We start from the raw sequence: 123240 nt of genomic DNA on the forward strand, positions 1-123240 counted from the left end.
TTAAGTTAACAAATATGATTATTCCTCAAGTGAGAAGGAATGCATGTTGTACTCTTGATCCAATACCATGGAAAATATGATAACCCAAAGGAGTTATTATTGATATAACTTAAGGCAGAGAGAAAAATTATTAATCATTCCACTCATAATGAACTCATAATAAAATCATAATTAAGATTTTATTTTTTTGCTTTCTGTTTGTGGAAAATAGGAAAAATAGAAGAACATGTTCTGATTCTGTAGCTAAAAGAAGCATAAGCTAAAGTTCGGAACTTAAGCTCATGTTTCCATTAATATTGGGATTTTCTTTTCTTTTGAGCATCCTTCTTCCAAAAAATGAACACGTGCATGCACACACACACACACACACACACACACACACACACACACACACACTCCCTTTGTCATTGTCCCCCTGAGGATGTGGAAAAAGATAAGTAAGTCACTCTAAGACACACAAGAGACCATTCTTTCCTGTTCTTCTCTAAGACACAGTATGCCCTGTGTTAGGGTTAACCCTCACAGGACAGAGTTTGACTCACCCAGAAAGGGCTTTATTCAAGATTTCAAATTGGCGTTTATAATGAAGCTCTAGTAGAAGTTGAGAAAACAGAAGTTGGAAGCTAGATACATAGCCAAAGGGTACAGAGGCAACAGGGGCAAGAAAAGTCTGTTATACTGTCAGTGGACCCCGGGGTGGAATGAATTGCTATATAAAAGCAGTGAATTCTCAGTATTTATATATAATTCTCAGCATGACATCTGTTGTATATGCTTCCACAGGTCTACTATTTTCTGTTGATTAAAATTTTCTCTATAACCATATAAAAAAACTATCATGGGAAAGTGAGAGAAAGAGTTGGTCACAGAACTATCTTCTCACAGTAAATGTCCTAAGAAATAGTGTAGAAATGCTGTTCACACCCATTATTACCTAAACTTCCTGGCTAGGCAAACATGAACTTCTTGTCCTTGGTATTATATTTGTGCAGTATTTCCAGCTTCTCAAAGAATCTTTTTTTGATGTTGCTACCAGAACTTAATAGTGTTTTGTTTTGTTTTGTTAACATTAAAAATGCTCCCCCAGTCTACCGTGTGAGGTAATTATAACGATCAAAAGAGATATTGCACATTAAAGTACATTGAAAGCTATAAATCACAATTCAAAATATTATTACTCTCCCCAGCACTGTTAGTATTTGCTTTCACAACAATCTTGTGAGGTGTATTAATAAGCAGTACTAAGGAGGAAATTAAGGAATGATAACACAGACTGTCCTACTTAAAGTTGTACATCTATTTAGTGGCCAAGCTAAAATAAATTCAGACACTCCAGCTTGCCATTAGAACTTGCCAGATCATATGTAATGAAATGAAAATCAGGAAAAGAAGAGATTTCAGGATTTTATATCAACACTTTTCTTCATATCCCTGACCTACATTGTTTAAACTTGTGATAGAGACAGAGACAGAGAGGGATTAAATTATCTTACAGACATCCAAGTCAAAAGATCAGATTAGAATTGTAAACCTGTTTCTCCAGTGAATCAATCAAAACAAAGATATGAAAAAAAGAGAAAAGGGTAGATTCCAGAGAATGTTTACCCAACTGTAGAGAGACAGCTGTGCTCCGACCTTCCAAGTAAGTTAAATTTGCTATCTTGAAAATGGGAATTCTCATATATTAGAGGGGCAAGGATAAGTCAGAACAATGTTTTTGGAGGCAACTTTATCAATAGCTATTATGAAGAAACATTTAATCTCTGACTCAGCAATTCCACTGCTACGAATTTAGATCTCAGAAATAAATCCTCTATTTTTAAACATATATATTTTTAGTTGTAGGTAGACACAATATTTTATTTTTATGTGACACTGAGGATCAAACCCACTGCCCCACGCATGCTAAGTGAGAGCTCTACCATTTGAACCACAACCCAAACCCCTAAGTTCTCTATTATACAGATATATATTTATTTACAGGATATTCTTTGTAATATCCTCAAAATAATGAAATTTTTAAAACTTCAGATAATCAAATATCCATAACAAATAAAATAAAATATGATAACAATTTTTTAAATGAAAGAGTGTTCAACCATTTTAAAAAGTAAAGTAAGTTAATATGAATAGGTATTAAAAACCCTGAATTATGAGTAGAAAAAAAAAAAAGTTGCAGAATAGCATAATTTTTGTATATATAATATATATAAAGATTGGAAAGACATGTATCTAAGGGATAATATTGATTTTCCCCAAAGATCAAATGATTGAATAGACTTACTTTCTGTATTTTAGTAGTATTTCAATTTTCATTACAAAAAGCATATTCTACTTCAGAATATAAATGTAAATAAAATGTAATTACTCAGCCTGCCCATTTACTAACAGTGCACCCATGATGAAATCCATAAAATGGCATCTATATAATAAAAATAGAAAAATAAATGCTAAGGAATATTCTAAAATAATAATAATAATAAAGGTGACAGAAGTGCCCTGTGGGACTGTTTGTTCAGATAAAATAACAATAATTAAATGATGCATTATTGATGTAAAAATAACCATAAAGTGGATTTTTTTAAAAAAATCAAGCTCTTTTAAATACTTTATATAAATGTTTGATGAAACAATAATCACATAATTTCAGGGAAATTAACACTTTTTAATCAATAGTGCAAGTCGTTACAGTGCAATATAGAGGAAATTGATTTTGCTTTAAAACTTATACACCAAATGAATGCTATGTCTACTTTTTGGACATAGAAATGTTAAAGGGAAAAAAAAGCAAAGTTACAAAAAATGAAGAAATGCAAACATCTCTAGAAATTATGTGAGGTATGAGGAAACATCATATTATTCATTGTTTCTCTTTTGAACTATTTTGTTCAGTCAATTTTCCAGAGTAAAACTGTTGGTTCCCCTCACTGTCCCCTGCCCCCAACATACATGGTTCTTGGAAGTTGTTTCGAATCACAATCAAAACATCTATATTGAAAAATATGAGTACTGATACACAGAATTAAACAAAATACCTAAACTCAACCTATCTAGAACATCCTGTAATTAATTAGAACAGATAAAGTTAGAAATATCCTAAGTGTCCACCTTAGTAATACAATAAATTAAAATTTACCTTTTTGACTTAATATTAAGATGCTACATAAAAAAGATGAACATGAAGATCATGCTGTAAAATGGAGATGGTTTATGAAAGGATAAATAAAACAAAAAAATTAATATGTATAGACACTTCAATTAAATAAATCTCCAAAAAAAAAAGCATAGAAAACATTTTGTTTGCAGATGTGGGAATAGATGACAATTTTATGTTACCTTTAATGTTATTTACATATATTTAAATAACCTGGTGGTTTGTATTAAAATGTAAATGATAAGAGTAAGATGCTCCCATCAACTTGTAGTTTGATTGCCACTAATTGGTAAGAAAACAGACTATAATATAAATATGGTAGATGTGAATTAGATGCCCTAGAAACACAATTTTCTTTCTTTCCCTCTTTCTTTCTTTCTAGATTATCGTGATAGTAGAGTATATTTTGACATATTATACATATATAGAATAATTATAACTTGTTTCAGTTAGGATCTTAGTTTTGCCATTGAACATGATGTGGAGTTACACTAGTCCTGTATTCATATATGAGCACAGGCAAGTTATGTCCAATTCATTCTACTGTCTTTCCTATTCTCCTCTCCTCTCCCTTCCTTTCATTCCCCTTTGTTGAATCCAATGAATTTCTAATCTTTCCCTCCCTTTTTGTGGGTTAGCATCCATATATCAGAGAGAACATTCCGCTTTTGGCTTTTGGGGACTGGCTTATTTCACTTAGCATGATATTTTGTTCCATTCATTTACTGGCAAATGCCATAATTTCATTCTCTTTTTATGGCTGAGTAATATTCAATTGTGTATATTTACCACATTTTCTTTACCCATTCATCTATTGAAGGGCACTTAGGTTGTTCCATATCTTACCTATTGTGAGTTGAACTGCTATAAACATTGAAGTTGCTGCATCACCACAGTATGTTGATTTTAATGCCTTTGGGGAGAAATTGAGGAGCAGGATAATGGGGTGAAATGGTGAATCAAAAAACTTAACACCAATCTGGGCACAGTGGTGCATGCCTATAATCCCAGTGACACGGGAGGCTGAGACAGGAGGATCTCGAGTTCAAAGCCAGCCTCAGCTAAAGCAAGGCACTAAGTGACTCAGCAAGACCCTGTCTCTAAATAAAATACAAAATCGGGCTGGGGATGTGGCTCAGTGGTCGAGTTCCCCTGAGTTCAATACCTAGTAACACCACCACCCCCCTAAAAAAACAACTTAACATCAAAAAAAAAAAAAAAAAGCCTACAAATAACCCAGTCAATAAGTCGGCTGAGAAACTGAACTGGCACTTCACAGAAGAAGAAATATGAATGGTCAACAAATATATGAAAAAATATTCAACATCTCTAGCACTTCAAGAAATGCAAATCAAAACTATACTGAAATTCCATCTCACTCGAGTCAGAAGGTCAACTATCAAGAATACAAGTAACAATAAATGTTGGGAAGGATGTGGGGGGAAATGTTCACTTACACATTGCTGGTGGGACTGCAAATTGGTGCAACCACTCTGTAAAGCAGTATGGAGATTCCTTAGAAAACTTGAACTGGAGCCACAATTTGACCCAGTTAGCACAATCACCTTTTAATTTAAAAAATAAAAAGCAGTTTCAATTTCTGGAGCTGAAAACCATTATGCAAAACCACATACCCGAAACCATATATATTTTTAGTAGAAACACTACTTCTGATTGCCTACTAGATTAACTATTTCTGTGGTGGAAGGTGACATTAAACTCATAATTCAATTCCAGGCACATCTCCGATGGCAAAACAGCGAAAGTAAGCTTAACTTGTATTTCTTTCTTTCTTTTTCTAAGAATAGTCCTCGTTAAGATTTTTTAAATAAAAAGAAAAAAAAAGATAAAATACATGTTCACAAGCTACAGAACACAGACTGGGAGTAATTTGAAGGCAGAGAGAAAACTCACATTCCAATAAAATGCCCCTTGTCTGTAGTTTGTAAAGCAAGTTGAAGATACTACTGCCACCTGGTGGACAGTTTTATTCTTGCTTAATATTTATAGACAATACAACTGGAAGACCCTCATGAATTACTTCTAGAATAATTTCATAATAAACACTAAAAATGATGTTTAAGCTTACTGCAATATCTATAAATACAAATCATAAAGCTAAAAATATATTTATTTGCTTTTAGATCTTTTGGAGAGAAAACACAGGACAATAATATTTCTTTATTTTAAATTTTAATACATTTTGCTTCCTTAGGGAAAAATAATTATAGAAATCATCATTTCTTCCAAATCTAATTATAATATAATCCTCATTGAGTATTTTTTTTTAACTTTTTTGCCATTTTATCATTCATTCAACATCTTACAATGCTTACAGTATTCATCCCCTGGTGGACAGCACTGTTCAATAGGCTGGGGGCCTGGGCCGAACTCAAAGGTGAAAGAAGGGGGAAGCTCACTTGTGCCACAGACACTTGACTTTTCTTAAGCTCTGTGGTTTTTGGCTGTTGCTTGCTGTTCCAATATCAGACTCCAGATTCTTCAGATTTTTGAAGCCAGATTTAAAGTCAGGTAGTGTAGCTAGGTAAATTGGGCCTGATATTGACTCTAATAAAAAAAATGGAGTCCAATCAGAGCCAGGGAATCAGAACTACACCTGGGAGATTGAAATGTTAATGTCCCCACAACCCACGCCCATCCTAAAAAAAAAAAAAAAAAAAAAAAAAAAAAAAAAAAAAAAAAAAACAGTTAATGTAGCAGCTTCCAGCAAATAGGGAGGTGCTAATCAAAACACCCTAGGCGCTTGTGCCCAGATCACTCCTCCCCTGACCCATAGGGCCACCTGTTTTCCATCTTTTGGCCTTCCCACCTGCATCCCCCATCACATGCAGGATAGAGGGAGACAAGCAAGATAAAGGACAGAAATGTAGGAGGACAAAAGAAGACCTTAGATATAAAAGGGATAAGATCTCCCGGTCCCACAGATTCCACCTTTTGGGTCCCCTTCTTCCTCTGCGGTCCTTTAATAAACCTTCTACTTTCCACTCTACACTTGCTTTGCATGCTTCTCTGGTGTTATGCTTCAGCATTCAGTGAAGCAAGGACTCCTCACTGTTACTGACGGTATCACTTTGAGCACAAACTTGCACCAGTGGCTCTCCAAAGGGTCTTAAGCCCTGAAGGCTCAGACCAGGGTGCACTGTTGGTCCCTCTAGCTCTGGAGCTCCAACTTCTTGGACTGAGCAGCTACTGTATGCCCTGGCTGTTTTGTTGTTGTTGTTGTTGTTGTTGTTGTTGTTGTTTTTGCGGAGGGGGTGATACCGGGAATTGAACTCAGGAGCACTCAATCACTGAGCCACATCTCCAGCCCTATTTTGTATTTTATTTAGAGACGAGGTCTCACCGTGTTGCTTAGTGCTTCACTTTTGCTGAGGCTGACTTTGAACTCGAGATCCTCCTTCCTCAGCCTCCTGAACCACTGGAATTACATGTGTTCACACCGTGCCCAGAGGCCCTGGTTCTTTCCCTGGCCTCTCCAGCCATTGTAGGACCATTCAACATTTACTCATGTAAACCAATTTAATAAACACCCTTATAATCATATGTATTCTATTGTTTCTGTTCCTCTAGAGAAGCCTAACACAAATGTTTTCTGTAATTTGTATCTTGCTCACTGATGATGACAAAAATATTGAGTATCACCTGTCATTCCTAGCTTAACGCTGTGCTAAACTAGTGGGGAACGGGAGAGGGTTTGATGCTAACAGAGCACTTGTGTTGTAAACATAAATGAAATAAAAATTTTAATTGTAAAGTTTTTGAAAATCTTTGTTGGAAATGTATGCATCCTGTAAATTTTATTTCCTGGGGTAAAGCCTAAATTGCCACATGCTGACCATAGCTATCTCTGGCTTTCATAGTTTCTAGAAAATCACATGAACTGCTAGGATTTCAGAGACAAATCACATCTAGTCTTTCAGAAGAGTTAGATGGAAAAGAGACTTACTTAATATCAAGTCAGAAATATGCTACAGAGGCTAGCCTAAGTCATTGAATCTGAGTATGGCTCTCCTTGTAAGTTTTGAACAGGAAAGCGGAAGATGCTGTGGGCACAGGGTAGATTCCATTTCCCCAAATGCAAACTCCACCCTTTCTGGAGTATTAAAAGATGAGAAAGACAGGAGTATGGGACATAAACAAATGGAAAAACAGAGGTGTTTGAAGTATATATTCTCAACTGATTTATAGCTGGGTTCTCAATGAACAAATAAATATACCTTAGAATTTTTCTCAGGCTAAAAAAAGAGAAGGAAAAAAAACTAAACCAAGCATCCACTTCTTGTTATGTGCTAAAGTTTAAAATTAAAAATTGGCAGTTGTTTCTTTAGTATTTAAATAACTTTCTGCCTTGTCCCCTGTTTTTCAAATTTCCTCTGAAGAGACATTTATCAGGACTGGGGTTGTAGCTCAGTGATAGAGTGTTAACCTAGCATGTGTTAGGCACTGGGTTCAATCCTCAGCACCACACAAAAATAAATAAGTAAAATAAAGGTATTTTGTCCAATTAAAACTAAAAAAAAATTAGAGAGAGAGAGAGAGAGAGAGAGAGAGAGAGAGAGAGAGAGATCTATCTTTTCTGTCTCTAGTTCCCGTCCTTTGGATAAACACATTTTGTATCATCCAAACAGGAACTTTTTGAGAGCAAGAGTGCTCTCAAAACAATAAGTTATTATTATATCACCACTCTATAACAGTAGTATCACTATTATATAATAATATAACTATAAGGATAGTCAGCATATTAAGCCTTTGGGAATTCTAGGACTCTCACCCTCCTCCCCTTTTCTCTGCACCCTCTTCAGGATAAAACAGCGAGGTTTTATCCTCTAACACTGCACCAAAAATATTCTTGCTAAGATATTGTTAAACCACAATGCAAAGAAAAGACCACCAACTCCAATTTTAAGCAAAATTAAAGCAAGCTTATACTGTGTACACAATGAGAGCTGGCCAGCAGCTGTCTCACCCAAAGCCAGGCCAGAGAACAGCCCAGCTCTCAAGGAAGAAAAGGTTTGTATAGAACAAAAGTTACAAAGGGGGGGGGCGGTCTTGGGAACTTACAGCTCGCAGGGTTCTGGAAAAGATAATACAAGGGAAGTTAGCAGATTTATGATCTATACAACTTGATATTTCAAGATAGGGAGTAAGTTCAGATCCCAACATCAGAATTTAGGAGGTGCCGCTGAGGTCTCAGAGAGGTTTGTTATCTGGTCATGGACAGCCAGGATTTATGAGGTGCCACTAAGGTTTTAGGGAGGGTTGTGATCTGGTCAAGGAGAGCCAGGCATGGGTGAGCTCAGAGCACAGGCAGGAATTCCACACAAGTTTAGAAATCTCAGTATTTTATAGTAAAACAGAAATGAATTTTTCATGACTTTGTGAAGAGATGGCTCCCAATCTTAAGATGGAATTAGGCTGGGTTCACATTGTTAAATACAGTCATCAATATTTTGTCCTAATTTTACCTGACCTACAGCAATATTGAATACAGTTGATCACCTTCCTGAAGATACTTTCTAAAGAAAGTTGACTAAAACACCACACTCCCTTTTCCTCTTTCCACAGTTAAAGTAGATATTTGTTTCCTCTCCTTTGCTGGTTCCTCCTCTAATTCTTGAGCCCAGGACTCAGTCTTTGGTCCTCTTCTTTATCTGTATTCACTCCTTTGGTGATCTCATAGAACCTCTGGATTTGATACACTTCATGGATGAAAATTCTCACCCTCATCTCCTAAATTTCCATGCTTTATATTCAAAACCTACTTCACATCTTGGATGTCCAATAGACATCTGTCATGGTTAATGCTTTTTATCAATGTGGTGCTATGGACTAAATCATATAATGTCCACTCAAAGTTATATGTTACATTCCTAACCCCCATTGTGAATGTATTTGGAGATATAGGTCTTTGAGAGATAATTAAGATCAAATGATCAAATGAGCTGGGCGTGATGGTGCACACCTGTATTCCCAGAGGCTCCGGAGGCTGAGGCAGGAAGATTTCAAGTTCAAAGGCAGCTTCAGCAAAAGTGAGTCACTAAGCAACTCAGGGAGACCCATTCTCTAAATAAAATATAAAATCGGGCTGGGGATGTGGTCAGTGGGAGAGTGCTCCTGAGTTGAACCTCTGGTACCCACCTTCCAAAAAAGATCAAATTAGATAATAAAGCTGGGTGCTAATCCTGTGGTGCTGGTTGCCTTATAAGAAGAGGAAAAGACACTAGAATTCTATCCACCATAAGAAGATGCAGCAAGAAGACTTCCATCTGCAGAACAGGAAGAGAGTTTTCACAGGAGATAAATCAGCTGGCACCTTGGTCACGGTCTTCTCAGCCTCCAGAACTGTGAGATATCAATTTCTGATATTTAAACCATGCAATTTTTGGTATTTTGCTATAGCAAAACACTATTAGCTAGGCTATGGTACCCAGATATTTGTCTAAATAGCAGTCTAGATGTTTTTGTGAAGAGATTTTTTTAAAAGACAAGATTAACTTTTGGATCAGTAGGTTTCAAGTGAAGTGATTGTCCTCCGTAATGTGGATGGGCTTCATCTTATCCATTGAACACTGTAAGTGAAAAAACTAAGGTTCCTTGAGAAAAAGGGAGTCAGTCCTACCTGCAGATAGATTTTTCTGTGTGTCTCTCTTTTTCTCTCCTCAACTCTCTCTCTCTCTCTCTCTCTCTCTCTCTCTCTCTCTCTCTCACACACACACACACACACACACACACACACACACACACACACATACACACACACACACACACACACACACACACACACACACACACACACCTTTTCTTCTGGAGAACCTAGACAATATCTCAAACTCAAAATACCCCAAACTCAATTATAGTCTTGCAGCCAAAATCCTTTGCATTCTACAGTCTTGCCCACCTCACTTAATGACTACTATATGAATATTTAAGATGTTGGAAAGGCCAGGAGAGAAGGATGGCTTAAGAGAGACATTTTTGGAGAAAACTACAGAAGCATTTTGGAATGTCTGTCATAGCCATTCTGGGATTTGGGTTGGCTGAGGGAAAAAAAAAAAGATTCTTTTCATTTACCTGGAACCAAAGGAGAGAAGCTTTGAAAGATCTATGTAGAGAATTAGGCACTTTTCCTCAGGAGGTTGACCCCTGACCCAGCAATTTAAAGCCAAAAGACTGTGAACAAAACCAGCCAACCAGCAGCAGAGAATATAAGAAGCTTCAGGAAGGAAGCTCCAAACCCACAAAAAACCCTCAAGAAAGAGTCAGCATCTAGCACCTACCAAAGACAGAGAGGGCAACTCCAGAATACAAAGAAATCAGTCAAGTAAAACTTCTTGCCCCTTTTCTCTTTTCTGGCCCCATCTCTCTTCCTAATTTAAGAGAACCAGAGATGACCTACTGAAGGTTCAGAGGCCAGAGTGAATCAGAGGAGCATAAAGTGGGGAGATGACAGAAAATAAACTGATCATACATCCACTCTCCCATGTCAAACTTCCACTTTGAAAGAGATTTATGTTCAGAAGAAGGCAAATTTAATTTTAAATAAAGCTCATAATATTTATTATTACATTGATCTAGACATTTAATTTCTAAAAGTGGCATTATTTTTAGCAATAAAATGACTAGTCATCTCCAAAAATGTTTTTGTATAAAAAGATTTTATACAAGGGGCAGAGAACAAATAGTCCACAGATGGCTTTAATGGAGAGCATAGGGGTCAAATGCAAGGAAAGTAGGAGAATGAACTTAATTTAATATTGGGTTCCATCAAATTTCACTCTTTACCTAAAATGGATACAGTAAAGATTTACATTCATTTTGATTTGGAAATTCCACTCCTAGATAAATACCTCCAGACAAAATATTGCCCATATACCCAACAAAATATCTCAACAATGTTCAATGAAGCATAACATATAAGAATTAAAATGTGGATAACTATAGAATTGATCAACAATGGATAAAAAAATAAGACTATAGCAAAGGAAAAATGAATGAACTAGTGCAACAGATAGTAACAGAGGCATTTCAAGGACATGGTTGAGTAATGAAAATATCTGTTAGATCATGTACTATGTGATCTCACCTCAGGAGAAACTCCTAAGTTAGTGGGGAGGTTGTCGGGGTAGGGGACTGAATCTTCCCAGTCTTACTCCTTCTTCTATGTATCTTGCTGCCTTCAGTAAACACACTCTTGTTTCCCACACCATCCATTTCACAGGCAGACTGGCACAAGGTGGGACCAGGTGGTTTGGGACTTGATGAGTCTGTTTATTTAACTTTAGTATTCACTATCAGGAAGCCCACTTGCCTACAGGTGGATTCGACATCCTCCAATCAAATTCATGAATAATACAGGTAAAACCATGGTCTCCTGTCAGCAGGCTTATTTTATTTCTCAATTGATTTAAAAATTGGCAAGAAATAGATATGTAATTTATTATATCTCTTCACATACCTAAATCCTACACAGTTGATAGTAGTTAGCCATAAACATGTTTTTAGGAATCTGCTACTGACTTTAACATTTTCCCTTTACATATTTTATTCTTGATTTAAAGTTTCATATTATTCTTCTTTGTGTACTTTTTTGTGCCGTTTATACATTGTAATAAATATTCATGTTGTGCTTAATTGTAGTCAATTACTATATGAGGCAGGATATTTTTCACTTATATGTAACTAAACTTATCAATACAATTATTATTTTTAAATGTTTTTTATAGTTGTAGATGGGCATAATGGCTTTATTTTATTTGTTTATTTTTATGTGATGCTGAGGATTGAACCCAGTGCCTCACACATGCTAGGCAAGCACTCTACCATTGAGCTGTAGCCCCAGCCCTCAATGCAATTATAACATATATTAAAGTGACCTTACAATTCAATTTTTAAATGAAACACTTATACAAATAGCAACCACTCCAAGCACTTCTTTAATGCTCTTTTAGAATAATCTAGCTTTTTATGAACCATCTTTGAGCATTATAGATGAGTACCAGAGGAAGCTAGGAAACACTTGAAATTCATAATATAACCTTCATAACAGAAGTAAAGAGACTATTTCATATACATACATAAGTCTCCATCCCTATTTTTGGTGAGTGTGTATGTGTGTGTGAGAGATCTCAACAGAACCTTGTTATTAAACCTATACATCACATCCTATTCTTTTTAGAGTTAGTATTTAATCAAAGTAACAATTAAGTATATGTTTAAGGAGACAGATGTTTTCTAGAGTTTTAAGATTTGAATTTTGGATAGCATAATATGGATAGTCTTTAAAGATCTAGTTATGCTGTGCCTCTGTGTATAAATGCTTATTCAATGCTTTTCAAGTGAATGAAAGAGAAAATAAGTGAAAAAAATGAAATAACTGATTTTTAACTTCGATAACATTCTATACCATAGGTTATCCAGTTTCAACCCTAAAAATCTTCCCTAGATTTTGATTTGTTAGCTCAACCTAGACCTCTTATTTGAGAGCACCCATAATTAGATGATTTTTGCAAACAGTGCTCTGTCAATTATCTTTAATAAATTTTGTTATAAATCTTCATTGTTGTGATCATAAGTAATGATAAGGTTTCTGTTTTGTAGATAGTGGTGTAATGGTAACATGCAAAGACAAAAAAGAAACAAATAAAACACTTTAGTCTCTGCCCTTTTAATCAGCTATGCCTAGACATTATTACACTTCATACTGGAAATTGGAACCACAAAAATGCCAACTTGGTCATACAAGGTTGTTACTAAGAGCTTTGGGGCTTAAAATCAATCATCAGGGATAGAAACTGCTTCATCATAGTAATTAGATGATTGTATACAATCTGACATGTAAAGAGTGTCCATAACCATTAGCAGAATAAAATAGACTTTACTATTGCTGTGTGTATATACATGACCGCATGACCAATGTGATTCTGCAACCTGTACACTCAGAAAATTGAGAAATTATACCCCATCTGATTCACATGTATGATATGTCAAGATCATTGTACTGTCATGAGTAACTAATTAAAACAAATTAAAAAATAAAAAAATTGGGGCTGGGGATGTGGCTCAAGCGGTAGCGCACTCGCCTGGCATGCGTGCGGCCCGGGTTCGATCCTCAGCACCACATGCCAACAAAGATGTTGTGTCCGCCGAGAACTAAAAAATAAATATTTAAAAAAAAATAAATTAAAAAAAAATAAAAAAATTTTAAAAAAGAGTGTCCATAACCATCAAACCAGACTACAAACACAATCATTTGGCTAGAAGGTGAAGATTCTTCACCTAACGAAGGTGAAGATTCTTCACCTAACGAAGGTGAAGAACATGGTCATTGCAGATGGATGTATGACTTTTTGCTGTCTGGTGGCCTGTTTGCATAGATTGTATTTCATAAATGTGCAATAATTTCACGTTTTCTATTTCTAGAACAAATAAAAACTACATATTACAGAAAATATAAAAGACTTGGAACAGTTTTTATCTGCAGAAGCAGATAATCAAATCTGTTTTCTTCGGAATGTATTTGTCAGACTGATATTTGGACGATTTCTTCCTCCTCCTCCTCCTCTTCCTCCTCCTCCTCCTCCTCTTCCTCCTCCTCCTCTTCCTCCTACTCCTCCTCCTCCTTCTACTCCTCCTCCTCCTCCTCCTTCTATCATCCTCCTCCTCCTCCTCCTTCTACTCCTCCTCCTCCTCCTCCTCCTCCTATCCTCCTCCTCCTTCTACTCCTCCTCCTCCTCCTCCTCCTTCTACTCCTTCTCCTCCTCCTCCTCCTCCTCCTCTTCCTCCTTTTCCTCCTCCTCCTCCTCCTTCTCCTCCTTGAGAATCTTTTTTTTTTTTTAACTATTTTAGTTGTAGGCCACAATACCTTTTTATCTTATCTAGTTATTTATGTGGTGCTGAGGATCAAACCCAGGGAGTCACACATGTAGGCGAGCGCTCTACTGCTGAGCCACGACCCCAGCACTCTTTTGAGAATTTTTTTTTTTTTAGTTGTAGATGGACCCAATATCTTTATTTTATTTATTTATTTTTATGTGGTGCTGAGTACCGATCCCAATGCCTTCCATATACGAGGCAAGTGCTCTACCACTGAGGCACAGCCCCAGCCCCTCTTTTGAGAATCTTAATGGAATGAGATTAAGCAGCAGCGGGTGTCATTCATGTATGCATTCCTTGGGGCTGTGGCTATGGCATTCCTTTATCCAGTATGTATCTGAGAACCTCCAGATGTAGTAGGCACTATGCTATATCACTATGCTGGTCATGGAGATAGCCTTCTGGTAGCAGACAGATAATACACAGTAAGGTACAAAGAATGGCAACTCCCACACAGAAACAAGGTAATGCAATAGAGAACAACTCTGAGCTCTATGAAAGGGAGGTGGGGAGGGGAGCTACGTTTGTAAGGAAAGGCCTCTATGAAGTAGTGACAGCTGCACTGAGACCTAAAAATTGACAAGGAGGCAAACACATGAGGCAAAAGCAAAGGCCCTGAGATGCAAGTTAGTTAGTCCTGTTTGTGAAACTCTAGTGTGCTGGGCCTAGTGTGACTGGAACAGGTGGAAAATGGAAACAGTGGTCATTTAGATGTTAATAAAGAGTTCTAATTTTGTCCTAAGTATGATATGGAACCACTGGAAGGTTCTACCTGGTTAGATTTGAATTTTTCAAAAGATCATAATCAGGTCTTGATGTTATCAGCTTTGGTCAAATTAAGACCTTTGGCATCCTCAGGTGCTGCAATGGTATGGTCTTCCCCAATTTGTAAGCTAATATATATTTTAAGATGTAAGTATAAGGACCTTCAAGAAACTTCTGATATTTCCTTAAAGTTTTTTTAAAAAAAGAATAATTCCATAATTTTTTAAAAAGAATAATTTAAATTTCAGAATAATTCCAAAAATTTCCCTCTTTTTCTTTTCTTCTTTTTTTTCTTTCTCTCTTCATCCCTCCTCACCCATCTTTCTCTCTCCCTTATTCATTCATCCATTCATTCCCTCCCTCCTTTCTTTCTTTCTCCTTCTGTTGCTAGTACATGCTTGGTGCCTACTGGGTTATCAGGCCCAAACTTGATAATGATGTCCAAAGCACTGGGGACCACTGTAAGCTGGCTCTGCAGGTAAACTGTCTCTCTAGAACCTTCTCCAATGAAAGGACCAATAGAAAATGGGAAAACAAGTTATTTAAGGTTCCTTCTAAATCTCCTGTTGGCAGTAGAACATTTGCTGATGAGGGAACATCATTCTAGCCAGACTGACAGCTCCTTAGGGGCAGCTAGGCCCCTCACTCTTTGCATTCCCCACCTTAGCCCAGCACAGATTACACCAGCTTTTTTTTTTTCAAAATAGAATTCACTTTCATACTATGAATATGAAATGGGAAATTGTTCTGTGCTCTTCCTTGAAAACTGTGGGAAAAAAAATACATGGCAGCTTAGGTGTTTAATATTAAAAAGTAACATGACAATGAAGACAACTATACCCACTGCACACAAAGGAGCCTCCTTACAATAAATGCTCCAGAGCATTGCAATTCTCTTATGACTGCCTGTGGTGTAGTATGGGATGTTCATGAATTCATAAATTAACTTTTAACATCAACTACAGACTAACAAATGACAATTAGATACAATAAGTTAGATACTCAAATCAGAAGCAAAGAATACACCAGCTTTTGAATAATAATTTTAAAAGAAAAAAAAAGTAAAAACTATTTGCATCAAATCTATTCCTAGTTAGGAAAGTGTATCTTAAAAGTAACTACAGTAGCTGAAGGATTTGGAAATATAAACCATATCAAAAAGCAGGTCTTGAAGGAACAATACTAAAAATAGTATATTCAAACAAATTGCATAAAGATTTGGATTGAAAAAGAACACAGAACACTATGAGCAAACTGAAACTGCCTTGGATTAATCAGAAGCTCTTGGAGGGGCAGAGAATTTCCTTTGATTATCTGCTCCAACCTCACAGTCTGCAACATTGTCCAGAACATAAATACTTATTAAATGAATAAATGTGCTGTCCTGTTAGAAAAAGAAATAAAAGAATACAATTATCTTTTTCTTCTATTAGAAGTTGATTCGAGTTCTTTTTAACTTGTTCTAATTGTAGCACTAAAGAAAACATCTCTTATGCAGCTGTAAGTAATTTATTTTATGCAGAGCACTGCCAAAACATGATATTTTAATCCCATTAGGGAAAGAGAACAGAATGCAAATAGTTCTCTTTCTCATGACTTGAGGCCTTGTTCACTAGCCCTGTAGGTCTCTGGTGCTAGAGATTCCTGGATGTATCCACAGGACATCTGGCTGTCTCCACAGAAACAAATTTATTTTGCTAATTTAATACTTCTTGGCGAACTATTAATAACTAGTTGTTTCTCAGAGATAGTTTTCTCTAATTCTATGAATATTCCCAGTGATGTAAAGACAAGTAAAATATCAAAAAGAAAAAGACCCATATTTGAATAGTAAGTTAGCATAATGGTGGAACAATCAGATATCATTGATGGCAACATACTTTCTAAAACAGAAATTGATTCAGTTCTGTTCCATAAATATGTACTTAGAGACTGCTATGTGCTAAGCAACATAATAGTCACTGGAGATACAAAGTTGAAAGGGACATAGATTGTCAAGTACTTCAGTCTTTGCTTAAAGTGTGGATGGAGTCAGTTTGTGAAGATTGCATTTATCTCATCATTACTTAAATAATTATTAAATAGTTACTAAGTGTCAATTTTTTTAGATATATTCTGAGAATATAATAAATAACACTTCCTTCAGGTCAGAGAATTAAAATGCCCTTGAGTTCTGGGACTATGTGAAGGAAAGAAACTAAATGTTTTTGTTTTGTACCAGAGATTGAACCCAGGGGTGCTTAACCACTGAGCCACATGCCCAGTCTCTTTTTTCTCTTTTATTTAGAGACAGGGTCTCACTGAGTTACTTAGGGCCTTGCTAAATTGCTGAGGCTGTCTTTGAACTTGAGATCCTCCTGCCTCAGTCTTAGCCTCTGGGATTATAGGCATGTGCCACCATGCCCTGAGAAACTATGTATTTTGATGAGTTATTATGTTCCAGACACATTTAGAAGGGCATCCCTATCTATTCTTTCTAAATAGCATCCACTCCTACCCCTTATCACACCCTTGCTCACTTTTCCTCCCCCATCATGCTTCATTTTTCTTAATCAACTAAGCCCCACCTGACCTTATCATTGCTCTAGCCCCAGCTCTGAGTAGTAGCAGGAACATAGTAGGTTTGGAGTAATCATTGCATGAATGAATAGTAGGAATTCTGATTTTACTAAATGAGACCAAGATTTATAACTTAAAGAATTTGTCCATGATTTTGTAACTCTTAAGCCACAAATATGAGATTTAAATTTAGGTGTGACGGCAATGTTGAAGTTTTTTCTACAGGCAGTCCTATAGATGCATATATCTTTACAGAGTTACTAATCAGTCTTTCTAGATAAACACTGATAGTGAAAGGCATTCAGCTCAGAGTTACAGAGAAGTTCTTACCCTCAAGAGCCTGATCTATTTAGGAAGAAAATTTCTGGAAATCCAGTGACAAGCTCCAAGCAGCATCTAAGTGTGGAAGGAAACTCAGGGGCAATAAGTGGGAAGAAGGGAATGCTGAGGAACAGGAACGCTTTCTCTTGGCGGAGTCTGTTGTTTGAGGAATACAATAAATATTTCTTCAAAGTATAGGACTATCTACATACCTCTCTCCAGCCTTTGAGTCGGAGTCCCTCTTCCCATTTAGTGCTAACATAGAGCAGAGGGGAGATAGTGGAAAGTAACAGAAGAAAGGCACGTTAGGGAGGGAGTTAGAAGGTTTCTGGGCTTACCAAGAAGTGAAAACATAGAGAAAAACTGTTGTAGGAACTGAGATAGCTTTGCCCAAAAAAGAGAAAAAACGTGGAGGTCGGAGTGGGAAGTTCTAATTTCAAACAGCGTCCCTATGGGAAAAGTCGAAGTTTGGTGAGTGCCCCTACTCTTCCTTGGTAAATATTTCAACTTTCCTGCACTTGAAGAACTGACTTCTCTTCCTTGAGGACAGGGTTTAGATGGATTTAAGCTCTTTTGCATAAACGGTGGAAGCAAAAACCAAAAACCTGATAGAAACACAAATCTTGATACAAAGAGATATTTAATAAATGAACAGCACAAGCTGTCTCAGGAGGTTGTGAGCCTGCACACTTCAGAGTTTTCAAACCCAACCAGGCCACTCCCTGGGGAATCAGTTTCCCTGGCCCCCTGGTCCTGGGTCACCCGCGGGGCGGGGACAGCAAGCCAGAGGGAGCTCAAGTCTTCAGTCCCAGCTGCAGATCCCGGGTTCCCCAGGTCGGGGTGGGGTGGGGTGGAGCGGGACCGGCTGGAGGGAGATCGCTCTGGTGAATCAGTGGGTGCGGGTGCGGCTGGCAGTACGGGAAAAGCACGCAGCATGCTCTCGGCTGTCGGGAGCCTTCTGCGCTTGGGCTCGGGGTGCGCGGTCCGCTGCGCCCCAGGGGTGTCTCCAGCAGCCGCTAGGCTGCGGGTAACCGCTCTCCAGCTCTGTGGTCTCCCTCGCTACTTCAGTGGGGAGACTCGCAGCGATCCTGATGCCCAAAGTCACGGTGAGCCAGTGAAAGGGAGGGACTGTCCTGGGGAAAAGGGGACTAAGGGAGGCTGGGCGAGGGGCCCAGGGCTAAGGGTCGAGGCTTGATCGCGCTTATCCTCCGTGCCTTGGGGCCGTCATTACCTCTGTCCTTCTTTGTCGCTTTTGCTGCAGGGAAGGTTCACAGGGTCCTCGCCCAGCACAAGCCCACACAATTCGACAAGAAAATCCTGGTGTGGACCGGCCGTTTCAAATCGATAGAGGAGATCCCGCCTCGGGTTCCGTAAGTGTGGCGGATGTCGCGGCCCAGGTTTCGGGAGGCCATACCCTGGGGCCAAGGAGCAGGGCCAGTTTTTCACACTCACACCCGCCACCTTAAGAAAATTACTACCCCCACCTCCAATGCATCAAATCCCTTGACTGGACAGTGGGCAGCTAAATTTATAGGGAGATTGCAGAAGTTGCAGATTTCGGAAAACCACTGGACACTTCTATTATGCCCACGTACCCAGAGCTCCCAGATCATTTAAGCCAAACACAAGGCACGGTTCTCGCCAGCACCCCGGTGACTTCGGGGGCGCCGGAGAGCGAGAAGGGGCCCTGAGCTTGAGGAGTCGCCGCTAAATCAAGGAAAAAGTTCCCTGATCATGGCTTATGGGGTTGCTGGAGGGTCTCTGGGAAGAATCCTCATCCAGGCAGCCTCCTCCTCTGCTGAGGGAGACTGCCTGTGGTGAACGTGATTCTGCAGCCCTCTGGGTACCAAGTTTACTGGAGTTGCAACACATAGAAGTATCCTCATTGTCGTAAGCCCATCAAGACGGTGGCTAAATGATAAAACTCAAAACTAGCAACTTCCCAGCCAGGGTAATGTAACCTCTAAAAAATAAGTACATGTAACTTGCAAAAACCCATCATTACATCATTTCAGTTAATGCCACCACCACTCCACCCTACCCCCGCCAAATTTACAGGACTTTTACAAGAGAAGGGGTACAAAAGAGAAGGAAACTAAGAATAAAATCAATCTGCTAGTTTTAAAACTGATCATTAAAAAACAGGAAGTCTGAAGCGACAATGCTGAAAAGAATTAGAGATATTCTATATATTGTATTTTACTCATTAGAATGCTCATTAGAATACATAGATGATGGAAACGGGGCCTGTGTCTTGTTCTTCACACATCGCTTTTAGTTTTTTTGCTCCTTAGTTTACCAGTTACTCAAAGCACCTCAAATAAATGGGGGAGAAAAAAACATGTGGTAGAAAAATCTATTCTCAACAATGAATTCTGAAGCATTTTTATTCCTTTCTGGATTCAGAGTTTTTAAAATAGGAAATGAACATGAAATTGAAATAACATGGCTTTTGGAGCCTATTTCTGTATTTATTCAACAGTAGAGACATTTGCTGTTATTATAAAACAAATCTTGTTTTGCTTGGTATGAAGATTGTAAAAAAGCAGCCCACTGTAAATTAATGCTTATTAAGAGATCCTATGCTTAATTCAGTATTAACATAGCTAAATGTGGGAAGAGAACCATTTTACCAAAATAATTTAATTTCCTAAGGATTACAGTCAAAAGACATATTATGAACAGGAGCATTTAACAATGAACAAGGTGCCATTTTGTAGTTGTATATGTTTATAGTTTTAGACAAATTTTTAAAGTCTTGCTATTTAGGAGGGATATTCCTGCTGTTAGTTCTAAAGTATAAACAACTTTCCCTTTTTTATGCTCTTAATGGACATGTAATTAAGTGACCTATAATTTTTGTACCATACACTAATTCTATTTAATAATCATGCTATTTTTTTAATTTTTGCTGTGTTAAACTAATTTGATATAATAGATCAAAGCCAGATGGATAGGTCAAAAAGATAAGATCTTTTAAGTTCCATCTGGAACAAAAGGTAGCAGGAAATAAAATCTAATAACGTCCCCATGGACACTAATTGAACCTGTTCACAACTAACATCTAAAATTTATGTTATTCTGCCCAGAAATCTAAGGAAAATAAGCTTTATATTGCTTTCTGTAACCTTTCAATTAGTAGAAAAGTTAGTTTTTCATTTTTAAGAGAAATTGTAACTTGTCTTCCTGGAGAAATTTTAATGTAACTGCACTGTATTTAAATTTGACATTAGGTAGAAAAGAATGTCATTGAACATATTCTCAAGAATCAAGTACTTTGATTATGCATATTTATAAACTGCCACTTCATATTATTGCAAATTTCAAAGTTTACAGTTAATTTCAATATAAAAGTTCTCTATCCATGATTCTTCTTGTAACATTACTTTGTAATTAGTGTTGCTAAAATCCTGGACAACTAGAATTTAACTATTAATAAGATAGCCCAGTACTTTATTATATCAAACTTCAGAATAATAAAAAATGAAGGTGCCTGTTTTTTTCTTTAACAAATTATTATAATTTGGGTCACTGCTTTTAAACTTCCTGCAAAAGCCATGAAGGAAACATCCTTTCTCTAATAGTCATTCATAATATAATAGTGTCTTTGGGTAATAGGATGGGAGGGGCAAGAAGAGATTGGAGCTGGGTACTGTGGTGGTGGTGCACATTTGTAATCCCAGTGACTAGGGAGGATGAGGCAGAAGGATCATAAATTCAAAGCCTCGGCAACTTAACAAGACCCTGTATGCACATAAAATATAAGAAGGGTTGGGGATGTAGCTTAGAGGTTAAGCATCCCTGGGTTCAATCCCCAGTACAGAGAGAGAGAGAGAGAGAGAGAGAGAGAGAGAGAGAGATTGATTTTGATTGGAAGGCTATTGAAAAAAGCAAAGTGTTGAAAGTGAGTTTTAAAGACTAACCCATTTAAAATGAAAACCCAAGGCCTATTTAACATATAAGCTAAAATAATATGAATCATAGACATACACAGGCTGTAACCTTTATTCCTTTTGGTGAATAAAAACCACAGTTGGACCATAATCTCTTGTATTTATATTTAGAGCAATTAGAAACTAAATATACTAGACAGTGATCTCATAGTGGTTAATTATTCTAAGATCTGAATAAATAACTGCTAATTTAAAATTGGTAATACTAATGGACTAGCATTTGAAAGATTTTCATGTCTGTTTTGCATTCAGGGATATTTTTTGAATATCCCTTTAACAAATAATTATTTATCATGACTATCAGAAAACCGTATTACTTTAACATAATTAACAAAATTCATATCTTGGTTTAGGCCTGAAATGATAGATGCTGCAAGAAACAAAGCCCGAGTGAAAGCTTGTTACATAATGATAGGACTCACAATTATTGCCTGCTTTGCAGTGATAGCATCAGCCAAAAGGGTGAGTGCTTGCTTAAAGACAGATGTTGTACGCTGGGATGTGGCTCAGTGGTCAAATGCATGCTATTGGCAAATGTGAGGCCCTGGTTCAACTCCTGCACTACAGAAAAAGAAAAAAGACTGAATTTTAAGGAGTGTTATGACATATTTTCAATTCCAGGATTATGGCCATTCATTACTGTAAGACAAATTTGTCTTTTGAAATCTGGTGCCATCCATTTGTATCTATCATACTAGGAACATACTTATGCATAGAAATTTGGGCCAGTAATTTAACTATATGGCCAATACAGGGGTGGGGACTTTTTTCCACTTGTAAAATAAGCAGAAACAAAACCAGGACTGTTTATAACCTAGTTGAAAATCTGCACAAGAACTTTGTCGTGTGAAAATTATGCAGACTAGATAGATGGTTTCTTACATTATGAACTCAGTTAGCTATTGCATAGAATTAAGAAAAGAACTATACAAGTAGAAGTAATTGCCAAGGTCATCTAGATTGATTGTGTCCTGTTTGTGAGTGCCTGCTTGCCAACTTCAATGTATGGTGTATGTTTGATACGGTTAGAGAGAAGTTAGGAACTGACAACTTCAGAATTTTGTTCTCTGCCTTCCCAAATCTTTCCATCTGCTGGTCACTTTTTACCATCAAGAGTAGTCCCCAAAATATTGGGAGATGTGTAACACTGCTGGGTCTCCCTTCTCCAGTCTTAACTTCTCTTTGCCAGTCTCCATGTAGGAGCTCTCTTTGGACTCTAACTTATCATCCTAGAATCCCTTTGCATTGTCACCTGAAACTGAACCCAGGGGACAGATGTTGGCTCCACCAGTTATGCACACTGCATTTCAGTCATGCAGCCACACCACAAGGAATAGCTTTCCTCGATACCTAAATCTGGGTATATTTAGCCAATCTTACTATTCCCTATGTGTACTCTGGATACATTTAGCCAATCTGCCCAATCCTTTGGGCAATCCATCCTTTACCTTTCAGGTTCTCAAGTGAATCTGAGCCCACACTTCATATAGGAACTAGGGCCCATAAACATACTTTTATGTAACTATCCAGTCCTTCCTATTAGCTTGGAAAAAAAACATTTCTTTCTTATCAAATGGGAAACTTTAAAAAACACTTTGGACTGAACACTAATACAAAGAAATGCAACTATCTCTTGTTTTCAATCTGCTCTTCATAAATGACAGCCTGCTAAATTGATTTTCTAGTTTCCACAAATCTTTACATTGTTAGAACACTGAGACTTCTATAATGAAAAGACAAACACTGCTTTCATTTTTTACTCCTTTCACATAAATGCTTACTTTTCCTGCCTGTTTCTGGGATAGTGAAAGGAGTTTTAGTCATATCTTCCCTCTTCCTGATTTCTTCAGCTTTGTAGAAGTAGCTCATCTCCATGCTCACAATCCAAATCCTGGATTAAATTTCCAGCCCACAGTTGTCAAGGCCAATATTTTCCCCCAATGCCTCTGATTAAAACCATTTCCTTCCATTGTGGTTTCAGCTTCTCCCATTCCCCACCAATTCATCCTTTGAGTTACTTTCATTTCTGATACCTGAGGAATTCCTTTTACTGATTTGGAGGTTAACTATTTGAAAATGTCTTATATTTTATCCAACAAATCTGTGTGTAGTGAGAGGATGGGGAAAGATTTCTGACATCAGCTCTTCTGTCCACTACAAGTTTAGCAACTTTTTTTTTCATACCAAAGAAACATTTTTCCTGAATATTATTCATGACAGACATTCTAGGTTATTTTCCTCTTTTTCTTTTTACAAAGTCTCTTCTATGTTTTACTAAAATACAAGGTACTCCAGAGAGTGACAATGTTTTGTTTTGGTTTTTGTGCAGGCTGCAGAACGGCATGAATCCTTAACAAGTTGGAACCTGGCAAAGAAAGCGAAGTGGCGTGAAGAAGCTGCATTGGCTGCACAGGATAAAGCTAAATGACATTCTGACAGAGCGTTCACTTGAATACCATCATTATTATCAGAAACAATAAAAGATAGGTCAAATAGAACATGTTAAAAATATGTCATGGGTTTTATTTTTGCAGCAAGAAACACAAAGTCTTTTTTATTCATATTTTAAAGTAAATTTTATTGAAAAAATAGTGCACAAAAAACTATATATAGTTTGATAAAAGTCTCAGAGAACACACTTGTATAATCACTGCGAGGGTCAAAAAGTAGAATAATAGTTCCTCTGAAGGCTCTGTGCTCTTTCTCAAGTCGTCACTCCCAAAGGTAACAATGATTTTCACCACCATACAATGGTTTTGCCTGTTTTTGAACTTTATATAGATGGAGTCACAAAGTATACACCTTTGTGGATTCTTAACATTATGTTGTGTTCATACACAAATAGTATATAGTTCATTCCTGTTATTTGCTTTATACTTTTCAACTATATGAATATGCCAGTTTACCTGGATACTTGGTCCAGTTTTTGGTTACCGGAGAATGTTAAAATGATCACTTTGTGTCATTAAAATTAGCTTTAAACTAAACCATTAAGGGCTCTGTAAAATCAAAATGTCAGTGATCTTTTAAACTTGTTTGAATAACACTAATTTAACTTTTCTTCTAATATTTTTATTAGTTATAGATGGACACAATGCCTTTATTTTGTTTATTTTTTATGTGGTGCTGAGAATCGAACCCAGTGCCTCACAAATGCTAGGCAAGTGCTCTACCACTAAGCCACAACCTCAGCCCATTAACTTTTTAAATTATATATATCATCCCTATACTTTCTTAATTTGGCATCTACATTTTAAAATTTTTATCCTCACAAGGCACTTTTCTTAGAAAATATTTAGAATGAAGGTCTTAAATATCCTAAAGAAAAAAAAAACTGTAAAAAATTCAAAAGGGGGCTGGGGTTGTGGCTCAGTGGTAGAGTGCTCACCTGACACGTGTGAGGCCCTGGGTTCGATCCACAGCACCACAAAAAAATAAACAAAAATACAGGTATTGTGTCCAACTGCAACTAAAAAGTAAATACTTTAAAAAATCCAAAGGGAATAAAGATTGATAATTATAAAATTAAGGGCAGAAACTAATGAAATAAGTTAAAGGTTACAGAAGAACAATGTAACTAAATCTGGCAAATTATTTAGATACAAAAACCCCATAATATTAGAAATGAAATGATAAAAGGGATTAAAGCCCACTTTTCTTTTTAAAAAAGAACATTATGCATTACTATGCTATTATGTGTTTTTGGCCAAAATGGAGTAATAAGGACTAGATTTACCTCTAGCCTGAAAACAACTAAAACATGAGACAAAAATATGAAACCAAGAGCAGATATCAGATAGTGAGCAGTGAGTGAAATAAAGAAAAATTAGCTGAGTTCTTTTTACTTGCCATTTTACTTCTAAGAGGAGACTGCAGGACATGGAAGGGAGACCCAGGATGAGCTTTGGGCAGAGTTGGGAGGCCAGGACAAACAGAGTTCTCAGAATGCTATCCCCAAGGTGACAGAGCTACATAGACTAGTGGAGATATGCAGAGGGTCCTTGAGTGTTTGTTTAGTTGATCACATGTGACCACTACCTACCCAAGACCATCAAAATAACCATCTAAAAGGATATGGAGAAACAAATTACCTGTAATTCATGGAGTATCACAGTATTCAGAATGCAACTGCTTCAGAAGTAAAATAAAGGCTGTCCTGTGTCTGCCTCACAAAGTTTAAAAGGAAACCTATAAAAAAATCAAGTATTTCCTAAGTGACTTAACTGTATCCCATAAAAAAGTTCAAGAACAAAACAACTAGGCTGATTCTGTACCTTAGTTATTATGAACAGTACTGCAAAATATGGTTGTGTAGGTAATCTCTTTGGTATGACTTCATTTCTCTTGGATATGTAACTAGAAATGGGCTCAATATCATTAGCCATCAGGGAAATGGAAATCAAAATCACAATGAGATACCATTTTACCCCAGTTAAAATGGCTATTATCAAAAAGACAAAAAAAAAAATCACAAATGCTATTAGGGATGTGGAGAAGATAATACGGAAGTTTCTCAAAAAACTGAAAACAAATTTACCATATGGCTCGTACTATTTTATTCTGATAATCTTTGCTCTTTAACTGAAATCTTTAAATCATTTAAAAAATCACTGTGATTATTGATGTAACTGAATTTAGATCTACCATCTTGATAATTTTTCTTGGTCTCCTTTTTCCTCTTCTTCCGCCTAATTTTGGATTAATCAAGAATGTTTTTTATTCCATTTTATCTTCTTTGATGGTTGTATAAAGCAGATGGAATATTAACCAATAATGGCATCTGGTTTTGTTCCCTGTTAGGAATAAACAATCATGAGAACAAATAATTGAGACACATTTACATAAATGCAATTGTAAAATAGCATTTTATTATTTTTAATATAGTGTTGTAACATTTCATAATATTGCATACTGCTCATATGTTGGTTTATTTATTTAAGTAAGAATATCCTCCCCCTCAACTGACCCCCAATCAGAATTTAAAGATATATTATTCTTTTAGAATCCTATTATATTGGCTCCTAACATGTCCACATTTCATAAAACAATTCTATTAATTAAAATAAATAAAAGTTAGCAAGAATTTGATTTCAGTTTCACAGTTAAGCAACCAATAGATTGCCGAATTTAGAATACCAACAAAAAATCCAATAATGCTTTTTTATATTTACTTTTTTCTATAATGCTCTCTCTTAAGAAAAAAAATACAAAGGCAAAGATAATAAATTCTTCTTTTACCCAGTAAATCAAGCTTTAACTGCAGACAGGTTTTACAGTTACTAAATTACATGTTTATTTCTGTGCCAGCAGATTTTATTCCTTTTCCCCCCGCTTTCTTTCTTGTTCTGGTACTACCAATAATTGAACAAATGAGATTGAAATTAAGGACACTAAAAGTTAGAATAACCTTTCAGAATAAAACTGGTCAGTGAGTCAAATACTTACAAAATAAGTAAGCATGATTGCATAGATTAACTAGTAGAAATTTAAATTCAGACAAAATAAAAGACCATATTTAATTCAAATTTAATAAAATGAACTCTTTCAAAAGTATCTTCTTGATATATGTGCTAATGTTGTATACATTCCCTTAAAACACATTTTTATTTCATTGAATTTCATTTGGCACAGTTTCTCTGGGATGTAAATATAATGAATCTTACAAAAGCAAATTAAATTTTTTTTTTCACAAGGGAGAGTGAAAATTAATGGAAATAGATATTGGAGCATTTTAAATGATACACTTGAAAAGAGTGGTCCTATTTTTTTCACATTTTTTTTTTTTTGGTCTTTTTTCTTTTGGACTTAACCCAGGAGTACTTTACCACTGAGCTACATCTCCAGCCCTTTTTATGTTTTATTTTAAGACAGTCTGAGTGGTAATATTTTTAACAAATTTTAAAAACAAAACTCTTGTTCAGTTTTGATCTAATAAACTCACCACCAGGCCTAAATTTAGTTAAATGTCTTTGCATTCAAATATAAACAAATTACTAGCCAAGTAACATATCCAAGAAACTAAATATAAGTTTATATTTAAATGGTTAACATATGTCATATTCTATTCCTAGAGATAAAACATTTGTTTTATTGGCAAAACATTTTAAATCTCCCTTGATAGGTCATTCAATGTGTGCCTGCATGTGCATACACACACATATATTATTTTTCTTTCTATAAGGAAAAAAGTCTTTTTGGAAGATTTGGCTCAGAGATTTATTATATTGACTATGGGGTCCTCAAAAGCAGGCACAGCTGGTTAGTTTATAAATTATGCTGCATTATCAAGTTCAATTGAATAGAAAGAGCAGAATACCCTGTCACCTGATGCTTAGAACCATTGGCACCACAAAACAGTTTTTATCTGATAAATTCATCATCAATTTGGCAATATCTAATATAACTACCCTGTTTTTGAATACGCATAATGCAAAAGAAACTTTATATGTAACTACATAACATCCACCATAATAAAAATGGCACAAATACAACCTACTTAACAGTATAAAACAGGATTGGCAGATGAAGTTAGCATTATGGACACCATTTAAACCTGGATTTTTATAGCTGTAGGTTTTAAGTATCTTTGCCAAAAGCTTAGTTTCATGATATATAATTTACAAAGTATTATACTACTTAAAAGTACTTCTATATACACCTTCCTTTTGTAACATGCCTCTGATTTCCAGCAGAAACATTATAAATGCTATCATAAATGAAATCTTTCTCTTTATAGAATAGACTATGAATCATATCAAAATTGCTTTAGTTCCCATCTTAAAAGAGTTGCAAATGACATTTTAAATAATTTTTCTAGGTATATAATTGGAAATCTAAATAGACTGCATATAACAATAAATTAAAAGATAATTCAACAGTACCACAACTGCTTAGAAAATTCTTCCATGCACTGGACTGGGAGAGTAATAGACACACGCACATATATATATATATATATATATATATATATATATATATAATAAATATATATGTAATTTTTCTAGTGAAACCTTTCTTTTAAATTTTCAGAGTTTAAAGAGGTTTTTGCTGTTAATTTAGCAAACACACACATTATAGTGACCAATCTGATACAAATGTAATCTAATACATAATTCATAATAAGCAGCAGTATGACTATTACCAAAACAAAAAAGTTCTAATATAGATTCCAACCATATTAAAGAATCCTTACCAATTTTCCTTAATATCATCACTTACTGCCCAAATATTAAATGCACTTAATATAATGTAATACGTAACAAGGTGATTTCTTCAGGATACTTTTGTCATTCAAGTACTTAAGTTCATCATCACAAAGAGAATAAAACTTTTCAATTACTGCTCTGAAAAGTCAGAGAAATAATACAGTATCATTTTAGGTATGCAGCACAACTTTAGATTCATGATGGCATCACTGTCATGATGCTCTTTAAAATGAACAGTGAAAACATAATAAAACACTATTTCAAAAATGGTAGCACATTTGGTTAAAATATAAAATATACTAGTATAATAGCATTTATATGTTAAAAACAAATATTTAAGTGTTCTGTAATCTTTTTAATGTGCACAACATGAAGAACTGCTTCTCTCTTCACAATTGTGACATCTTAATTGATTATCAGTACAATATTTCTTCTGTTTTATAAATAAATTTTACAGGTTTTCTGTTGCAATTTATACTTGCAAAGTATAACCTACAGCACAGTGATTAATAACTTAAGGTAAGGTAATAAATATTTTCACATTCTAATTTAGCTTTTACATGATTTCATGCTTCTGAAGCTTTTTTGTTTTTACTTTTGCTTCAAGACAGAGGTAGATTTAGTAGATTGGATGTGTCAGACTTACTGCCAAAATGCAATTATCAATAGCTATACTGCTATTGTGCAGTTTCCAAGAATACTTGAAAAAATTCAGAATCACTATGTAATACTTCATCAAAGTTCTCCTTTTCAAGCTTCAGTTAAATAATTGCATAATGTATTTAATTGTTCACAGATACAAAAATTCAAATAACAAAAACATATATAGTAATACCAAAACAAACAACAAAAAAATACTTACAACAAAAGACTACATCTGAATAGACATTTTAGTTTCATTTTTCTTTTTAAAAGTGTGTCAAATTCTTACTTTTCTGTTCTATGTAAAAAAGAAACAAGCAAACAAACAAACAAGAAACATTCCTCCTGACACTGGCAACACAGAGGAAATATCTGAAGCTACCCTTCTTGGCCATTAATTTTTTTCTCCACCAAGTTAAAGTTGAAACCCTTCCATTGGTGCTTCCTGCTGCTGAAATACAAACTGTTGTTGGTTTTCATCCACCTGAGGTACAATGCTGGGGTCATCTTCTTCTACACCAAAATAATGTTCAATCAGATCAAAGGCCTTTTGGTAAATTTCTTGATTTTCGTGGCTTTGCAGAAACTCAATTTTATCCAGACCTATTATATAAAACACATATATAAAAACAAATCATTTTTAAAGTTTCAGTATATATTTATACAAAACAATAAACCAATAACACACATAACTCCACTGGCAACAGGGCTGCTATTTTTACTTAATTTTTGCACATAATGATAGCCAAAACTTATGCCTATTTTGCATACTCTTTCTAATATCATAATAATACTATTGTAATGGAATAGCCCAAACTCATAACTTAAGGTCAAAATAATGACTATAGTAAGGAAATATTCTTGTAAATCAGTGGTTACTATCTCGTATTGATGTAATGTCTTCACCAGCAACATTATGTAATTTGACATAAAGGCAACGTGACATCTCTAGCTTCATTTAAGAATCCTAAATAAAAACTTGAATCAGCATAAAATAAAGAGACTTAATAAAGGCAAGGGAATATTAATACAAATAAATTTTTAAAAAATAATTTGGATTCATATCTATTATAAAATAAATTCCAATGAGTTAAATATTTTAAGAATCCAATCAGAAAAATCTGGTCAACAAAAAATTAATTTTTAACAAACCTCTAAGAAGGAGCAATAATTTTGTAAACTTAAAAAAATAGGAGATTAAGTTGAATCATTCATTAAATATAAATCAACACAGTCTACTTTATTAAAATAAAAAAATAGAGACTGGGAGAAAGCCATTTCAAAATAAACAACTATAATATAAAATTAATTCAAAGTTTTACAGAAGAAGAGCCAAATTGGTAAACTGGACAAAGTGCTATAAAGATGCCATTTTGAAAAGAAAATACATATGGACAAGACTACTGATGAAATAGGCCAAGAAATACCAATGAAAACAACTTAGTGATACATTTTGCATCTGTTAAATCAACAAATATATAAAATAAGCATGAGATTAATGAATACATTCACAAAGAGCTAGTGATACTCTCAAGTAATACGCTTTTGGAAAGCAAAATGAAAAGATATATCAAAAGCTAAATCAAAATTTCTATCTATGATTCCATAAATGTACTCCTGAAAATTTATCCCAAGAAACTAATTCAACAGAAGACACAAATTTATATGCAGAAAAATGCTTATATTGGCATAATCAGAAGCAAACTAAAGGTCAACTGCAAGAGTATGACCGAAACTGCACACACTGTTCACTCGTATAATATTATATGGCAATTATAATTGTAAAAATTATGGAGAAGTACAAACTTTCTCTAAAATATTAACAAGTAGAATACAAAACTACACACTGTAATTAAATTGATCTAAAGTATTTGTGCATAGGACAATGTAAAAAAGAGGTACACAGTGAAATAAGTTGTTAGGAAAATAGAATTATGGGTAACATTTTTTAAACATTTTTTAAAATATACTGGTCTTACAACAAAAAACATATATGCAAGTAGAGGGGAAAATTGCCTATGACAGACAATTAAGAATTAACTGCAATTGAAAATTTTTAACTAATCACTTACCATATGCTTCTTCAATGAGAGCACAGTATGAATTAATGCCTACGCCATTCTGCTTAGATTCTTGTTCTCCAAGACGTAAAATATTTTCAAGTCCATTTAAAGCCACTTGAACTATTTTGGAGTCCATAACAGTCAAAAGGTCACAAAGTGGTTTAATGCAGCCTAAGGCTACCAAATACCTTCAGAATAATTTAAAAAAGAGAAATGGAGGGAAGATTCAAAAGATTTAAATAAACACTGTTTACTGTAATAACACAAAAATATTCTTCATAATGAAATGGTATATAAGCAATTAAGAAACATATTCCTGTGCAAACTCAAATATTACAAACATTTAAATTTTTATCTACAAACAAATCTAAAAACCTTTATTCTTGTAGTCTTTAATTTACTATAATTAGCAGTAAATGGTATTGCAAATTACAAAGTATACACATGGGAAAACTGGCACTTACATCTCTTTTTGCATGGTATATGAGCACTAAGAATCATATGTTCAACCTGTTTTTCAAAAGGGCAAGTCTACGTATACACATAGGGGTCATTTGGTGAGAGAGACAGATAGGGAGAGGGAGAAGAGTCATCTAAATTAAATTTTAGAAAAATCTTTTCTCACAAAAAGAATCCTAGCTAATCTTCTAAAACACAATATATATACATAGTATTTATACGTATTCATACTATGTTTCAGAACTATAGAAGACCTCTAGGAATACAAGAAGTCATCGTATAAATAATATTTATAAATAATAGTCAAAAAATACTCCACTCACTTCCTAATGCTTTGATCTTTCCTTGTTGTTAGCTGTTTTTCCATTCTCTAGAATGAAGTAACTGATTTGTTTACTTGGCAAAAACTTCATATTAAGCACAGAAGTTAAAAACAGGCTCTGAAGCCAGACTTCATGAGTTCAAGTCCCAGTTCTATTCTTTATTAACTGTGTGACCTTTAGTTGTTGCTCCATACCTCTGTTTCTCCATTTTAAAATGGGGCTAATAACAGTACCAACCTTAGAAAGTTATGCCATATAAGTATGGCATTTAATCAAAGTGCCTGTCTCTTAAAAAAGAAATGTGTATACCTTCAGTGGAGCACTCACTTGCCATAATACTATATTGTAACTTATCAGAAATATTTGTTGAATGAATGTTTATCTCACAGTTATGAGGTTAGAAGAGATAACATTATGGGGGGGCTGGGGTTGTGGCTCAGTGGTAGAGTGCTCACCTAGCACACATGAGGCACTGGGTTCAAACCTCAGCACCGCATAAAAATGAAATAAAGATATTGAGTCCACCTACAACTAAAATATTAAAAAGATGAAGAAGAGAAAGCATTACATAAAAGCACCTAACATTTTGCTGGTAGAGTAACTAAATGACATAGTGCAACAATTGGCAATAGTAGGCACTCAACAAGTGCTAGTGGAACGTATGCATGCTGAACCTAATCTGAGATCCTGAATCTCTTCCCATACATGTAGAGTTAATGAAATGGTGAAATTGGTTAGAGAAATAATGATCTCATTGGGCACTTAAACCACACTAATAAATTTAAGGAATACTATCCAGAATGGATATAATAATGAAAATAAATTGGAAAAAATATATAAATGTTTGGAGATGAACAAACTTTCAGACCAAAGCAGCTAAAAATAACACTAACATTTAAAAAATACAAGATAGAACAATGAAATAATCTTGCTTTACTACTACTGAATACTAAAGCAATGAGGTGTAATGAAATATAAAAAGCAGAGACATGTTATCACTGTACATAAAGTATGAATCTGAGAGAACAAGACCATAGTATAATGAAAACACTGAAAGACAAAGATCTCACAATAGGTAGTTTGAAAATCCTCTATTTTATAAAACAGCATCACAATTAACTCCTGTTTTATAAATTTAAAAAAACAAAGCAAACATTCACTAGAAAATATTCCCTAAATAGCCACTTATAAGAAATCTAAGACGTCTTGAATTTCATGAAGGAATCCTCAGAGTAAGCAGATTTTGCAGGAAGGTAGGCTTTTATTAAAGGAACAAAGTGGAGCTTTGCTACAGGAGATAAAAATTGAAAGTACATGATAAAAAGAGATTTAGGAATCAATATTGACAAAACTAATGACTAAACAACAATAGTAGTTTGTTGAGAAGCTGATAATTAGACACTATGCTGATCACTTTAAATGCATAAATTTAACTTAAGGTACAGTTATTGAATTCATTTTTAAAAAATGAAACTAGATTAAAAAGGCTAAATGACTGTAAATGTCACATAACTTTTACTGAAGGAGCAGAACTTGAAATCAGACTGACTTAAGAGCCCTTTGTACCAACCATTTTACTGTCAGTAAAATAAATAAAGATCTAGATTTTTAAAAGTGTGCATTTAAAAAAGATAACTAGTGTAGAAAAATAGCTCTACAATGGTACATGACTGTAATCCCAGTGGCACAGAAAGCTGAGGCAGGAGGATGCCAAGTTCAAACCCAGTCTTAGCAACTTAGTGAGTGAGGCCCTAAGCAACTTAGTGAGTCCCTGTCTCAAAATAAAAAATTTAATATAGGGCTGTGGATGTGACTCAGTGCTTAAGCACCCCTGGATTGAATTCCTGATACCAAATAAATAAATAAATAAATAAATAAAAGAATAATACTATCTTTTGGCAAGGCAAACAACTGATACAGAATAGAACATCACTAAATAAATGACTCTTTCAATTTTTATTTTACTCTAAATAAGTTGATAACTTAAATTTTTGTGATTTTATGTTTTTCTAATGCCCATGACACTGTATTTTACAAATTAACGTAAACTGTTCCTGTTCAGATTCTTAATCTCCAGCCTGTCAAGAAATATGGTGTTAATTAAATTAAACAAACAAAACAACCATTGTGCCAGTAACATAGCAACTTAGAGGTTGAGACAGGAGGATCTCAGCAACTTAGGCAGTTTCAGCAACTTAGCAAGATCTGCCTCAGCAACTTAGCAAAACCCTGTTTCAAAATAAAAAATAATAAAAAAAAAAAGGACTGGAGATGTGACTCAGTGGTAAAAACAAAACAAAACAACAACAAAAAAAAAACCACCCTTGGATTCAATCCCTAGTACAAAAAAACCCAAAAAACAAAAAAACAATGTGAATGAAAAGATACAGCAAATGCTGCCATTTCATGTTAACAAACTGACATACTAATAATGTTAGTTTCATCAACAAATAAAAAATGTATTTTTCGAATTCTGACTTATTAAAAAGCAATTTTTAAATATCTGAATCATACCTTATTTGCTCTGGAGTGCCTCCTGATGTTGCATTAGTTATAGCCCAAGCTGCTTCTTTTCTGGTGCGAAACTCTGCTTTCTGAAGAATCTCAATCAAACCAGGAAAAATACTTGCATCTATAACAGCCTGGGAGGAGAAAAAATGATATAGTATAATTAGTGCAAAATACTTTTAAAATATTACCAAGTAGAGGAGTAAAGAAACTCAATGGTCAAAGTTTTGGAAATATTTTGTTTCTCATCTGTCAATAAACTTTCAGGTACTTTCTTCTTCTAGAAGGAAATAAGCTTTTAAAAGAATAGAGAAGCTTTCAGTAGAATACAAATGATAAAGCACTGGCATATGATTCATCAAAATGGATGAATCACTGACTTGAGCTTAATAGAATTCTAATAAACCAATAAAAGCTTTAAGAGGAAGATGGATCACTGTCTAACTTATTTAAAACATTAAAAAAAAATCCCTGTTTTAGAAACTAACCACTGTGTGTCAGGCACAATATTAGATATTTTTATGTATACAAATGCACATTTCTCACTAGATAATGAAAAATAAATATTAACATTTTAGAGGAGGACATGTCAAATTCTTTAAACTGCTTTTCAGAAATTTTTTTTTTTTTTACCTTCTTTTAGTAACTCACTAAAATACATCACTGATGGGCTGGGAATATAACTCAGTTGGTAGAGTGCTTGCCTCACATGCACACAGCCCTAGGTTCAATCCCCAGCAACACACACACACACACACACACACACACACACACACACACACTGTCATCACTGATAAAATGCTGACTTTTGTCCAAACTGGTTCCTTAGACCTTCTTGCTCTAATCTCAGATCTAGAAAGTATTTACCTGAATCTGAGCTCTGTTTCCAGCAGTGATGTTAGAAATAGTCCAGCAGGCTTCTTTTCTAATTGATTCCTTTGGGCTACTCAACAAGTGTAAGAGACAGGGTAATGCAGAACAATTCAAAATTACCTAAAACAAGTAAGAAATAGAAACAAAAGTTTCTTAATAATTAACCCATACAAAAATCTAATGGATTACTTTTAAGTATAAAAATCATTCCAATAAACAAAATCAAAACAGAGAAATTCCTCTCAAAGTAAAACTTAGGTACTTGTTATCTTCTTCCTTCCTGCTGTTGCCACAACTTGTCTAAAGCCAGTGTAAGGAAGTGCCATGTTCTCAATCTACAAAAATGCAAATCAGAGGCTCATCCTTCAAGTTTATAAATTACAGCGAGTTTACAAGTTAAAGCAAGTTAATTTGTAGCATTATCAATGAAAATGCTGTTTTCAAAATATAACCAAGCATAGGAGTCTTCATTCAAACTCAATGTTTTTTTAAAAAGTCACAATTTGGGGGAATATGTTCAGAGTTCAACTGAAATAACTACTTAAAGATTTAGTGACTGAGGTCAGGATCCAACCTCTAGTTTTCAAAATGAAATTAGTGAAAAAAATATTTACCAGTCTGAAAGCATTTAATTTTATAATAAGAAATCTTAATGTATGGAATAAGGCTATTTCATTAAAATTTTTACTGTTCCATTTTTCTTTTGTAAATATATTCTCTGTATTTCTTTATTCCATGGTAATATTAATTATTTTCCTATATCAAAATCATTCCCAATGATTCACATTAAATTTACTTGAGGAAGAATGTACAAAACAGTGCACTGAAATTTTGGCTAAAAAATACAGTGTATGTTTAGATAGATATTTTCATTTAGAGAGTTACTTTAAATGAACTATCAACTGTTTAATAACTTTTGTAGTTACCTAAATAGACTTGAGAAGAGTAAAATTAAAAAATCCTGTAGGTTAGAAAAAAACCTACTGAAAGGTAGTAAAAGAGGGAGAATCTAATGTGTTAGAGAGTTTTTTTAAAAAAAAAAACTCCACCCTAAATCTGGAGTCAACCTTGATCTCATACCTTATTTGACATTTCACAATTCTCAAAAAGATACACACGCATATATACAGTTATTCCTTACCATCCTTCCTGTGGTCTCATAATTTGTGTCTGTAATCTAGTATAAAACCCCCTCCCATTTATAACCCCATTTCTAACATTTAAAATCAATCACCTGTTCACTAAAAGTTTCTATTCAAGTTAAGTTCAATGCCTCTTAAACATATCTCACAGAGGTCTCTATACCTCTATATCTAGGATTACATAGCTCTCTTCTAGTCTCATAAGTACTTCTTTAATTTTTAAGATCTAGCTTTAGTTCTAATGTTTTATGGAAACTGAACAGATTCTTAGCACTCTGATCCCTTTTTCAAACTTTTATAACATTTATTTGCTCATTCATTTATGGGAGGGTACTGGGGATTGAACTTCGGGACACTCAACCACTGAGTCACATCCCCAGCCCTATTTTGTATTTTATTTAAAGATAGGGTCTCACTGAGTTGCTTTATGCCTCACTATGCTAAGGCTGGCTTTAAACCCATGATCCTCCTATCTCAGCCTCCCAAGTTACTGGGGTTACAGATGTGTGCCATCATGCCTGGTTATACCATCTATTATATGACAGTTAATAGCATATATTTACTACCTTAAATAATTTGTTTTAATATTTATTTTCTCCATAATTTTATTATAAATCCCCCCAAAGCAGAATCCACATCATATACTTCTTTGCATTGATACAGGTCTAAGATAATACTTTCCTAAATAGATATCTGAGTTAATTACATGTTATCAGGAATATGCACACTGTCATGGATGCTTGTACAATTATACTAATGCTAAAATTTTGATTAATATGTAATTAAGTGATATGAAACACAATAAACCTATAACCTATTACATTAATAATCTGTCATATTAATAAGTCTGAACTTACCTGTGTTTGAATATCATCACCAGTCACAACATTACCAACTGCTCTTAGTGCAGGTGATACAACTTTATAATCATTGTGCCTAAAAATAAAAATAGGAACTTACATACTAGGAATTTAAAATTTACAGAAAGTTGCAAAAAATGGCACAAAAACCTTCTATTTTCTTATATACTACACACCACAAATCCCATTATATTTCACTAATTTTCCCAGTAATATATTTATAATGACATCTAGTGTGACCCAGTTGCCATGTGTCTTTGGTCTCTTTCAATCTGGAACAGTTCTTCAGCCTTCTCTTGATGTTCATGATTTTAACATTTTTGAAGATCATTAGCCATTTTTTATTTATCCAGTGTTTCCTTGTGATTAAGTCTCAGGTTATATATTTTCAGCTAGATACCACAAATGCTATAATTTTTTCATTATATCCTATGGGGTGGTATATGGTATCTCTCTTGTCCTATTTAGTGGCACTAAATTCTGTAAACAGTATCTACCAGATTTTTCTACTTTACCATTATTGATCCCCCCTTTATAATTAGAATTTCATAAGGAAATACTTCAAGACTCTGTAAAAGTCCTATTTTTTTTTTTTTGTACCAGGGATTGAACTCAGGGGCACTTGACCACTGAGCCACACCCGAGCCCTATTTTGTATTTTATTTAGAGAGAGGGTCTCACTGAGTTGCTTAGCATCTCAGTTCTGCTGAGGCTGACTTTGAACTTGCATCCACTTGCCTTAGCCTCCCTAGCTGCTGGGATTACAGATGTGCGCCACTGTGCATGGCTAAAAATCTTATTCTTTAAGATACTTTTACCACCAGTTTTAGCATCTCTTGATGCTTATTGTCTGAAGTAATGAGTAACTATCAGTATTTTTACAGATGGTGATTTTCTACTATTATCCAACTATATGCCTTATCTATATATTAATCTACTTATGTTAGTGTGGACTTGTGGATTTTCTATTTTATTCAATAAGTTATAATACATTATTACTATAATTTATCTTTGAAATTCATACTGTCTCAGTTTTGGACAGTGGGAGCCCCCTTCTAGTGGGATTCTGTATCTTTGAAATTTTTCCATTCTTTGAGCACTAATTACCTTCTGTGTTCACCTTATTTTTTTTTTCTCAGTGCCAGTTCCGGAACTAATCATTTCTCTAAGAATCCTGATTCCTTGGAATGGAGAGTGTTATTGAGAAACCAAGATCTGACCATTTACTGTGCTCAGTTTATAAGTATAGGAGTGTCATTCCTCCTAGGACCTTTGAGGGAATAAACACACACACACACACACACACACACACACACACACAAATTGTCTTTTTATGTTGAAAGCCATGAGCTTACACTGATAGTTCCAGTTCCAATCTACCACCATAAGGGTTATTCAGACTTTCCCCTGTTTAATTTTTATATCTCCATTCTCTGATAACAAGAAACCAACTTCTTTGATATTAATTTTCCTATATATGGCCAATCTTCTGACCCAGATAGGCTGCTAACTCATGATGTGTTGGCTCCAAGCCCTGCTTTAGCCTGCTTGCCTTTTCAGTATGGTGAATGCCGTTCTCAAACCTAGGCCCTGATCTCTCTATTAGACTTGCCTGTTCATTCCCCTCTGATGCTGTACTCATGTTGGGGCCTCAACCCCTTATTAGACATGTATTCTTTGTGGTACCTGTGCCCTGTTTGAGCTTACTTATGGCTTTTTTATAAAAGGAAGGAAGGAAGATGACATTTTTTTCAAGGAGGTAGGAGGATGAAGAAGCTATCTCTTTAAAAGAAAAAGTTTTAACATCTTTGAATGGAAAAGCTGCTCTTTTTAAAGACAGCAATTATAAGAACCCAGCAAAGAGAAACATTATTTTAATACAAGTAAAATAATAAAGGATTTTCACTACATGGCTTTTTATAACAATTAATTACTATAATGAATAATAAACAAGATTACTGGTTATTTGAAGAGCAGAAACTATGTTCTTAGTTCATTAATAATGTATCATGCACCACCACAGAAGTTAATAGCCATGAGCACTCATTCATAAAAAAATCAGATAAAACAAGAGAAATTCATTTATGAAATATTTCAGGATATAAGACATGAGTTAAGGATCAATTTTTTAGGACTATTGGTACTTTGTAAAGTATAGGGTTGTAGCTTTTAAATTCTTCCTGAAGACAGTGACTCTTAAGATGTTTATAAGGCCATTATTTCAATTGCTACTCTTAATATATAATCATACAATTCTAAAGCATAAATTATAATTACATCAAAAGTTCCACCAATCTTCGACAGACTCCAGAATCTATGACTGCTTGAATTTTATCATTAGGTCCATCAGAGAGATAAGAAAGGGCCCAGCACACATCTGCTAACACATCTGGGTCACTGCTAAACAATAATCGTGACAGGACATTTAAGCAAGGTGAAACCTGGAAGGGAAGAAAGAATCAAATTTTAATTTTTTATTTATCTAAAACCAAGTTTCTTTTAAATTTATTTTAAAACAAAAAACTAATCCTATAATAATACCAGAGAAATCAAAACATCCTATTGTTTTAAAATTATGATCAGATTTATGAACATGAAACTAATGGTTGCTATCAAACTTATATTCAATAAGAAGTGAAGTTTTTTTTTAAAAATAATAAATATGTATTTGGTATCTCCTGTCTGTGTAAAACTGAGAGAAGTCTAAACACTTCAGTTCAGTGTTTGTTATAATGAGCATGGAAGATGGTCTAACTTACACGAACTTTTGCCTTATTCATTACAGGTGCTTTACTGGGAATAAATCTAATAATCATTTGAGATACAAAGGAGTAGAAAATATAAGTATATATGTGTGTATATATATGTATATAGATCTTCAACTAAGAAAACTAAACAGACAATAACAGATTCTTAATCCCTTTAGCACTAACACTACAATTAGTTGTACAAAGTAGCAAGCTACTTCATCTCTCTGAGATTCAGTTTACAAATCTGTGGGGAAAAGGGTTTAAAAGATTAAATAAATTCTATGGCCCTTCTTCCTCTTTGTCAGACAGATCTGGGGTCAAAACATGGCTTACTAGCTGAGTGTCCATGGAAAAAATTACCTAACATCTCTAAACCTCAAATTCTTTGTAAAACAAGTAAGTGGTACAATTAAATTTTTAAGAATGCATGTAGCATATGAGAACAATACCTTCCATTCAGTAACTGCTTGACTATCAGCTCTTTTAATTCTCTTGATAGGTACTGATTCTATATTCTTTAAGGTTGATTTTTTTTAATTGGCAATCGAATGTATCTCTTAGTGTCTTTCCTAAGGACTATAGCAGTCTCCCCCACTCCTTACAGATAGGAGATAAATTCCAAGACTCTCAGTTGAAGCATAAAATCATTTAATAGTACCAAATCTAATATATTCTATGCTTTTTTTTCTGTAGAGACACAAATTTAATGTCTTGTTCTACTTAACTAAGCATTCACCAAGCACTGTGCCTGTAACTTTTGTTTTGTAGCATAAGGCGCATCAGCAAAACTAGCACAAATTTCTTTTTCCTTCTTTATATTCTATGAACAGAAGATCTGTTCTTGTTATAGATCTTTGCAATGTCAAAACACATTTTTCCCCCTTCCTTATTAAGGTAAACACTTTTCATCTCTTCACTAAAAGAAGCAATTTACAGCTTCTCTTTGGCATATCTGAAGTGCTAGAATTCAAACTGAATTCTGAAGCTATCATTAAGTAAAATAAGGGTTCCGGAATACAAGCACTACAATACCTCAAGCACACAGCATGGATATACCAGACAAAGAAAAGATTCACATCCAGAGCAGTATGATCCAAGATTTCAGAATGGTTCTCAAAAGACATACAATGTAAAACTCATGATTTTCTTTTTTTATTTCTGGAATAGCTAGGAATGTGGCTCAATAGTTGAATGACCATGAGTTCAATCCCTACTACCCACCCTCCTGAAAAAAAAAAAAAAATGATGGGTGGGTAAGAAGACAAGCAAAATTTGTTGAGATGCTACTATAATAACCCAAGTGATAAACAGTAATACAGACTAGGTGGTATCAAGGGAGATGATGTATTTCCTTTTTTAATAAATTATTTTGAAAAACTTCAAGTGTACAGAAAATTGGTTTTAAAAAAAGTACAATCAATACCCACATGCTATTCACCTAGATCTAGCCATTATCAACTTTTTTTTTTGAGAGAGAGAGAATTTTAATATTTATCTTTTTCTAGTTTTTTGGTGGACACAATATCTTTGTTTGTATGTGGTGCTGAGAATCGAACCCGGGCCGCACGCATGCCAGGCGAGCGCGCTACCGTTTGAGCCACATCCCCAACTCTAGCCATTATCAACTTTGCACTTTCTCCATATTCATACATGAGCACATGTGTTTTTTCTTGTTTTTTTTTACTGGATCATGTGAGAACCAATTGCAAACATTATCATGATACGTCATCTCTAAATACTTTAACATGTATCTCCTAAGAAAATGGTCATCCAACATTCTTATACTACAATATGATTATCACACCCAGGTTTTAACATTGTCACAATATCTAAGGTAGGAATCACAGTCAAATTTTTTAAGCTAAAAATTTATTGTGATCCATGAATTAATCAGGGATTAAACATTTCATTTATTGTTTCTTTAAGAGATATATTTTTTAAAAAATCTGGTTTATTAAAGTAATTATATAGAACATAATTACACACTTTTTAGCTATGCAATTTCAGTATGTCTTTTTGTAAACTAATATTAACAAATGCATATATCAGTATAACCAATATTCAGTAAAAATTCAGAACTTATCATTCTGAAAAGTTCTCTTTTGTCTACTTGTAAAGTCAATTTCCTTTCCTCAGGTAATCACTAGTCTCATTCCACCTGACCTCCAACATTTTTCCTGGGGATTGAACCCAGTGTATTCTACCACTGATCTGTATGTCCAGCATCTTTTTATTTATTTATTTATTTACTTTTTAAATTTTTTTAATTTTTTTTTTTATTTTGAGATAGAGTCTCACTAAGTTGTTCAGGCAATCCTCCTGCCTTAGTCTTCTAAGTTGCCTTGATGATTGGTGCCACAATGCCTGGTTACCTATCTGATTTTCATTCATATAGATTCTGTTTCCAAAATACTAAATGTAATCATGCACAGTGCAGCATTTGTGCATGGCTTCCTTCATCTAGCTTAATGCTTTTGAGATTAATCTATGTTGTTGCATGTGTTAGTAGTTTGTTGCTTCTTATTGTTGAGTTGTATTCCATCACATGAATGCATTGTACTATCCATACACCAAATGATATAAATTTAGACCATTTCCAGTTTTTGGTGATCATGAATAAAACTGCATTAAGATTTGCATATAGGACTTTTTTTAAAAGACATACTATTTCATATCTCTTGGGTAAGTACCAGAGAATGAGAATGCTACTCAATTAATACCGAAGTATTTATGCTATTTTACATTCCCAATTTCATAACCAATAGTAGGAGAATAACTGTAATCTTTTTTGGAAGCTTCAGCTCCAAAACGATTTCTAAATTCAACTCCAAGATACCTAAATATCTGGTTATAGTGGTTGCCTATGGGCAAATGAATTAAATGAATGGAAAGAAAAGAAGGGAAATTCCCCTTTTATGGTAAATCTTTTGAATTTTGTGAATGTGAAAATATTGTCTAGTCAATAATGAACATAAATACTAATAAAAATTAGTATTCTAACCTCAAAAAAAATCTACCAATAGAAACTTAAAAGTTTATGGAGACAGATTTCTTTTCTTTTCTTTTTTTTTTTAAGAGAGAATGAGAGAGAGAGAGAGAGAGAGAGAGAGAGAGAGAGAGAGAGAGAGAGAGAGAGAATTTTTAATATTTATTTTTTAGTTCTCGGCGGACACAACATCTTTGTTGGTATGTGGTGCTGAAGATCGAACCCAGGCCGCACGCATGCCAGGCCAGTGCGCTACCGCTTGAACCACATCCCCAGCCCGACAGATTTCTTAATTTGTGTATTTTTTTCATACCTTACTAAAGTTTGGAGGAGGGTTTTTGCCTCTACATAAATTTGAGAGAGCCCATACAGCATTTCTGGTTGTAGTAAGTCTGTTTGAGTTTGTTAATAACCTGTCAAAAAAAGGAAAAAAGGAACTGTCACTTTATCGTCATTTTTTTCACTTTAGCTATTTTCTATCATGTTATACAAACTCTTTGCAATATATTTTAAGATATTCATTATATTTTCAAAAACAAAAATAAACAGCTCTATATTTTAAATCTTTTTAAATTTTATTTTATGATAGTGGAATGCATTATAATTCTTATTACACATATAGAGCATAATTTTTCATATCTCATCACATTCCATCATCATTTCTAATTCCATGCCCCCTCCCTTCCCATTCAACCCTTCTACCCTATCTAGAGTTCCTCTATTCCTCCCATGCTCCCTCTCCCTATCCCACTATGAATCGGCCTCCTTATATCAAAGAAAACATTCGGCATTTGGATTTTTGGGGTTGGCTAACTTCACTTAGCATTATCTTCTCTAACTCCATCCATTTACCTGCAATGCCATGATTTTATTCTCTTTTATTACTGAGTAATACTCCATTGTGTATATATGCCACATTTTTTTTAACCATTCATCTATTGATGCCTATTGAAGGGCATCTAGGTTGGTTTCACAATTTAGCTATTGTGAATTGTGCTGCTATAAACATCGATGTGGCTGTGTCCTTGTAGTATGCTGTTTTAAGTCCTTTGGGTATAGACCAAGGAGAGGGACAGCTGGGTCAAATGTGGTTCCATTCCCAATTTTCCAAGGAATCTCCATACTGCTTTCTAGATTGGCTGCACCAATTTGCAGTCCCACCAGCAATATATGAGTGTACCTTTTTCCCCACATCCTCACCAACACTTACTGTTGTTTGTCTTCATAAGAGCTGCCATTCTGACTAGAGAGAGATGATATCTTACATATTTTAAATCTTGACTCTAAGATCTGAACAAATTCTTAAGTCATAAATAACTCTGAAAATAGTAGGTGTTGTGGGAAACTTAATTACTTCTATATATATTAAAGAGTACTAGATTACTTTTAACGATGAAAATATTACATTATACAAATTCAGGAAGCAGGGAATACAATGTAAAATTAAATGAAGATCATTTATTGATAAGGGGATTCTTTGTTTTGTTTTTAATAGATTACTCTTCTAAATATTTCTTATCTGATTTTCAATGACTAAAGAAACTGAGTGTTTAAAACAAGAATTTTTCCTCTCAGCCTCCCAATAAGTTAGTAACAGGGGCCAGGTGCAGTGGCGCACACTTGTAATCCCAGCAGCTTGGGAGGCAGAGGCAGGAGGATTGAAAGTTCAAAGCCAGCCTCAGCAACTTAGTGAGACCCTGTCTCTAAATAAAATATAAAAAAGGGTTGGGGATGTGGCTGTGGTTGAGCATCCCTGTACCCCCCCCCCAAAAATGTCAGCAACAGCTCCCCACAAAAACAGAATAAGTTCTTTTTAGTTATTTATATATCCTAGTTATTTATATTTAAATAGGAGATCCCACAAAGTAGTAGTCATTGAAACTTTAGGAAGGTGTAAACTCCAAGGCCATGACAGATGCCACAACTTACAATAAAAGCACACATACCAAAATTTGGATTGCTTTTCCATGAGTCTGTTAACCTCTTGAGGACCTCCACAGACCTGCTACAAAAATATAGAAACTCTAGGGCTAGGGGTATAGCTCAGTTGGTAGAGTGCTTGCCTTGCATGCATAAGACCCTGAGTTCAATCCCCAGCACCACAAAAAAAAAAAAAAAGAAAGAAAGAAAGAAAAGAAATATAGAATATAGATTGAAAAAAAAATCCCCATTTTGGAGTGACATCAATAAAAACAGTAAAGAAGGGAACTGGTCCCTCCTGAGGAATATTGAAAGAGTTGCAAACATGGTCAAAATCAAATTGAACTCTGAAAGATAATCAAAAGAGTATAGTAACTAAAAGAACTTTTATTCAGGAAAGGGCTGAAATGTGTTTCACAACAGGAAAGCTTTCTGACATTTTAATTTACCCTAGCTCAAACCCCCTTCAGTTTGACAGCAGAGTTTAACATGGCAGTCTGTTCCCACTGTGAGTTCCTGGTTCCAGAGGGAACAGAGCAGACTAGTTTCCTTGGTCTTCTGTATCTGCACTTGGACCTGTGTGAGGATTCCCTGAAATGGGGAATCTTTTGTCTTTATTTTGCCTACCTGGAAACTGCCAGGGTGGAAAAGCAGTTATGTAAAGAATGTTCCCTGAGGGGCTGGAGTCTTAGGGGTGGAGCACTTGCCTTGTGAGTGTGGGGCACTGGGTTTGATTCTCAGCACCACATATAAATAAGTAATTAAAATAAAGGTCCATCAGCAACTAAAAATTATTAAAAAAAAAAAAAAAGTTTCCTGAGCCAGGCGTGATGGCACAAGCCTGTAATCCTAGTGGCTTGGGTGGCTGAGGCAGTAGGATCACAAGTTCAAAGCCAGCTTCAGCAAAAAGTGAGGAGCTAAGCAACTCAGTGAGACCCTGTCTGTAAATAAAATACAAACTAGGGCTGGGGATGTGGCTCAGTGGTACTTCAATCCCCAGTACCTACCCTGCAAAGAAACTAGAAAAATTAGAGTCAATAAAATCCAAAATTACTGGAGCTGGGGGGGGGGGTTTGTGGCTCAGTGGCAAAGCACTTGCCTTTGTGAGGCACTGGGTTTGATCCTCAGCACCACATAAAAAAACCAAATAAACAAAATAAAGATATTGTGTCCATGTATAACTAAAAAAAAGGTTTTAAAAAAAAATCCAAAGCCACAAAACTCTTTAAAAAAATAAAAAAGGATCAACCAATCGCTGTCTGGACCAATAAAGAGACTCAAATTACTACAATTAGAAATCAAAGTGAGGATATTACTATTGACCTTTCAGAAATAAAAAGAATTATCTGATTATCTGAGAATATTGTGAACAATCAAAGGCAACAAACTGGGTCATGAAAAAGAAATGAGAAAATGGTTAGAAACAATCAAATGACTCAAGAAAAAATAAAAAATATGAATAGGCTAAAATAGATAAAGATATTAAATCACTAATTAAAACCTTCCCAATAAAGTTCAGCATTAGAATGGTTTCATTAGTGAATTCTACAAAGAATTAAATCCTTCTCATTCTTCCAAAACACATAACAATTCCTAATTAATTTTAGGAGGACACCATTACCCTGATATCAAAGCCAAAGACAGTACAATAAAAGCACAGACTTTTGAAATTTTTATAAATTTTTAGAATTTTTAAATTCTTTATGAATATACATCCAAAATTCCTCAACAAATTTCTAAGAACTTAAGCTCACTAGCATATTAAAAAGATGAAATACTATATTATCCCATGGGTTTTATCCTAGGAATGCAAGGATGGTTCAATTAATAAGTATCAATTAATACATAAACCCACATTAATAAAATGAAGGCAAACACTTGATCATTTCAAATGACATATTTAGAAGAACTCAGTTTTGTTAAAAAACAACATTAGGAATAGAAAGAAACTACATCAACATGATAAAGGACATTTATGAAAAACCCAGAGCTATTATACTTGATGATAATTAGTGAAAAGTTTTTATTCCAACACAAGAACCAAGACAGTGATAGGGGTTTTTGCTACTTCTTTGCAACATGGTACTAAAAGTTCTAGCCAGAGCAATTACAAAAGAAAAAGAAATTCAAATTGAAAAGCAATAAGTGAAATTTATTCTCAGATGATAAAACCTTATATGAAGAATTCTAAAATATTATACATGAAAAATTATTATTGCCAATAAACGAATTCAACCAAATTGCTAGGCATAAGATAGACACCAAAAGTCAGTAGTATTTCTTTACATTACCAAGTGAAAAAAATTAACAATTTTATTTACAGTAGCATCAAAACAAATAAAATTCAGATGTTCTTTGACTTATGATGGGGTAACATCCTGATAGATCATCATTAGTTGAAAATATTGTAAGGCGAAAATGCATATTATACACCAAACCTACTGTTAATAGTTCGAACCTTAAATCCTCCCCACATTGCCCACTGAGGTTTGTGTGCTAAAGGTTTGGCTTCTAGCCTATTGGGAGGTACTTGGACCTTTAGGAGATGGGGTCTAGTGGATGAAGTTAGGTCAGTGGAGGGCATGCCCTTGAAGTGGATCTTGATCTTTTTGTTTCCCAATAGCTATAAATTAAGCAGCTTTGCTCCAACATATGCTCCCTGCTATGATGTTCTGTCTTGCCACATGCTCAAAGTAATAGGGCCAAATAACTATGGACTGAAATCTCCGAAACCATGAGACTAATAAATGTTTTCTCCTTGCAAGTTGATTTAAGAGAACCTAAGAGATACAGAAATTATACAATTTGAATTTTTTTTTTCTGGTTTTACCTACTTTCAAGCCACTGTGGGCATCACTAAACAAAATTAGAAAACACTGCTGAAAAACTTAATTGTATATTGTAAAATATAGTAGAGGAGTCAGTAGAGTGCTTGCATTGTATGCACAAGGCCCTGGTTCAATCCAGCACTCCCCCCACCCCCACACACACAGAAAGTAGAGGATATAGTTTTCTTAAAGTAGAATTAATTTAATTGGAAAAAGTTTAAACAAAGCACTTACTCTAAAAGAGGTGGAAGTATGTCACAATTCAAAACAAAATCTCTGCATTCCGCATTATCTCCTGCAATATTACCAAGTGCCCAAACAGCCTTAAAAAAAAAACAAGAAAAAATTATACTCTTAAGATAATACCTTAATTAAAATACACCCTTAAGAATGATACTTTAGTACAGAATGAACAAAAATCACAATTTTCTACAACATGTGAAAATGAAAAGTAATGTCAGAAAGAAATGAACATTTTAGAAATTCAGGTTTATAATTTTAAACAAATTAATTATAAGATAAAGGAATTTTAAAAGTTCTTGTATGAAAAGACAAAAGATATCTACTCAGGAAATTTTCCAATTATTTATACTAGAGGCTTGTTCCTATGAAAAGAAACCTTCTAACTAGTGGATCTGTAAAACAGGAAAAGAAAGAGACAATGCATAGGGCTGGGGATATAGCTCAGCTGGCAGAGTGCTTGCCTTGCATGCACAAGGCCTTGGGTTCAATCCCCAGCACCACAAAAGGAAAAAAAAAAAAAGAAAGAGACAATGCATAGAAAAATAAAGTAGTAACTAACATGAGAATTAGATGAATCACTGAAAATAAACTTAAGATTAGTCAGATTTTACTATCACTGTAAAGATAAATGGCGGCAAAGATCAAATTATTCACTCATTAAATTTTAGTTAGAAGAGAAATTATGCAAATACAAATTATTATTTTATTATATTCTCACTTTGAATTTTTCCTATAAATACAAAAGTACACACTATTTTTCAATTGGGAAAATTTTAATTTAACATTTTAAACATGAACTAAGACTTCTGACTTCTAGTTTAGATATATATATTTTTTTAAATTTTTGAAAGAAAAACTTGTAAAAAATAAACATAAACAGGGCTGGGGCTGAAACTCAGTGGTAGAGTACTTGCCTAGCACATGCGAAGCACAGGGTTTGATCCTCAGCACCATATAAAAATAGATAAATAATTTTAAAGGTATTGTGTCCATTTACAACTAAAAAAAGATTGTTAAAAAACAAACAAACAAAAACTCTTTTAAAGTAAAGGTATTTCTCATCCTAGGAAGTATAATATTCTCTCTCTTTTTTTTTTAAAGAGAGAGAGAACTTTTTAATATTTATTTTTTAGTTTTCAATGGACACAACATCTTTATTTTTTTATTTTTATGTGGTGCTGAGGATTGAACCCAGAGCCCTGCGCATGCCTGGCAAATGCGCTACCACTTGAGCCACATCCCCAGCCCTATTATATTCTCTTGATGTAGATATTATTTTTAGAGACCAACTTTGAAATATGTAAAAAGACCCTTAGCAATTTTAGATCTGTTGATAGAGTAGTCATTTTCTCTAAAAAATTGAGAGGTATAAGAAAATTGCATATAGTGATGTTCATCACAATAATTTTAATACTGGAAATAAATGTACAATCAAGTAATTGATAGCAAATTATAGAAAATATCTGAGTTTATACTGAGTAATCAGGAAAATTTTCTTGGAAGAATAACTAATATATAAGAAAAAACTCCCAATATTCATATTAAGTAGTAGATTTTTTTTTTAAAAGGTGATGAATGGAATGGAATGGTAGAGAGATCTATAGATCAACATGCATAAAAATGATGTGAAACAGAAATACCAAAATAACTTATGTTCTTTGGATGGTATAATTATATTTGATCAAATTTTCCCTCTTACAAGAAAATCTTGAAAATATATTCATGAAGTACATTAAAAATGGTTCTATTCAAAGTAATGTAATAATTAAAAACAGAAAAATATAATAACCACTCCCCCACACACAAAATAATTAGTTAAGACTGACCCAGCTTTAAAACCTACCAGCCATTCATGATTTCAAGTAAACTATTAACTTTTCTGGGTCTCAGTACATTGTTTTGTAAATAAAAAGAGTGCTTCCTATGCTAGCTGATATCACTCTTACTAAGAATCTAGAATTATGCCCCAGACAGTTCATTCTTTTACCCTTCTAATCTGATACTAAAAAGAAATTACTGTTTTTAACAAGTGCAATGTACAAATTAGTCACAAAAAATTACAAATCATAATTACAAATGGCATTTTCAAGATAAAATTAATACCTAGCATACATAATAAGTTAGAAACTTAACTTACATAATACATAATAAGTTAGAAACTTAACTTACCTGTTCCTGAACATCTTCATGTTCTGAATTAAGAAGTTTGATAAAAATTGGAACAGCCCCAGTTTCAATCACTACCTTGGTATGCAGAAAAGTTCCAGATGCTATATTAGTTAGTGCCCATGCTGCTTCAAACTAAGGTAAGAGAGTAAAATAAATAAAACCATGAAAAAAATGTCAGAAAGGAGAAAAAAGGAAAAAGAGAAAGAGTAAAAACATAACTGGACAAGTCTGAGAGAAAGACTGACATGATTAATAAGATCAATTTTGTGAAGTCAGATTTCATAGATGAAAACTCTTAATTAAGAAAAACAAAAGTATTCTTCAATCTGTAAAAACAAGAACTGAGAAGGGATAAATGGTAATTTACAAAACCAACAATATATAACACACTTTAGTTAATAAAATTGCTGATGTTTGAGAAGTATTCTGAAGAAAGTTCAAAAATAAATGAAACACTACTTTATAGAGCAACAGAATCATAAAAGGAACTTGTTTCCGTAGGTAGCAAGTAGCCCCAACCTCTTTATATAAAAAATAAGAAAATGAAATTTTAGGGATTTTAGAGGTATTTGTTCAACATCAAGATTTCATTATTAGCAGAGACAGTACTAGGATTAATGATGATCTTTTAAGCAGGAGAGTTTCAAAGAAGTTATTCACATCAATTCAATTAGAATTTGGATAAATTTATAATTATGATAGAATTTAACAGCAGATAATAAGAAAAATTGAAACCATGGCTCCCAAACAATAAAGCTGTAAATTAAGAAAGCAACATACAAATTCACAGGCAAACTAAGCAATGACTATAGCTTAAAACATTGAAGAGACAGCTTTCCTATTACGGTAGATATCATCATTAACAGAAATTGCACACAAAACCATTACTGAAATACTGAAAAGTATAGTTATTGTTATGTGCAAGACTAAGAAAAAATTTAAACTAAAAAGTAGTGGAGACCATAGTTGTGACAAATTGTAAATAATGAAATAAATAAAAGACAATTAAGGGGTTGGGTTGTAGCTCAGTGGTAGAACACTTGCCTGGCACATATGAGGTACTGGGTTTGATCCTCAGCACCACATAAAAATAAATACATAAAATAAAAGTACTGTATCCATCTGCTAGTAAAAAACTACACATATATTTTAAGAAGACAAAAGATTACTCCACAAAATTCTCCATTCATAAACCTACTGAAGAACTGTGAAAAACTAGAATGCATATGTATGATTAAAGAAAGAAATAGGAACTTTCTAAAAAGGAAAAAAGAACTTCTATTCAGTTCAATTTCACTTTTACTATGTGGCAATAATGCTAACTCTTCTGATTTGTCAAAGAAATAAAAAGAAATCTGGATATTCATTTGAAATTTCCCAATTTTTAAAAAGTCTAATTCACATGTTTTAAAACATGTGTGCAGGCAAACAAAACATGTTTGCAGGTCATTCTGGATTATACACCCCACACAGATTTTAGACAGACTAATAGCCTGAACTAATATTCACATACATAGTATGGCGCTATCCCAAGGTTACACTATTGTATTTCATTAGGTATTAATTATAGTAACTAATAAATATCAAGTTCCCTAAGTCTTGAATACACTATGCTATTCTCTCAACCTAAAACTATTTTCCTACTCTCAGCTCACCAAACTCTCCTTCGCCTTCAAGACTATTTTGGGAAGTCTTCCTTGATTCACCCACACAGAATAAGTTGCCAAGTTCACAGTGTTTAAGAACTATCATATCATATAATATTTTGGAACTATAATCTCATATAATATTTGACTCAAGCTAGTCATTTTTTTTTTTTTGATACCAGGGATTAAACTCAGGGTACTTAACCATTGAACCACATCCCAGCATTTTCTATCTTTTATTTTGAGACAGGTTCTCCCTAAGATGCTTAGGACCTTGCTAAGTTGTTGAAGCTGACTTTGAACGTCTCAGCCTCCGGACCTGTTGGGATTATAGGCGTATACTACCACACCCAGCACAATCAATGATTTATTCATATCACTCATTTCATTTCACTCCCTTACAATTAAAGAGCTATATAATAAACTAGATATCAGAATACTCAGGTGTCTGGAATCTGGGCTTTTATATAAAGTCATTAGACTAGATCTCATGATTTCTGATAGAAAATAAATGAGAGTAAAAAATCAAACCAGAAAATAAAGTAGCCTTTTCCTCAAAGACCCTTATTATACACATTCTCAACAATTTTTCACATTCACATGTGCTATATATTCCTCTGCTTATGTGAAGGCTTTTCCCAAATTATTCAGGTAAGTAATTATTCAGGTAATTAAGTTGTAAATCCAACAACTGTCAAATAACATTCCCTCATTAGTGACAAAAACAGCTAGGTGCTGAGGCGCTCAGTCACAGAAATGTGGCAGAGCTTTCTCCTTCCTTCTTGGGTTCTAGGGTCAGTGTCTCGTGCATGGGTGTGTCTTGCTACAGCCCCATGGGTGAAGCTATGCTCACCTGTTCCTTTGTAATATAACCCCTTGCCCTGTTTAGGATAGAATCTTCCATGGAAGTGCCTTGTGTGTGTCCCCTTCTCTTACTGTGCCCTTGGGTGTGGCCTACCCAGGTGTCAGTCAACCTGCTGACACTATACATCATGAAGATAGACTCAGCCCCCTAAAACCTGACCCTTTGCCTCATTTGAATAGCTTCTCCTCAATAAAAGGGGTCAGTACTCGCTTTCATTCTCTCTTTCTGCGGACCCTTAAGGTCAGAGGAGATGTCACAGTGACTCCAAACAAAAAGGTACTTGTGTCTCTTGTGTGGTTATTTTGCGCACCCAGTCAGCCCCGTTCAACTGGAGTAATCCCTGAGCCATTTGGTCTTAAGAACAGAAACCCGACAGTTAGGTAAAGGTTTACTGAATTCCTCAAACTGATAGAATTCCACCCTGTACTCTTACTTAAGAATTTACTCAGCAATAAAGTCAGGGAGGATAAACTGTTTGGTTCTTTTAAAAATTAAAATATTTGCAAACTTTGGTAATTTTCCACTAGAAGCAAATTATATAGAAGACATCTTAAATCATACATGATTGAAAAGTAATGCTCTTTGGGAAAAAAAAAACTTTAGTCACATTTTTACTAGATTATACTAATTTATTCTTTGTTTCAAAAAAGGAACTAATTGATTAGTTAAAATGTTTAAAAGGAAAAAATTATAACTGTGGTTAACTAAGAAACAAAACTAACTTAACCATTGGGTTAACATTTTAGTTTGAGGTTTTGAAGGATAACAACCATAGAATTTTTATTAACATTAATTAAATCTTATATATTTTAAAAATATTGCTTAATAAAATAACAATTCCTAGAGGAAACAAGCAAGGAAACAGGGCAAGACAGATGAGAAGAATGTTTTCCTTTAATTGCCAAGTACTTTCTGAATGCTTATAATATAGTCAGTATTGAAGAATTTTAATATGGAAACTTCAAAGTCATTTCTACAAGAGATTAAGAAAGAAAACTTCAGACTCACTTGTAAGGTACAATTTTCATTTCTTTCAAGGAATTTCACAAATCTCTGTACAACTCCTGGTTTCTGTATAACTTGATCTATTGGTGGATTAGGTTCTAAATATCAAAAAAAAAAAAGAAATCAGTTAATATATAAACACAAGAAGCTACTTAGCTGGTCCCTGTTTCAATTATCAGGGCACATAAAATAACTTTAACTGGATATAACTGAGGACAAATTTTCTCATAATTGCAATTTGATTGATTGATTGAGGTGCTGGGGAGTCAACCAGGCAGCAGTCCACCACTGGGCTATTTCTCCAATCCCACTGCAATGTTTTTTGCAAAGCAAAAATTAATTGCAGTGATAGGAGATTTAAAAAATATTTTCTACACAGTTAAGTTGAAAGCTATTAAGGAACTCACCTTTACAACATGGAAATATTTTAATCCAATACTCAAAACACCAACTGAGGGATAAAAGGCCTACTAATTCTTTCCAATACTTCTCTCAATTTTAAGGACATCTTTATTCCCTCTCATCCACTATATCACTTTGTAAATATGTGTTCAGAAAATTTTAGATCGTATAATGATTTTTATAGCAGTATTTATGATAACCAAAAACTTCAGGAAAATGTAAGGCCTGACTGATTAAATTACTACTTAACATTCACACTCTATAATGTCCTGTTACCATTTTAAAAAATCATGTCTGAAAAACACTTTTACAAGAATATACAACCTTATTTCTTGGTACCAAGATCTTTTTTCTTGTTTTAAAAAATATTTTATTAACTTTTGATGGACCTTTGTTTATATGTGGTGCAGAGAATAAAATCCAGTGCCTCACACATGCTAGGCAAGCATTCTAGCATTGAGCCATGACCCCAACCCTACCAAGATCATTTTTATATTTGCTTTTATTTGGTGGGGGGGAGGGGGCGGCTACCAGGGATTGAACTCAGGGGCACTCAACCACTGAGCCACATCCCCAGCCTTATTTTGTATTTTATTTAGAGACAGGGTCTCACTGAGTAGCTAACTTTTGCTGAGGCTGGTTTTGAACTCAGGCTCCTCCTGCCTCAGCCTCTCGAGCTGCTGGGATTACAAGGGTGTGTCACTGAACCCAGCTTTATATTTGCTTTTTAAAATTCTTTCATATTTTGCAATTTTTCCACAATCAATGTTACTTTCATAATATTTTTTTAAAATAGATATTATTTTGAAAGATACTTTACAGAGAAATGAAGACCTACTATATCCAGCAAAGGTATCTTAAATAAAAAAAAAAAAAACACTAAAACAAAATTCTATCACAAAATCCTATAATATCAAATAAGCATACTGAAAATAATTCTTGCCTTTAGAAAGCAGCTTTCTAAATTTCTGTGTTGCTGTTAGCTGTTGTTCAGCATTATTAGAAAAAATCATTTGAACCATATCTGTGGTGATAACTTCTTCCTAAAACACACAAAAGAAAATTTAATTTTTTGCATGACTAGTATCTTTTGCAAACACTGTTTATGAAATATTGTTGAGGTACAATTAAAAATACTTTTTTTTTTTTTTTTTTCAAAATATACCTCTGGAATGGGTACAGTAGAACTGATATCTGGATCCTGGATAGGACTTTCTAACATAAAGTCGTCATTTCTGGGCAAAGAGACATTTCTGCGTTTGAATAACTGCAATAAAGAGAAATCAATGTAAAAACAAATCCATTTCATAAGGAGATAACAGATAGCATATTAACTGAGTTAATATCCCTGTTTATTAATTCAGGAATAAAAATGAAGAGGGGGGGAGAAAGGAAGAAAGAAACATGGTGAAGCCATGAACATAGATTTATAGCTACATTTCTTAAATCAAAAATAAGAAAAAAATCTGGCTATATTCTTTGTGGTTCCTAACTAGTACTGCTGTTCTTCAATCTGTTCACACTTCAACAGGATTTTTTTTTAAGTGCCTACTATAAATATTAAGATGTGAAAGACACCACAGAGTGAAAAATCATAGATCATATTATTAATTGATTAACTGATTGTGATATTGGGGGTTAAACACAAGGGAGCTCTATCACTAAGTTACATTCCCACTCTTTTTCTCTCTTTTTTTGAGACAGGGTCTTGCTAAGTTGTTCAGGCTGTTTTCAAACTTGCATTCTCCAGTCTCAGTCTTCCAAATTGTTTGGATTACAGAGTATATCATCAACTGACTTTTTTTTCTACTTTCTTCACCAGTCTTCTAAAAAACTAGTTTTAATTTGTAAATATGAGGGCCAGACCCTCCTATTTATTTGTATGTATTTCTAAATCTAAGTAGATCTTGGAATGAAAAATGCTGAGAAGTGCTCTCTAAATGATTTTCTATACTTTATGTCACATCTGCAAAATATAAACAAAGGAGACTTAAAGAGATCAGGTTGATGAAACTATAGGAGGAACAGAATGAATGAATAATATGGAAGATTACTATAATTAACTTAAAAGATGAAAACCACAAAGCAGTAAATAAACATAATTAATGTTTTCTAGGAAGCACATTTTAAATGAAAAATGGCAGTGATCTAAATGAGTCAAGAGTAAAAATAAAGTGGGGTAGAAACATGATAACATGAAAAGTTTATCCATAAAATGAAAAATCCTTTCTATAAGTGACTAAAAATTGCACAGGGATTTTAATTCATAAATTTGCAAATATTACTCCTGGAATCTAATAAATTAAAAAGTGGATTTACTTATAATCAATTTTTAAGTTTCCACTTAAAGTTACCTAAAAATCAGCAATAATTAAACTTTTCAACCTCTGTAAAAATTTTCTCAAACAAAAATAAATATTTAAAAATACCGACCTGTTCTTCCCTTTTTTGTTTTCGAAGCTGTATTCCTTCTTCTTCTCTTCTTCTACGCATCTCTTGAGGATTTAGGGCTTTATTCTTATAACTTTTCATTCTATAATTATCTTTCCCTGGACTAGCCATGGAATCTTAAAGAAAGAAAGAAAAAAAACAGACATGGATAACTCTCAAAACAACATAAAACAAAATAAGATAATTCCTCTAGAGCAACTAAATTCAGGCTCACGGATTACACAGATCTCAAAGATCATTCTGAAACTCATGTCCAAAGAGCAAAATGAGCAAATATTTTAGGAATTACATGTTTGTCATAAGTTTGTTTTCTGTTACTTTACCAAAACACCTGAAGTCAGAGTAATTTATTTTAAGAGGTTTATTTAGTTCAAAATTATGGAGGCTGGGAAGGTACGGGAATCTTCTTGGCTTGTGGATAGGGCAAGAAGTTAGACATGTGCAGAGGGGAAGGGAACAAAGATGTTGACTAGCTCATAAGATCCACATTTGTGAGAACTAATACATTTCCAAAAAAAGACATTAATCCGTCTTAATGGGCCCAACTCTGAACACTGTTACATTGGCAAATTTCCAAATTGAGTTTTAACAGAGACAAATCATGTACAAATCATAACAGTATTAGACAAATAACAAATTTTAATCTAAATACAAAGTTATTACCCTTATTTCATTAAGATGCAACAACCTTCCTTACTCTCTTACCTCCCATGGTACTTTGACCTTTCTGAAGTAGGATGTATTTTACAATTGCTGTAAGTCAGGAAATAATAATGAACTATTTAGATAATCAAAAAAGAAAAAAAAACACTTCTAAATTATAGCTTCTGACAAAATCAAGAAATAGCCAGCACTAAATAGTCTTATTTTCAATGAAATACAGTAGCAGGATTCAATAAGCATACCTCAAATATTTACTGGGGTCTGGCTTCTTTCACTTACTTAAGGTACTGTCTTAAATACTAAGGCCACAATCTTCATAACCTGAGTTATAACTACAATGTCAGTTCTCAGTCCTCCAGTAATAATTAGTTCTTTCTCAATATTTATACATTCTATCTTTAAAGTTTTGCTACAATTGTATTTCAAAATATATATACTTAAGTATATATAAAAATATAATATAAAATTTTATATCTGAAGTATATGTACTATTATGAAATGGGCTGGGGCTGTAGCATGCCTAGTATGCATGAGGCACTGGGTTTGATCCTCAGCATCACATAAAATTAAGGTATTCTGTCCCTCTCCAACTACAAAACAAATTTTTAAAAAAATTAAAAGAAAGAAATTTCATGTTTGAAGTATATGTGCTACTTGTACTTTAAAAAATGAATTGCATAAGTAAACATTACATTGATAGTTTGCTTTATCTGATATGAATACTAAAATAATGATACTGTATCCTTTTCTGGATTTACATATGAAGAAAAATCAGTTTAAAGCAGTGTTCTCACTTAAGTTAAATATGAGAGATAGTTACTACCTAGTATGTTACTCTGATGAATTCAGAGGCTAACAACTAAGCCTAACAAGATGATATTATCAATCAGCTTATGAAGTAAACACAAAAGGAGAGGCTGGCTTCTATCCAGCATCCCAGACAGAGTAGACAGACTAATAAAGGGGAAGATTTTATTGTATAATAAAATACAAAATACATATGCATTAAATCCTATAAGAACATCTTGAGGCACTCTGAATGGCTTCACTGTTATTCTATCTTGATGAGACAAATTCTCCAGGGAAGAGGATAGAAAGGAAAGAGAAGCAACAAGCATTTCAAACAGGACTATACACAAAAGCAATGTTTTTGGAAGAACCCTGGCATAGCCAGGTGCTGTGATACTTGCCTATAATTCAGGAGGCTGAGACAGAAGGATTACAAGTTTGAGGCCAGCCTGGGCAACTTAGGGAGATCCTGTTTCAAAATTTAAAATTAAATAAATACAAATAATAAAATATCCCCAGTACCAATTAATAATAATGATAATAAAAAGAAGCCTTGTACAGTCTCAGAACAGGAAGGAATCCAGTGTACCTGAACAAAAGGATGCAAGAGAAAAGGGACAAGAAACAAAGCTTTAAGGGTAAAACATACGTGGTTCTTGCAATCCAGTTTGGAAATTTAGATTTGATCCTAAAGAATAAAATCAAAGATATTAAGGAAAAAGTTGTCTCAAATAGTACAGGGAGAGAAAAGAGAGATGCTGAAGACCTAAACTATATTAGTAAAATAAAAATATAGAAGATAAGTTAGATTCCAGAAATATTTCTGAAACAGATTCAGTAAGATTTAGAAGCCAAATTTAACAGATATGTAGTAAGGACTAAAAGGAATTGGAGTATGACTTCATAGTTTTTAAGCTTGAGCCATTTCAGTATTATGATAAAATAACCCAAAACAGGGAATAAACTTGAAGGATCAAGAGGATCAGAGGAGTGGTTATTTTGTCTGCCTGCTCGTTTCTGAGAGAATAATGATGAATTCAGTTATTTTAAGTTCATTTTTAAAATTACATTCAGTAAAGATCACTTTGGTTTGTAGTTCTTTAAATTGAACAAATGCATAGCCATAAAACCATCATAGTCAAGACACAAAAGAGTTCCTTTACCCCTAAAAAAATTGCCTCATGCCTTTCCTATTAACCCTCTCCCTAGCCCAGCTCCCATGCTTCATACTTGGGAACCACTGATTTGTTCTGTAGCTGTATACTTATACTTTTCCCTGAATTATACATAAATGGAATTGTATAGCACTCAGTCTTCTGAATCCACCTTCTATTTGCGTCATCCCTGCTATTGGCATTATTGTTAGTCCCTTCCTATTGCCAAGGAGCATTTCACTGTTGGGATGGATATATCACATACCTATTTGGTTTTCAGCTAAAGGACATTTGATTTGTTTCCAGTTTTAGGAGGTTATAAATAAATCTGCTACAAAAATTCACATACAAATGTTTCTGTAAACATAAGTTTTTTGATTCCTCTGAAGTAAATATTTAGGAGTAGAACTGAAGGATAATATGGTAAGTGTGTATTTCACTTTATAAGAAACTGCCAAACTGCTTTTCAAAGCTACAATACCATATTGCCTTCTCATTGGCAATATATGAGAAAGAGTTCCAAATGTTCTGCATTCTGTCTCCACTTGGTATTGTTGTTAATTGTAGCCACTGTAATAATTATATACTGACTCTAATACATAGGTCCTTACTGATCATCTAATATCATGGAGAGTTATAAAAAAAATCATCAAAGGAGAACTCTTGAGGAAATTCACATTTTAGCAGAAAAACGGAGAAAACTTGAGGTCATTAGTAAAGTTTGACAAATTTCAGTAGTGATAGAGCTAGAGGTAGAATGGAATGGACTAAAGATTTGAGAATGTGGGCTGTGGGTATAGACCAGTGGTAGAGTGTGTGCATTAGCATATCTAGTGCCCCGGGTTCAATTCATAGCACCCAAGAAAAGAAGCTAGTTTGTGTCTTTGAAGTTAACCCCTGTGTATTCTGGAAATTAAAATGCATTTATATTTGACCAAAATTCCTTTTTAAAATATTTAATGGATTTTAGCAATATTGTATGCACTTGTAAGTAATCATCATTAGAAACTGTTCAATCTTAACTTTTTAAAAACGTTTAGTATTACTCTTATTATCTTATATATAAAGAAATCCTCTATCTCACTAAGAGCTTAAGCTCCAAAAGGAAAAAGAGAGATCAGAGTTTATTACAAAGCAAACTAGGCCTCAACATTAGTTGCTGAAATATGACCAATAAGTGGAAAATATTGTAATGAGAATATTCATGGCAATAAATCTCTCAAGATATTTAGCACCTATATGTATCACATTTTCTAGACAACCTCTAAGCTTTTTTGATCACACATCTTTACATATGTAAAATGTGTGTGTATTCATCCTCAATATTTATTTCTAAATATCTATTACTATGCTAATATACTACCCCATCATAAAATTACAAAAAATTTTATTGTTTTAAAAAGGACATTTTTAGTTGGGTGTCATGGCAAACGCCTGCAATCCCAGTGGCTTGGGAGGCTGAGGGAGGAGGAGTTCAAAGCCAGCCCCAGCAACAGTGAGGCGCTAAGCAACTTGGTGAGACCCTGTCTCTAAATAAAATACAAAATAGGGCTGGGGATATGGCTCAGTGGTCGACTGCCCTAAGTTTAATCTCCAGTACCCTCCCCAAAAAGGGAAATTTTTAAAAAGATGGTTCTAATGTTTTCTTTCTACATAATTGGATCATTTTGTGTCCCCAAACTGGTACTACCACACACACGAAATCTACATGCTACTTCTGAGACCGCTAACCTAGGTAACCAGACTAAAACATTTAACAGAAATGTTTCAATATAAATTTGTTATCCAAATAAAATATAGCCCCCAAATTCATATATCACTTTTCCCTTTTTCTTCTATAGTATGCTTCTTACTTAATGCCTGTGTTTTCCTGTCTTGCTTTAAAGGTGATGTGAAGGCCAAGGAAAATAATCTCTAAAGATGTCCCATCCAATGAAATTGTTTTATTCACAGGAAAATACAATTTAAAAGCCTGATTCAAAAGCTGGGGGCATTTGAGGATGGGGTTGTGGCTCAGCAATAGAGCACTTGCCTGGCATGTGTGAAGCCCTGGATTCGAATCTCAGCAACACATATAAATAAATAAAATAAAGGTCCATCAACAACTTAAAACAATCATTCTTAAAAAAAAAAAAGCTGGGGCATTATAAGTTACTTTAAATATAGAAAAAAAGCTGTACAATCACGTTAAATTTGCAAAACAAGAGAAATTTTTTTCACTCATAAGCTTAATTTTTTTACCCAGTTCTTAGAAAAATCATGTTTAAGTTAAGCAAATAATTAGAATCTGAACTTAGTATTTTCTTTTTTTCTGATATCTGTCAACTGAATTTTTCCTGCCAGTAAAGACTTCATTTCCACGTATCTGACCTTCTCACTAGAAAAATTACAAAACTGTACCAAGAGCTAAGCACCCACCTGACGCCCCTACAACCAAACAAGCAGTACTTAGTTCTGAAGACAGAGGCGTTCCTTGCTCACCAGGAAATCCTCTTTCCTATAAAACACGAGTCATTATTGAGTACCGAAATTGCGAGATGTATTCAAAAAGGTCAAGAGTTAATGTCAGTTCCATATTTTTGAAGTACATCGGCGTTTAATGCTTTCAAATCCTTACACGCATTATCGATTAAACACTATTAAATTTTTCATCTTGGAATGGAGACGTGTGGAAGCCTGGACTGAGCGCTCTCAGGCCAGCAGGTAGAAGAAGAGCAGCTGGAGGAGGTAGAACTGCTTCACGTAGGTAACCCCAGGATCCTGTCTCTTGCACTGTGGCATTTCCATAAACTCCCAGCCACTGGTTACCAGGTGTGAGCAGCAACCTTTGGCAAGACTACGTATGGAGAAGAACCACCCAGAAACGGTGAGCGATTGAGGTGTGAGGTTCAGATCCGCTGCCTAAAGCTCCTTCCAAGGACCAGCCTGGCTGTCAGAAAGAATCTCTCACCGCGCCTTCTTATCTACAACGGAAAGTCGGGCTGCCACGCCCCCACGACTGCTGTCACCCTCTGGAAAATCTGAGAAACACCCTGTTAAGGCCAGGTCCAGAACCCTTCGCAAGGAAACGAGTCAATAAAAACAGTGGCCACAAGAACTAATGGAATTCAAAAGGACCAAGCCTGGATTTCCCCAAACTGGCCTGTGTCACTCCCACTTACCCATTAATGTGATATTCTCCGGTGCCCTGACTCCAGTGCGGGCGGAGATAAGGTCGGCTTCAGGTAACAGAGTGGCGGTCGTTTCTAACCTAGCGTGAGCGTAGCGACCCGGTTCGCATTCCAAGATGGCGGCCACCTGAGCCCCTTCCCCGAGACCCCGAGGCTTGGCTCCCAGAAGCCCTTGCGCTCGGCGGCGGCGGCAGCGGCGGCGGTGGTGGAGGCGTGGCCGCACAGACTAGCAGAGGGGCGGGGTGAAGTGCACGCCTCAGCCACGCCCACTCAAGGAGAAGCGGCCTGACGGAAGCCTAGGGTTCTTCAGGCTTGTGGTGACCAGGTTATGCGCTATTGTCCATAGCTTAACACGTGTTAAGGAGGCGAGTTCTGATTCATTCATTCATTCATTCATTCATTCATTCACCTATCCATCCTTCAACCTAGTATTGATTGAAAGCCTAATCTATGCCAGCCACTGTTTTAGGTATTGGGGATCCAGTACTAAAAACAAAACAAAACGGCAAAAATTCCAGCCGCATGAAATTTACACCTTGTCTTTCACCTTCATGAACTTCTCCCTATATGCTCATTTGTTTCAAGCTTCTTAATTGGCCATTCATATATAATCTGGGGTTCTATAATATCTGCAAGGTTTTGACAAATATGTAGTCACTGATGTATGTAATGAATAGTAATTCCAGATCAAATGCTCTAGAAATCTATCCCAAATACACAGTCCTTAAGCCACCCTGTAGATCAAAAACCAGTATTGAAAACAGACTAAATTCTAGATGTGATGCTAGGCACAAAATTCACAAGATACATAGCGATAATTCCTATCCTGAAGACATTTGCAATATTTTAGGAGGGTGAAGGGGAACATGACAAATTGTTAGTTTTACTATGTTCAACAGTTGAAAAATAAGCAAATATTTAACTGTGCTTATGTGTGGCTGAGAAACAAAGAGAGCTGCTTGATTGACAAATGAAACATGGGCAGGGCTTTTGAAGTATTAATAGGATTATATCTACCTTAATCTCTTAGCAACTCTCCCCCTTTTCTATTTCCTTTTTCTGCTCCCTCCAGAGAAACAAAATACACAGACCTGGTAATTGCCTCATCATAAAACTGTTGTGACTACATTTCACCCAGTAGAATAATCTCCCCACTTTAAGATCCATCACTTAATTATATCTGCAAATTCTTGTCATTTTAGATTTGGAGAGGCAGAGAAATATAAATGTACATGTTCAATCTACTACATTTACCCACAAAATCCCCAGAATGCTTTTTTAAAAAAGAAACTGTTCATCATCGGATCATGCATCCATCCTTAAAGAAAAATGAACAACACAACACCATGTCCCTGAATGCCCCCCTATAAATTCCCCCAAACCTTCCCAAATTATGGAAACAATGACAGTACTTGGGCTAAATATGTCTAAATGCCTATTATCACACAGAACACTGGCTCACCCTTTCTCTTATACCCTGAGAACTAGGGCAAGTTAATGTTATCTGTATAAAGTTATTTTCTTGTTTTAACATCAGGACTGTTGCTCCTTGGGAAGCTGGTCACACAAACAAACTAAACAAGCTAATACTGATTATATTACTGCTTCTACAGGGTAACATATAAAACCCCTTTTTCAGTGGTGACTGAGGTAGAACTGAAGGCACTGTGGAAAGGACACATATCATTCGACCCACTGGTCACCGCTGAACAAAAAACTGAGGGAGAAGAGGCACTGCTTGGCAAAGCACCTTCAGGGACAGGTGCTATCTGTTCAGTCTGTCACTTCTGGATCTTCCCCTTAAGCATTTATCAATAAAGCCTTATGCCTGTGTCCTCAGGTATTAGGCTTATATCTATCAATAGGTGGCCCATTCAGGACGATCTTTCTTCCTAAGAGACACTGGTGGTAAGATCAATGTAGTATGGCCCATACTTAAAGGGCCAGTATCAGATACTAGAAAAAGAAACTCAGAAACAGTGAACCAGAGGAACCCTGAAACCATGGCTGACAGACGGGAACCTTTAAAACAGACAGATCTGCTCATACAGAATTTCTTCCACTTACAGTACATCTGACAGCTCGACTCCAACTGCAAGACTGTATAATTTGGAAAACTATTCAAAGCCAGATTGTTACAGTAAAATATTATCTTTTTCTTAGGCTTATAAGTATAGGTGGCCCTTTCTTCACCTCACTTTACTCTAACAGACCAACTCCAATTGCAAGATTGTACAAAAAAGAAACAGACAACCAGAAAGGATCTGACTGACAGATGGGGACCTTTTAAAGAGCAGCCAAGAACTTTCCCAAGAGACTACTCATAAAATCAACATGTCTTAAAAGAGGTAGTAACAGACACAAACAAAAACATAGACATATAGAAGGAATTTCCAAATTCAAGACCAACAAACCAATGAGAACCTAGAACAGACCTGAAATAAGTAAATATCTCTAGGTTCTCAAGTCCTGCTTGACCATGTCTCCTACACCTGTGGCATCACAGATGTCACCACAGAATGGGATCAGATGTTCTCATGAAGAGGAACCAGATGTGTGGAACCGAGAGTCTCAATGCCTGAGGAACTCACCAGTTGGCCAACAATGTGGCTACTTTACTAAGTTCAGTTTCCTTTTTTTCAAAGTGGCCCAAGATGGAGCAACCCTACAATTCAGGAGAGAAGGAAGGCTGGGGTTTCTGATGCAGAAAAAGCTCAGGCAACTGCTGGGAGAGTCTCTCAGTCCCTCCCCTTACTCACAGGAATAGTTCCTCTGATTTCACCTGAGGCAGACTTTCCTAATTCCTGCAATTGGCCCTCAACAAGTTCTCCAACCACCTTGCATCATCAGCACATGAAAGTGGGGCTGCTTGGAGAGTCAGGCCTGCCCAAGAAACAGAGGTTGCTGTTGAGTTCCATCTGGGTTGCCAAATTTTTTACTAAAAGTTAAGTCCTTGTCCCCAACCTAACAATGAGGACACAGTTTTGAGAAAAAGGGAAAAGAAGTTTTATTGATTTGGTATCAATGGAGAAACACAGAGGACTCCTGTCCCAGAGGCTATGATTCTGTCCCTCAAGGGGAGCAGGGGACTTTTAAAGAGGTGATTCAAAAACTACATTTCACGTGTTCTGTCCAGAGTTGTAATTCATTTGTTAATTTGGGAGCTCTTTTGGTGCCACCCACAAAAATCTGAATTACTGCATTCCTGAGGTGGTGTATACTCAAGGACAGATGGGAAAGAAAGGTAATCCTATTTCCTCTGAGATTAGGGAGGAGGAAGGGATTGGGGAGGTGTAGAAGAAAGGAAGAGAAACATGTTCTTTTAAAAATAAGTCACAGTGGCAGAGCAATAAGGCTATATTCAAAGCATAAAATGGACCACTGTTACAAACCTATCCTGCTGCCCTGGCACAACTAGGCTTTGGATATGACATAATGTATCCACCTATTTAAATATCCCAGTAACTTTTTTAAGGTCCTACAATGATCTGATCGCTATCTACAACTCTGGCTTTCTCTTGTAATTATTCTTTTCTATAGCACATTTTGCTCTAATTCCAAAGTGTTTTGTTTTGACTGTAGCCTTAAAACTTCATTGTTGTCATTTTATCTGACTGAAATGTTCGCATGTTGTTGATGGGTTTGTTCATCAGCACCCTCCCCTCCTCACAGAGACCTAACATTAATTTCTCTTTAAGCCAATTTTAGTTATCTTCATAGCAGTTGTGAAGATTAGTTTATTACTTATTTATCTTCTATGACTCACCAGAATGTAAACATTAATTGTTCCGGATGTTGTGTATTTTGGTTACTGCTGCAGCTCTACTTTCAAAATGCCTTTCCCCCCATATTTTTAAAATTAGTATAGAATGACTTTTTAAGGTACAGCTTTTTAATATTTGTTGAATATGGTCTGAAAGACAAATATTAGCTTTGGGTGATATTTTAACAATGAGGAAAAAAAAATCTTAGTTATTCTCCAAAACTGTGGTACACATTTTCTAGCTTGACACCTACACAGACCGTTTATTGATACTAGAATAGAGGACTACTCTAGACAATGAGTAAGTTAGGCTTCTATTTGCTTTAAGACCCACCCAATATATTTGCTCAAATGTGGTATTAAAATCCTTAGAGTCTTATTTCTCTTCTTAGTGGATCAGGTGTTCAACTGTTAATGACAGGATCAAATCTGCTATAGGGAAAGATGCAAAAAATCCAAAAACGAAACAGAAAACAAACAAAATCTCCAAAGCCTACAACTCCCAGAATGCACTGCAACGCAGACCGGCGCGGAGCGGGGCACACTGGGATTCCTTCCGTCCTGGGCAATGAGGAATTTTTTTTTTTTTTTCCTTGAATGCAGTATTGGGGCTAGGATTTTGGGGTGTCGCTGATTATTTCTCGGCTGTGAATGTTTGGTATTTGAAGATTTGGAGAGTCTGGCCGTAGTCTTTCAGGCCGGGAGAGGTAGTGGACTCCCCGCGCTCCCTCCTCTGCCGGCGGGACCGACGGCCGGACTGCAGCGCCGGACCCGAAGAGGAAGCCGAGCGGAGCGCAGTGTGGCACTTGCTGGACCCCGGGTAGGTAAGAACTGACGGCTCCTGTTCTGATTCCTCCCGCTTCAAGTTGTGACCCAGTTAGGGTCTGGATCGGTTTCGTGTTCTAGCTCGGGACCTTGGCGCAGAACTTGGACAGACTCCGCCTTGAGGAAATCCTGCCCCACCCCCTCCCTGACCTGGCACCTTGCCCCGCCCCAACCCGACCTGGTACCCTGGGAGACTCCTGCCACTGGCCTTCGGTCTCTCACTTCTGAGCCTTGTTACATCAAGTGTATCCGGTGCCAGGTCCTAGCCGCTAGAATAAACTCTAGTGTGGTGTTCCTAGCACTAGGGAACCAAGAGAACTTCTTTCTAAAATCAAAGACTTGTTTTCACTTGCATGTAGAGAAATGAGGAAAAGGAGGACAGGGTAGGGAGGCCTGTAAATATATACAAATGAAGGGAATAGTGTCCTTATTTTTCTTTTCCTGTTTGTTATAGAATAGTTCTAAGCTGAACAATGGTCCGTAGTAGCAGGGTGGTGGCCGTGATTGTTTACAAATTACTTATTAACACTACCTGATTCGTTGTCAGTACTTTATTACTTCATAAAATCCAAAAGTAACTGTTAACACAACCCATTTTACAGACCGAACCTCAAGGAGATGACACCACTTAATGGTGAAACCCGAAGCTGGAAATAAGTTTCTATTAGAACTTCTTGGCTTTTCTCCTTTGGGTTGAATACAGGCTGTGGAGCATGACCAGGTTAGCATTTTGGCTTCCACCTTTTCCTGGCTACCTTGTCCTATCGTGGGTTTCTTTATGTGTAGAAAGATATTAAATAATACTTCAATTAGTGTGATATATCTAAAGTTGTTGAAATGCCATTAAGATATGTTTAGTTCTCCTTCCCATTATAACCTACCTTAAAGTTCTATATTTAGGTCAATCATTCAATAAATAGGTGACTTCCCCTCCCTCCTCCTTGCAAGCCCTCTGCCACTGGGCTAAATCCACAGCCCGTAGGTTATTTCTCTTTGTTGTCTTTTACCTTACTTGTTTTACCTGGAAATTAAATTTATTTTTAATTGAAATTTTTTGTTGTTGCTGTTTATGCTGAGGCTTCACACATGCTAGGCAAAGGCTCTACTACTGAGCCTTTCCCCCAGACAATTTCTTAAACATATTTTTTTCTACTGCCTTGGACCAGATATACCTTTTGAAATATTTTATTTTTAAAATTATTTGTTTTCATTGTTATTACCTTTGACAGCTTGAAACAGAGTACATATTGAACATCTCCTATCTGAAGTGCTTAGGTCTGGAAATGTTGTAGATTTGGGATTTTTTTAGGATTTTGGACTACTTACAAATGCATAATGAGATTGATATCTTGAGGAAGGAACCCAAATCTAACCATAAAATTCATTTTTGTTTCATGTGTACCTTTGTTTATGTTTCATAAACAACTTATATATATATATATATATTGTCTGAAAGGAAACAACTTATATACCTAGTCTGAAAGTTTTTAATGTGCTTGTATTTTAATTGCCACCCATCCTTTGAGGTGAGGTGCAGAATTTTCAACTGAGGCAACATGTCAATGCTCAGAGTTTTCAATTGTGTAGGATTTTAGAGTTTTGAATTAGGGATGCTCAACCTGTAAAGAAATTTTGATTGAAATGTCAATAAGTTTGTGTATTTGAGGAACAGTAAGTACATTGAAAATTTCTTCATCATAATAATACAGCACTAAACTACCAGAGAATTGTCCTAAATCATTTTATGAAAGGCATTTTTTTTCAACTCCTACTTTGATACTAAAATAATATTGTGTTCTTTATTCTAGCTACTGTCATACCATGCTTTCCTGTGACATTTGTGGTGAAACAGTAACCTCAGAACCGGATATGAAGGCTCACCTGCTAGTTGTTCACATGGAAAATGAAGTTATATGTCCTTTTTGCAAGTTGTCAGGTGTAAATTATGATGAAATGTGTTTTCATATTGAAACTGCTCATTTTGAGCAGAATACACTAGAGGAAAGAAACTTTGAGAGGATAGATACAATGCAGAATGGAACTTCAAATAACAAGGACAACAGTCTACAGAGTACAGTGGAAGTTAATTCAAGTATTCATTCAGCTTGTGCATCTAATTATCCAAAAGGTTCAGCTCAAAGCTTGCCTGAGGATGATACTTTAAAACGTAAAGAAGTTTATTCAGAGAACTTAAGTGAATCTAGAAAATTCCAGAAAAGTAGGGGAAAACAGTCTGGCTTATCTGAAATAAAAGAACCAATTTATGAAACAATGTATAGTCCTCCTGAATGTCCATTTTGTGGAAAAATAGAGGAATGTGGTCAAGATATGGAAACTCATGTGAAAACAAAGCATGCCAGTCTTTTAGACACTCCATTAGAAGGTAAAGTGTTCATTTTATTATAAATTATTATAAGTAATAGTAGTCTCAGTTTAATATGAAGGGTCTTAAAGTTGGTTTGTGAGATGACTACTTTTAAAACAATCAGGTTTATGTGTATAAAATTATGTGTATTGCCATTATTGCAATACAAAAATACAGTTATGAAAAAGGATTTTGATGCAGATTTATATATAACCTTCCATTGAGATTAGTTTTGGAACTTGTGTTTTACTTCCCCCAGCCCATTGGCATCTAGACTGTCTTAGATTCTGATTTTGTATTAATTTCTTCTTTGACTACATTATCATCAGGGAATACATTATGATATCAGCTCTTTTGAAGTTTTTGAGGCTTATTTTATGACTCATCTTTCATGGGTGGTTGAGGAAAAAAGTATATTCTGCTTTCTTGGGTAGAGGGTACTTACTATACATGTTACTTAAGATCCTATTGTTTGTGTTTAGATTATCTGTTTTCTTGCTGATTTCCTGTCTAGTATTGTCTACCAAATTTTTGAGAAGGAATTGTTGAAATCCACATTTATAATTGTAAATTTGCTTATTTTTCCTTTCAGCTCTGTCAGGTTTTACTTATGTATTTTGAGGCTTTATTATTGGTGCATATACAGTTAGGATCTTTTGTCTTTTTTCCCCATATATTTTTATTGATGCATTATAGTTGTATATACTGATTTATGCGTTTTTCTTATTGTCAAGCTTTAGGATTTCTTTGTGTATTTGGATACAGGTCCTTTATATGTATTTTTCGATTATTTCTCCCAGTGTGATGCTTTTAATTTTAATAGTTTGTTTTTCACAGAAGGAAGTGTTAAGCAGAACTTAACGTTTGTTTATGACTCCTGCTTGTGGTGCTATATCTAACAACACAATGCCAGTTTCTAAATGTTTTAGAGTTTTTGCATTTTACAGTTAGATTGATGATCCATTTGAATTAGTTTTGTAAATGGCATAGTCAGTGTCTAGATTCTCTTTTATGTGTTCCCTAATTGTCAGTGAAATTAATATCTTTTTCACATATATATTTTAATTTTCTCTATTACAAGGTACATGTTACATTTTTTGTATACTTTTCAATTGAGTTAAGTGCATTATCCAACTGTTGTTATATTCTTGTCTAATTATCTGTTGTCTTTTTTAGTTGCTTTTAAAATATATTCTCAGTACTAGTTCTTTACTGCAGCTGTATTCAATAGGCTATTGGTTATTATTTAATTTTGCTCAGAATTTAACTTTTATTTATGTACACTTTACATGTATTGTCTAAAAACATGCTCTTGACTTGAGTTTGTAAATGTATTCTGTATATTTTCTCCTAAAACTCTTAATTCTTTATTCTTTTTTCCCACCTTTTTAAAACTTCATCTGGGTTGTGTATGTAGGTATCAGGTGTACTGTATATGCTGTGAGAATTTGGGATCTAAGTTTTGAGTTTTTCCTTTTATAGAAACCAGGTTTAACACTGATTTTATCTTGTCTTTTTTATTAAATTTTCACATATGTATGGCTCAGTATCTGTTCTTTTGGTGCTATTTTATTTATTTGCTTAACAGTTATGACCTCACTTTCTCACTGTTTTCATAACTATGGTTTTATAACATGTTATTGATATCAGATAAGATAGTTCTTCTCTTTCTTTTCATTATTAACTTAGACATTCTCATTACTTTTGAGTTTTAGAATCTTTTTGTCAAATTCTTTGAAAATTCTGTTGAAATATTTGAAATTATATCAAAGTACATTTCCACATGAATTTAGGTCATCTTATATCCCTTAATAAAGTTTTTTGTTTGTTTTTTCATTGAATATTTGTGCTAGCTTTATCCTGTAGTTCAATTTCCTTTGCTTTTGTAAATTGGAGTTTTTCTCTTATCTAATTAACTCTTGCCCATTTATAGAAGCACCATCAGTTTCTAAGGTATCTAGTCTTGTTCAAATCTTACTAATTTTGATAGTTGTCTGTTGATTCCTGCCATTGTTCTAAGTAAATGCTTTTATTATCTACTAATGAAAGAATTAAGGACTAGGACAAGGACTCCACTGATGATAAGTGCCTGATACTACTCTGTTGTATACTGTTTCCTACAAGTTTCTCAGCAAGCTAGTGCCAAGTTTGTTTTATGGTAGCCTTATGAATTTGAATGTGTAGTTGAGTGAAAAACAAGCTGATTGTCATTAAAGGTACAAAAATTGCAAAATTAGGTAGTTGGATTTAACTAATATTCAGGTACAATAAATGAAACAAGGGAGTTTGATGTTGGTTTAAAGGAGCAATAGTCATATAAGGAGGCATGGAATCTAGGCTAAAAAATAAAAAGTCAAGAGAGAGGTGATGAGTGATAAAAACATAGGGCCTGCATGTAACTTCTTTTTAGCAGTTTTAATTAAGCCAAAGACTTTAGACTGGTAGAACTAAAAAAGAAAAAAAAAAGGTGGGAGGATGAGAGGAGAAATATTTAGAATAGAAATTTCAAAGGTGGGTCAGTTATTGGAGATACAAATGAAGTGTCTATTCTTATTAATCAATAGCTCAGTCAGGGTAAAGAAAAAGATTATTGGGAATGAAGGTAAAGAACCATTCCTATGGATATTGAAGTTGCTAAGAATAATCACAATATAGGGGCTAGAAAAAGATGATTGTCATTCAAGGACTGAAGTCTTTAACTAAAAGACATGTCTAAAATTTTAGAAAATATTAACTACTAAGAAGGGGTATGGAATTCTATATTCTAGTGACACTAGTTAGTGAAAGATGGAGATTTTGAAGAAACAAGGAAGAAAACTGGTTTGAAAATAATGAAAGGGAACAAAAGAGACACTGTTTCTATTTCTGGGACCCTGAATTGTGAAAGAAAAATTGCTTATGTGTGTGTTCAGGAGCTGTCAGGGAAATGAACCAACTAGATTTCAGTTAATGCAAGAAGGTAAAATGAATATTCAGAGAAAAATTGTGGATATAAGAGGTTGACTGATGACAGAATGTGATTTCTGGAGGGTATAATAGGAAACTTTGAGGGAATAAAAATGATAATAGTTCAGTAAAATGAGTGGATGTACTAAGAATGGTTAAAGCCTTAAGGCACAGCCTCTCACTAATTTGAATGTTTAATTGTTAGAACAGTGACAGAGGTATTATCAGCCCTGGATGGCCAATGACAGCTAACCTGTGAGACATGGACTTTTAGTGGTTTAGTATACAGGGATATGAAGTGTAGTGCTTGCACATTGAGAAAAATTCATGATGAGTTCAAACTAGAAGAAATGGAGAGATTGCCTTGCCATAGTGAGTGTGATGCCCAAAAAATGAGCAAAAGCTTCCCTTGGGCATTGGTTCTGAGACATTTTATCATAGAGAACTGACTGAAAGAAAAAGTTTTTTTATGTCCTAGCTACAACCTTTTTAATGTCCTTTATAGAAACTGTATACTTTTATTTCTTAGTGCTGTTTTGGAGAATATTTTCAAAGATTGACTTTCCTCCTGTTAAACATACTTATATTAGATTTTTGCTCTGTAGATGACTTTTATCTCCATTTCTTCACAGATAATTTCTTGAATTTGTGGATTTTCAAATTGTTTTTCATGGCATTTGTGTTAGTGACCTTTTCATCACCGAGACCAAAGTACCTGATCAACAGCTTAAAGAAGGGAAAGTTTATTTCGCCTCACAGTTTCAGAGGTCTTAGTTCATAAACAGCTGACTCCATTGTTTTACACTTTTGAGGCAGAACATTATGGCCAAAGGGCATGGCAGAGGAAAACCACTTACGTATGACAGCAAGGAAGCAGACAGAGAGAGACTTATCCCACAGGGAAGATGTACCCTTCTTTTAGTATATAACCACAGTGTCACACCTCTTAATAGTGCCCCACCTGCCTAGAGTTACCATGCAGTTCATTCAAAATAGGATGGACTAATTAGGCTATAGCTCTCACAGTCCAATCATTTCACCTGTGGACATTACAGCATTAACACAAGCTTTTGGTGGACGCCACATATCCAACGTATAACATTACTCCCCTGGACTCCAAAAGCTTATGAACATCTCACAATGCAAAATATATTTAGTTTATCTCCAAGAAGTCTGTAGTCTTTACAGTTCCAGCATTGCCCAAAAGTCCAAGTCCAGAGTCTCATCTGAGACTCAAGGTAAACTCTTGGCTATGAGCCCCTGTAAAATTCAAAAGAAAGTTACATATATTGAATATACAGTGACACAGTAAATATTCTCATTCCAAAAGGCATAGAAAGGAATATGGACAAACCAGAATGCAAACCCAACCAGGCAAATATCCCAGAACTTCTGGCATAGCATGTAGGACACATGACAATGTAATGTGCTCTTCAGAGGGCTTGGGCAGTCTTGCCTCTTTGACCTTTGGTTTTTTTAGTGACCATAGTCTCTCTTTTAGCCTGGATGTCACCTCAACTGCAGCTTTTCTCTGCAGATAAAAGCATCTCCTAATTCTCAGGGTCTCTATAATGGTTTTGGCTTCACCTTCAGACTTTCACATTATCATCTCCAGGGGCAGTCCATGATATACCAACCCTACTACACTTTGCCTGGCTCCCAGGTTTTTGAACACAGTGCAGCAACTTCCTAGGCCCCCCTGTACAAGCAGAGCATTCCTGTGATTCTTCTCAAAGGATTAGTCCCTTTTATATCCTCCAGCTTCCAGGGGATGTGGTCTTGCAAATTTCTGAAGTTCCCCTCAAGCCATTTTTCCTTTTGTTTTTGTGCAAAGTAATTAGCATCTCTTAGTGGTTGTAATTTCTATAAGCATCACACCTTCTTTGGCCCTAGTTTTACATGCACTTTTCTAGCTGAAGTGCAAGTTTTAAAAATCATTTAGCTCTGCTTTCTGTTCCCAATTTTCACAGTAAACCGGGCTAAAAGTTGTCAGCAATATCCGCATCATGGCCTGAATGTGGTGCTGCCTTGAAATTTTCTGTGGCCATTACAGTATTAATTAGGCTGTCACCTTTAAATTCAGTCTTACTCAAAGTGTCAGGACATGGCAAGATGTAGACAAGTTCTTTGCCAGAATATAATATGAGTGATTTCTAGTCTAGTTCCCAAAAGAGTCCTCATTTTTCTTTGAAATCTCATGGACATAGTCTACATTCCTATGGGCATTCTGGTGGTGTTAGCTCCTACCAAAATTAGTCATTAAGCTCTGCTTACAAATTCTAAGGCTTCTCTCTTGAGCCTGCATCTCTAAACTTTTCCAAATTCCTTCTGCAAACCAGCTCCAAAGGCTTCTAAATCACATTTTCTGGGGAGTCAACAGCAAAAGCCCCACTTCTTGATATCAATATCTGTGTGTGTTAGCTTTTTACTGTCTACTTAAATATCTGATAGGAATAACATAGAGGAGGGAGTTTATATTGACTTTCAGTTTCAGAGGTCTCAGATGGCCGATTCCATTGAGCTGGGCCTAAGAGGAGGCAGAACATCATGGCCAAAGAGGATGGCAGAGAAAGTCTGCTCACCTCATGACAAGCAGGAAGGGGGCAGGGGTAAGGAGCCACAAAGAAGATGAACTCTTCAAGGATCACCTCCTCTAGCCACATCCTACCAGCCTATAGTTACTGACTAGTCCATTCAAATTAGTATGGACTAATTAGGCTATGGCTCTCACCATTCAATCATTTCCCCTCTGAACATTTCTGCATTATCACAGGAGCTTTTGGGGGACACTTCATATCCAAACCTTAATAACGTTGGACCTATGAATATATTTTGTAATTCACATTTAATTATTCAACTTAATGAGGGCTTTCCCTCATGTGATCCCCTCCCCATGAAGCAGCTTCATGGTTTTTTCACCTTGGTATTTCACAATCACCACTTTGAAACCAGGCCTTATATTTATGGATTGCCTAGTGATTTCTTTCTATATATACACAAATCCATCTCCTCTTTTGTGCCCATTATCCTCTAGGTCTGAGTCTTACAGGGGTACTTCTTCTACATCTCTTCTGGGCAAGCTGGACCTATCTATCTCCAGTGCTGTCAGGTGGATCCTTTTCTTTAATCTCCTCCAAAGTAGATAGTATGATCCCATTTTCCAGCCTTCTGCTGGATGCTTGTATTCAGCATCTCACCTTTTGGTGCTGAGAATTTATCCCCAAATTCCATGTCTAGACTGGCCCTACTTTAAGCTTTGGTTTTCCTTTCAGTGTTTCTTCTTTTGACTAAAGATCTTAGAGCTAATTACTATTTTTCCTTTTTTGTAGTGATAAAAGGTTTGTACTATGCTCAGTTCTTCATCTTGACCCTGCGAGCAGAAAAATAACTTTTAAATCCAGTTACAAATGGTTTTTATTTATATTAAATCCAGTTACAAATGGTTTTTATTTATACAATGAGAGTAGTAGGGAATAGACTTAAACATGTTTAACCTAACCACAAAGTGCTTTTATTTATATGGTTAGTAAGTGGTATATAGTCTTTAACATGGAATGAAAAATCTTGAAGTTTTATAAAGGAAACTGGATTATGTCTCTCATACAGACTGTGTTCAGCCATTCTATGACTGCCCTATGTGTGGGCTCATTTGTACAAATTACGATATTCTCCAGGAACATGTTGACCTGCATTTAGAAGAAAGCAGCATTCGACAAGGTATGTTTATGTGCTAACAATAAGAATGTCTTGATTTAACTTCTGCCTCCTGGGACACATCTAATTTTCATATTAGTTATATGGGGTGAGGGGAAATTATAGTATTTAAAAATAAATTTGTTCCTTTATATAATTTTTGTCTATCTGTAACTTTTCCCTTAGAAATATGTCACAAAATGTTGTAAAGGATGAATGAACCATGGTGACCAACATCCAAACTAGGATTGTGCATCCTGGATTTTCCTCAGGGCCAATAATATTTAGAAGGTGCAGACATTTGAGAGAATGAATATTAAACTTTGTTATTTAGAAAGTGTTTCATTTACAAGTTGATGACATTCTTTTATCAGCTAGAAGTAATAAACTTAGCATTTGGCCACCAGAAATTGTCAGCTAGGAAGCTGCCACATGGCACATAATAATTTTCAACATGTTTATGAACTGCATAACCTGAAAGTCATTTTCAGTTTTAAACATTTACAGCTGCTCACCCCAGCTTCTAAAATTATTTAGTGGTTAATAATGACTCTATAAAAGTTTTCTTCTGTTCTCTGTCAATTTTAATTGTGACATTAAGTAATTATTATGGTGCCTTAGACATGAAGGTATCTTATATAAGTTTCTCAAACCTGCTGAAGGAAAACATAAAGTAGACCCTAAAAGAAATCAATTGTATTCTACTCTATTTCTGTTTCTAAAGGATTATAGATAATTCCCAGTAATGGGAAGATTTCTTAGTAACCAGTATCATGAGCCTAGTACCAGAATCAATGATTTCCATGCACAGCAAAATCTGTTCAGTCAGCCCAGCCCCCAGGTGCAAGTTAGTTGAGTACAGATAGAATAGTCTTCTATCCTGATGGTTCTGTACCACTTATTTCAGTTGGTGATCTATATTCCCTTTGACAAGATTGTAAGGGAATACTGGGAAAAAATACCCTTTTGAAGTTGACTATCTGGTAATTCTTATTGAGTTTATGATAGGCTTTCTATGATTACGTATGTTATGTAAGCCTGTTGTGGGTAATAAAATAAAGATATGATTCAAGCAAATCACTGTATCTTTTGTTAAGGTAGACTAAAAATTAATCACCAAGTGCATATTCCAAGAATGGAAAGAGGAACCAAATAGGAAGATATAGCAGTGGCTGAGAGGTTTGAAAACAAAGAATTTTTCAGCTACATAATTAAACCATCAAGTTGGGAGATGGTAACTTATCTGGATTGAGGAATGCACAGACAAGTGGTGAAGCATTTCTTCTCGTGTGTCTGTGAGAATATTTCCAGAGGAGATCGGCATGTGTCAATGAATTGAGTGGGGAACACCTGCCTTCTAAGTGGGCAAGCACCATCTAATTGACCATGAGCCTGGATGGACCAGGAAAGCTGAAGAAGGGGAATTTTCTGCCTTTTTCTTCTTCATTGGAGAAAGTTGTCCATCTGCTGCCCTTGTTCATCATATTTCGAAATTTGCACCAGTGGCCTTTCTAGAGTTCTTGAGCCTTTGGCCTTGAACTTGACCTTGCACCCTTAGTCTCCCAGGTTTGATGGTGGGTTACTTGGCTTTCCGTCACTGTGACAAAATACCTAATAAAGTCAACTTAAAGGAGGAAAGATTTATTTTGGCTCAGTGTTAGATGTTCCAGATTATGGTCACTTGGCTTTATTGTTCAGATGAGGCAGAACATCATAGTGGGGAGCACGAGGTAAAGCAGAACTGCTCACCTCCTGGTTGCCAGGAAGTGGAAAGAAAGAAAGCATGAAAGGAAGGGCCAGAGACAAAATCATACCCTTCAAAGACCCACCTCCATTCACCTCCTTACTGTTCCAACTGGGACATGCTCTACCTCCAAATATCACAACTAATATTACCAAGGCCCATGGCCTTTGGAGGACATTTCAGATCTGAACCATAACAGGTGGCCTCTTGGCTTCTTAGACTGAGCCACACTACTGGATTTTCTAGTTTTCCAGATTACAGACTATTGTGGAACTTTTCAGTTTCTGTGATCATATGAATTAATCCTGTAATCAATCCCTTCATGTACACATACACATACATATTCTCATTCTGTCTGTCTCCCTTTCCCTCCCTCCCCTCTCGGTTACATTTCTCTTAAGAACCCTGACTAAAAACATGGGTCAAGGTGACAAGGTACTGGCTGTAAGGCATCTGAAGGAAACTAGGAGAGAGGAAGGCAGGGCAAGATGTTGAAAAGTTATATAATTTGTTTGAGGCCAAACTGTAAGTTATTATTTAGCACTTATACTTTGAAAATGTAAATTTTTATGCTCTTTATTACTGCCTCTCTCCCTATCCTTACTATTTCTTTGAAAAATCAATCTGCCTTGTTTATGTTGAGGAGCATTAATGAAGAGTATTACTTCTTCAAATTTTAGCTTCCTCAGTAGATAATAACCTACTTCATAAGGTTGTCATAAAGATAATGAAAAACACCTGTTACAGCTTAAACAGTCAATGAATATTAGGTATTGATGAAATAGAGGTTATTTCCTTAGCAAAAGCAGTTCTGAGTTCTGCCAGAATTGTACTCCATGGTTCAATATTACAGTCATGAATAAATGATAAACAATATCAGTAACTTTTTAAAAAATAATTGATAGTAAGCTTTGATTTTGGCAATTTATTATTTATTTTATTTTATTTTTTGGGGGAGTACTGGAGATTGAACTCAAGGGCAGTTGACCACTGAGCCACATCCTCAGCCCTATATTGTATTTTAATATAGTGAGACCCTGTCTCACTGAGTTGCTTAGTTCCTCACTTTTGCTGAGGCTAGCTTTGAACTCGTAATCCTCCTGCCACAGCCTTCTGAGCTGCCAGTTATTTTATTCTTAACATTATTTTACTAAATATCTAATAGGCATGGATAGAGTCCAGTGTTCTGGTGATCTAGAATTGGCTCACCAACTTCAACGAGAAGAAGACAGTAAGAGGAGATCTGAAGAATCAAGACAAGAAATGGAAGAATTTCAGAAACTGCAGGTGCAAAGATTAATAACAATTATAATATTTTGGTTTGGTAGAGTTCTTATTTCTAAAATATGCTTTCAACACTTCATTCTATTATTTTTGTCCTTATTAAAAACATTTTTTGGGCTGGGATTGTGGCTCAGTGGTAGAGCACTTGCCCAGCATGTGGGAGGCACTGGATTTACTTCTCAGTACCACAATTTTCTTTCCAGATTAAAAAGAAAATGGAAATAGAGTGATTGAGTAATTTGCCCAGAGTTAGACAGTTATTAGGAGGTAAAGTCTTGATTCAAACCTGTGTAGGTCAATAGAGAAATTATGAGACTTGAGACTTAGAATTTAAATACTTGTATAAATACTTAGACATGAATGGTAACTTAGAAAAAATGCCTCTTGAGTTCTAGATTTTTTTTTTATAGGTTGCAATTTTAGGCATTTAGAAAGAACCATTTGTAATACAAAGTGCATTTTAATGATATTGAAACTGTGTTTACCTTAGGTGAATTTAACATTTGTTGAGCTAAACTGTTACATTTTTAATGGATTTATATTTTTCATAGTTTTTTTAAATTTCTAATTTGTGAACCATAGTTTTATTTGGGCTAATAATGCTCACAGAGTTTTTTTTTCCTATGTATTATAGAATAATGTATAAATAATAAGTGTTTATAATCAAATAGTTTTGAAAGTATTCAATTAAACTAGTTTGACTACACCTCTTAAAGCCTTTAATATACCAGTATGCGTTATAAATATCATTTTCCCAGATTTGTTGACCTCTTGTCTTTTTTTGCAATATCTCATGCATGGCTATTTTTCCATGAAATGTGCTTTGGAAAAATCTAATTTCAGATATTGTTTCTACTAGTGATTCATTTATTCACAAAACATTTTTCCACCAGGATTTGGAGGAGGAAAGAAAATGGCTTTTCCTAAGTCTTTTGGGGATAATATAAAATGCAAAATGCCTTTTCAACATTATCAGTACAAAAAACTTCCAATATTTATGGAGGTTTCTTATATAACTACTATGTAACATGATATATAATTCTCATAAAAATCTTTAAGTTGATTTATGTAAAAACCTGTAAACCAGAATGTTTTGATATATATTTCCAAATAAATAAAACTGGCAAGTTTCCATCTCATTAATGTACAGGAACATAAAAATTATGCCCTTTGTTTTTATGTTCAATAGCGACAATACGGTTTAGATAATTCTGGAGGATACAAACAACAGCAATTACGAAATATGGAGATTGAAGTAAATAAGGGTAGGATGCTTCCATCTGAATTTCATAGAAGAAGAGCTGAAATGATGGAATCGCTAGCTCTTGGTACTGATGATGGAAAAACAAAAACTTCTGGTGGGTACTTTTACATCAAAATCATAGTTTTAATATTGCATATACCACTGAGGTAATAAAATCATTTAATTTTGTTTGATTTTCACAATCCAAGGTTTATATGGTATGAGGTGAGAATAAGTTCAAATAGTGTGCTAATCATCTAGTAGACTAATGCTAATAGAAACCTAGTGGAAGCCATATACAGAGTTAAATATTTCAGAGCCACGTTAAAAAAAAGTAAAAAGACACAGGTAAAATTATAGAAGCCCAGGTTCCTAGACCTGCAGTGGGGTTATGGCCTGACAAACTAATTGTAAGTTGAAAATATCTTATGTTGAAAATGCATTTTATACACCTAAGTTGTCGAACATCATAGCTTAGCAATACAGTACCCTGTAGGATGTCAGTAGTTTATCTTTGTAATGTCATGACTGACTATGAACTGTAGCTCACAGCTGTTACTCAGTATCTGGAGAGAATATCTTACTCCACATTCACAGCTCAGGGAAAGACCAAAATTTAAAATACACTATGTAAAATTCAAAGTGTACTATGGTAGTCAAAAAGTTGTGTTGCATCATCATAATTCTATCATTTTAAGAGTTTAAACCCAGTGTATCAAAAATATTATTGTAACATGCAATCAATATTAAGAACTATTAATGAGATACTTAACATTCTTTTTACATTCTTTTGAATTCAGTATGTGTTTTTTATTTTATAGCACACCTGTATTAGAAGAGCCACATTTCAAATGCTTAGTAGTCACATGTAGCTAATAGCTAGTCTATGTTCAGTACATTTTTTTGGATTCTAAAAGTTTTTTATACATTATGTCACTTACCTTGAAACAAACATCCTCTTGTGTATTGTTACATATTCTGCATGAGATTATTTCGCTTAGGTTAAATAATTTTCTGAAGGCAAGGTTATATAGTTGTTATTGGCCCAACCAGTATTCATAATTAGGTCAGCCTTATTCCAAAGCATGTCTTTCTCCTGACAAGTGGTTATTTAAATTGCTTTTTTGTATATATGTTAGGGTAGTAAAAAAATTTATATAAAAATATAATTATATGAACTATTCCCCTCAGTGTTTCTTTTTTAAATCTGAATGTTTTGTCACATTCTTTAACATTTTTAAAGCTGTTAAATCTTTCATTGTATTTTAAATCCTGGTGTATCCCTTACTGATTTTAATTCCTACTCCCAACAAAAGGAATCATTAGCAGCAGTATAGTATTCTTTATATGAATTCTATACCACTTAAACCTTTGATCTACCTTCTTAAAGACAAAAGTCCATCTTCTTTCAGGATATCCATCGTTCAAATAAAAAACATTTGGCTATTGTCATTTTGGTGCCACATGTTATAAGAAAGTATGGGGAAAAAAACAAGTATAGGCTATGTAAGTAAGATATCCCTGCCCATAAACTTTATAGAGTCCTTACAGTATGTAAAATATATGCACAGAACTGTAGTATTCTGTGACAAAATGTGACTAGTACCTAGAGGGCACAAAAAATAAATGCAGTGATTATTCAGAAAAACAAGACAGAAAAAGGATCCTTGAGAACAGTACCATTTGATCCTTGAAGGATCTGTGTGATTCTAAACACAAGGAGAATATACTGAAATAAAGGTAAATTTAAGGATTACTTGCAGTAGGCTTCATGTACCATCTACTAATACTATTTTGTAGGTTATAGAGAGGTATTATTTTTGATTGGGAGCAAATTATTGAGAACTGAATGGTCTCCAACAGTATATATTATAAAATGAAGAGGCAAGGAAAGCTTTCATACAATGGTTCTACTTTTATGTGTTGAGTCCTGCAGATGTGGAGGTATGAAATATAAACAACTTTAGTTCAGTGTAACAAACAATTTTCTAGTGTCAGGAAACTTGGATTGTAGTAATAAGCAAGGTCGTGAACTGAAGTTGTAGCTGTAATTAAGGCTACAAAGAAAGAGATGGAATGGTTAGGATTTAGCTATGTAGTGTGAGGATGGGGTTAGTATAGAGCCATATAATGGTGGAAACAAATCCTTCTGCATCTTCTCTCTTTTCTTAGGAATTATTGAAGCCCTTCATAGATATTATCAGAATGCTGCCACAGATGTGAGGCATGTGTGGCTTTCTTCGGCAGTGGATCACTTTCATTCATCTTTAGGAGACAAAGGTTGGGGTTGTGGTTACAGAAATTTCCAAATGCTACTTTCATCATTATTACAAAATGATGCCTATGATGAATGCTTGAAAGGTATGAAAATACTGAACTCTGAGCTTGTCTCTGATATAATACACATATGAAATGGACTGAATTAAAATGTAACATACATAATCAATAGCTTTAACAAAGTAATACTTTAGTGGATATTACATAAGAAACTTGAAATCTGATTGGAGGGAGAGAATTATGTAGTGGATATTAGGAATAACTGTCTTAAAATCCATATTGTGGACTCCTTTACAGTATATGACATACTGCCAAGTGATATTGTTCAGTACTTTATTAACTGTTATGTACTTTATTTGCTAAAATAATTTTAGGTATGTCAGTTCCTTGCATTCCAAAAATTCAGTCTATGATTGAAGATGCATGGAAGGAAGGTTTTGATCCTCATGGGGCCTCTCAACTTAATAACAAGTTACAGGGAACAAAGGCCTGGATTGGAGCATGTGAAGTATATACACTCCTGACCTCCCTGAGGGTAAAGTATGTACCTGAAAATTTCAGTTTAATATCATTGCTATATCTTTTAGTTTTTTGGTAGTTTGTTTTTTGTTCCCCCCCCCCAATTTTGTTTTTATCCAGGAGATATATATAGGTAGGGAAAACCAGCACCCTATTTCAGGTCTCATGCTCTCTGTATTCTCAAGTCCAATTTTTCACAGGCAATTTTTACTCCCATTGTTTTTAAATAACATGCATTTGTAGCTGTTTCTTGGTTTATCAGTTGTAGACAGTATCGATTGCTTTTTTAAAAATTGTTCTACCTGCTCACCCTCAGTCTAACATGACTTAGTCGGTTTCTATTAAAGACAGAGTTTACATTATAATTGCATAAATATTACTGATTGCTGATTTTCTTCCCTTCCTGAAAAGATTTCTGAAATTTTTCTTAATCATTGCCTTTCCTTTTCCCTTTTACTATTTGAGTTAAATATTCCTTTTTATTAATATATTCTGAATTTCTGTTTAAATGTCTTCTTCTGTATAAAATTATACTCTGTAGGGTACTATTCACTATTTTAAATCTAAACATGAAATCAGACTGCTGACCCTAAAGCACTGTTCCTACATCTAAACAGTTTATCCAGAAGTTTATTTGAGCACCTGAAACTCAGTAATTAACTGCAAGTTCTTAGCATTAAATTTAATATGACAGAGGTTAGCAACCAGTACAATTTGGATATTTTGGAAATTTATTGCCTAGAGAGACAAAAACAGACTGGATTGTGCTGTGGTTTGAAGTGATATTCTGTTAATGATTTGGGTTATACTTGATCTCTGTAAAATAGTTGTTGAATATTATAACCAGTATAGTCACAAGGGTGACTTTTCTTGAAGGAGGCACACCACCATTAACTGGTGCCAAGTAGGAGATAGATAAAAGGACAGATGTGAGTTCACACACAGGTTCCTATGATCTTTACGTATATTCTTGTCTGTTATTAGAATTTGAGAAAATTAAAAGTATTCTGTATATTTTTAGTGTATACAAATGGCTATTGAGGAAGTAAAATCAGAAGTCAGCTTTAAACTGATCATCAGGGTTAAAGAATTTAGAATAAAAACTGTGTTCTGATTATGTGTTGATTACTTAAAAATCAAGCATGATATTCATTTACTGTTCAAGGAGATTTTATATGTCAGCAAATATTGTAACCTTTATGTCAGACATAATCTTGTTGTGAATAGTTATTTAAATAATTGTTTCGCCCTCAAAGATAATAATTTTCCAGTTAAATAATAAAAATTTATCATCTTCTTTCTTCCTTCCTAGAAAGAATTAGCAGATCTAAAATTTTTTTTGTATTTGATAATTACATCAGTGAAAGTTCATTTTGTCAATTTTTTTATTAGGTGCCGTATTATTGATTTTCACAAGTCAACTGGTCCTTCAGGTACACACCCTCGTTTATTTGAATGGATCTTGAACTATTATTCTTCAGAGAGGGAAGGGAATTCCAAGGTAGTATGGACATCTAAACCTCCTATCTATCTCCAGCATCAAGGTTAGTATGACTCATAAAACAATGTTCTTTGGAAGACAACACATTGTCTATCACTTTTGGACAATTTAAGTTTCCGATAATAGGGAGGAGGGGGAATATTGTGACAATACTCTCGTTTTCAGAGCTACTGGGTCATTACAGTACATTTTTGGGTAATGAAGGATCATATTCCTGGCATTTTAAGGGTCTTTTGAACTCATCATTTCTTGGGTTTTGTTTCTTTTCTTTCCTTTCTTTTTTCTTTTTATTGTTATTGTTGTTGTTGTTTGGTATCATTGGTAGAAACCAAGGCCTGGTGCATGCTAAGCAAGTACTCTACCACTGAACCATATTCTCAGCTCGTCATTTTCTTTGCTTTACTCTTCTTTGATTGTTCATCACTTATGTCACTTAAGTGAAGCATTTTCTTACCCCACCTTATTTAAAACTGCAACTCCTTTTCCCAACTACCCACTACTGGTATTTCCTTCGCTTCTTTACCTTGTTTACAGTGTTTATTATTATATAAGATATTTTTGTTAGTTTTGTTTGCTGTTATGTTCTTTGCTGCTGAAATAGTGCCTGGCATAGAGATACTTGATCAAGTTTGTTAAATGGATGATTTGAATTGACAGAATAAAGAGACATAATCATTGAATAGGAATACAAACCATAGGAGATTAAGCCCTCCCCATTGATATCTAGTATATATAAATTTACTTCTGTTTCCCTTTAGGAACTATATTTTTGTTCTGGGAAAGTCAATTTTAAGCCATTTTATTTAAGATAATTTGATTAAAGAAGAGGGAAAGAAAGGGGATCAAAAGACTAGGAAAGGGAAAGGAAAATTGGTGGAGTGGAAGCACAATTTTTTTGTAATGAAGCCTTTAGAAAACTAAAATTGAACAAAAAACCCCTAAAGAACAAGCAAGTTGAACTAATTACTTTGTGCATTAGGAGAGGTCTCAGGTATAGACACGTTAATGACTGACCGTATTAATATTCTAAACACACACATATATGTCCATATAATATTCATATATACAGAGAACAGGAATATATATATATATATATATATATATATATATAAATATCTGTGTGTTTATAGCAGAAGGTGGATGTGACATATATTGGTTACTTTATATTTTAATAGGTCATAGTCGGACAATTGTTGGAATTGAAGAGAGAAAAAACAGAACATTATGTTTATTGATATTTGATCCTGGATGTCCTTCTCGAGAAATGCAGAAACTATTACAGCAAGACATAGAGGCTTGCAGTCTCAAGCAACTTCGGAAATTTGTGGGAAATTTAAAGCATAAGCAATACCAGATAGTGGCAGTAGAGGGTACTCTTTCTTCAGAGGAGAAAGTTGTAAGTATGATGCTTGAATGGGCAAAACTTTAAAATTTCTAGTTAAAATTAGTATTATCCCTTTGTATTTCCTAACATCTCATTCTGTTTCATTAAGTAGACAAAGCATTTGTTTCTATATCACTGAGTTTCTGGAATGGATATCTTTTAAACTTTGTTGTTGTTGTAGATAAACATACAGTATCCTTATTTATTTTTATGTGGTGCTGAGGATCGAACCCAGTGCCTCACACATGCTAGGCATATGCTCCAGCACTGCGCTATAACCTCAGTCCCTCTTTTAAACTTAAAAGCAACTTTCAATTGCTTTATACAACTTCATAAAAATATTTAATTTCATAATATTTAGCTTAATTTTAATATATGAGTTATGAACATAACAATAAATATGGTAAAAATATATCTTAATCTGTAGACCTAACTCATAATGGTTTTATAATTCTTCTTTAGTAAAATATGACTTGCAGGATTCCTGAGGCTCTGCTTTATGCACTTGAGCTTGTTATTGATACACAGTTCTAGAATTTAGACTTGCCACATCTTAACAAAGGTGCTCCTATTTGAGTACTTTACGTTGTTTTACTTCACTTTAAAGGCAAAGGAGACAGAGAACTATAGAAGAACATAACCCCCTTGTATTTCCTATTTTACTATATTTGTATATGCATATATATATGTTTATTTTTACTGGGGGTTGAACTCAGGGGGCTCAACCACCAAGCTACAACCCTAACCCTTTGTATTTTTTATTTTGAGACAAGGTCTCACTAAGTTGCCTAGGGTATCATTGAATTTGTACTCCTTCTTCCTCAGCCTCCCAAGTAGCTGGAATTACAGACCTATACTAGTTTTCATCTACCCCTGGTAGAGGGAGATGGTTTTCTTAAAGTTTCTTGGTTCTATAACTCCCTATTGCTCTCCTCTTTTGTTGTTCTCTTCCCCTCTCCCCATCCTGTTTTTTTCTGCTGTGAGCCAGCACTTTTACTTTTAACTCATTATGCCTTAAATAATTACATTTTCTTTTTATTTCATTCTGTTTTGTCTTTATTTGAATGTTCTTTAATTCCTTTATGGCTTGGCTTTTTAAAAAACTGTTGATTATTAATTTTATAAGTTTGAGGCTGGAATTTTCCTTTAGGAATTTTCATTACTTGAAAAAGATTCAGATTTTATTTTTATCTTAGAATAATACTTAATATATAATATAATTATTTCTAGCTTACAATTAATACATTTTAAAATTCCCTTTCAAGGCCAGGAGACAAGCTTCTGAAGTCTTCACAGCAGAGAAGATTCCTTGAAGAATTGAGTATTTTAATGATTGTGGAATTATACTTCGTTTTCCTAATTCAGATATTGAACTCCTTAATAAAATTTAAGAATCTGAATTCTCTAAGTACTCAACATATAATTTAATTTCCAAAATGCCTTTATTAAATTATACCTGTAGTACTTTCTTATTTAGTAATTATTTCAATAAAATATCTCATTTGCATTATGAGTTTTGTTTTTCTTATGTATGTTTCAGAAATCTACTTTTTATTATTGTTATAAGCTAATATGTATTAGGTCTTTACTTCTGTTAGGTGCTCTTAGTATTTGAATCTGTTAATTAATTAGTCTTCAGAATAGTTCTTTGAGACAGTACTATTATTATGCCCACAAGGAAGCTGAAGCTCAGAGAGGTTAGTAGTTTGCCCAAGAAAATTATCGTGATCCAAGATATAAACATAGGTTGTCTCCAAGTCCTGTGTTTAATGTGTCCTATAGGAAAGGGACTTCCAAATTCTGGTTGAATGTCTTGTATGATTCCAAGCAAGAATGCTGCATTGGTCAATATCAGCAGAAGGGAATTATCAAGAGATTATCATAAGTTCTCAGAATCCATTGTTAACTAGAGAACTGGGCTGGAATCAGTCAATTGAAGGCTAACATGGTGAAATTTATAGCAGGAACAATCTGATGAGGAGCCACAGTACATTGTCTGCTCGGAATTCAGATTCTAGACAGGACTGATTTGATTCACAGGAGACTATCTAACAGGACAGAGGTCCTCAGAACGAAATGAAGGTGAATGAAGAAATGGAGATTAAGCAGCAACAACAACAATGCAAATGTGTACCATACAATGAACAGAAATCTACTGAATAAAGATTTATGAATTTTAGGTATTCCAGCAAAGATTGAAATTTGTGCTCTAACAATGAAATAGTATTGACAATTAGAGAATTCTGGAGCCACCCTTTCTAATGTTCTGTCCTGCAGACTAGTAACCAGTTTTCTATTTTACATCCTCTTGCAATTGTCCTGGTTCATGCCACCATTTTTTCTAACCAAGGTAGTCTGATAACCTCCTAGTTTCCCTGTATGCATTTTTTATTATTTGTTTTCCAAACTGAAGCTAAAGTGTTCTAAAATACAAATGAGTTGTATGACTTTCTAGTTTAATCCTCCCCATTGTTCATGGGTAAAAATCCATCCTTTCTACCCTCTGGCCTCAGCTCACCTCTCCAGGTTCCTCTCTCATCCCTTCAAGGCAAGTTCACTCAGACTCAAGACTATTGCCAAAATCCAGCTCTTTCTGCCTAGAACCCTTCGCCCACACTGCTCTACCTGGTGGCTGTTAATGGTACTTCTTAATCTGCTCAAATCTAGAGTAAGTGCACTTTCTAGGTCCTTGAAGCAGTGTAACTTAGTGTAGATGAGTGATCCACAAACTTCCAGTCTATGACAAGTTAAATTTAGAAATTAAGGATTGCTTTGATTTTTTTTAAATTTTACAAACATCAGCATTAATACTGGAATTAATTTTTTAATTGGTCCTTTACCACGATTTGAGAGACACTATTTTATGGGACCCTGTAATGGTCACATCATACTACTTGCTAAATTACAGTCTATTCTAACTTTATATTTACCTTTTCATATTTCCGCTTCAGTGAAAGCCATGATTTCAGGAGTAGCACCTAGTTCTTATTCATAATTCAGGGTGACTTATACAGCTGGACTTAAAAAAATCCCCCCTTTTTAATTGATTTATAATATTTTAGAAATGTAGGGATAGAGAATGTAAGTTTGAAATGTCTGGATCTGCCAGTTTACCATATTTTCAAATCATATTTTCCAAATTTAAATCAATTTCTATAGGATGAACAAGGTCTACAATTGAGGAAATTGAGAAGTTCAAAAGGGACTTGCTGAGCTTGGTAGGTAGCAAGAGACTTGGGAGACTGATACAGGAGGATCACAAGTTTGAGGTTGGCTTTGACAACTTAGACTCCATTTCCAAATTAAAAAGAAAAAAAAAGGCTGGGGTTTGGTAATGTAGTTCAGTGGTGAAGTGTCTGAGTTCAATCACCAGTAGCAAAAATCGGGGTGGAGAGGGGCAATTGCATGAGCACTCCAATAGTCTTTTTTGTTTGTTCTTTTCAGTTATATATTGTATGACAGTATTATACAGTATTTTGACATATTTATACGAACATGAAGCATATCTTATTCTAATTAGGATCCCAGTCTTGTGGATATACAGATTATTGAGATTGACTGTGGTGTATTCATATATGTACGTAGGAAAGTTATGTCAAATTTATTTCACTGTCTTTTCTATTCCTACCACTCCTTCCCTTCATTCTCCTTTATCTAATCCACTGAACTTTTATTCTCCACCCCCTTTGTTGTGTGTTAGCATTCACATATCAGAGAGAACATCTGACCTTTGGATTTTGGGGATTGGCTCATTAATTTCCAGAATATACAAAGAACTCAAAATGTTCCAATAGTCTTTGAGCAGGTCATGAAATTATGAACCTTCCCCTACAAAAAGAAAATGAACATAAATGGTATTTGTACTCAATATCACAGGCTTGACCACCAGCAATTACAAATGTTTAAGAATACATGCCTTGAGTCAGTTTTTACAAAGGTTAGAAATGCATGCTCAAATTTACTGATTACTAGTGCTTTTGTTCTCCTTACTCCTTGACACTCAAAAGTATAGAAGTTTCCAAGGAACCTGGTGGATTAGACTTTTAATGTTTATCGTATTAGAAATTAAATCAGACCTTTTAAAAACAAGAATACATAAGCATATATTCTACTAGCCAGGGTAGTCAGAAGAGTAATATGATCACATTATTTAGCTTCTGGAAAATCCACTGAGTATCTTTTTATATACCCATTAATAGTTCTACACATGAAATGTCAAGTTTCCTATTTCTAAAGAATAACATGCACACGGATAATGGCCAATTTATATATATGTTTGTATCTATGTGCATACATGTATATAATCAATCTCACATAAGGGGTTTGTCTATACTCATGAAACATAGGTGTCAGCTAATTTTATTCTTACTAGTCTTCATCTTCATCTTCCTCAGTTTCTTCATTTTCCTCAGCTGCAAATACAGTTGCTTCTTGTGCAGCCCTGAAAGCCTTCTCCTCTTCCACATCAGGGTCATCCATTTCTGTAATTTCTGGTCCACTAGGGTATTCTTGATAGACTGGTGGTGGAACTGGGGGTGTGTAATTGTCCACACTATACTTATGACCCCACCCTATGTAGAAATTCTCAAACTTTCTGTAAGTAAAAAAATATATAAATAAGTCTGTATATTCTGTTCAGTAAGAAAATGACCATTCTATAGCAATGAAGTGCTATTATTGTATCATGGTCCCATAATTTTAAAAAACAATACATTTTAAATGCTAGAAGTAAAATATCCTTCAGTAATTCTACTACAAGAAATTGTTTTGATCGAACTGCTTAAGCTGGTTAAGGAAACCCTGGGGCCAGACCCTGTCAAAATGTACACTATACCCAGACCCCAAGTAAAGGCCTTATTTAATTATTCAGAAAAACACTTAATACCCTGCATAAAGTTAAAGAAGTTCAAAACATTGCTAACCCAGCAAGCTCATGGCTTGTGCAAGGAGTCAGCCTTGTCATTAAAAACTCATGTGTCACATTTTTAGGTTTCACCATAGGCAATTGCAAAAGCTTCACCTGGTTGCCCTCACTGGACAACTGCCCTTCCCACAGCAAACGGGCTCAACCAGTGTGTTGTCTTATCTAAGGGGGTTGTGGCCTAGGACTCTGGCCCCTCTGGCTGGTCTTGCTCTTCACATGTTCACATTCCTAGCCCAGGTAGCTTGTTTCTAGGATTGGAGCTGAGTCCTGAAGGCCTCCTTTTCCATCCCCTCCTAGTTCCCCCACCCCGTCTTCCATCCATATTGCAGAAGCCTTTTGTTCAGAGACTCCCTTGTCAATGAGATGATGCCAGAACCCCACATCTGTGGCACCTTCCTATCTGACTCTCCACTGGCGGCCATCACATGGGAGAAAATGGAACAGGGAGAAGACAAAAATGATTCTTCCTCATGCTAGCACAGTAATGATGAAAGGCTTAGTCAGCTCTGATGTTGGCTTGCTGCCACAAGGGCTACTCTGACACCTGGCCGCTCAGTGCTCTCCTGCTCTGTTGAGCTTTAAACACTAGGTTATTAGGAAAGAAGTGGAAGTGTGAGACAAATGGAGGTGTACGTGTTGGCGAGGGATTAAAGGATTTTTAGTATCCTCTATATCTTAATTTCCTTGAGAGTGACAGCCTACATAAAACATATTTAAAATTATCTTTTACTAAGATGTTCAATAAAAATGATCTGAGTCTTAAACTAATTTAAACACTGCTTACAATTATCTCCATTTATCTAAGTGAATGTATAAGTAAATTACCCCAGTAATCATAGATGAAAAAACATATTTTAATTCAATTAATTAGATAACTAAGATAAAAGGGCAAAAGCCTGAATTGTTCTAATATCTTTTACTGTTTAATAGAGATGCTATTTGAATAAATCTTAGGCCACGCGTACCTGATACGTCAAAGTTGAGTTAAAGCAATAGTAGATTAATATGCTAGTGAGAACATAATTTCCAGAGTTAAACAGTCACAACAATGAGTTTGTAAAGTGGTCAGATGCTTACTTGCCATTGGAAAAGGCATATGCTCCAGGCCAGAGGTTGGATCGGAGGACTGCAATAGCATACTGTGGGATGAGATTTGAGGACAGCCGTGTTGTCCAAGCAGGCATATTCTGAATCTCTGGAACCCAAGGAGAGATTTGAAAACTTAACTCCTTAACAGACAAGAAGATACTATATAACCAAAGTCATTTTTATAAATCTTATACACAGATACAGGCACACTTGATAGAGAAGGAAAAGTTAAGACAGCAGCTTAACAAAATCAGGAGAGAATTTATGAATGTTTTGGAATAATAAAATTTCAAATATATGTACATATATGTACACACATATTCATTTTTGCAACACAGGCTTTATTAATGGAGAAGGGATTTCTGTGGTAGAGGGAGTAGTATTCATAACCAAATGAAAGGTCAAATTGTTACTGTGGAAGAGACTAAGTGTTGCAAGCACAAGCAAAGCAGATGAGAAAAACAGGAACATGGCACAAGAGTGATTGTAAAGAGAGCAGCACCGGTGTTCAAGTTTGCAGAAAGCAAGACAAGAATGAAGCTTAAGACCCTGTGATCATTTCTAGCAAGAGCTACGGCCCACTGTGTTCCCTCCCTACATCATTCTTTCAGCTTCTGTCAGAGCACATTGGCATGGACAACGGCATTCTTCTCTCCTGCCATTCTGGAACACATGAAGGGGAAGGGGAGGAAACCATGGCTCCAAGTTCACTTTTAGAGATTTGCCACAGAATGCTCATATTGTGTAGTTTATGTGATTCTGGGTTGACAGTCATATAAGTTACCTAAATCTTCAGAGATTGGTGTCAAAAGAGGGGGCCCCACTTCCTGTTCTATGTAGTCAGGATCTTCGCCTTTTTCTTCTTTTTCCTCATCTTCTTCCTCTTCTTCTTCCTCATCTTTTTGCACAGGATTGAACCAATTACAGCGACCCTGGAAATGAATTTTGCATTATTTAATAGTCTCATGAGGACCTTAACATTTCAGAATATTTGTTCCTATTAAAGCAATAATCAGAATGAGTTTTCATTGTGTGGGACATCAGTCGATTATCCATTCATTCATTCTATAGTTATTTATCAAAGGCTATTTCCATTTAGGTCATTTCAAGAGTAAAATGTATTATTTATTCCAGTAATTTGTCCACTTTTTGAAGTTGCAGAACTTGAAGGTTTATGTATGCTTTAAAACTATCAGTGAAAAGGTAATAATGTTTTTTGTTGGTTTGTCATATGTGATTTATATAAGTGAAGTAAAGCTAATATGGTATGATTATTAAACAACAAAATTTTAAGTGAGGTAATAAGGTAGGTAGGCAGTTATAATTTCTCAATTTATCTAGAGCTCTCTAAGTGTATCTCTTATCTAGTTAAAAGTATAATGAAGATTTTTTCTACCCACAAACAAGGAAGTATAGCAGAGTAATTAAGAAGGGGGACTCTGGGTCTATTCTGCACTGCTTCACATCTATCTGACTGTAATTATTAGCTATATTACTTTGTCATGTTTCCTAAACCCTCTGCTTCAGTTTCCTCATCTATAAAATAAAGATAGTAATATTCAATCTTTCATAGAGTTTTTAATGAAGATTAAATTATGTATGTAGATGAGATTATATATAGCCCCTTAATTATATTTTATTATATATAAAATGCTTTTGGAGCAGGTATTGGGGATTGAATACAGGGTCACTCAACCACTGAGCCACAACCCCAGCCCTATTTTGTATTTTATTTAGAGACAGGGTCTCACTAAGTTGCTTAGACCCTTGCTGTTGCTTAGGCTGGCTTTGAACTCATGATTCTCCTGCCTCAGCTTCCCAAGCTGCTGGGATGCTGGGATCACAGGTGTGTTCCACCATACTTGGCAGATATATTTCTCTTAGTAGCACCTGGCACAATAGGTTCTATGTAATAGTGTCCTATGTCACTGTTTGCTTCCCCTCCCCATTTTTGTTATAATCCTATAGTGTTCTTGGGATAAAGATTCAAGTTTTTTGGAGATAGAGTAAAAGAACTGTTTTTAAAATGAATACACATAGCTATATTGAATTTGTACATCACCTGGCAAATACCCCTACCTGTGGAAGAATATGCTGTACATGATGAACCCAATTGGAGAGAGATTCCACTAGATCCATCACTTGAATGCCTTCAAAATCAGGGTTTTCCTCAAAGCTCTCTCTCCCACCCTCCACTTCTTCCTCCTCCTCTCCTTCCTCTTCACCAAACTGGAAGAATCCTAGAGGGCTGACTTGAGTTCCTGCTGAAATTCTGGCAATTTGTGCTCGCAAGTAATTGCTCTCATTTCCTGGGAAAGGCGGGTAGCTTAGGATGGGAGCATCTAATCTCCCAGTGAAAAATTTCTTGATTTTTCTTGCAATCACAATTTGTGCAGGCATAACTGATGGTAACTTCACCCAAGGTCTTCCTGGTTCGTTGCAAACAAAATAGACATATTTGTTGGCGCCTGTTCTATTTTCTTCTTTGGGTATAGTTGGTGGGGGCTTGTAAAAGGGCTTTGGTAATTCATCTTCCTCCTCTTCATCAGCTTCAATTGCTTCATTGTCCCTTTCTTCAGCTACTTCTTCCTCCTCCACCTCCTCTTCATCTTCCCCCTCACGAAATTCCACTTCAGCTACAATATAATTTCTTTCTATACCCAGGATCTTGCCCCAGAAACGGCATCTTTGGATTGGGTGGGTTTCAGTAAGTTGTTTGAGGGCAAGAAAGATTCGGTAAGTCTCATCAGTGCCCAGACCAACTCCGGCTTGTTCAAAATAAAAAGCTGACTCCATTACATTTGGAAGAGAGCTTTCTGCCTGGGAAACAAATGCTGGGGTTAAAATTTTATCCATAAGGGAATGTTCACTTCTCTTTCCTCCTTATACATCTTATATTAGTGCTACTTTATGTCTCCACCACTTCTTCAACATTTCTTCAAATACTTAACTCAAACTATGATAATTCTAAATTTAAATTCTTTTCTCCTTACTTGTAAGTGTAACCTCTTACATTCATTGTGTCTTATACTCACTAATATATTACAGTGGCCCTGTTTTGTGTGTGCTTTTAGGCAGAAAAAATTAATAACTACTATCAATGATCAAAATTCAACACCCTTGTTTTATAAAGCATATTTAAGCAACTCTTACTACCCTAAAATAAAGTATATATATATATATATATATATATATATATATATATATATAACTTATGTGCCCATGTGTTTAGAAAGAACATAGTTTTATATATATACACATATGCTTATATTGCCATAAAAATACTTGTTAAATACATGGTTTTACATATGTGTGTGTTAAATAAAAATCAATACATTAACCTATTTAGGGTAACAATCAGGATAAATAAAAAGAAAACATCATAAGTGCCCAGACATTGCCTATACTTAAAGATATAATATAGTCAGATGCTTGCCCCTACTTATGACACATACTTTTAGACTTAAATAATAAAGATAACATAAATAAATAATTCTATTATAGAAATACAGAAAAATGAACAAGCATAATATCAAGTATAGTATAGTAAAACATTTATGAAAATTTAGGAAAGTTAGAAAGAGCATTTTCTGAGATCAATATAACTTGTAAGACAAAATGTTGACTCATAAGATAGAGAAATGGAGAGCACTTGCTGTTCTTACAAATGATCTACTTTTGTTTGTATTATTACTCTATGTCAAAATATAATTTCTTCTTAGCCTATTGCCACAGTTCTCATTTTCTTTATTGAGCCCTACATTTATTATTCTCAAAATCTCCTTTTAGTCATTTTGTGTCACTCATTGCCTTTTGTTTGCAGGAGTTCGCCCATCTAACTCAAGTGATATGTGGCTGTTTGAAATGTGAATAATGTTTTAGTCAGCTTCTCGTTGCTGTGATCAAAATACTGGACAAGAACAGATTAGAGGAGGAAAAGTTTATTTGAGCTTATGGATTTATAGGGAGTTTATGTATGGTTGACTCCAAAGCTCTGGGCTCCAGGTGAAGATGAAAGGTGTGACAGTAAAGCTGCTCAGGACATGACAGCCAGGAAACAGAGAGAGAACTCCTCTTGCCAGGGACAATACATAACCCCAAAGACACGGTCCCAGTGATCTACTCACACTCAACCTGCAAACAGTTACCACCACGTACAGTAGTTCTTTCAAATTATTAATACATCAAGCAGATTAATCCACTGATTAGGCTATAGCTATATAATCTAATCATATAACCTCTGAACATTTCTGCATTGTCTCATACATGAGCTTTTTTGAGACACTGCATATCCAAACCATAACAAATACTCTTTCCTGACTTTACTATTGTCCCTTTTTCCCTCAGAATTTTATTTCTTTTGGTCTTCACTTTGGTGATCTTCTACTTATCCTTCATGTTACAAATGAAATATCACCTGCGCTACAAAGTCTTGCCTAATTTCCAGCACCAGAGTTAGTTATTCCATTCTGTCTGACCCTGTAGCTTGCTGTCAAAACAATATAATAATAACTGCTATAATACATTTCTAGTATATGCCAAACTTTATACCTATTTTATACCTTTTGACTACCTCTACTGCTGAGTGATTATCTCTGACACTTAGTGTTGGGGTCTGTAGACAAGTCAAAATAACACCTGGCATTTTGCTAGGGGAATGTTAGAGTTCGTAAACAAGTCTGGATGGTGCCTGGCAAAATGCCAGAGGGAATGGTTTGAGAAGTAACAAAAGCGAGCCATTAAGTGTGGAGATTCCTTATTGGTTGACTGATGTATCTAGTGTATGCTAATTAAGATAAGCTGTGCAAAATGTATAAATAGCTCTGTTGTCCTACAATAAACGGCTCCCTCTCCTGCTGTATCAATCTAAGAAGTTATTCGTCACCCCCCCCCCCAACTTAGAAGTTTAGTTACTTTCCCAAAGTCACACAACTCAAAGTGAATGATATAGCATTGCTACACAGATGGAACTCCAAAGCCCAAGTTTTTCCATCATATTAAACTATCTACTGCACTCATCCAGTTTTTGTTGTCTCCTTCACTAAACTTTAAGCAACTCAAAATCAGAAGTCTTTTTCACATGTATATCTCTGAACCTGGAAGGCAATAGACAGTCACAGAGTTTTGTAAGTGAATCAGTGAATGAACAAATCAAAGTTGAGAACTAAGAACAGGAATCATGGTGTGGTCCCAAACAGGAATAAAACCATGAGCACTGTAACATTCATGTGGGACAGAGTTGCTCAGATTTCATTGCTTCAGAGACTTTCCTCCCAGAGTCTTGGGAGTCTTTCCACTCTGAGATGGAGCTTTTATCTGCACCTGATGATTTAACTCTTCCAGGTTCTAAAACTAATCCTACCTCAGGGTCTCAGGCTTATTTGTGTTTCTCCCCAACCCCTATAATGAGATTATCCATCTCATTATAATTTTAAAGGACCACTGTCATATATGTAGCCTGTTATTTTCTGAAATGTCATTACCTGGTGCATAACTCTATCTGAAATTGATTATTATTCAATAAATATTTAATAAGAAACAGCAACTTGGAGAACAAAAGATAGGAGGAAACTATTTTATACTCTGCTTTCCAGAAACGTATCCCACAAACATTTAGCAAAATGTGAAGATTGAAAAGCACTAAAACATGATATGAATCTGTAAAAAATGACTCAGTTAGGAAGAACATGGTGAGAAATGGGGTTGATTGGAGAAAGCTTGAAGAGATTTAAGAAAAAATAATGTGTGAATACTATAAAATAGATAATTAGTAAAAAAAAAAAAAACTTGAAACCATACCGCACTCAATCCAAATATGTATCAAAAGTTATAATAGTAGAAAGGCTAGTAGAATGAATCAGACATTGTTACCCTGTGTGTGTGTGTGTATATATATATATGACCAGGGGGATTCTACATCATGTACAACCAGAAGAATGAGAAATTATACTCCATATGTGAATGATGTATCAAAGTGCATTCTACTGTCATGTATAACTAATTAGAACAAGTTTTTAAAAAATTAAAATAGTGACTCACTATTTCATCTTCTAATTCCTGATCAGCTCCTTCTAAATTTCCCTGGAGAAAAAGAGTCTTCTGCATCTCAGCTATTTCATACATTGGAAGCAGCTCATTCTCATTTTGGAGTGTATCTAATTTTTTACTAAAATGAGCCATTTTCACATCTTGGCTAATATTTTCAATGATGTCAACAGCATTTTCAGGACGCTCATCTAATATCTTGGTCAGCACATTAGAAAGATGATCGTATCTGCCCAAACAGAGAAGATTCCAAATTACACACATTCACACACACATACACACACACACACACACACACACACACACACACATCAAGAGCATTTAAACAAGCATTTGATACAGTCTTAGTAGCATTATTTTAGGGAATTTCAACAACTTGAAGTCTTCAAAGATTTTTCAGTGAAGATAATTTATACCATGAAAGAACCTATTCTACAACTTTCTTAGAAAATGCTTCTGATACAATTTGGATGTTTAAGTTATTAAAGAAAAAAACATTATAACAAGATACATATTCTATATCAGGTACATTTTTTACATTTCATTTCTGAAACTGAAATCTCTTGGTTACATACTTTGAAGTGATAAACATTTTTCACTGATTTACCTTAAATTATTTTCCATGCCCCCTTCCTCTGCCCTCACCAAATCCAATTTTTTAAATCCTAGTGATTCTACCTTGTTTTTAAAGCCAATTATCTACTTCAGTGTTTTCAGACCTACAAGAAATGCATTTCGTATTGCAATCTCCATTCAGACACAACTAAAAGACAACTGTCATCAAGTATTACCCCTTAATTCTAAAGTGACATATCTAATATCTTGTTGTATCAAAAACCCTGCTTTTTATTTCACAACCAAATTAATGAAGCTATCCCTACCCTCTCAGGAATTCTTTGCATTTTATTCATAACTATTAGGGTATGATTTTCCAATAGCAGATTTGCAGTGTGGATTTATTTTTAGGAAGACAAAAACTGATCAAAACTGCTTTCATATTGAAAAGAAAATTTCCTGTTCAATGTGGAAAGGTGCATAAATTGCCTCTCTGCTGGATGTATCTCTCAAATTTTGTTTCTAATTACTTGACTCTCTGTCCAGTGAGATAAATCTAACAAAAATCACTTTCATACTTGGTTAAGTCCCAGCTGAGAGCCTTTGTTTGTTTCCAGTACATCATTCCTCTTAAAAAATAATATAAAATCTCCTTCATGCTCAAGGACACACCACTTTAAGACATTTCCCCAAACAATACTGAGCCCTTTCTGAGAACACTGACATGCTGCTATGAAATATTGTACATTATATATTTCCTATCTAGAAACTGCATTAGGTTTTTCCATGGCCAAAATTGGAGTTTCATTTTTTATTTATTTCCTCCCTTGCTAGAAAGAAACACAATAAATCGATAAGTGTATAGTTCCTATTAATTGATATATTATTTTGAGCTTTCTTTGTTAATGTATTTATCTTAGACCTTAAGAATGTCACAAGAAAACATGTAGATGCTATGCACAACCAATGTGAAAGGCCATTCACAAATATTATGTTTGGAGAATATGTTATTCTGTGCCCAAATGTTGCTGTTCTTGTAAGTGAACAAGATTGTTTTGACTAGGAGTTTCTTTAAAACTTCATCAAGCTTGCCTAATTTCCATTTAGTCTTGAAACTCATGGAGAACTCTCTAGACTAAAAAGATGGTTGTTACAGGGCAATAGCAGGTTTTTAACTAGAGTGTTTGATTTGCTCCAGTAGGGGCTAGGGAAATCAGAATCCAAGTCAAAATTTTCATTTTATTTTTCAATAAATGTTTTAAGTTTTAATATAATGTCCATAAGTGTGTTATTCATATTTCCCCAGTCAGGTATTACAACAAAAAATTTTTAAGTACATATCTGATATACTTTTATTAGATTTTTTTTTTTTTTTGTACCAGGGATTGAACCCAAAGGTGCTTAACCACTGAGCCATATGCCTGAACCCAGGGCACTAATCACTGAGCCTTTTTCATGTTTTATTTTGAAACAGGGTCTTCCTAAGTTGCTGAGGCTGGCTTTGAATTTGTAGTCCTCCCGCCTCAGCCTCCCAAGTCACTGGGATTACAGTGAGCACCACCGTGCCCAGCTTTTATTAAATCTAAATACATAATAAATATATATTTTTGAACTGAGAATTGTACTAGGGGAGTATTTACCACTGAGCTGCATCCCCAGTCTTTTTATTTTTATTTATTTTTGAGACAGAGTCTCACTAAATTGTTTAGGGTATTGCTAAATTGCTGAAGCTGCCTTCAAACTTGTGATCCTCCTGCCTCAGTTTCCTGAGTTGCTGAGATTACAGGCATGTGTCAGCATTTTTTCAATTAAGCAGTATTAATAATTTGTTTTGATTGAATGATTGAAAAAGAGGAAATAATTTTTCCTCTTGACTTTTTGTTCAATAGCAAAAAATTATTAGATTCTGTATTTAATAACAGATTTTCATTGCTACAAAAACAGTTTTTATGATTGCCAAATTGGATCTGCATATGAAAGGTGGGGATTAAAGGCATCTTTACTAAGTATTTTTTCTTTTTTTTTGTATCAGGGAATGAACTCAGGAACACTCAACCACTGACCCACATCTCTAGTGCCCTATTTTGTATTTTATTTAGAGACAAGGCTCACTAAGTTGCTTAGCACCTCACTTTTGCTGAGACTAGCTTTCAACTCACGATCCTCCTGTCTCAGCCTCCTGAGTAGCTGGGATAACAGGCGTGTGCCACTGCGTCCAACACTAAGCAGTTTTTAACTGCAGGCTCTAAAGAGGATAATGGTGAATACTTTGGAAAGTATTCATTTATTAACTCAGAAACAGCATTTGAAAATAAAATAAATTTAAATATTAAGTAATATCAGCTAGAAAATAATTCATTAAGAGAATTTTCTTACTTTACTTTTTGTATTCAATTTTACATGTTTAGTAAACTCACAAGTATTTTTATGAAGCTCTTTTGTGATTGTAAAACATTTATCAACTCATGCTTGTTATTTAACCTGGCACATTATGACAAATTTATCCTAGGTATTCAAGTATAATCTTCTACTAAATTGCAAAATTACATTCTGTATAAGTAAGTTTTATCTAAAATGATAGATTATAAACAATATTTAAAATTGTTCAATCTCAAGTTTTGTGGAAGATTTCTCACAGCAAATACTTTTTTCATTAGACTTTAAAATCATATTTTACATTTTCTAAAGCTTAGTAACAGCTGCAAATATTTGTCACATTGTATGTTCAGTAAGCACTCAGAATTTACAGGCAAAACAGGAAGCATCTCAACAGATTATAATGAGAACTGAAATTGATTCAGAGGGTGAGGACTGTAGTCCTGAGCTGCCATTCATTCACATATCCTCATTCAATCATCAGTTGACAGCATTGTGCTAGGCACTAAGTACACTGTGATGTACAAGACTCACATGATCCCTTCACTCTTGGGGTTTCCATTCCAGTAGAAGAGGAAGACATTAAGATGTAAGCCCACGAGGCTGGGGTTGTGGCTCAGTGGTAGAGCACTAGCACGTGAGAGGCACTGGGTTCAATTCTCAGCACCACATTTTAAAAAAACTAAATAAAATAAAGTCACTGTGTCCATCTACAACTAAAAAAATATTTTAAAAATATAAGCCTATAAATGTGAATGAAATTATAATGGGCATTAAGTCCAATGAAGGAAAATAATAGATTATTATAACAAAGTTGTATGGAAGCTGAATTCTGAAGGGTGAGAGTCTGCCAGAAGACTAAGGGAAGGGAACTGCTGTGCAGAGAGAACAACATGAAACTCACCAGGCTGTGTGACTGGAGCACAGTGATAGAGAAGTAGATATATGAGAGATGTGAGCCAGTGGAAACGAGAAAATTCTGTTCTCTCACAGTCATTTCCACCACTTAAAAACAGATAAGTTCATCTTATGTTTTTCTAAACTCCTTTCTAACCATAAAATCCAGCTATTATTCTGTAACCCTTGAGGCAAGATCCTCTACAGAGCTTTGCTTTCATGAATTTTGAAATTCAAACTACAGTAGGATTCCCAGAACTTATTTGACCATCACATTTTAAGAGAAAAGTGGATAAATAGCATGTGCCCTAAAGGCCTCCTATGGTGACCAATTTTCCTAGTTGGCCCAGGATTGAGCATTTTCTTAGGATGAAGAACTTTCAGTGTTCAAATCAGGACAGTCCCAGGAAAACTGTGTTGGGAAGGAACTCAGAGCCAAGTCATGCAAGCACTAGAATGCTTAGATTGCAGACATGTTCTCTCTGTATATCTGCAGACACTTATTTATTACAATAATCCTGGAAAGATGCTTAGACTTCACTATATTGCTTTTTTGTTTGTTTGATTCGGACAAAGCCCATGACCAACAATCCTACATTTTATTTCTGTGTGCCTAGGTTCTTCAAAGAAATTTGAAGAATCCTGACAGGTGACATGTTCTGAGTACTGTGATACAAAGCTATGTCACTAACTCCCTTTTAGTAGAAAATCTTCTCAAGTATATTTCCATTCACTCACAGAAACACACTCTCACACAGAGATACTCACACCCCTTTTTGCTTTGAAAAACTTTGTTTTTTCCTCTTGGAAACTTACAGATTGAGGCCCGACTTGCTACTGGTCCTCAGTAGGTAAGCCTTAGCATTCTGAATGGCAATCTCAAGCACGCTGGGGGCCACTTCTGAGGCCCCAGGCTCCAGCTGCAGAAGATCACAATTACTGTTTGAATCTTCCTCCTGAAAAATGTCAAATCTCAGCTCTTTTTGTTTAGAGGTATCATAGCTTGGGTCCTTTGGCCCATACAGGTCAGATTTGGATTGCTGAGACTGTGGAAAGGTGTTTTCCTCCAATTGTCTTGTGCGATGAAAAGTTGATTCTCTCTTGTCAGATGGTTGTTCCAAAGGATCAGAAAGAGGTGTCCCAGCATTAGGAATTATACTAGTGGTCCTGTCTGACTGCAGTGGGGTTCCAAGATCCTGCTCCCCCAGAGTCAAGGGAGGAGTGGAAGAGGGCTGCTGAGGAGGGGAATGGGGAGGTAATGCCCCTGGTACTGTGAGGTCTCCCAGAACCATGCTGGTTCTGGACCGGGGGCTCCAAGGAGGGCTTTTGCTGGGCTGGGGTCCAGTTTCTGGTACCTGCTCTGCCTCTAAAGGCTCAGATGACTGAGGGTCAGGGTCTTGGGGAGAAGCTGCTGTCTTTTTTTCCCATGGCCCCTCTACTTCCTTCAATTCGTGGTTTTCTTTTTCTTGCTTCAGGGAAGTTGAGTCTTCCATGGAAGGAGACAAGAGAAAAAAAGGTTTGGATGAAATGGGTGTGAAGATTTGGAAGAAGGCAATGCAAGGCTGGTGTTTGCTGAAGTCTCTTATGTGATCTCTGGGTCATAGCTGCTCTGTAAGTTGCAGCGTCCTGTCTCCATAGTAACCCCGGGCAGGGTTCCTTAAGAAAAACAATACAAGTCAGTTGCCAGGATTCTAGGGAGGAGCCCAAGAAACATGAAAATCCTAGGTTTGTGATTTGATGGAGTCCCTGCCCCTCTATCTAGCTCAGCCAATCCGACCTGGACTCTGTTTGGAAACCCGAGAACTCCAGCTTCTGTGTCTCCATTGTTTAATAAAAGGATTGAAGGTGCCCTGCAGGAAGGAGGGTTTTAAGGTCTGATAGTTTGATAGCTGTGAGGAGTTAAAGCTGTGAGGCTTTAGCGGAGGGACCTTGCATTTAGTCTGTGCATAGGGATGCTCGAGAGAGACCGAGAACGGAAGAAAGGTAGGAAATTAGGGGGGCAGAGAAGGAGGGAGGAAGGAAAGGAAAGGTAGGAGGGTCTTTGGGAATCCTGTAGGTGCAAGTGACAATGAGACGCTGCGGTGTAGACGGAGGGATTCCAAGACGTAGACTGCATGGATGTCTCGTCTGAGACTCACATTTATAACGCATAGAAGATGACTCATTGTGCCAACCAAGCAACTCTGGAGACTTTTGGAGAACAAAGAAGGCTTGAGTTTTGCTCTTTTGTTTTATTAGGAATCTGCCTGTGAGTTCACAGAATGTTATCTTCAAGGAGAAGGCAGTGCAGAAAATCACCCTATATAATACAGTTCATGGATTACCTATTGCCTAATAATTGAAATTAAAATTAACCCTAAAATCTGTCAACATAATAAGTCTTTACTTGATAATATAAATACCAACTCATAATTTTGTAAATGATTTTAGATCATGATTATGACTTTTGTATATAGTCTTCAACATGAAGAAGGTGTACAAGATTGGACCATATCTTGTACTATCCTGTCTTGACTATTAACCATACATTAATTTAATAGTTTTAATTCTTCATTGCTCTTTTAAATAAACCAAACAGTACTTGGTGTTTAATGTTTTAGAATGACATGACTTGTATTTCACAATGATGATAAATTCTACCTTCATGTAAGAACATAATATTTACTCCTCCACCCCCAATTTAGAGGGGGAATCAAAAATCCTTCAATAATTTGATATATCTGTGGATCTTTTCCCCTGTAGATCTGCACTGCCTTCAAAATACACAATAAAGCACACTTAAAAAAATGTTCCATATAATTCCTGCTGATTCAGGGACTCCTTAAAGTTAGATACTCTAGATTTAGAATATTTAGAATTTAAAAAATGAAACCAAAGGTTAAGATAAATTAGAACTATAAACCGGTTTCTATGTAATTGGTACAAGGTTTGGAGTAAGTCTTTTACTCCTGCATGGATCTTTTTTCTTCTCCCTTAGAGCTGGCAAGAGATGATGAAGTTTTTTTCTTTGAAAAACAACACAGAGCAGGATGGTAAAGTCAGGAGAAAGGAAACACGAAGGAACACTTAGATCTTGCTTATCATTCCACTTGAGGAGAAAAGAGCAAATGAAAGGAACAATCTAAGAAAATGTCCATTATTATTCTTGCTTCAGCCCCAAATTCTATCTAGACTTTAAATAATACCAAAGTTGTTTCTCATCATTCTTAGAATAAAGTTCAAAGTTCTTAGCCTGTTTACCTTCCGAGCTTCATCTTGAGCAATTCTCATAGATTCTGGACTCGTAAAATGAATGGAGAACCACTCCCTCCCATTCTCTGAAGTGGATTGTGTAGGGGCACCATTTCTTTAAATGTTTAATAAAATGTATAGGGAAACTCTGTGTTTGGAGATTTCTATTGCAGATGGATTCCTTTATTTCCTTTTTATTTATTTATTTATTTTGGTACCAGGGATTGAACTCAGAAGCACTCAACCACTGAGCCACATCCCCAGCCCTTTTTTGTATTTTATTAAGAGACAAGGTCTCACTGATTTTCTTAGTGCCTCACTTTTACTGAGGCTGGTTTTGAACTCGTAATCTGCCTGCCTCAGCCTCCCCACCTACTGCAATTACAGGTGTGGACCACCAGGCCCAGTGTACTTCAGAAGGTTTTAAATTGCAAATTAAATTTCTTTTATAGTATATTTATAGGACTGTTCAAATATCACTTTTATCTTGGATGTATATTGGTAGTTTGGAATTTTAAAAGACATCCCCAGCTCTTTTTATTTTATTTTTTTGACAAGTTCTTGCTAAGTTGATGAGGCTAGCTTTGACCTTCTGATCCTTCTGTTTCAGGCTCCAGAGCAGGTGAGATTTTGGGCATGCACCACTATGCAGGTTATTTTGTGTTCTTTGTAGTGCTCTCTTCTTATTCTTTTAAAGTTTGTTAAGTCTGCAGTACTATTTCCTTTTTCATTCTTGATAATGACAATTTCTCTACTTTTTTTCTTGGACTTATTGGAATTTTATCAACTTTACTGCATATTTTATAAACTAGCCTTGTGTTTTATTATTTTCTATTTTTTTGTTGTTTTCTTTTTTTTTTATTAGTTGCTCATGACAATACAATTGATTCCTGTTCTTAGTTGTTTCTTTTCTTCTTCTTACTTCAGGTTTATTACGCTCTCCTTTTGATAGTATCTTGAGATGGAAGATTGGATCATTGATTGAGATATCATTTTTTTTGTTGTTTTCTGTTAGCAACATTGTTTTCTCTGTATTTCCATGAACCACTCCATTAGCTGATTTACACAGATTTTGATATATCCTATTTCCTATTGGTTCAGTTCAATATATATCTTTGAATTTCTTTTGATATTTTCTCTTTAATCCATAAATTATTTATGAATCTGCTATATTAGATCTTAAATTTCCCCCAAAGGCCCATGTATTGGTTCCCAGGGAGGTGTGGTTGGTAGATGGTGAAATCTTTAAGAGGTAGGACTTAGTGGCAGGTCTTTATGCCACTGGGTTAGTGCCCTCAAAAGGTATTGTGCTACATTAATCCCTTCCTCTTTCTTGCATTTCATGGTCATGAGGTGAATGGTTTTGCTCTACTGTGCACTCTTGACATGATATGCTGCCTCACCATAAACCCAAAAGCAACAGGCCCAACTGATAATGGACCAAAGTCTCCTTTACAGATTGATTACCTCAGTTATTTATTATAGTGACAGAATACTAACAGAAAATTAGTACCAAGAAGTGGAACTAGCTTTGCCATTATTGTGCACCTGTTGATACGCAAAGAACCTTTGGAATTTGCTCAAGGGAGAAGTTTGGAACTGTTTGTAGAACCGGGATAGAAACAGTCTAAAATACATATGCAGAACTTAATAGATAATTCTGGTGAGGGCTCAGAAGACAAGAATGTGGATAGTAAAGGCTATGTTGATGAGGTTTCAGATGGAAATGAGGATTGCCTTGAAAATTTGGACTAAAAGGCACTCTTGTTATATGATGGTTTAAAAAAATCTGGAACATTTTGTCCATGTCTTTGTGAGAGACTTTGTGGGAGGTTGAGCTTAAAGATGATGGACTGGTTTATCTGGGAGAGGAAATTTCAAGGCAGCATAGCATTCAGGCTACAGCATGGGTATTGTAGGCTGATTTTAGCTCATGAGAATGGGGAAGAAAAAAAGGAACAAAGCAAAAAAAAATTGAAAAATTTGTAACTTGGCCAGAAAAGAAAGAGCACACAGAAAGTTTGGACCAAGAAGGGTATAGATGTTAGCACAACCAAAAAGAAGGCAAATGCTTTGCTCTTGGATGCTTCAAGAATCTCATAAATTGGCAGGACTACAGCCATCATGGGCTCTGAGAAGTGAAAATGCAAAATTATTTGGAAAACTTTCAAGAGAAGAATCATAAGAGAAAAGATTCCCAGGGAACACTGTTTTTCCTTGACTGCCAAGGGAATCATTTTCCCATGTTAAGCTGGTATGTTACTCAGAGGCTGCCACAGCTATGGTTGAAGCAAGCCCAGAGACAGCTTCATCCAAGAGGAAGACTTTGGCATTATCCAAATGATGCTGGGTTGGCAAGCACACTGAATGCAAGATGTATAGGATCATGGTGGTTTCCACTGAGATATCAGAGGAAGTCCTGGATGTCATAAAGTGTGCAGCAGGATTGGAATCCTTGCTAGAAGCTCCCCAAAGGGCAAAGCATGAAGCTGTAGAAATTAAGCTGGAAATGCAGTAGAGACTCAAGGAAGGTAAGGATATCAGCAACTCCCAATATTCATTAGAGAGAGCTATACAAAGCAGGCAGAACTAGCCTGAGAGAATGTCCATGTTCACTACAAACAGTAAGGCTATAGGGAGGGGCAGAGCTCTACAAGCCCATGGGGGCCTGTATTCTACCACAAGTTGCCTCAGATGTTGGACATAGAAATTTAGTAGTTAGTGTTTTTTCTTCTGGGTTATGGTCTTGCTTTGGGTTGATTTCTTTTCATTTCCCTTTTCCTCCCTTTTAGAATAAAACGTTTACTCTCATTATGCCCTACCAATGTGTCTTAGAAATATATAGGGTTTTTCTTTTTTCTTCTTTAAGTTATATATATATTTTTTCAGGTAAAATTTGCCTTGAGTCTTGAAAGAGACATTGGATTTAGACTTTCAAGCAATGTTGGAACAGTTAGGATTTGGAGACTCTGATGATGGAATGAATGCATTTTGCCTTCATTTAATGGAATATGAATTTTGTAACCCAGAGGTGGAAAACCCCTAAATACTTTCATGTTAAAGGGTTGGTCCTGAGGAATTGCTATTGGGAGGTAGTAGAACCTTTAAAAAGTAGAGCCTAGAGGCAGGTCTTTAAGTCATAGGGCGTATTCTATTGAAGGGGATTTGGGGACCCAGTTTCCTTTCTTTCTTTTATTTCTTGGGAATTTTCTCTGTCACACTCTTCAGTCAAGAAGTGCTGCCTCATAACAGGCCCCCAAAGAACAGGACCAAAGAATGTAAAACTTCTAAAATTGTGAGGAAAAAAAAACCAAAACAACCCTGTGAGCTATTGTTATGTTACTACTGAATTTTAGGGTTTTTGAGGATTCATTCATTTAAGAAACATACAGCTTCTTAAATCTGTATGTTTATGCTTTTCAAACATTTGAGAACTTTTCAGCTATTATTTCTTTAAAAACTTTTCTTTTCCCCCTGCCTGCACTCATTCTCTTTTTTCGACTACTACAAATGTTACATCTCTTATTATTATTCCACATATCCTGGTATTTCTAGTAATTTTCTTTTTCTGGACTATTTTCCTAATATTGTTCAATTATACACCATCTGATACACCTCAATATAATTGTTTATTTCTTCTTTTGTTTCCATTGTGCATTAGCCTACCCAGTGAGTTTTTATTTCATTTATTATATTTTCACTTCTAAAATTTCCATTCTGTTCATTTGACATAATTATTTCTTTGCTGAAGATTTCTATTTTTCTTTAATTTTCAGGGGTGTTATCAATTGCTACTTAAAAGCATTTGCATGGTGACTTCTTTAAAATTCTTGTCAGAGAATTCTAACACTGTGCCATCATGTTGTTTGAATCCATTGTCTTTTTGTCATTCAAATTGGGGATTCCTAGTTCTTGAAATGACTAATAATTTTGGATTGTATCCTACAATATGTTTATATTTTGAGACTCTGGTTCCTATAATAAACTTCTACTTTGGAAGTCAATAAGTCTTCTTTTTTCTTTATTTTTCAGTATCTTTATTTTATTTTTATGTGGTGTTGAGAATCAAACCCAGTGCCTCACATATGGTAGGCGAGCACTCTACCTCTGAGCCACCACCCCTGCCCTCAATAAGCCTTCTTAAATTCATAACATATGTAAAGATTTGATTTGGAAACTCTCGTTTCAAAGTCAACTTATTTTTCAAAACCTATGAGTAAAATTCTGGTCTGCCTTCTATGTTCTCTGAAGAGGTCTATGTAAACTGTGATCAGTATTCACTTAATTCATTCATCACAATTTGGTTTTGTTTTTATTAATCTTAAACATGGGTACTTGGGTTTTGCTTAGAAACTAATAAAAAAATTAATGAATCCTCCCCATTTTAAGACTCCTTTCCATACTCTACCCTATTCTACAATTGGAAGGGGTCAGATGCCACTCTTTTGTCACTGTTCACTTAATGCTGGTTGAACATAGGTGACAAAGTTCCACTCTCCTCCTTGCAGTATTGACAGGAGAGGAGGGAAAGAGGTATTGCCTCTTCTCCTATTAATGTAAGGTGGGGATGATTGACAGAACTCTACCTTGCAGTTTCTGCAAATGCAGCACTCAATAGGGCTGTGAATAGATTCCACCTCTGCTTATGCTCGTGGGGAAGTTCTAGTTAAGTAGGCTGAAACCCACTGACTCTGCAGAACCCAGCGTGGAGGACGTAAGTGGCTTTTCCTTAGTATTTGCCTGGAGGAGATTGGGAAAGGGTGAAAAAGGATTCTGTTCTGCAAGATCTCTTTACTGCCATCCACTTGTTGAGAGAACAGACCTGTCTTTGTACTAGGGATTGAACTCAAGGGCGCTCAATCACTGAGCTACATCTCCAGCTCCATTTTTTATTTTATTAAGAGACAGGGTCTTACTGAGTTGCTTAGTGCCTTGCTGTTGCTGAGGCTGGCTTTGAATTCATGATCCTCTTGTCTCAGCCTCCTGAGCTGATGGGATTACAGACGTGTGCCACTGTGCCAGGCTCAGAAATTTTTAAAGTATGTGCCCATTGAAATTTCTGGGTATATATTGTCTTTGTACCCAGGCTTGGTTATGTAGAAGGGGGAACAGATAGAACTTAACACTGGGTAGCTACTGAAGTCCTTAATCTCTAGGAAATCATCTTTTTTTTCTCCATCTTTCAATATCATCTGATAGTTGCTTTGATCAGTTTCTAGTTGTAAATAATAGGAATAACAATTCAGTTATCAAGGAGGTGGAATCGTCAATGAATGAGAGAATTGAATCAAGTTGGTTGATCTCTAAAGTAAGAATGGATAATGGGTGACATGTGGACATAATGTAACATTCAACACTGGGTTGAGTCTTTCATGAAGGACAATGGGCTAATTATATGAAGTTAGCGATAAAAAAGAAGGACTGTCAAACACCACTCATGAAACAGAAAATGGCCACAATTGGGAAAAAAAATACTACAAGGGGAGCATTATTTTCATAGGGAAGAGAAATGTTTCCTATAATAAAAAGTTGAAGGACAGGTTTCCAGAAGGTTGCTGATGTTAAAGAGTATTTGGTTGATAGTTGCCCATGATTTCAAAAGGGATAAGAGGGCTTCAGAAGCAGGTGAAGCGTAGAAATTTGGCCAAGTTAGAGCAAATAAGTGAAGGACAGGTTCCCAGAGGACATAGATATTATACAATATTTGGTTGATAATTGACTACGGATTTCAAAGGGATAAGAGATAGGATTTCAGAAGCTGGGAAAAGGTGGACTGTTGACTCAGAACGAAAAGGTAAAGGGTGTGTTTCATAAGCATGCAGAGATTTCAGAGTATTTCATTGATAATTAACAGGGACTTCAAAGGGCACAAAGTTAGGTCTTTAGGAGACAGGGACAGGTAGAATATGCACTCAGGAAAGGTAATTTCCAAAGCTCTGTAGAGCAAAAAAGGAGTGAAGACTTCTGAGAATCTAGGTATCTTCAGGTAACCAACAGGTATGGGATCAAATGTGAAGTAGAGGAGAGTGGAGCTGCTGTGAGAACTGAATGAGGAAGGGACTGTGGGAATCTTTCTTGGATTCTATAGAATCCTGGGATCCCACTGGGGTCCTACCCATTAATGCATATTTGCCTGAAAAAAAAACATGGTTATTCTGAGTATAGAGAAATAACAACATCTTATATTGATTTTTCTGGTCCTAACTTGAGAGAGACCTGCTGGTGAATGGTCTCAATTAAAATGTGCAACTTTAAAGTTTTTACATGTAAGAATGGGAGCAATGAACTAAGCATTTTTCTGAAGAAGCTAGAAAATGGGAAAAGAGGATGATGTTGACAAAGATAAGAACTAAAAGTAATATTTTGAAAATGGTCTGACAATTTGAATGACAATAAATACAAGTGTTCCACATTCTTCTGTTTTTTTTTTTTGAAAATGTGAAGAACAAAACCTGGTAAGCTCAATAAAATTAAAAAACACAAACAGGAAATAGTATGCTATATGACCACAGTTACAGAGATGATTAAATGAGACTACCATTTGTAATACCTGTTTACTGAGCTATAATATACTGATGACATGAACCTTTATTTCTGAGCAAATATGAATGGCCAAAATGGAAGTAAGGATAGAAAAGTAGCAGGAAGTGATTAAAAGCCATGGAAAATATTGAAAATATTTTATCAAAAATATTATTTTCCTTAGATTTCTGTAGCTTAGTATCACAAAACGAGTGGCTTAAAACAGTAGAAATTGGGCTGGGATACAGCTCAGTGGCAAAGCACTTGCCTCACATTCTCAAAGCGCTGGGTTTGATCCCCAGTTCCAAAACAGATAAGGAAAAAAACAGTGACAATTTATCCTTTATACATTTAGAGGCTACAATTTGGAATTTAGGCGTAGACATGTGGGGCCATGTTCACTCTGCCGCTTCTAGGGGAGAATTCTGCTGTGGTTTGGATATGGATTTTTTCCTCAAAAGTTCATATGCTGACATCTTGATCCTCAGTATGATGGTATTAGGCTTAGTCCCATTTTGTTTAAGAGATAGAGCCTAGTAGAAGGTGTGTTAGTCAGTTTTCTATTGCTATGACAACATACCCAAGAAAAACAAATTGAAAGGAGGAAAGTTTGTTTTGGCTCACAATTTCAGAGGATTTAGTCCATGTTGCTTTGGGTCTGTGACACAACAATGCATCATGGTAGGAATGCATGTTAGAGGAGGCCTGTTCACATCACGGTGACAAAGAAACAGAGAGAGAGAGAGAGAGAGAGAGGCCAAGGTCTCAATAACTCCTTCAAGAGCATGCCCCAAATCATGTTTTTTTTTTTTTTTTTCCATTAGGCCTCATCTTCAGAAGATTCACCCCCTCCCAATCGCACCACAGTCTGGAGACCAAGTCTTGAGTACATGAACCTCCCAGTGGTCATTCAAGATCCAAACTACAAAGTCATAGGCGTCCACCATTCATGAATGGACTGATGCTGCCTCAGGAGGGATGGTTGTCATAAGGTGAGGCCAGTCCTTGCGCTGGCCCTTTCTATACACACCTAGGTCCATTTCCCCACTATGTTATGACTCTGCCATAGTCCCCTCACCATGATGTTGATGACATGATGCTTGCACCATACATTTACTGTAATTGTGGAGGAAACCAAGTATGAGATACTGCTTTCAAAGATACTTTAGTAAAGTTCCTTTTAAAAAAGTTTTAAATTACTCACATATTAAAAAAGAAATCATAATTTTTTTTCATATGTAGTAGTGAATATATGTCAATAAACTACATGTCAAATTTGCAGCTGCAGCTAATGCTGAACTTAGATATTTACAGTTTTAAAAAAATGTTCATTTAAAAAAAGTAAAAAGTCTTATAGTAAATGAGTTAAACATCTAATTTTTTAAAATTTAGCGGAATAACGGAATAAACCCAGAGAAATTAGATGAAATAATAAAGAGCAACAATTGATAACATAGAACAAATATTTAAAATAATCAGAAGTTCCATTTCTGAAAGGTTGAAATAAATTCCTAAAAATTATATGTGACAAAACTGAACAATAAAAAGGTTAAAAGACTCAAGTACATAATACCATGAATAAAAAGGAACCTTCAACTACAGATACAGTAGAAAATAGAACAAAAGATTTTATTGAAAACTTATTTTTAATATGTTTTAAATTTAGTTAAAATTGTTAAATGACTAGGAAAGATTATATTACAAAACTGATTCAATAAAAAGTAGGAAAAAAGCCCAAGATACTATGGATTGTCAGCTTTAGATTGTCACAAGACCTTTAAAGAAAAAAGAATGCCAACACTCTTCAAGTTATTCCATAAAATATAAAAAAATAAAATTTATTCTATGTAGCCAGTATCATCCTAATACCAGAACCAGGTAAGGACATACGAAAGAAAGAAAACTCATAGACCAAAATCACTGATTAAATTATATTTAAAAATCTGCAATAAAATATTAGCAAATCATATTCAACAATGTATTGAGAAGATTAGATATCTTGGCCAAGTTGATTTCAACCCAAGGTTACAAGGATGGTTTAACATTTGCAAATCAATTAACTGTAATTCACTTTATAAATAGGATTAAGGATATAAATCACAAAATCATCTCCATAGATGTACACAAATCTTCAACAATGTTCAACTCTCTTTCATGATAAAAACACTAAAGGAATGAGGGGTAGGAGGAACTTACCATAACATCCTATAGACTATATATGACAAACTCAAAGCCTTATAGTTAATGGGGAAAAGCCAAAAACATTTTCTTTAAAATCCAATATAAGTTAAGGATATCCACTCCTACCACTCCTATTCTATATAGAATTAGAAATTCTAGCCAGAACAATATAGCAAGAGAGGGAAATACAATGGATAACAGGAAAGGCAAAATATAAATTTCCACTATTTGCAGATCATGTTGATCCTATACTTAGAAGAACAAAAAAAAAAAAAAAAAAAAAAAAAAAAGAAAAGAAAAGAAAACAGAAAGCTCCACCAGAAGACTTCTGGAGCTAATAAACAAATTCTGCAAATAATAGGTCACAAAATATCAACAAATTTCCTATTCACCAATAATGAATCTGCTGAGAGAGAGATCAGGAAAACAATGCCACCCACAACACACACACACACACACACACACACACACACACACAAAACATAAAGGAAAGGCAAAAGAAATCTAGGAATAAATCTAACCAAGGAGGTAAAAGACCTCTACAATGAAAAATACAGAACAATAAAGAAAAAAACTACAGAAGATACTGGAAGGTGGAAGGAACTTTCATGGGCAGAATTACTGTTAATATTGCCATATTATCAAAACAATATACAGATTCAATGAAATTCCCATCAAAATATCAAGGACATTCTTCACAGAATTGCAAAAATAGTCCTAAATTTATTTTGAGAAATAAATGATCCCTAATAGCCCAAGCAGTAGTAATTCAAAAAGCAGCTCTGGATGTATCACAACACCTAATTTCAAATTACACTATAAAGCTCTAGTAACAAAAAACACATAATACTGGCATAAAAACAGACATATAGGCCAATCGTAAAGATAGATGACACAGTGACAAACCCACACAATTACAGTCTTCTGATCCTTGACAAAACATACATTGAAGGCACCAAAAACATACATTGGAGAAAAGATAGCCCCTTCAACAAATGGTATTGGGAAAACTGAAATCTATATGTGACAAAATGAAATTAAACCTCTATCTTTCACCATGCAACTCAACTCAAAGTGGATCAAGGACCTAGGAATTAAACCAGAGACCCTGCATCTAATAGAAGAAAAAGTAGGTCCAAACTTCCATCATATTGGATTAGGCTCATATTTCCTTAATAAGACTCCTACAGTGCAAGAATTAAAATCAAGAATTAATATGTGGGATGTATTCAAACTAAAAAACTTCTTCTTGGCAAAGGAAACAATCAGTGAGGTGAATAGAGAGCCTACAGCTGGGGAGCAAATTTTTACAACTTGCATATCAGATAGAGATATCTCTAGGGTACATAAAGAACTCAAAAAGCTAAACACCAAAAAAAAAACCCAAATAACCCAATCAATAAATGGGACAAGGAACTGCTCTCAGAAGAGGATATACAATCAATCAACAAATATATGGAAAAATATGTTCAACATCTCTAGCAATTAGAGAAATGCAAATCAAAACTTCTCTAAGATTTCATCTCACTCTAATCAGAATGGCAGCTATTAAGAATAGAAACAACAATAAGTTTTGGTGAGGATGTGGGGGAAAAGGCACACTCATACATTGCTGGTGGGACTGCAAAATGGTGCAGCCAATATAAGAAGCAGTATGGAGATTCCTTGGGAAACTTGGAATGGAACCACATTTGACCCAGCTATCCTACTCCTCAGTCTATACCCAGAGGACTTAAAAACATCATTCTACAGTGACACAGCCACATCAATGTTTATTGCAATACAATTCACAATAGCTAAACTGTGGAACCAACCAAGATGCCCCTCAGTAGACCAATGGACAAGGAAAATGTGATATCTATACACAATCGAATATTACTCAGCAATAAAAGAGAATAAAATCATGGCATTTGCAGGTAAATGGATAGAATTGGAGAATGTAACTCTAGGTGAAGTTATCCAATCCCCAAAAAACAAATGCTGAATGTTTTCTCTGATTTTAAGGAGGCTAATTCATAGTAGGGTTGGGAAGGTGAGCAAGGAAGAATTAAAGGAAGAATTCTAGATAGGGCAAAGGGATGGAAGGGAAAGAGAGAGGGTATAGGGATAGAAAAGGTGGTGGAATGAGATGGACACCATTACCCTAAGTACATGTATAAAGACATGAATGGTGTAAATATACTTTGTATACAACCAGAGATATAAAACATTGTGCTCTATATGTATAATATGAACTGTAATGCATTCTGCTTTCAGAGGTAACAAATTAGAATAAAAAATACATTGAATAAAAGATACCCTTTTAAACAAATGGTACTGAGAAAACTGGTCATTCATATGTAGAAGAATAGGACTAGATCCTCATCTCCCATCCTTCACACAAGTGAACCCAAAATGTAATAAAGACCTAAGAATTGACCAGGAACTATGCAACTCATAGAAGAAAACATAGGTTCACTGTTCCAACATATAGGTTCAGGCAACAATTTCTTAAATAGAACTCCTAAAGCTCAAGAAATAATACCAAGGGGCTGGGTTTGTGGCCCAGTGGTAGAGCGCTTGCCTAGCACACGTGAGGCACTGGGTTCAAACCTCAGCACCACATAAAAATGAAATACAGATATTGTGTCCACCTACAACTAAAAAAATAAATATTAAAAATAAATAATACCAAGAATTAATAAATGGGATGGCATTGAATAAAAAGCTTCTGCATGGCCATAGAAGTAATCACAAATGTGAAGATAGAATGTACATAATGGGAGAACATCTTTGCTAGCTACTCTTCTGACAGAGGATTAATATCCAGAATATATAAAGAACTTAAAAATCTGAACACAACCACCCACTGAAAACCAAATAACCCAATTAATAAATGGACAAAAATGAACAAAACAGACATTTCTCAAATGAAAGAAGTAGTTGAAATGACCAACAAATACATGAAAAAATGTTAACATTTTTAGAAACTGGGGAACTGCAAATCAAAGGCAGACCGAGATTTCATCTCTGGTTGGAATGGCAGCCAGAAAGAATACAAGCGATAATAAATGCTTGTGAGAATGTATAGGAAAAGGAACATTTTTACATTGTTGGTTGTATAGTATATTAGTATGATCACTATGGAAACTGGTATGGAGTTTCCTCAAATGTCTAGGAATGGAACCACCATATGACCCAGCTATACCACCACTTAGTATTTACCCTAAATCATTAACGTCTTCATACTATAGTTATACATGCATATCCATGTTTATAGTAGCACAATTCACAATAATCAAACTGTAGAACCAGCCTAAATATCCATCAATGAATGAATGGATAAGGAAAATGTGGTATATATCCCAAATTGAGTTTTATTCAATCCAAAAAAAAAGTGAAATTATGTCATTTTTAGGAAAATGGATGGAACTTGAGAACATTATGTTAAGTGAAATATGCCAAACTCAGACAGCCAAGGGCCATATGTTTTGTCTCAGATGTGTAAACTAGAGAGGAAGAGGCAAAAGAAAAGATAGTGGAGATTTTATGAAAATAGAAGGGAGGCCACTAAGTAGAGAAAAGGGACCAGAGGGAGGGAGAAAGGGAGGGAGAGGGTAAACGGAAATGATATGGAACCAAGTGAATTGTTATATCATGTGCATGTAAATATATATAATGAAAAATCCCTTTATTATGTATAATTATAATGTAAGAATAAAAAACAGGAAAGAAAGAAAAAGTGGAATACTTAGATGGTTTGATATTTATAAGCTATTTAAGGCCTTTCCAAACAGAGTTACTGGGAGTTATATTTTACATGTGCTATCAGGGAAATAAGAAACCTAAGAGATATTTAAATTGAGTTCTGAGTTAGGTTAGAGAGAAAGAACCACACACCTATCTAGGAGAATGCCACTTCAAGCAGAGGGAACACCTACTGCCAAAGACATGGATGAAAAATAGCATGGGACACCTGAAGAGAATTAAGTACTAGTATAACTCATGTGTGGTGAACTTGAAGACAAGTCGGGTAAGACACAGGAGTGTCAGGCAGAGCTTTACTTTCCGTAGTTTACACAAGGATAATGTGGTTTTATTCTGCATGCAGTAAAAAATTCTTCAGAGTGTATTAAGAAAATAAATGATGCAGTTTGACCTATGTTCAGAACACCAGTACCATAGTTTATTTTTGTATAATCATATATTCTTAATAAAATGGCATTTCTTCTTTCAAGAGCTAATTTTCACTGGAAATTATGGTTACTAAGGATTAAAAATTATATCTGTAATTAAAAGTACTAAGATTATAAGAGAAACAACCATTTATACCAAGGAATACACATATATTTTCATGTATTTACAAGAAGAGTTGTAAGTTATGATGATGTGTTTTTGTTAAGGGGAAAAGAGAGCAATTAATTCGGGTTTTTTTTTGCATTTTTTATTTGTGGCTTTTAGATATACATGACAGTAGGGTGTATTTTGACATATTGTACATACATGGGTTGCAACCCATTACAATTTTCATCCCATTCTTGTGGTTGAATAGGATGTGGATTTACACTGGTCGTGTATCCATATATGAGTATAGGAAAGTTATGTCTGATTCATTCTACTGTCTTTCCTAGTCCCATCTCTTGTCCCTTCCCTTCATTCCCCTTTATCCAATGAACTTCTATACTTCCCATCATTACCCTCTCTTGTGATGGATTAACATCCACATATCAAAGAGAACAATTGAACTTTGTTTTTTGGGGACTGGCTTATTTCACTCAGCATGATATTCTCCAGTTCCATCTATTTACCTGCACATACCGTAATTTCATTCTTCTTTTATTCCATTGTGTAGACATACCATATTTCTTTACCCATTCATCTATTGAAGGGCATCTAGGTCAGTTCCACAATTTGGCTATTGTAAATTGTGCTGCAATAAACATTGATGTGGCTGTGTCACTGTGGTGTGCTGTTTTTAAGTCCTTTGGGTATAAGCTGAGGAGTGGGATAGATGGGTCAAATAGTGGTTCCATTCCAAGTTTTCCAAGGAATCTCCATACTGCTTTCCATTCTGGGTGCCTCAATTTGCAGTCCAACCAGCAATGTATGTGTGACCCTTTTTCCTCATGTCCTCACCAACATTTATTGTTACTTATTTTCTTGATAATTGCAATTGTGAGTGGAGTGAGATGGAACCTTTGTATTTTTAATATGCATTTCTTTAATTGTTAGAGATGTGGAGTAATTTTTCATATATTTGTTGACCGATCATATTTCTTTTTCTGTGAACTGCCTGTACAGTTTCTTTGCCCATTTATTGATTGGGTTTGTTTTTGATTTATTTATTTATTGATTTGTTTTCTTGGTGTTAAGTTTTTTGAGTTATTTGTATATCCAGGAGATTAATGCTCTATCTGAGACACAGGTGGTAGAGATTTTCGGCCCTTCTATAGGCTCTCTTTTCATGTTATTGTTTCTTTCCTTTGCTGTGTAAAACTTTTTAGTTTGATATCATCCTATTTATTGATTCTTCATTCTACTTCTTGTGCTTTAGGAGTCTTATTGGGGAAGTTTGTTCCTGAACCTATATGATGGAGAGTTGGGCCTACTTTTTCTTGTAGTATGCACAAAGTCGCTGTTCTAATGCCAAGGTCCTTGATATACTTTGAGTTGAGTTTGTGCAGACTGAGATAAAAGGGTTAAATTTTAATCTACTATATATAGATTTCCAATTTTACCAACACCAATTGTTGAAGAGGCACCTCAGATAGAGCATTAAAATTGACCTGGAAGAGAATAAACGAGGTATCAAGAGAAAGTCCAATTAATCAAAAAAATATCTAAAATCAGAACTCTGATAAAACAAAACGTTTCGAGACACTGGAATTGGTTAATAGCATGCAGTAAGTGGAATACCTATCATATATGGATTCCTATTTCTTCTTGCTAATGTATTTTAAGTAGAGGTCTTTCTTTCTGAGATTTCAATTTTAGTGTATCTTAACCATAAGAAAGTTTATGTGACCAGATATAGTGCTGTTTGTTTCTTCTCGGTTCTGACTCAAACCTGCCAAGCTTTTTAAGAGAGTAGGTATGCTAGGATCCACCCTCTCCTTGACTGGCAGCTCAGGTAGTGGAGTATTGTCTTCTTCAAAGGAGACTTATCCCTCAGAAAGCTTTGTTATTGTGTCTGTGGTTGGAAGTGCAACTCTGGCAAGGATGCTTGCTGGGCCTCTCACCTACTCCACTTGTAGAAAATCTTGTTTTTTTTCACACACCTCATTTCAAGAGCCTCAGTCCATGTGCTGGGGAGATTGTGTAGGATGCATCAGTGTATGCATGAGACCCTTCTGCCTTCAGGGAGGTTATGCAGGGATGAGTGGTTTCCATCTGGTGCTTATAGTGCCAGTTCCCAGATAAGTGTTCCTTATCCCAGATCACAGACTGCCAATTTCAAATGAAAATGCTCTTCACTCTTCTCTGCTCTTCAGACTGCTAGAACAATAGTTACAGCTCCTTTCACCTTCCTCATCATCTCCCAAAACTGTGTCACAAACCCACTCTTGTGCCCAACCTGTCCCAGCATGAACACTCAGACAATCCATTGAAAATTTAAGCCTGTGTCTATTTTTTTTGAGTATTCAAAAAACTGGTGTCTTAAAAACAAGTCAAATTAAAAAAAGGAAAAGAAAAGAAAGAGGGTGGGGGAGGTGAGAAATAAAGTTATGTATGAAAAATAAAAGTAAGCTACAGGAATTCCTAATTCATTAGAAGAATCCAAAAATGTGTCATTTAAAGCTGTCTTTACTTTCTACTTCAACTGCCTTTGATGGAGGATGCCAGGGTTTTTTTCCTCTGCTATTTCATCTCTCTGCTTGTGACTCTATTTTCTGCTCAGATTGCAAATTTACTGGACAATGGCATTTGTTTTTCATAATCTCAGTGGGAGAATTTCTTTTGTCTTATAGGGGACCTTCCCATCCACATTGAGCCACCACATGCTGGATGCAGCTGCCACCTGATGCTGTCACTAATTCTCTATGATAGAAACTGATATTTTTGGTTTTCACCTGGGTGCTAGCTCTGTGGGTTGCCTACAGGCATTTTCCCAGTTTTTCTTCTCCAGTTTGCTGCTACAGAAAGTCTGTTTTTATTCACACTCAGAGGGCTGGTATTAAATCATGGGTTCCTCTTATCTGTCATTTTCTCTTTCCCCTCAAGAAAACCTTTTTCCATTTTTTTTCTTAAATAAATATTTGCTTACACAATTTGGTAATATATACTATAACAGTTTGGATATGACTTGCTCCCAAAGCTCCTGCCTGTGTTAATGCTGTCATATTCATAGGTAAATAATTAGGTTATGAAAGCTGCAAACTAATCAGTCCATTCTAGAATTAATGGATTACTTGGAAACTGTATACCAAAGGGTCATTCTGGAAAGGCATACACCGGAGGCATGCTCTGGAAGGATTAATCTTCCCTGCACTCCATTCTCCTTGCCTTCTCTGCTTTCTGACCATCATAAGCAGAATAGAATTACTCCATCACACTTCTGTCCCATCTTGGATCCAGAGCAATGTAGTTTACTGATCGTGAACTAAGACTTTAAAGCTATAAGCCAAAGTAAATATTCACTCCTTTCAGTTGCTCTCATTAGGTATTTTGGTCACAGCAATGAAAACCTAGCCAACACAGAAATTGGTACTGAGAATAGTGTCTTTGCTAAATGAACCTGACCATGTGATTCAGAAGCCTTTGGAAATAGTTTGCAGAAGTTTGGAAAAGTTTGAGATACAGGCTACATAAGATTTAGAATGTTGTCAGTGGAGCTAAATGCATAATTATGGTGGAAGCTCAAAAGTCCATAATGTCAATAGGGATGCAGACAGTAAACGCTGTGCTCATAAGGTCTCATAGGGAATGAGGATTCTAGTGAGAACTGGACTAGAGGTCACTTGTATTATATTCTTTCAAAAAATGTATCTACACTTTGACCACATCCTGAGACTTTCTTTCAGGCTGAATTTAAATGTGGTGGACTAATTAAACTGATGAAGTAAATTTCAAGGCAGCACAGCACTCATGCAGTCAAATGAATGTTGATATCAGATTTTAACTAGCTTTACTTAGAGAATTGGAGCAGAAAGTACAGCAAAAAGATTTTAAAAGCCTTAATTTGGAACAGAATAGTGCCTTTAAACTGAGGTCAAGGAAGTTGTGGCTGTTGAAAGATTACAACCACTAAAAAGATGCTAAGCATTTTGCATGGAGACCATAGGAGATAAGGTGAAGCATCACAGGAATTGGCAAAACCATACCCACTGTAAAAGAAAAATGTCCTTTGAAAGAGACATTCTGGCATCCTACTTATACATGGGAGGGGGGCTAGAAGTTGTTCTACTATGATCAGCCACTCAGACACTCAGAAGCTACTATAGTCATTGTCCTAGGATGCTCATCTATTGCTCAATCTGGCAGTCCATCTTGGTGTCATCCACATTATGTCAGTTCTTAAGGAATCCAGATGCTAGAGTTTGGTCCTGTTGGTTTCTGCAGAGAGAGAGCCCTTAAAATCTCCATATGGTCAATGTGACCTTCAATGAGCAGAGTGTCCTGGACATAAGAATGAACCTTCAGCAGGGAAGTGGGGAAATTGGCCTGAATCCCTCACAGCTAGTTGATGTTGCCTTTAAGGTATGGAATGATTGAGAAGAGCAGAAATCAAAACCAATATAGGTTTTTTGTCAACCCTTGAAAAAAGATTCTCAAGAAAGTTAAGGAAAAGAATGTAAAGGGCCATTTCCATTAAATAACAAAATCAATAATCTTCTTAAAAAATAAACACCCCACAGAAGCCCTGTGGTATAATTGACAGTAGGAACCCAACTAAAAATTAATAACACCATATCGGTCAGTGATAGGAGTGATGACAAGGCTCAGTGACACTCATTGCTATAATCCCTTACATGCAATCAGGAAGAACAAAAACTAAAAAAGAGATTTTGGTATATGTCATATTGTTCGATCCTTCTCCTGAGATGAGAATTTTTGTGTAAATTAAATGTACAGATAACCTTCTTGCCCCAAAAGCAATGGCTTCATTTGCAAGTGCCACAAGAAAATGTGCCCTGGT

At 35.2% G+C, this 123240-nt stretch overlaps 4 protein-coding genes and 1 long non-coding RNA gene across 13 annotated transcripts; 3 read left to right on the forward strand and 2 right to left on the reverse strand.

The window, feature by feature from the left end:
* The first annotated feature begins 18504 nt into the window (after positions 1–18504).
* On the forward strand, positions 18505–24154 carry Fam162b (family with sequence similarity 162 member B). The gene is made up of 4 exons (XM_005336099.4): positions 18505–18798; positions 18954–19062; positions 21999–22107; positions 23975–24154. The coding sequence occupies exons 1-4, from the start codon at positions 18627–18629 to the stop codon at positions 24071–24073; spliced, it is 489 nt and encodes a 162-aa protein (XP_005336156.2). The 5' UTR covers positions 18505–18626; the 3' UTR covers positions 24074–24154.
* Positions 24155–25476: 1322 nt separating this feature from the next.
* On the reverse strand, positions 25477–62966 carry Kpna5 (karyopherin subunit alpha 5). Of its 5 annotated transcripts, none has more exons than XR_013424921.1 (16): positions 62753–62964; positions 56968–57101; positions 55700–55801; positions 55478–55577; positions 54136–54230; positions 50617–50748; positions 48439–48527; positions 43770–43869; positions 39998–40161; positions 37718–37796; positions 35713–35838; positions 34852–34979; positions 31565–31743; positions 29713–30095; positions 28838–28988; positions 25477–26438 (listed from the first exon to the last, which is right to left on the reverse strand). XR_013424921.1 is itself a non-coding variant. In XM_078019339.1 (14 exons), exons 1-14 carry the CDS (start codon positions 62754–62756, stop codon positions 29908–29910), a joined length of 1620 nt encoding a protein of 539 aa, XP_077875465.1. In that variant the 5' UTR covers positions 62757–62964; the 3' UTR covers positions 26492–29907. The 5 variants fall into 5 exon arrangements, 2 of the variants coding, with proteins under 2 accessions (XP_077875465.1, XP_077875466.1); XR_013424920.1 differs by having other exon boundaries at positions 25477–25833; positions 26290–26438; positions 28838–30095; XR_013424919.1 differs by having other exon boundaries at positions 28838–30095.
* Positions 62967–67039: 4073 nt separating this feature from the next.
* On the forward strand, positions 67040–87815 carry Zup1 (zinc finger containing ubiquitin peptidase 1). Of its 4 annotated transcripts, none has more exons than XM_021721457.3 (11): positions 67040–67348; positions 67952–68070; positions 69158–69732; positions 76267–76377; positions 79263–79384; positions 80571–80739; positions 82797–82985; positions 83276–83441; positions 84813–84964; positions 86097–86317; positions 87571–87815. In XM_021721457.3, the coding sequence occupies exons 2-11, from the start codon at positions 68063–68065 to the stop codon at positions 87616–87618; spliced, it is 1761 nt and encodes a 586-aa protein (XP_021577132.2). In that variant the 5' UTR covers positions 67040–67348; positions 67952–68062; the 3' UTR covers positions 87619–87815. The 4 variants fall into 4 exon arrangements, with proteins under 4 accessions (XP_021577132.2, XP_005342474.2, XP_021577134.2 ...); XM_005342417.5 differs by having other exon boundaries at positions 67040–67344; XM_021721459.3 differs by lacking the exon at positions 67952–68070.
* On the reverse strand, positions 87797–104075 carry Rsph4a (radial spoke head component 4A). 2 transcript variants are annotated; one of them, XM_005342419.4, is made up of 6 exons: positions 103008–104068; positions 98358–98592; positions 94398–95138; positions 93103–93250; positions 92307–92424; positions 87797–90899 (listed from the first exon to the last, which is right to left on the reverse strand). In XM_005342419.4, exons 1-6 carry the CDS (start codon positions 103682–103684, stop codon positions 90674–90676), a joined length of 2145 nt encoding a protein of 714 aa, XP_005342476.3. In that variant the 5' UTR covers positions 103685–104068; the 3' UTR covers positions 87797–90673. The 2 variants fall into 2 exon arrangements, with proteins under 2 accessions (XP_005342476.3, XP_077875468.1); XM_078019342.1 differs by lacking the exon at positions 93103–93250 and having other exon boundaries at positions 90759–90899; positions 103008–104075.
* A 2596-nt stretch (positions 104076–106671) lies between these two features.
* LOC144366069 (uncharacterized) lies at positions 106672–114595 on the forward strand. The gene is made up of 2 exons (XR_013424922.1): positions 106672–107953; positions 112769–114595. It is a non-coding gene; the product is annotated as an uncharacterized LOC144366069 (long non-coding RNA).
* Positions 114596–123240: the final 8645 nt, after the last annotated feature.

Source organism: Ictidomys tridecemlineatus, chromosome 8, assembly GCF_052094955.1.
Source record: "Ictidomys tridecemlineatus isolate mIctTri1 chromosome 8, mIctTri1.hap1, whole genome shotgun sequence".
Taxonomy (NCBI): Eukaryota; Metazoa; Chordata; class Mammalia; order Rodentia; family Sciuridae; genus Ictidomys; species Ictidomys tridecemlineatus.

Bases quoted from the DNA above. Each gene is read 5' to 3' on its own strand.
- Fam162b (XM_005336099.4), top strand. From the start codon at position 18,627: ATGCTCTCGGCTGTCGGGAGCCTTCTGCGCTTGGGCTCGGGGTGCGCG. The intron at 18,799-18,953 runs GTGAGCCAGTGA...CTTTTGCTGCAG, and splicing joins TCCTGATGCCCAAAGTCACG to GGAAGGTTCACAGGGTCCTC. The intron at 19,063-21,998 runs GTAAGTGTGGCG...ATCTTGGTTTAG, and splicing joins GAGATCCCGCCTCGGGTTCC to GCCTGAAATGATAGATGCTG.
- Kpna5 (XM_078019339.1), bottom strand. The intron at 55,578-55,699 runs GTATATTTTGAA...TGTGTGTTTTAG, and splicing joins CTACTGTACCCATTCCAGAG to GAAGAAGTTATCACCACAGA. The intron at 30,096-31,564 runs GTAAGTGATTAG...TTTATATAATAG, and splicing joins TCTCATTGAAGAAGCATATG to GTCTGGATAAAATTGAGTTT.
- Zup1 (XM_021721457.3), top strand. The intron at 69,733-76,266 runs GTAAAGTGTTCA...TCTCTCATACAG, and splicing joins TTTAGACACTCCATTAGAAG to ACTGTGTTCAGCCATTCTAT. The intron at 83,442-84,812 runs GTATGTACCTGA...TTTTTTTATTAG, and splicing joins CTGACCTCCCTGAGGGTAAA to GTGCCGTATTATTGATTTTC.
- Rsph4a (XM_005342419.4), bottom strand. From the start codon at position 103,684: ATGGAAGACTCAACTTCCCTGAAGCAAGAAAAAGAAAACCACGAATTG. The intron at 95,139-98,357 runs GTGAGTCACTAT...TTTGTTTCCCAG, and splicing joins AGGAATTAGAAGATGAAATA to GCAGAAAGCTCTCTTCCAAA. The intron at 93,251-94,397 runs GTAGGGGTATTT...ATTCATTTCCAG, and splicing joins TACAGCATATTCTTCCACAG to GGTCGCTGTAATTGGTTCAA.